A 121,896-nucleotide genomic window follows, 5' to 3' on the forward strand; every position below is an offset into this window, starting at 1 on the left:
ACACTCCTACATTTACCAGCATATTAAATGGCTACAATTTGAATCAGGTGCACCAAAAAAGGTGCAAATGATTAGAAATAATTAGAAAGTAACCTAAGAGGGTCCAGCCTTCCATAAAGATTAGAAACGTGATCTGGTTTGGTCTTAACTATATGGATGTGTGGTAACACTTTATGCCAAGATCAAAAGACCAATCCAAGGCCCTCAGAAGAAAGTTTATTTTTTTCCCCATGAGTCCTGGAGGGGTTACAAAACTATTTCCAAACAATTCAAAGTACATCATTCAGCTGTCAGAAGATCTTCTACAAATGAAGACAATTCCAAAACACTGGCAACCTACGTAAACAGGTTGTCCCACAAAATTCAACCCAAGAGCTGACTGAAAGATGGTTGGAGAAGTCTTTAAGAACCAAGGTTTCTTGATTTTACTTAGTGGTTAGAGACAGGCCTTTCTTGCCACAATCAATATTATGATTTTGGCATTAGTCAACTTTCAGAAAGAGACCGAACAAACATGGTTTACAAGGTCAGGAATGAAGAAGCGTCAGGAATATCACAGCACAATTGGCATTTGCAAGATAACACCAGGGTAATGATCAAAACTACTAGAACAATGTACTCTGGATAGAGACAAAGGTGGAGTTGTTTGGCCAGCAAACTAAACTCTGCCTTTAAACAGAAGAACCTCCAACTGTAAAGAATGGAGTTGGTTGCATTATGGGTTGTGGCTGCTTTGCTGCCTCAGGGCCTGGGTATGAGTTTGGAATATATATTTTCCCATATTTATTCAACATAAAATAGGATATAGCTCATTACCTGTGTTTATTTTATTCAAAAATGTTGTTCTTATCTTTATCAAGCCTGCCAATTATTTTGGAGAAAACACTATATGCATGTGCTTTTTAAAGTGGCAAATGTGATTGATATTAATTTTCTTGCATCAGAATCAGAAAGAGTTTTATTGCCAAGTAAGTTTCACAAAAAACTGTTGTTCTGGTCTGTTGGTGCAGCAATTTTGCTCAAAAAAATAAAAACAAGTAAGCAGAAGAAGAAGAATGGTGATTGAGCAAAAAATATGTTCCATATGTTCCATATTCACCATAAACATTTTGTTACTTAAAAAATAAAATGGACGGATTTATTTGTGCTGGACCACGACCATGTCGATGTTTGTTGGTCAAATATTGTTCTAAATAATCATCTCAAACATATTACAGGGAATGATCTTGGTTCCCAAATGCCACAAAACATAGGCTTAAAAAATAAAACATGGTGTGTGCACACTTATGCAACCAGGTTATTTTAAGGTTTTAATTTTAAAAAATTTCCACTCTGAGATTTCAGTTTGTTTTTCAATTCTATCTTTCACATTATAGGTCAGATTAAAAGTGGAAAACATTCTGACATGATTTATCTTTGTCTCATTCTTTTACATAACAAAAACCTGGCACTTTAACATAGATGTTTTATATCCACTATACTTTAAATATTTTGCTTTTAATTAGGAACCTACAAATGTTTAAAATATGTGAAAAAACTAAAAACAAATGGCAAACTATAAGAAAACATTTTGTTGAAATTGTTAAAAATAATTTGTGTGTAGAACCATATTGGTTTGTTTAATTTCATCTGTTTCACCCCACAACCATGGGGTGTGGGGAGCCCAGAACAGAACAGAACACTCAGTTGTAACCCCACCTTGTGTGGAACCCATGGGGGACCAGATTTATTACCCAAATACAAGAGGGAACCTTTTCATGTTGCTCACCCTTACATTTCCTTACTGGAAACCCCAGTGTTTGTGACAGCCCCTCTGTCCTCATCCCAAATTGCACCATATTCCCCAGATAGTGCACTACTTTGGACCAGAACCAATATCCTTTGTGACCAAGGGCGGGGGGGGGGTTCTATGCATCCTGGGATTTTCAATCTTTTCTTGGGGTGGGCCTACATGTAATATCTGTAATATTGAAAAATCAAGTTAGTTGTGCTCTTGGATCTTGTTGCCTCGTCCCGATTAGCCTACTATGTAAAAGCGGTGGCATGCTGCGTAACTCTAAACTAAAACCAGTAAAAGTTTGTAGTAAGAAAGCCAGAGATTTTTATACTGGGATCTAATGAAAGAATACACAGCAAGGCGGTACATTTATATTTTAGTTGTTTAACTCTCATCCAGATCGACTTACATACATTAAGGATTGCATGCATTTGAGTACTTATAGTACTTCCTAATTACAGTGGGGAGAACAAGTATTTGATATACTGCCGATTTTGCAGGTTTTCCCACTTACAAAGCATGTAGAAGTTCGTAATTTTTATCATAGGTTCACTTCAACTGTGAGAGACGGAATCTAAAACAAAAATCCAGAAAATCACATATGATTTTTAAGTAATTAATTTGCATTTTATTGCATGACATAAGTATTTGATACATCAGAAAAGAAAAAAATCCAGATCCTTTAGGTTTCGGGCTGTCGCTGGGCAAAACTGACTTTCAGCTCCCTCCAAAGATTTTCTATTGGGTTCAGGTCTGGAGACTGGCTAGGCCACTCCAGGACCTTGAGATGCTTCTTACGGAGCCACTCCTTAGTTGCCCTGGCTGTGTGTTTCGGGTCGTTGTCATGCTGGAAGACCCAGCCACGACTCATCTTCAGTGCTCTTACTGAGGGAAGGAGGTGATACATGGCCCCATCCTTCCTCCCCTCAATACGGTGCAGTCGTCCTGTCCCCTTTGCAAAGAAGCATCCCCAAAGAATGATGTTTCCTCCTCCATGCTTCACGGTTGGGATGGTGTTCTTGGGGTTGTACTCATCCTTCTTCTTCCTCCAAACATGGATCATCCAGATGGTCAAACATGGATCATCCAGGTGGTCATTGGCAAACTTCAGATGAGCCTGGACATGCGCTGGCTTGAGCAGGGGGACCTTGCATGCGCTGCAGGATTTTAATCCATGACGGCGTAGTGTGTTACTAATGGTTTTCTTTGAGACTGTGGTCCCAGCTCTCTTCAGGTCATTGACCAGGTCCTGCCGTGTAGATCTTGGCTGATCCATCACCTTCCTCATGATCATTGATGCCCCACGAGGTGAGATCTTGCATGGAGCCCCAGAGCGAGGGAGATTGACCGTCATCTTGAACTTCTTCCATTTTCTAATAATTGTTGCAACAGTTGTTGCCTTCTCACCAAGCTGCTTGCCTGTTGTCCTGTAACCCATCCCAGCCTTGTGCAGGTCTACAGTTTTATCCCTGATGTCCTTACACAGCTCTCTGGTCTTGGCCATTGTGGAGATGTTGGAGTCTGTTTGATTAAGTGTGTGGACAGGTGTCTTTTATACAGGTAACGAGTTCAAACAGGTGCTGTTAATACAGTTAATGAGTGGAGAACAGGAGGGCTTCTTAAAGAAAAACGAACAGGTCTGTGAGAGCCGGAATTCTCACTGGTTGGTAGGTGATCAAATACTTATGTCATGCAATAAAAAAGTCATACAATGTAATTTTCTGGATTTTAGATTCCGTCTCTCACAGTTGAAATGTACCTATGATAAAAAATTACAGACCTCTACATGCTTTGTAAGTAGGAAAACCTGCAAAATCGGCAGTGTATCAAATACTTGTTCTCCCCACTGTATTCTAGTTACAGGGCAAACGCAGTAGAGTTATAAGCGATCGGGGAAGGATTATTTGGCTGTGATTGTCTGAGGGCCAGTTTAAAAGGCACCAGGGCTAACACCCCTACTCCTACAATAAGTGCTATTGGGTCTTTACTGACCACAGAGAATCAGAACAACTGTTTTTCATCCAGTCCCAAAGACAGCACTATGTGCACTGAATTGTCCCCTTCATTGCCCTTGGGCTTTGGGATTTGGTATTTAGACCAGAGGGACTCGTCCCTCTTATTGGCCCTATTTCACCACTTTGTAAAAGCATCTGGTTTCACCTCTGTGGTCAGACAAGAACGGACCCCTCTTAACTTTCATAGGCAACCAAACAGTGTGATGCATGGAGCTATGCTCCTGGCATAACTTTCTGGTACAGGATGTGCTCCACTTCAGTTTTAAAAGGATGCATACTATTTATCCCTGTAATCACTGACCTTATGCTTAGGCTCAGAATCAAATTGGTTGTTGCCAATATAGTAGAAGTGTGTAAATAGATTTGAAATAGTTTGGATCTGGAGTAATATACTGTATGTAGGCTGTGAGTAAATGGGGTTATATGTTATTTATTTGTTCACAGGCAATGAACACCCTGCTCTATTGAAAAAAGGCAGCCAGAGTCAGATGTAATAGGCAAATGAAGTGATAATACTTTCAATGTAAGTGATAACACTTTCACCTGATATCACCTTAAAAGGAGCTTATCTGCAGTATTCAAACATTCTGCTGGAATTACTACCTTGTAACTTTCCACACTTCCACACATTTTTGCCGTGTCAAAAAGGGAGTCACGTGGTGTATTGAGCTATGAGCCGCAGAAAAGAGGCACTGCCACTACAAGTGGTGTCTCTATATCCTGTGACCCGTGATTCTGAGTGATCCCATTGGCTTGGCTCAGTGATGGTATTGTGCTGACTGCAAGCCTGTGTGGACCCAAACTCTGGCAGGGCTGCTTGGTCAGCAGTCTGCGTCACACACACACACACACACACACAGACACACACACACACACTATGTAAACTCTGCATATGTGCCGACACACACACACACACACCCTGCAGTTCTGCTTTATGTTTACATCCGTAGAGTCCTCAGAGGTTTTCGCGACTCTCTCTGCTCCAGCCTCTTCTCTGCTCCAGCCTCTTCTCTGCTCCAGCCTCTTCTATGCTCCAGCCTCTTCTATGCTCCAGCCTCATCTCTGCTCTGCTGCAGTAACGGGTCAGCTCATTATTTATTGAGCAAAGGCAGCTGATGTCCGCATGTCATTATGCAGCCTGGCCACGTTGTCCAGCAACCAAACCCGTCGGCCTCTCTAATCCATAGGCCGCAGTGGCATGGGGACAAAAGCAAGCAAGGCTGCCCCTACCTGCCACACCTACGACACTTCCACAATACCCAAGGACTCTCCCCGGCCTGCTCCAGTCCTTCACACCTGACTGCTCCCTGTCAAGACAAAAGAAAGGAAACAAAAAGGAGGACAATGGAGGTGAATGGCAATATGAGTGCCTTAGTCCCAGGTCTCCTGTTAATTAAGGCCTGTTCTGCTGATCCCCTGTCTACAAATTATATGGGTTATATAGGATATGGGTTATATATGATAAGGGTTATATATGATATGGGTTATATATGATAAGGGTTATATATGATAAGGGTTATATGTGATATGGGTTGTATATGATATGGGTTGTATATGATATGGGTTGTTTATGATATGGGTTGTATATGATATGGGTTGTATATGATATGGGTTGTATATGATATGGGTTGTATATGATATGGGTTATATATGATATGGGTTATATATGATAAGGGTTATATATGATATGGGTTATATATGATAAGGGTTATATATGATAAGGCTTGTATATGATATGGGTTGTATATGATATGGGTTGTATATGATAAGGGTTATATATGATATGGGTTGTATATGATATGGGTTGTATATGATATGGGTTGTATATGACATGGTTTGTATATGACATGGTTTGTATATGATATGGGTTGTATATGATATGGGTTGTATATGACATGGGTTGTATATGATATGGGTTGTATATGATATGGGTTGTTTATGATATGGGTTGTATATGATATGGGTTGTTTATGATATGGGTTGTATATGATATGGGTTGTTTATGACATGGGTTGTATATGATATGGGTTGTATATGACATGGGTTGTATATGACATGGGTTGTATATGACATGGGTTGTATATGATATGGGTTGTATATGATATGGGTTGTATATGATATGGGTTGTTTATGATATGGGTTGTTTATGATATGGGTTGTATATGATATGGGTTGTATATGATATGGGTTGTATATGATATGGGTTGTATATGATATGGGTTGTTTATGATATTGGTTGTTTATGATATGGGTTGTTTATGATATGGGTTGTTTATGATATGGGTTGTATATGATATGGGTTGTATATGATATCTTCAGGTAGCGGAGATGCACAACTCAGCAGTCAACACCACCTCCACACCGGCAGTGGAAAGCAATTAATATTCAGCCTTCATCTTAACGTGGTCGTTCTTGTAGCTGAATTCCCATGGGGGATTTTACAGCCAGGTGGTAATACCTAGTTTCTGAAGTGTTGTGTTTTTATATGTTATGGGGGGGTTTTTTTCATGAAAAAAACATGTGTGTGAATCAGTAATACCAGCCACTGCGACTATTTGAATTTAAATGAGCTTGGAAGATGATGGGAGTGGGGGGAGGGCATTAAATCACCTGTTTCCCCGTATCCAAAGCTTTATGCATGCCAAGAATGTACTTGGCATGTATAAATGCGTCCGAAGCAGCGTGAGATTCCCTTGAATGGAGGGAATCACCAAAGAGGTAAGGGACCTGTACTTGTTCACGCCGCCCAGCAAAGGCTCCTCTGTGCGGGCTTCTAAGGGGCCTCCAATGGCTTCTATGGTCGTCGTTTTGCAAGAACCAGAGAGAAAAACAGAAAGAGGCGGTGCAAGACTCACAGGGTAGCCATCCGGTTTACAGCGTGTCCCTCTGATGTCTCATTGGTGGGCCTGGCCTCGACAACGAAGCAGTACGGGTTACATTTATCCGATTTTGGGGGTTGTGGACTTGTTCGCTGTACCTGCCTACTCCATTTTTGTGGGCTTTTGCCCAGTAGACTAGGTCAGTACTGGACTGAACTGTCCCAGTGATCCTCGGACCCATTGAGATAAGGTGGTCATGAGTGTTAATGGTAGAGCGTCCGCATCAGCTCTGAAGAAGCCCTAAACGACGGCAAGCTAATTGCATGTCATTAGGCATCGGCACGCTCAGCAGTTTAGAAAAAAAGACTCCTGTTCCATCCATCGGACAGTAATTAGCCAGCTAGTGCACAGTAATCAAAATGATCTAGTCCAAGCTATGCCCTGGCCCATTGTAGATAAGAGGCCAATGCAATCTATCCAATAATTTAGTAAGGGCCTCTTGCAAAAGTCTATCCATTGCATTTCTCACATGTCAATAGTCTCCGAATGCAATCTCAACGTTAGGTAAACGCCAACAGAGGTGTTTCAATATTTAATGCTTGTGATGATATATGTGTGTGTGTGTGTGTGTGTGTGTATATGGCGTGGCTAAACTGTGATGAATACAGTGTAAATAATGTTTGTTGATAGTCATTACCAAGGTTGAAGAGTTTACATAAAGAAGACAGAGCCAGGTTTAACCCTTTGTTGCTGCTTGTTCACAGACTGTATCTCAACATACTTCATGGCCCTTCCTTAGGAATCCCATCATCTACCATGTTTTCTTAGGATGCTCTCTATTTACAATATGACCTATGACCAGTGACCAGCTATAGACTGGCAATGGGCTGAGAGACAGCTTGTACTACACAGCAAACGGACAGTGAGTAGCTTAAACGGCCAAAGGCATATTTGGTTCTCAGGCCTCTCACTGAACAACCATGTATAATCTCGGAAGTCGGTTTCCAGCTATGGTCACTGATCCATTCAGCCACTGTCTCATGTCCTGTTCAATAGAACTGGGTTACTGTGGAAGAGACTACCGCCTGGCAGACGTAGAGAGTTTCTCCCCAAGCAATTTCAGTTTTGTGCCGGGTCCCCCAAGGGAATGTCCCCAAAACAGACACATGCTTAAACAAGGGCTAATTTAACCATCATGAATGTTGACTACTCTATGGGGGAAATACATCTTTTTATTTAAGAAGATTGAGTACAAAATTTTTTTTTAGCAATGTATTTATCATAAGATAGCTGTGGGACAACCACACAACCCGATAATAGTAAGTACGTTTTACTTAGTGAAGTAGCGATCAGCAAACTCAGTGCTGAAAGGGAAAAATACATTAATTTGTTTATGCCAAATAATTATGCAATAAAAGAACTATATGAGTGTAGATATAATAAAAAAACACAATACAGAAAACAAAATACATTGATTTGTCTGGGGGTCCTCCACCATCAATCTAATGCAAAGAAACTAAGACCTGTTTTACCTTAATGTTTAGTGACTGAAGGATTATGGGTTACATTACAGGTCAATCGGTAGACGCGGTTGTCTCTATTCTGCTCCCATCCATAGTATGTGACCTTGTTTTCGCTCTTTCGCACACTGGACTTTCACTTACTCAAACATGTCTTGGATGCAGATTTACCTTGATCTGCATCCAGGCAGAAATTAATGTGATTGGTTGAATCATGGAGAGAGCTGAGCTTCAATTTGAAACGGGCTGAAGGCTTTAAGTAGGCATTTGACCAAGTTTAGTGTTTGTCTATAGCTCAAAACCTAACCCTGACTATAATCTTAACCTTTACTCTGACCCTAACACTTACCCTAACCGTTGAATAATTAAAGTAAATTTCAGAATTGGTCGTAAACTTCGCCCTTTCCATTGAGTCAACCAATCCCATTCATTTCTCCCTTCAGGGTGAATCTGCCTCCAAGATATAAAACTCCCAATTCCCTCTTTCTCCCTCTCTCTCCCTGTCTTTCTCTATAGCTATCTCTCTATCACCCTCAACCTGTCCCTCTCTGACCACTCTTCAATCTCTCTCCCCCCTTCCTCTTCATTTCCTCCGCCTCCATCCTCTCCCTCAACCAGTTTGTGTGAGCCAGTTGAATTCTGGGTAATTACACAAGGTCCTTGAACTGAGGTAATAATTACACCCAGGAACACTCAGCGGAGAACGAGAGAACCTGACGCGTTGGCATGGCAACCGCAGTGGTGCTAATTCATTTCTTTCCCTTTACAGGGATCCCCTCTTCAAAGGAACGGAACACCTGTGAGGAAAGAAGGGGACCACCTCCCTGTCTTGTTTTCTTGTTTCCTATCTGTGTTGATCTCTCCTTCACTCCTTTTCTTTGACCAAGCTTTTCATATCGCCTCTTTGATTTCAGCGTCCCTTGAAGAATAAGGATCTTGACCGTTAAGAACAGGTATAATTTTACATGGAATATTGTTAAAAAGTGAAACCCAGACTAAAAGACACAGTGTCATCATCAGAATGGCCATATCATGGAAGGATTGTTGACAGATCAGTATTTGTTGTGACTGAAAACATAAATTATGAAATAATCATAAAATTTGGCTTGTGATATTTCGGTGTTAATCAGGTCTCCTTTAAGAATTGGTAATGTTTATTCTGTAAGTTCTACAAAACAATTATTGATATTGCAAGAAATTTTCTGCTTGCTCTTTAATATGGCTAGTATTTTGACTTCAATAAAAATATTCTTACATGAATGATGAAAATTTAGGAACATAAAAAACCAGGATTGCCTTTATTTGCATAGTACATTTACGCTTACCCATAATTTTCTTTGTTCTGCTTAATGTTACACAACTTTAAGGAACAGAATACATAAAATGTACTTAAGCCTTTACTCTCCTCAAAGTATTTGATCATAGAACCCAGTTCTAACCAAAGTTCCAATGACTTTTAACAAACTTCAGACTTTGGACATTTATCTTATTTGTAAAATTCACAATAATTTATACCATTAAGTGCTGAATCAGTGAATAATGTTTTCTCCTTTCGGCTTCATATAACAAAACAAAATGTTGCCAAATAAAAAGAATGCACTGGTGAGCTCAACAAACACAAACATCGAATAGGCCAAAGAAGAACTCTAGTAGATTACTGAAAAATGCCAACCATCCCAACAGATCAGGAACACTCCAGGCGGTAAGCTTGGATGCACAAGTCACTACAATTTGCAGAAGACTCACCAGCCAAACTACAGAGGCTACACTGCAAGGGCCAAATTACTAGTTAGATTCCAACAATAGGATGGCCAGGTTACAGTAATAGCCTGCAAAGTTCTGGAAAAATGTATTCTGGATAGATGAGACAAAGATTAACATGTGCAAGAGTGAGAGCAGAAGAAAATGTTTAAGAAAAAACTGGCATACCACCTGATCTGTGAAATATGGTGGAGGGAGTATTACATTGCTGATATACATGAACATGCCATTCAAAAATATTGGAAACCACTCATCCAAAGCAAGGCAAAGACCCCAAACATACTGTCATAGCAACTAAGCAGTTTCATAGGGCCAACGGGTTAAATGTTCTTGACTGGCCAAGCTAATTGGCATATTGAATTGAAAATGCCTTTATTTTTCTGAAGATTAAATCAATACAACTGAATATCACTTCAGTGCAGACCCAGTATCTGGTAGGGTCAGTGGTTTGCATTAATATATTTGTATTATAATTACCTTTATTGTTAATATTGGAATGTTTATCATCTTCGTTATCATCAGATGTCATGAGTGTTGTTAATCTATGTAGAATTACTAAAAATGTATTTTTCTTTACTTGGTGTGTGTTTGCATCAGGGCATTTGCAACAAATATGAAAAGTGGGTCTCTGGGGGGAAAAGGTTGGGAACCTTTGAGTTAGGTCTGTAGCTATGTGTTTGCAAAAGCCCTGATGTAAACACAAACACCCTGGTGTATAAACCCCTCTCTCACACACACACACACACACACACACACACAAGGGGGCCTTGACCACATCAGGGTCAAATGTTTCCATCCAGTTACCCTCTCCAGGCCTGTACTGATTAGGAAACCATGATTGTGGCTATCGCTAACTTTCCACACCTTGACTTTCATGCTGTTTATCTTTCATTTCTGTGTTTATGTACACACTTTGTCTCTCCTTTTTGGATCCCCGACATCCCAGCTTAAGCAAACTTTCCATTGAGCCCCCCCCCCCCCACACACACAGACACCCTAACACACTTTAGTGTGTCACCTGTGAGGACTGTTTGAGGACAAGTAATTGATTTCCATTCAAACTCCTATTTCACCTAAATCAAACCTTAAACCCATGCCCCTAACCCTTCACCTAACTCTGGTTATGCATAGTAAACACATGGGTTTCCTTTGGAGCATGGTGGCCCAGTCAAAAGCACACCCTCACACGTGCCAGGAAAGGTTTCCTCTACTGACATTGTCAATGGGCTGTGTTAATTATGTTTCTAATAGCAATATGTGCTTCAAATGTATGTGGCACTTTAACCTTTGTTCACCAGGTTGGTCATAATGGAAACTTAAAAAAAACGTCAGACATTTCTTTAGGTGTATTTTGGGTATTTACTACCTCTTTTTCATTAATCTACTCTATTGTGTAGGATTTATAAACTGCAGGATATAGTTGTGTACACAGTTCAGAATCAGTGTCAAGGTGACCTTTTTTCCATTGCTGTTGTCCTTCTCTCTGGGAACAATGTCACATGTAACTTGTTCTGTGGCAAAGGTACAGTAGAATAGGGCAGACTTGGTTTCAAACAGCACTCAGAGTTTTTCCACTTTCAAACACATCTGGATTGTTTAGATCCTTCCTAAAAATATTGTAATGCATTACTACTGGCTGTAGACATCATTGCTCTGTCATAACCTCTAAATCTAAACTGCCATTTCTGGTAAATGTATAGGAGTACCTAGTCATTAAGCAGCAGAAGTCTAAACATCAGATGATCAATATTATGAGCATTTTGCATGCAATTAGGTTCCACAACCTGATCACTGTCACAGTATTTTAGAAGGTTTGAATAATATTCAATGTGCCCTTAATAGGAGACTGCATTATGTATCATTATTCATTGACCTGTCGAAGGCATTTCAGGCATTTCCCTGTCTTGTTGCAAGGGAGGAAGGTTACAAGAATTTCTGATCTTGCTCTGCAGTGGTTTGTGACCTACCTGTCAAATGCAATTCAGTGTGTTAAACGCAGATACATTCACCTATAAATGACTGGTAGCATTGGTAAAGATTAGCAAAATGTCTGGATTTCATTTTCTGGATTCAAGGGATTACATTTAAACCAACATATAAGCACATATTAGCCACATTTTCAAATGTCTTAGACTATAATGTTTAATATGATAAGACAACAGATTGAAAGGGATCTTGACCTTTCTTCTAGACATAAACAGTCCATATCTTTCTCTCTGAACTGATGGACTGGCTGCTTAAATTCCAACCACTGGTTTTTAAACAGGACTCAACTCTCCTTAATAATGTCCCCAGGACCAGGGAAGGCAAAACCACAACATCAAAGATCCACCAGCATATTTTAACATAAGGAGGTTATTTTCTGAATACACTATCTTGTTTCAATGGTAAACCCATTGATGGTGTGCATGGCCAAATCATTTTATCTGACCATATTATTCGGTTTCTATTCAAGTGCCAATGTCATTTAGCAAACTTTGGGTGTTTTCATTGGTTTTTGGCTCTAAATAAAGACTATTTTCTGGCAACCCTTCTAAATAGACAATTGGCATGGGGGCATCATCCAGTGTAACTCAATTAGTAGAGCATGACGTTTACAATGCCAGGGCTGTGGGTTAGATTTCCCACGGGTGCCAGTGTGAGAAAATAAATTATGTATTCACCACTGTCTCTGGGATTATGTCTCTCTGAATAAGAGCTTTAAAATTATTTATTCAATCTTATGACCCCTGTATCATGTGAGTAACGTACAATTTAAGTGTGTGTGATTAAAGTGTTTACCGTACTCATAGAAAACAAGATCCCGGACGAGGCCCTCATTGGTTATATTACTTGTTACTATTGTTGCGCAAACAGAAAGGGAACACACAAACAGATCTCAGTGAACCAAAAACAAAAAAACTGGTGGGGATGTAAAATGGGTTCTGGAAAGGCATCCACAAGTTAAGCAGGAATAATTTGCTTGCAAAAACCAGATAACTAGCAGAGGTAAATCCTATTCGGATCAACCAAGTGCACTAGCAGCTTAATAACTAAGTATTGATAAAGCCTTTAAGTGACTTATAAGACACCACAGTTTAAACAAAAAGCAATCTCAATATATTTATCAGTATTTTTATGCTGAGATCTAGAGAAAAGTACTTGTTTCCCCCGGCTGCTAGCTCATGTGTTGTTCACGTAATCAGACGGCTGGCCAAGTCCAGTGAGCCAAGCTGACAAACAACTGCTTGCTGGTCATAGCAATCTAATATCAGCCTAAGGTGGACCAGTAATCTAAGCTGCTGCCTCCAGTGCATATATTCAGCTGCGGCGAGGTTATAATCTGGCCCACAGAACTTCTAAAAGACTCTCCTCTTTAACCAAAAGCATAAAATGCATCCAATTTAAACATATATATATATTTTTTAAGGATTCAGTTATATGCATCAAGTACACAAGGCAAAATAAAAACAAATATTCAGGTATCTACTCGACAATGTTAAGATAGCAAGAAATCAAATCTGCAAATCTGCAATCTTAAACTGAACATGGCTCCTTATTGATATTACTTTTTGGGGATATTTTTGCCTAAATCTGAGCTACTTAGCAACTGGGTAGTCATGTACGTGCTATGTGGCAAAAACCTAAGTAAACTCCAGTGGTGCCAGACATACCAATCTGTCACACCAAACCATAATCAGTGGTTAAACTTTGTGTGGCGTGTGTGTTGAAATGTTATGCCATGCTTCTGCAGTACATTGTGTATTTTCACCCACACGCAAAATACAGACCAATGAGCTTCAAAGAAAATTGTGTGTGTATGTCAGTCACCACCATCCCTCTGTTTGATCGTTAGGCACAATAGAGACAGTGGATGTTTTGAAGGTACTGCTTTGCCACCAGAGAGCAAGGGCGGAGGTCTGATCAAGAAGCTGCAAACTCGAATCTTTGCCTTGATTGAGTTGAAATGCCAAATAGTACCTTATTTGTTGTATAGTCCGCTATTTTGGACAGTATTGCATTATATTGGGAATGGGGTGTCATTAGGAGCCTAAGTTACAGGAGGATACAGGTTTGTACACAAATCCCCAAAGACACAAATAGATGACATCTGACCAGATCGGGGCCAATAGCCTACAGCTTGCTGAACAATTGTATTTGTGGTTTGGCATGAGATAACAGCCGGCAGTATGTGGATTATTCCTGTCTCTTTTTTGGCCATACTGTACATGCCTTGGCACAGGAACATACAAGTACGTTGTGTGTTCTATCTCAATGAGATGATGTTGAGTCAGGAGCAGAACTTAGATGTACTGTACCGCAGTGTACTCCCCACCCAGTTGTTATTACAGATTAGCTTGTCTTTGTGATTTTGTTTCCTACTTAGCTTTCTCTCTGTCTGAGACACAGGATATGTCCCAAATTGCACCCTATTTATTGTCCTCCTTTTAACCAGATTCCTATTAGCCAATATGAATGGAATAGGGTACCATTTTGGATGCAACACTATCACACACAGACAGGAACAACAGAGAAGATCATTGTTTTTCTTTAGTCTAATAATACTTCCTGATCTTGTGATGGGTCTTTATAGAAATACCATTCTTATTATTTTTACTTCAGGACAAACATTTATTGTTAAATTAACACTTATTGGTGTTGATGAACCCTTTTGGTGTCAGACAGTGTTAAAAGACACTCATGCACATCATTCTCAGATTTAACAGCATATATTGCAGGTTTATTTGTTTGAATTTCAATGGTTTTGTTTTTGCATTTACATTATTCTACTCATAATACACAACCTGAATGTATTTTTTTTAAACTTATTTAAAGTTTATCATAATAGAAAACAGTACTTATTGCCCCCATTACTGAAATTGATGTTACAGTTTCGGTGCTTAAGAATAGGAAGTGTAAAATGTCTACTTTTCCAACCAAACAAAGGGTTAATTTCTCACTGGAAATTGTAGACCCATGTTTATTACAGAATTTCCTATCCAGTTTTGCTGAGGGAATCAACCTTTCTTGATAAATGTGGATCGGAGTACACGTCTCAATTTTTGACTCTTCAAAACACCCTAAGGGGTAAATTGGAAATCACAAAACTGGAAAGGGGAGGAAAAGAAAAAAAATTCAAAAAAATTAATAAAGCACTTGAGAATTAGCTATGGACCCTAAAGCTGAATTAACTAATCTGCCTTAAGCGTGATTAACCCAGCTACAATTATATGGATATGATCTGTTCTGTTTCAGTGCATCGTTTTCTCTGCTTGATTCAATTCCTGTTCAGTAAAATTGGCTCAATTAATAATTTATTTCCACAGCTTCTTAGAATGGCCATCAGCAGTATACACCACAGTTGGCCCGAAGAGATCAAAAAAATGATTTCAAACATTTGTCTTTTCCTACAAAGAATGTTAAGGTCTTTGATATGTAGAACATGATTAATAGCCAACCCCAAAATCCTCCTTTTAATATTCAAAACTTCTTTCATGAGTTGAGCTGCATAGAAAAAGCTGTAGCCTAATTTCACCCCATCCAGCATCTCAACTCACTCATGCAGCTAAACAAATGAGATACATGGGCGTTTCTGCATGTGCAGCTGGCTCATACATCAGCCTTAACCCAGCTGCCCAGATGAATAAAAAAGCAGCATAGCAGAGATCTGGTGGGATGAAGTAAGAGTAATGTCTCTCATCACTCTCTGCCCTCTGGTTAATGTGCTGCACGGCTGGGCTGAGACTGACACTGATTAACCCATATGCATAGAACCCTGGCCTGCTTTATATCTATGGATTAACCCTCTCAATCAATTCAGAGTGTGTGTGTGTGTGTGCATGACAGTTGTTAGCTTTGTCAACATAGCAACACATTTTTCTGCATTGTTTTTCCCTTGTCACACATTCAAAAGCACTCTGTACAATACAGTAAAATACACTTCTTTGAAATAGGGTGCTATGTTGAACCATATAGGCTTTTACAATTTATCACCAGTGTTTGTTGTACAGGTAGGCCCTTTTTAAATGATTTTACTTAAGAGTCCTCTATATGGCCTTATTTATGACCTGATTAAACTTAACAGTGAAGCTAGAAAATTCCTTGTTTACTGGCCATAATATATTAGGCTGGCTTGCAAATTTGTGTAATTTCTATTGGAATTCAGTATGTCCGCCAATTCGAACTACTAGTAACTGGTGCAATCTCCAACACCAACCGTCTCTCCATACAGAACTCATACACATGAACACACAATTTGAAGTCTATAGGTGCACGTTCATTATTCCAGAGATTGTGTGTTGTAAGTTATAGGTAGAACATTTTCCTTACAAAGATCTCTTGTCTTTCATATAAGGTTCTTTAATTGAAAACAATTCTGGGTTGAACCTTATTCCTTCCAAAAAAAAAAAAAAAAAGAAAACTGCCAAAGGAGATACAGAGTTCACTGTGTGAGGTGTGAAAATCCGGAGTGTGTGTATGTGTGTGGTGTGTATGTGTGTATGTGTGAGTGTCTGTACGGTAAATCTTTTCTTTATCCGTAATACGCAAAAGTCATTGTGTGTATTTGCGCACGTGTGTGTGTTTGTGTGTGTTTCGTGTATGAGACAGAGATAATCCAACCGTGTGTTGTTCATGTGTTTCAGTGAGTGAGTGCACTCATTCCCACTCACATCCCAATGCACGTTTGACCATCTATTTGACTGGCTCCGTGTGATTGGATTGTACAGACCCATCAATACCACGCCCTTTCTCATTGCCTGCTAACACTCATGTCCTCTTGTGTCCTATCTCATTCCACTCAGCTCCAATTTGCTGCCACTGTTACACTTTCATGAATCTTTAACACAAAGAGAACATGGAGAGGAAAGCTTGCTTACCACTGCACCATAGACATAGCCACAGTGTTCACAAATGAACTCGGCCGTAGCTTCTCCATTTTCTCTGTGGATATCAATAGCCCTGAACATGACGGCGCTTGGTGAACATTTAACATTCTATAGATAGTGTATGCGCTTTGCTTACAAAACCGTAGTGTCTTCTTTAAGAGAATGTCACACGTGCGGAGGGAGCACCTGATCAATTGAAGGCCAACTATATTATAGCGTAACTGGACAGCCAAACCCTAGAGGCGCAATAAAAACAGAGGTCCACTCTCAGGTGCCTGGTGGTACCAGTGCTGCTGTTGAAGGTCAATATGAAGTGACAGGGCAACAAACAGCAGGTAGCATGCGTCAGTAGTAGCTACCAAATGCCAACACTAAAAGGACCCAGCCCTATACACAAACATTCCGGTTTTCTAAGCGTTGTTAAGACAACGTTTTAAATATTAAACCGTGATCAGGTAAGTTGACAAGCCAACTTGTCAAGGGACCAGAGGGCCTTCAACAAACACACAGACAATGAGCCAGGAATGAGATTGGAGTTAGTACAAGGAGGATCACTGATCCAAGAGTATATTCCTTGTAATCCATGATCATGACTGCCCAAAGCACACACAAACACAAAAACACGCACAAAAACAGACAGACACATTTTAGGAATCTCTATTCTGGTGGCAATAAAAAAAATTACTTAACCCTTACCTTAACCCTAACTCCTAAACCTAACTACTAACCCTAATTTTAACCACAACTGTAATGTTTTCCATTAACCTAACCCACGAGATGGAAATAGCCTATTGGGGAACAACGAAAGGGAACAGTAAAGCTCCCCACTAGGTCAAATTTTCCTTGTTTTATGATCCTTGTGAGAATTATCAGTCTGCACTATGTTGGTCAAATCGAAAGGCACACGCTTTTGATCTATCTATCTAACTCTCATTAACACATACATTGCCTTCCATTATTAACTTGGTCTGTAGTAACCCTGATCTAACCTGACTGACTCAACTTTCACATCCATCCACGTGGTACTGTCTAACCAGGCCCACAAAGGACCAGTAGGCTTCATTACCACTCCAAGCTAGATGATCATGTTAGGATCCCGGACAGCTGAAGACCAGTGAATAGGCCAACACTAGCCACATCCAATGCCTGCCCGATACTCAACTCTGTTGCTCCTGATCTGCCAAGCATGCACCATGTAATCATATACACACACATAGCTCACACACTCACATACACTCACATACTCATTCCCACACTAGGCATTTGCCCTTATGTACACACACACACACACACACACGCACAGCTTTTCTTCTGCTAGGAAGTTTTGCATTAATATTTATATTGTGGCTGTGAACGCTCCCTCTCCTGTATCAGCATCGGGCCAACACCCCAGGGAGAAAACACCTGGCCCAGAGCTGCAAAATGGGCCATTGAACGCAGCCCAGCTGCTGTCTTGAACACAGCTCGGCTGCTACCCCTTGATGAGGCACACATGGCCCAAATAAGCCTTTCTGGGAAGCAGAGAGGGGACAAGTGTGAGGCTGTACCCTGCCCAGCGCTTTGTGGTTTTCTGTTTTAGGTAATAAAATGACTTCCAGGATGTTTGGAGTGGATTGCACAAAACCTCTCATGCCTCTTATTTCCTGTTGTCTTGTTTGTTGTTTCTTATTCGACTTGTATGGTACATTGTCTCATTTTGGTTTCTTTTGCAGTAGCAGAACTTGGAACCGTGTGTTTCACATCACTCCCTATTCTGTCTGTTGAGGACACTGGCCCCACCTCCCCAACATTCAGTAACGGCAAAAGGTGGAGAAACAACCCGGTTTCGAAGCTTCGTTTTGTGAGTTTTTCATTACGTCTCTGTGGAAAAAAAAGCAATGCAATCCCTAATGTTATGCTGTTTTCAAACGACTGTAGCTTAGAGGCCACTTTTCCTTCCTCCTCTGCAAATACGTAGAATAGGACCCCACAAGACACAATGAAGTTAAATGCATCTTGTAGTCCATAGACAAGCTCAGTCTGGCCTGAACCCCTGCGACCTGCTCCACCAATCCTTCAGTGAGCCTGGGAAACTAAACCAAAGTATTGATTGTTGTCAGACCTTTTCCATAGACTTGCTTACAGTGGAGAGAAACCAATATGTCATTTTGTCATTTGAGTTACTTATCCTTCTCATTTAACTGGCTTTATTGTCCCCTTGGGGAAAATGTGTTGTATCATGTCCCATTGAAAATGTTGTTTTACGGATATTACAATATAAATCGTATCATAACACAGTATGGAAAGTGGAAACCAGCTTGCTGCTTGCTGCTTGTGATTTCATAGTGACATCAGGCCCAGGTATTTAGTGGACATAACGTTTGGCCCAAATTATTAGGGTTGTTCAAAGTTCATATACCGGGGTTTGTCTTGTGTCTTAAATGTTGTGCGCCTTGCTGAGGGACTTAAACATGAAGATCTTGTCCATTCCTAACTGTCTGACTCTTGCCTGCTGTGGTGACTGTTCTTCTGCATGTTTGTCTGGCTAATGGCGTGACAATGTGCAATGACGAGGCAATCCCAGTTGACGTGGTGCCAGCCCATAATGCACGTTGCTCTTCCCAGACTTACAGCTGTAACGGTCAGTAATAGTTCTCTCTGCATCACCTCGTGTTACGTTCCTCCAACTCTGTTCCTCCCTTGGGGTGCACACTACGCTGTCACTCATTAACAAGTGTCAGGGGACTCAGCGCGCCTTTGAAGCTAGTCCCCGTCACCCCGACCCTGTTGCTAAATTTCAAATGGTTTATTATCAGGTGTTTTGTATTCAGCCAACCGGCCCGGAAAATGTTGTCATTTTCTTTCATTCTTAGCACCCCGTCCCCCTCCCCACGTAAGTTAATATGTATGTTTTTGTTTTTTTCTCTTATCCACAGCCAAATGAGTTGGGTCATTGCCTAGCGCAGGCTTCAAGGGACTGTTCTTTGCCAGGGGGTTTTATAAGACACCTTGCAGCAATGAGAGAGCCTTGTTCTGTGGTTTCACATGAATGCACACCGATGACAAAGCTCAACATGTGTTTCCTGGGTGGGAATCAGGAGGCAGGCCTGTGCGTGTTTAGTTGAATTTGAAAGTTAGTTTTTGCCCAGTAGCAATAGGCTTCTATCTGTCCATTTACATTTGGCCTCTGTTCCAGTTTACATGAAGATAGATAACTCTACTGTTTGTAGTATGGTGGCTGTGTCGGAAATAAGGGTTGGGATTTTTTTATCAGTGATCTTTAGATCTGATTGGGTTGGATGTGCGGTACAGTACCCACCATATCTTTGACATTGATATGATCCAGTAGGATGACAATGATGTTATCTGATATTCATTCACTAACCCGGCTCTTTTCCAAACGTTTCTGTTCAGGGGACCAAATAATATCACTGTAAAAAGCTCCTGAGAATAGATATATTCTGAGTATTCATTTTATTATTGGTTGTTCAATTTATAATTGTTATTATTTGTTCTTATTAAAATGTACCATTGCGAATTGCCATTTATTTTCTTGTAAGGTAAAACTTTTTATTTGTAGTTATTCTTCATAATGTGACCACTTTGTTATTGGAAATCACTGCTCAAGCCCTTGACTTCAATAAAAATGGAAAACATTAACAAGCAGACCTAGCATGGCCTCTGCAAGCAGATGGGTTGTTATTTGAGTCCCACTGTCCCCATTTCCAAAACAATTATATACTGTATATATTTTTTCTCAGTCGGCGTCTGCAGCCTTGCCTCCTGTCTTGGAAGATCTGCTCGGCTCATCCTTCTCTTATCCCCCATGTTGAAACACATGGTGATGTTTATAACTTGTGCACATCACATTGGAGAAATGCATCTTCTAAATGACAATATTGTTAGATAGTATTTTGCGTAGATAGCTGGAGACAGTACAGTGGACGTTAGCTCCAGATCCACTTTGTCTCTTTGACCCATTCAGCCCAATCAATTACTAACCATTAAAGCTCTTTTCCAGGTCAGACAGACAGAGAAAATAGGCCAAGTGCTGATCACTTCTTGCTTGTGTCCCAAATGCCATACAGGCCCTGGTAAAAAAAAACGAGTGTGCTTTATAGGGGATAGGATCTCATTTGGGAATCAAGCTTCCTCTGAGAGAAGCCAGAAGCATTTAGTTGAGCTCATTGAATCTATCTGCAGTGCTGCTAGCATGAACCTAATGTGTTTTCCGACTATGGTTCAAATGATGCTCTGTCCCCCCTTTGTGAACCATCCAGGGACAGATTGGTTGTTAGAGTGTAAGTCTAAGGTAACTGAAAGTGGTGGACCAGTATCTGAGGGGTTACGGGTTCACATCCCTGTGAACCCGTAACCCCTCACAGCCTATGTGGTGAACAAATCTGTTCTTGAGTCCTTGAGTAAGGCAATTAATCCTAATTGCCTCTGTAAGTTGTTCTGGATCAGACCGTCTGCTGAATGACTATATATATGATTATATTCTTGACCCTATCGTCCCAGGTAAAAAGTAATGCACCAGTTATGTGATAGATTTCTTGGTTTTGGCGTATTAGAACTGTACCAGCTAGTTTCTGCCCGTTTGACTCTGACTCTGTTTTTGGCCTAGCCCTCCTGTACTGTCGCCTCTCTATCCCGTATTGCCTGAGTATGACCCATTGCCTGCCTTGGACCTCAATTTCAGCCTTCCCCTGTTAGTTACTAATAAAGCTGCTGCACTCAGCGCTTGGAACCATACGTCCCTTCTGTGTATTCACTACAACAACAGTTTAGATTATCCATTAACTATCTATGTTTCCTGCATAAAATGCATTTAAAGATAGTTCTGGGCTAATAACATAACATTGTTAATACCATCAATTGTTTTTAAGATATCTTAAATTTTATTGCAAACAATTGAACACATTGCTTATCTGTAACTTGTTTAATCAACAAACTCCAGTAAGCTGAATTTGTAAAGTACTGGAGTAAAATGACCAATTCATGATTATTTGATCAGCCCAAATACTGAGCAAATTTGCATTCCTATTGCAGATTGTTGGCTGTCTTAGAATTGTAATTCTGCTTCAAATTAGCAGAATCTGAATGCATGTTTCTACTAAACAACTCAAAAACATATCCATCATTATCATTCAGTATTCCCAACATTCTTTGCTCCAGGTAGATTTTTTTTCACAATTAGATTGGTGTTTGCATGTGAATTGCTTTGGTTATTGATCTTACGCTACACAGACCCAAATAGCATGCAATTGTCTAAACAAATCCATTCTGTAAATGGATTTACTTTTTCACACATTTACTGAGATGCTTGTTCCAGTTTATATTAATAAGGAAGTCTCAATAAGTAACCCTCTCTACGTCAGCAGTCATTCTCAATATAGATTGAAGTTGCGCTCTATCTTCTTTTTCACCTCCTTTAACACCTGGTCCAGATGCCGAATATCATGACACAGGAAAAACATGCTACAAGCCCTTATATTCTGGTTTCTATTGCTCCTCTGTTGTTCCCCTGTTGTGGCTGATAACATCACAAGGTCTCATCAGGCCAACTACTGGAATGTACAGAACATTTCAATAATTTATCAGATCTTAGAGAGAGCAGAACAAATTTGGTTAACCTGTCTAACTCATAGAGATTTTATCTAGAAACATTTTAGATCACTGGCTATATACTCATTTTCTATGATATACTTTAACATGGCCTACCTTGAAGCTTACTTTTTAGTCACCTGTATACATTTATGTGCAAACTCCCAATCCCACTACAGCTGGTTTAATGTATTTTTTACCATGCTTGTACATCTGTAATTTAGTTTTACTGCACAAGTTGAAGTGCTCTCTGTAAGATTTGAGTCCTCCCCGCTGCATTGCAATTGGCCACCTGCACGGTGTCCTTGTGTTTCTGAAGTCCAGGATGTGTGTGTGTGTGTGTGTGTGTGTGCGTGTGTGTGTCACTGTTTTCCTCCCCTGCTCATTTCAGCCCAGCTACACTCATGCATGTTGCTTGACATTTATATGTGTGGCCAATAGTTTTAACCAAATATTTCTACAACCAACATAAATGCTAGATGTCGAAAAGGCACAGGCAAGAGTGAGAATGTTTTTGTGTATCTGGTAAACAAGTGTATGTGCATGGGTGTGTGTGAAGGTTACGGTGAGCTGAGCCAGGCAAGGCCAAATATGGGCAAAAAGGGGCGGGGCACTGGTGTCAACATGTAGTAAAGGCCACACAGCCTTGACTGTGGAGCGTGAAGGGTTTAATGGTAACATAGATAGTAAGGTAAAGTGCAACAAGGTTGAGATAAGAGAGAAAGCTGCAACAAGGAGGGAGAGACAGCAACAATAACTGAGGGAAAGAATGAGGAAAGAAAAAGCTGCAGAAAAGAACAGAAAGTCGAAAGTACGGTAAGGAGAGTAAAAACTATTAAAACTGTAGAAGAAGCTAGTGCTTCCTTGTTGACACAATAGGCTGTGGTAATAGTCTGCGATTTATTACAGTAAATATAGGCAAAAATAGTCACATCTAAATGTAGTATACATCTTGTTTTATAGGTCAGTGGATTCAACCAATTCGTTTGAATAAAAAGAGGTAGGCTAGCTGACCCCAGGATTACTTTTTGTTTTTAATGAGCCACCCAATATCACACATCAACGGGACGATCACTCTCCACCCATCAGTTTACATAGTGGGTAACACATAAAGAAGTTGCTCGCTAACATATGGCATAACACACTGATACCAATACTACTGCTGTAAACATAGCTGGCCTATTGCTAGGAGAGGACAGATGACTCCAAACAGTACAGTTAACCCCACGTTTGTTCCACTCTCTGGTGTAAATCCCATTTGCAGCCAAGACTTAATTGGATAAGATAATCATGTGTGACCCAAAGCAGACCAACAAGGTCTTACTTCAGTTGTGTAAGCCTTTAAATAATTAACCCTCTCTCATTCACAAACTTGCCCAACACACACACAGACCCGCAAACAGGTTTTTCTGTCCATCCATGTTCCTAGACCTTACTGTAACCTTAACCTCAATAAACGACACCTTTCCCAAAAATAACCCATAATTACTAAACTTAAAATTTACACTACATGTATCACTTTGCCCAATTTTAAGTTCTACCATAAATTGAACCATTAATCGGGGTCCTGTTTCTTATCATTGTAGGGACATCTGATCCCCAAATGTATGTAAAGACCACGACCACACACACAAATTCACATTGCTTCTCCATACATCAACCAACAGGGCTCAAAAGTGTCACCAATTTAGTGAGTATCATTTTGGGAGTGCAAAGAGAAAATGGTGACTCACATTTTTACACATTAGTGTTTGTGCTCTGTAGATTTGAGTTGTATGGCCTGAACACATCTCCATACACTGCAGAGTGGAATAAAGCACCGGCTGTGAATGAAAATGTTTCTGCCAGTCATCCGTTAAAACTCTCCTACAAGGCTCGGTGAATGACATCAGAGCAGAGTACAAACTACTCTGGGCTAGTAGAGTAATTAGGTGCTTTTATGCAAATGTTTGACTATTGTTGAATGTATGGCACAGAGTTCCCATGACATTTCATGTTGCCCTGCAGCTCTTGCCTACCAACAGAGGAGGATGGTGGATTTCAATTTTTATTTTGTGTGTTTATTTTTGACTATTTTAGCGCGCGCATCTGTTGCCTGGTGTAATATGTTATGCATTTTAATTGACAAATGTAATACAGTGTTACTTTCATGCTGGGTGCCCCTGTAGACTGGCAATACTATTTGGGGAAAGGAATTGCCTGAAGAGAAGCGGTTGAATAAAGAGGTTCTAAATATACCCTGCATTTCTGAAGGCACAGCGAGAGTCCAACCTCACCACAGAGGAAAGCAGCGGGACTCCCTCATCTCTCCCCTTCCTCTCTCTCCTTCCATTCTCTCTTTCCTCTCTCTTTTCTTTCTCTTGTCTCCTCAGTCGATTTCTCACTCACTTTCACTCAGTCCTCTCTCTTTCCTGTCCTGCTGCTTTCTATGAGAGTTGTTCATATTATCCTCTCTGTCTTGCGCTCTCTCGCTCTGTCTCGCTCTCTCCAGAACCCCACTGAGAGAGGCTGAGGGCTCCCGCTGTGTGATCAGATGAATAACAATCCAAGGCTTTGCTTCACGTCTCGTGATGGTTGAGCATTTAACACACAAAAAAGGCAGAGGAAGATAGTGATGATCCAATTTTAAGGCTTTTTACACTCTTTGTTTAAATAGTTCAAAGTGATTCCCATGAGATGTCAGCTTCTGTGTGTGAAGGGATAGAGAGAAAGAGAGAGAGAGAAAGAGAGACAGACAAGCAAAGACAGAGCAACAAAGAACGATAGAGAATGTAAGTACATTTGTGCAAATCTATTTTTTTCTTCCTAAGAGTCTCCAATGCTTTGCTGTAGTTTGTAATGTACATTTGGCCTAAGGCTTCACGGCTGCAGTGTGGGCTGGTATCTGACCTTCTGCTCTTTCAGCAAAACCTCTATCCTCTATATTTCACCAGTACCTTGTCCAATAAACATGCCTTAAAAATATAAACTCTTTCAAGCTTTTCTTTACTGCACAGTAAACCTGGTTGACCAGGCAAACACCGTTATATGGAGCCATTCACAGAACATTCTGACATCTAAGAGAGGTCCTTAATGATATACCTCGTACTGACTGATTCAGATACAGTATTGTTCCCTCTCCATCCAGAATTTATTTTGAAAAGCGATTGAAGGTGTACTCTACCACTGACCACCCAACATGCAATCTTCCAATTTATATACCTCTGAAAAGATATAGTGGGATTTGAGCTGCGTAAGCCAATGATTTCACAAGACCCGCCCCCCTTGTCTTCAGCTTAAAAGATGATTATTGTGTATGATATTGGGATCCTTGTGTGTCTGTGTGTATGTGTGTGGGTCATTGTATGTGCATGCAGGCACATGCGTCTGTCCTAGCATATATGTATGTTATGAGTGTATTAAGCCTTTAGCCATTCTGGTTGGGTGACCTTGGGGTCTTTGAGGGTGTGATGCAGAGGGAGGTCAGGAGTTCATTGGAAGGCTATGTAACGACCTTCATCAGCACAGTTCATCAGTCATGCCTCCTGCCTTTCCATCAACCAGGGATAGAGATGCTATGGGGAGAACGCACACTTAACTGCGTCCCAAATGGGACCCTATTCACTACACGTAAAGAAACGACGTCCCCTCTGGCAGGGCTCTTGTCAAAAGTAGTTCACTGGATTCAACTTAGGAGGCAGTCACTTGTTCGGGTTCCACAGAGCTTTACATTTCATTTCCATAATGTCCTGATTATTCTGTTGGATAGACGTTATGATGATGAGTGGTAATAACCCAGGGTTTTCTCAGTAGACGTTGACAGGACGGGGTTTGAAGGTGAACAGTACACAGGACTCACCCCCCCCCCACCCCATATCTTTTTTCCTCTTTTCTGAAAAGCAGCTGTGTAAGTGAAATATGAAAAGGCTCTCACTGTCACTCACAATAGCTCACGCTACTCTCTCTGTGCGTGTACATTTAATACTTTATAGGTTATATGCAGTTTATGTGAATACGTTTTTTTTTTCTTTCACCATCTCACATCAGGTTGTCAGTAAAACAGACCCCAAGTAGAGAGTTTAGTCTGTAGAAGGGAGTAGTCTAAATCGTCAAAATCCAGCAGACAGTTTGAGTGCGAGTAAACATGGTCATGTGACTCAAACAACAACACGGCACAGAAGACTTAACAGACTAAACATGATTACACAGTAGAGAATACACCATATAATTCAGCATACAATGCAGCCAATGAATACACACACACGCGCGCACACACACACATGCGCGTACTGTACATTTTGCACTACGGTTATCTCAACGCGTCAGCAAAATCACATTTTGCACATGCCATTTTTTACTTGGTTTTCAGAACGACTCAACCGATGCCAGGCCTTTAAACTCCCTGTAGAAAAAGCTTCTTTTTTTTTTTTTTACCACCACGGAATGCGACACATTCAAAGGCGAGCTCAAAGAAAAGACCATATCCCCTCCCTATGTGGTTGTAACATGATGGTGGATTCCCTGCTCTGGTTGTCATGAGGAGCACCCCTAGCCTGCTATTTTAAGACCGGGAGAGGGGAACAGAGCCCCGATCCTTCCCTGGCCTGGCTGACATGGGCATTGGGTAATGGCTGGTATTAGTTTTCAAATGAGCGCACCACATACGTATCTCCCCTTTCCCTGCCTGGTGGTCAAACTGCACCTGTTGTGGTCTGTGTTGAGAGATAGATACTAGACAGGGCCGTGTTGGCTGACTTGGGGGGGGAAATGAAGGGTTCAGGGGGGCCAGGAGCATCTGGGTAGGACATAAGATGGAGGGCCAAAACAACGTTCGGGGCAGGGCTGGGGGTTGTGCATGTTTGAGTGCGTCTGACACCAAGCGCTGAAGAAATGAAAATTCAGTGCCTATGTGTGATATTTACAAGATACTTAGATGTTTACAGTGGAGATAGTAATTTGAAATATATTCCCTCAGACTACCTCACAGGATTCTGTATGTAGATAATTTACATACTTTCTCCTTACTGTGCTGCCGCTTTCCTTTGTGGACGCTGCAGTGCTGATCAGGAATTTTTCAATTAGAAAAACTCTACACACTTCAACATGTTGTTTTAACTTATAAATATAGGCTTTTGCAAACACACATACTACTCCGACAGGCAAGTTATTCAGGTATCATCTTCCAAACATGTACAGAGCCCACGTAATAACTGCATAATTATTCAACATGACCATGACGGCTGCATGGAAAAAGTGGGAGAAAAGCGGCAGAGAGAGACACGCATCACTTTGGCCTAAAAGTGTATTCACCGAATGTCCTTCACGTTCGGTTTTGTGAGAATCCGATGAAAACGTCATCCCTGATCGTTGTTATGTCACACTACTAAATGCCCACACGGATCAGAGGCTGCTAAATTAATAGGTATTACAGACAAGCGTATTATGTGACAGCTTAGACCTATGTAATTATATGATTATAGGAATATAAAAAAAGAATCTGGAGCAATAATGGTATGGTAATGTTATGGTATAGTCCAGTCCTGGGAATAAATTAATCTACTTTCACCCCGGGCGATATATCAAACACATGCAAGACACACACGCCGTCTAAATTGCAGATATTAGTCCGTGCCAAACTAACAAACCGGTTGGGTTCCCATCAGCAACGGCTGCTCGGACATGGAAGTCTGGAAAATGCCATCAGCTGTCTATCATATTGTTATACTTGAATGATCAATGTAATTGATCATTAATGTTGGCATAGCCACGGGCTGACCAGCAGTCAACGTAGTTATTATTTAGCAGCTCTGGGTACAAGATGACAGAATGGCTATAAGCATACAGTATATTTATATTTCGAATGTTCATTCAGATGTCCATATATCTCCATGGCATTTTCCATAACTGGACGTTCTGGCTAAATGGGAAGAGAGGCTGTGTGGTGACACTTGGATGTTTGACACTCCATCACAGTGCTTCCTCCACATGTACTAGCTTAGTTGAACAATACTGAAGAGAACCTCCCCAGACCAACTGCTGAATATGTCCAGCACGATCTGTAAGTGGATGATGGATCTCCGGACCGACGCAGGGAACCGCAAGGATGTGGCCTCACTCCTTATCTACACCTCCTACGCCAAGGACTCCAAGGCAGCTGTCCAACTACTCATGTCTGCAAACCATACCACTCTGATCGGTCCCATCAGACACCATCACAAGGATTGTTGTTGACTGTTAGGGAACGCCCCCCACCACCTCTATGCTGGAGATTGAGGGCTTAGTAGTTGGTCATCTGAATCCCTTGAATTCCTAGGTATTGTCATCTCCAGACCCTCAGGTGGGATGACAACAACGCCAAGCAACAGCAAGCAATCATCAAAAATTAACCCCAAAGGATCCCCAGCTGCAGCTAATAACATCAACTCTCCCAGTCTGGCATTCATGCATCAGTCAGTAGGATGGAGTGTTTAAATGTACTAAGTTATTAAAGGTGAATGAAAATGTTTTTCCTCTCGTTAATAAAATAATGTCAGTGATTGGCTGATGGGTAACAGTAACTCATCAGAGAGGAATTCACCTTTCAGCAGTAAAAATAACATAATACAATGCAAAATGTACACTGGGTGTTTAACAAAATGACAGTGAGTTCTTGAGCTGCCAAACATCGGAATGGTTCAAATCCTGAATTCTTATTGGCTGAAAGCCGTGAAGTATGAGCCATAGGTATGACAACATATGTTTTCATTGGTAAAACTGCATTAATTAATGGTTTATACAGCAATAGAGTCCCAATATACTCGGACTACGTGTTAAATCATGCAGGTCTAAGAACAGATCTGAGTCAGGGCATATTGGCCATATACCACACCCACTCATGCCTTGTTTCTTTATTATAATCATTGTACTTATAGAAAATTATTCACAGCAAATCATCCTCCTATCCATTATGCAGAGGGTTAGTGAAGACATGACCTTACAATCCAACACAGACACACACACAAACACACACACACTCTAAAGCCTCAACCCTATACCATTTAATTGCAGCTAACTGTCATGGAATTCACTCAGATTCTTCAAAGTCTTAACTTGATCAGGGTAAATTAATTTTCAGTTTTTGATTCATCTATGAAAGAGGATTTGTTCATTGATGTAATGCTCTTGTTAAATTATTGTTATTCGTTTCAGTCAAAACATGTAAAATATTTAGCTGTGAAGTTACTGTAGCATTACAAATATTCAAGCACTGCGACATGACTTAACGGTTTATTGCTAGGATTACAAAAACTAATGAAATAAAATATTTTTAGAGTGTCTGGGTATTTCTACTGATGTGTGTGGAATTTTTTTCTTAATTTGCAACCACATGGCAGCTAACCAGTCCAAATATATACAGTACATTTCCTCAGCTGAATCACTGTGTTGATTCAAAGCGTCTATATCAACACATTTTTTCAAATCTGCACACATTCCATTCTATTCACTATATGATTGATTTAGCTTTTTCCTTTCATTAGAGTGCTGTATGGGTATGTTTTAGTGGATGTTTTACTAAGAATTACCAGCTTAATGGGAACTTCTAACCATTACTAAAGACAATGGCCAAAAAACCAAAGCAAAACAAAAGACTACCCACCCCCCACTTCAAACCCTGCCACCACGCATGCGCACACACGCACGCACGCGCGCACACACAACAGTCCTTTGAAGTGTCCCATTGTCTTGTGTCTAAGTAATTAAGACATGGAGATTTGGCCTCAATGCCCCCGCCCTCTTTTCTGCCACTCGTCTCCTCATCTTATTGGTTGTTTGAGGGGAAAAAGGGAAAGGGACCACATTCCTTTCTTCTGTCAGCTCCAGGCATGTCCAATGTGACATGTATGTGTGAATACTCTCAAAGCTCTGGCTCTACACAAACACCCAGAGGAAAGCGTATGTGGAGGCAAGTGTAAGCACACACATACACACACACAGTTAAAGGATTCACACAAGTCAAGGGAGCCGTGAGGCACAATTGAAGGAAAAGCATGACTAGTCCCTATTAATAGCACACTTGGGTTTATTTTTTACTCTTCTATTATTAGCCCTTTGGATTTTTAAACTGTACAACTTTTGTATGACTGTTCTGGGTTGAGCTATTTTTGAACACACCTTACAATTACTCAAGGCCTTATGAGAGGAGATAACTGGGCAGCAGTCTAATTGTAGGCTTGTGTCTTCCTTCTGTCTTTTAACATGATCTATTGTATATTTTTACGCTAGCACTTTTATAGTTTGCTTTTCATTGTGTAATTTTGGGTAATGTATTTCAGTCCAGGGACTGTATCCACTGTATCAAAATCATTTAAATTAAAGCAGACACACCACCCTTTGTTTTGGTTAAAAGCTGAATAATGTGCAAAGAGAAGTGGTGAGTAAAAATGTAAAATCTATTGTATTCACCATTTGTCCAATGTTGGTTACATTTTATTAAATCCTTTCTTTGGTAAAACATCCAAAGACAGCAGAAAAACAACGAAATGTGGGACTCTGGACATTGTAGTTTTCAACTGAATTATATATTCAGTTAAAAAACTACAACATCCAGAGTCCTACATTTTTAATGCAGTTCAGGGCAAAAAAGAAAAAAGCAGTTAACTAGAATGCAACACGTAAAGACAGTTTGTGAGGTGGCTCCACTTGATTGATAGTTGTAGAACTTTGTAATTACACATCTCTGCAGCATAGGTAGCTAGCTAGGATAACTCTTTGGAAATAATGGCTAGTACGGCTGGCTGGCTGAAAGAAACATTTTCAATATTTTTTTAAGTCAATATTTAATCTTAATATGTCAATACATTTGGAATTTGAATGCATTTCTAAAAGAAACATGCTTTGAGGCTATAAGCTGTTTAAATTTACTTTAAGGCTGAATTTGGACCTTAGAGGAGCAATAGTGCATGGTGTTTGAATATGTTGGCACAAAGAGTCATGTCTCTGTGTACACAGATGCTGCTCTGTCCCTCTTGCTCTCTCTGTCTGCCCTCTCGTTCTGTTTCCCAGTGTCTCCCTCTCCATGTCTCTCACAGTCCTGTATCTCTTTAGATCCCTATATTTTCAGCCTGCAACCAAAAATCCAAAATAGACGACCACAGTGTCCAAATGGTGTTTTTATGTGCAAATTGTCACTCTGCATGAGCGGGGAAACGCTTATTATGGATGCAAAGTGTTCATTTTAAATGATTGTAGATCACAAATCCAATGTGAATCATTGTCCCACTGTCTCTCTCTGTCTCTACTCTTTGTTTTTCCGACTCTCCTTCACCAAAGCCACATTCCTCCCACGCATACGCTCTTTCCCTTTAGTGCTAAGCCTCACAAACCACTTTCTGCCCTGTGACCATCTACCATCAAAAGCTTTTGGAATATTCTTTTGACCCACCCTATAAATATACACAACCAATGTTTCTGGAACCAAATCCAGGCCCTAGTCATCAACAGCAACACCAAAATACATCAGACACCACCTATACAGCAGTGGGTCTGGCCCACAACGAATCTCTAGGAATCTAATCATGACATTATCTCTAAGGAATTTGTATTTACTGTTTGGTCCATGATTTGCGATACATGCCTCTCCAGTGAGCCACACATCTCTGGAGCAGACCAGGGTTCAATTGATATTTGTTTTTCTATGACGTTCTCTATATCGGCTCTTAAGTGACTTTCCTTTGCCCAATGGAACGGAGTATCTGGGTCCCATTCCCAAACTGGTCATTCAGTGGGGCTCAAGTAGATGACTGAAATATTTCGAAGAAACCATATGCTATTTGGAAATCAGGTTTTCTACTCATATCAGCGCTGACAGGCCTTTGAGAGAAGTCAGTGACCGTGTGACTGACTCAGAGCTAGATAATTAATGAGATGCAAAGACATGATGCATATTGCAGGCCAGTCCGGAACTGGGTTTAAGGTTGGGGCTGTGGTGTGGGGCTGTGGCTTGGTGTCTTACAATTCTAATTAGAGTCTGCTTGGGTTCCCATGAGAAAGTCAGACAGTGAGAGAAAGAAAGAATGAACGAGAAAGGGAGAGAGAGGAAGAGGGAATCTGAGGATGAGACAGGACATGGGGAGAGAGTGAGAGAGAGAGAGAGAGAGGGATGGTAAAGGGTTGCGGTGGTAGCCAGATCCCAGCATCTGCCCTTTCACTTCGTCTTAGGACAACTTTCACGTGTGACTTCCCAATCCATGACTTGACATGATAATCCCCAGTTTGGTCAACATCAACCTGAAGCCTGGAGAAAGTGGCAGATTGTCATGAGGTTCACTTACTCGTTCATACTTTCATCTTGTAAGTTTACTCCCTTTTAGTAATCTGGTAAGTGCTGATATTTGCCCTTTGCACCCAAGTGTGTCTAAAAAAAATGTATTGTTGCATATTCCCATTATCAACTTCAGAGAGTTAGGTCATAGCCCAGATCTACCAATGGCCTTGACGCAAACAGGAATACAATTTTCCTTGCTAAATTACAGGGTTTTTTCCCACCTTGTCGGCTCTGGGATTTGAAAAACAAACTTTTTTTGCTAATGGCTCAAAGCTTTCACTGCTATCTGCCACCTCACTGCTTAATTTGTATTGGCTGTGGAAATAGTTTCATGTCAGTAGGAAGTTTCCTACCAATTCAAGTAAAGGATAAACTCGAAGCATAGAAACAAAACATTTAGAGAGACCAGAGGGGGTTCTTTTGTAATTGCAAAGTTGTTGGGCACCACTTGTAAGGACTTTGCTGCCGGTTTGAAAGCTATGTAGTGGATCAGGAGGGAGAGAGGAAAGGGGGCCATGACCAGGCTAGACTGCAATGGTTTGTCCCCCCCACTTGGACCCCTTTCCGGGGCCCCACTTTGTTATTGTTTTGACTGAGAGGCTCTGGTCACGTGGGGCCTGCAGTATTATGTCTGGAATCTAGGTCACGCTACAGACCTCAGCCTCTTCCTTCCCTCCTTTCCTCTTTTCCCTCCCATCTATTTTATTTTTTGAGAGCAGCGTTTCCCTGAAACCTGCATTTCTCTAATTATTGCCCCTCTCCTTTACCCCTCTCTGTCTCTTTTAACCCCCCCCCCCCCCAGGCCCTACCCTCCTGTTTCTCTTAAATGTGACACTGCTCTTTAATTCCTGCGCTAACCAGCCACTGGGTTCAAGGTGTCTTTCCTCCTGTCCCAGTTGACAACAAATTGCCTATGAAGTGCGTGACTTTCAACCAGAACCCAGTTGGACAAGTAGTGCCAGTTTTGAGGCAGCTCCTGTTAAGGTCTGTCCTCGCAATCCGCTTGCTGCAGCTGCATATACCAGGTGTTTATCTGAGCTAAACAGCTGCAGTCTGCTGCTTTGGATGAGAGACTCAGACTTAGACGCGAAAAGGCTCATCTGAATGGGTTACCTGTCTAGATAGGGCGAGAAGCCTGGATTGCCCATTTTGAAGCAGGTGACTGTTTAGTAAGAAGAAGAAAAATAGGTCACCTGAAGACAGAAACAGTTGACTGTCTCTAGAGGTTTTTTTTGATGGATCTTGACTTTTAACCCAGACTAGAAAGTCAAAGCAAACAGGCAAATGCTGTAAATGAATGAGGTAGATACATTATGATGTGCTATGTACTGTATTGCAATGGGGAGAGACACAGGGAACAGACACTGGACAACGGTTTAGGGACCTGGAGGACTTTATATTAATTAAAAAGTGGGGAAGAGGTAAGGGAAAAATCTAAACCAATTAATCAACCCCCTTTTTTTGGGAGGTGATGTCTTATCTAAGGCTTCACAGGTGTCTCTACACCCTCCATCTGCTGTTTGTCTTTTAGCACCTCCATAGTGCTGCATTGCTTGTCGCATTTCTTCTATTTCGGTCTCTGCCCCAAGCTGCTCCTTGGGATCCCTTAAATACCTCCTGTGAGGAGGTCCCAAAGGTAGCAGTTATGTAGGGGCGGGACAAGTGCTGATACATGAAGACAGAAGCTTGTGGAACCTGCCAGCCGCAGTACATGTGTATAGATGTATATTTAAAAATTATATCAATAGGCTGAAATAATCATTGGACAAAAAAAAGTTAAACATTCAAATATGTTAATAAATAATAAATGTATCTAAACTGTGCCACCTCTGGAAGGATTAATTGTAATTTAATGTAACATGCATTTGGTGCTGCATTAACTGATCCTACAGTTGATTCCACCGTTGAAGGGAACCAAAACATTTCTCCCATCCGAGTGACATGTTTGAATTAACTGCTTTGTAGTGGAGATGTAATTCAGTCACTGGAGATTCTAGGCTATGTCACCAAGCTGAGATGGGAAGTTGTAGTGTTGCTGAAATCTGACCCAACTGAGGAGGTGGCGGGGGGGGGGTTGACCCTCCTAACTGCCACCAGAATGTTCCAGAATTGTTCCGGAATATTCAGACACTTTCCTGATACACGCATTCCCAGGTCCTAAACCTCTGCGAGCTGAGTTCCCTCGCTCGGTGTTGGTGAGAGACCTGTGTGCCACAATATATAAAACAATTCTCAATTACGTGAATTTAAAATGCTTTATTAAAAACAGTAAGAATGTATACATGCATGAAGATAATTTTGTTAAATATTGCTTGTGATAACAACTAGTTTTTTTGTAACTGTATACCTTAACAATAGGATTCGTTACAGTACTTAACAGCCTTTAGTCAAGACCCATAACTCTGGACTCTGACTCTGTGGTTATGAAATATGCAAATCCCTCACGTGCTACTGTTGTATTTGTTATTCTCTGATGTGGCGCCGGAATCTGACAGAGGTGCTCCGTCTGTGTTTATCTCCCTGCCACAGATTAGATGAAAGCCAATCGCCTGCGCATCAACCTTGTTGTCTTTATGGTTTTACTGAGGAAATGACACACCTCTAACTTTGTCACCTGTCCACTGATATCAGATGTTCTTCGTCAGTAGCAAAGACTCAATCCATGCTTACCTGGAAAAACAGCTCTCTCTTTATTTCCGAAGTTTCTGCAATGCCACTTCATTGATTGTGTTTTAATAAAATAGATGCTGCCAATATTAATTAGATTATCTGTATAAAACTCATTTTCTGGACTTGTCATGTATGTGCCCTCACATTAGAGTTGACAGGCTGGTCAGCTCCATTATAATGTAGGCTTTGCTCTGTAAACTTTTATCTGATGCTATCGCACATGCAACCACACAGGGCAGCATGTGATTTGGTTAAAATTACAGTCATATATTATGGAGACTAGAGCAGTCAAAACACACGAGCTGCAGGACACACACACTGAATCAGTAGCCAGGAGCAGGGGCACCCAGCTGAGTCCCATCCCAAAGAGAACCAGACGGACAGTCTGACAGCTACCAAACAGCAGGGTGCCTGTACACACACACACTCAATCACTCAGTACTAGCATCCTAAGGATTGGAATTTCATAATACTGAGATGCGTCTCTCCGGTCTGTACCCAGGTGCTGCAGGCATTGTTTGAACAAGGTCCCCAATTATAGTCTATGGGAGTATGGCGATCGAAGTGGTCAGTATGTATTTCACCTGAAGCATGCCCATGAACTGATAACTTTGAAATCACATGCAGATGACAGACAGACAGGGTAAGGTTGTGATCTGTGTTAGAAGGAATTGAGGTGATTGTGTACAGTCTTGGCCAAGACTGGTGTTAGAACCCAGAATAGCGAACGGGTTGGGGTCATTTAGGTTTGTTTGTCCTAGTCATATGACGCTGGTATGTTGAATCAGTCTGTTAGATTTATTCATTATTAATAACGGGATGATTACACCAAACCCAAAGCCAGATCATTTTGTTTGGAAAGATCAACGTGAATGTATTGTGCACTGACCGAGATTCTTGTAATTGAAATTCATTAGAAGCGTAATTTTTACGGATTTGCTTTGCAGTGGGTGATGGCATCCGTTAATGCTGATTAAGAAATGGGCAGTGTCTGTGTGGGAATGGGAGGTGGGCTGTGGGGTGATTGACAAAAGCGTGTCAGACGGGAGCCTAAGGGTTAGGCTGAAGGGTCTGGTGAGGGGCACCACCCTGGGGCTCATTTGGACGTGGTTTATGCCCCAGTGATATTGAGACAGAGGGGCATCGGCTTTCGTCTGTGCACTTACGAGATCTGGCAGCTTGTCAAGAAGACTTCACCCATATGTCAATCAAACCGTCCTTTAGTAAATAAAGCAATTAATCATTTGCTTCCATTGGAAAACAGAGGAGAGAGTGTATATATACAGTACATAGATGTGTACATGCATAGATAAGTTTTTGTCTCTCAGTTCACCCATATCAACAATGACCTATATTCCCCGGACAGTTCCAGGCTATAGTAGTCGCTATAACAACGGGATTATCTACCAGTAACTCCTGGTGTTCTATAAATTAGCATGGGCTAATCAGGACAGAGCTGAAAAGCATCTGTGGACCACCTCCTTTGTTTTGGCTTCCTCTCGGGTGCTTCCGTTCTGTTCCGAGAGAGACTGAATGGAGAGGCAGATCTCAGTCTTCAGTTTGTGTACATCAAATGGATCCTTTGGGGTTTGTAGCCTCACATTTGAGTAATTTGTTTGGGGACATCTTCATTCTTCTCCATGAGAGGCTGCATATCTTCTGGATCTGGTTCTGCATATTATCTGGATCTTGTCCTTTAGTTATGTTACAGAGGCTGGACCCATTGGGATCTCTTCCATTACTTATTGTAGCTGGGGTCATTGATTTCACTTGTAGACTATCCACTGATCTTTTAGGCTGAGCAGGCCCATCGGCTTGGTAATATGATTCTTGTTGGTTGGCATGACTGTGGGATGTTCATAGTGACGGTTATTGTTATGCTGTTTTGAATTATTATTGTTTTGTTTTGTTCAGCACATGGTGCTAAGAAATGATCATATTTATCTTTTTAATACTGTATATCAAACAAATACTATAAAACACATCTGTCAAGGCATCATCAGGCAGCCTTTAGGAAGACGGCTCTGTAAATATTTCTGTAATTCGTTTTTTTTTACAGTTTTTCATTTGTTAATATACTTTTTTTCAGGTCCATTTAGCACATTTCTGTGGTATAAAATGGCCCAAAAAGTCAACACTTGCATCACAGGCCCACGGTTCACATCCAGGCACAAAAAATGAATCATTAATCAATGATAAATGAAGCCTCTGTCAAAAGAAAATGTGTTGAAACTGAAGGGGTGTTAAGACTTTTCTAAGGCACTATAAGACTCATAGAGCATCAGTGGCGCAATATTGCCAACTGTAAACCCGCTCAACACTACTAGCAGTGTTTGGCTGACCTATGATTTAATCACTACATTCTGTGGACTTTTTTCAGGTGCAGGATTGTGACGAAGGACAAATATTGCCATGACAACAGCTACAGGCAGAAAATCGAGAGAAGACTGCGAAAGCTTGTATGTGTGACAACTGAAGTGTGATACTGTAGGCTACTATTCTGGCCATGAGCATTGTGTTGTGAGCTCCTAAGTGGCAGGTCTTGAGTAGCATCACCCAAGTGGGTACTTCACGCTGTTAGGGGGAGGAGTAGCTTTCTAGCTAATCGACCATGTAGCAGCCAGCAAACAGAAAATCTCCAGAGCACTACTGAAGCTGTAGACCTGACTGCTTCTGTGACACTAAATGACTGGCCTCCTCTGAAACCATCATAGACCATGGATATTCATTTGAACTCTCAAAGAAATGAATATCCATCAGCTTACAATCGTACACGTCTGAAGTAGCTTCTGTTAGATTACGGATATTTATAATGCTCCCAGATTTCAGTCAATAATAACCACTGCATGAATGTAACTTGAACTAAGGGGTTTGTACCAGCTCTGGTAAGAGAACTAAGTTGATCATCAGTTGATTGTTCCACATTAGAAGTCAAATCATGCTTTGTCTTCAAATATAAAAAATATCCTGGGATAGACCAGTGTTTTCCTAACCTTTTTCTTCATTTCTTCAGCTGTCCCCAATCCCATAGGAGATGAATAAACTCTTTGAAGAATCCTAGAAGTTATCTAGAAGTAGTTGAAAATTGACCATCTGTTAGTGATTTACATTATTGTTCTTATTTGTTATGCGAGTGCCCCATAGTACCCCCTGGTTTTCCACTAAGTCTAGGCCTGCCTTTTTTTATTTGGCAGGCACAGACAGACCTGAAGCAGAGCACAGTAATGCTGCTGAGCCAACTCAATAGATCTACACTGTTATCTCTATTGCCTGCATTGTATGTATGTGTGTGCATGCGTGTGTGTGCATGTGTGTGTGTGCATGCGTGTGTGTGCATGCGTGTGTGTGCATGCGTGTGTGTGCATGCGTGTGTGTGCATGCGTGTGTGTGCATGCGTGTGTGTGTGCATGCGTGTGTGTGTGCATGCGTGTGTGTGTGCGTGTGTGTGTGCGTGCGTGCGTGTGTGCGTGCGTGCGTGTGTGCGTGCGTGCGTGTGTGCGTGTGTGCGTGCGTGTGTGCGTGTGTGCGTGCGTGTGTGTGTGTGTGTGTGTGCGTGCGTGCGTGCGTGCGTGCGTGTGTGCGTGCGTGTGTGCGTGCGTGTGTGTGTGCGTGCGTGTGTGTGTCTGTGCGTGCGTGTGTGTGTCTGTGCGTGCGTGTCCGTGCGTGCGTGTGTCCATGCATGCGTGCATGTGTGTGTGCCTGCGTGCGTTTGTGTGTGTGTGCGTGTGTCAGCCTCTGCCTACCTGCCTGCGCTTTTGGACAAATATTGTGAACCCAGTAACAACATCTTCCTTGTAATAACCCTGAAGATATATCAATCTAAAAAGCAGCTGCTTTACCCATGCTCACTTCTCACTGAAATGAGGACACAAGCATGCATTGACACACACTCGCACTACAGCACTGACCTGTGAAATTTGAGTTTTTTTAAATTATTATTATTATCAGCACATCCACTCATTTTCCTTCAACGCCCGGCAAAACAGGGCTGGAGAATTACAGTATTATTTTCTTCAAAAGAGATTACCTTACTTACGAATATAACAAAGGCTAATTCACTTGCACAGGGCTAATCACCATCTGAGGAAGTGGAAAGTGGAAACTCAAAACCCATTAGCTAGATCGCTAAATATAATGTCCCGCCAGTTAGCTGTGAAATTGATTAATCTAACAATAAATGGCGTGTCTTTAAAGATCTTTTCACCATAGGTTACTATCCAGTGATGTTGTCTCTATGCAATCACCTTGACTGGCAGATCGTTATATTCTGTAGGTGTAATTTCCTCTCCTGAGGAATATACCAGCTGATGTTTGGCATATATATGTTTTTGGCATGGTACTTCTTTCACTCAGTAGGAAATGTTCTTGATGTGACAACAGTATTTAAAAGGATTTAAACTGGTGGTATTCAAATAATTTTGCTAACTGAATCAACTTTTGACATTTCTTTACTTTTGAATTGCGTACTTGCCACACCATAGCCTTGTCAAGCAGTAGCTTAACAGTAGCTAACATAGCTTGTAAAAATATACAAAAACACCTTTTTCCTGTATAATTATCTTTGCTCTATGGACAGCTGGTTGGCATTAAATAGAGCGGCAATTGTTCAGGCGTCAAATGGCTGTGCAATGTTGGTTACTCTTAAAGCAACATAAGCAGACTAGGCTATCCATTCTAGCGTATAATGAATATGTGACAGATGAATGGAAAAAATATATAATTCCATGTTGTAAAAGTTGTTCCAATGATCTTTCTCAAAAACTTGATTGTAAACCTATACATTTAATAATAATAATAATAATAAATATATTCATTTTCTGCAACAACAGGAGTATGGTAATTCACCCATGAACCCATTTGTGGTCACAACCCTAACTTTGAATACCTCTGATTTAAAGTCTTCTTTTATGAGTAAGAGAAACCAGTGCAGCATGTCTAAAGGCTTTGACACTGAAGAATGTTCAGACCCATCCATTGTGTGTGCCTTTTATCATACCTTGCATAACTATCAATACAGTATGTACAGTCATGTGAGTAAAAGTGTACCTTGTGTTTTTTTTGTGTAATCTTCCCTTCACCACTATTGACAGAACCTAATTTAACCTAATTTAAGAAATTACTCTGAAAGACGATTAGATTCTATGTTGTTATAAAATCTAAATCCTAATTCTTAATGCTGAAATTATAAGTACATCCCTTGCTTCAAATAACTAATTTTGCCCCATTTGACTGAAATAACTTTGACTAGACCTTTCTTGTAACTGTCTGTCAGCCTCTTGTATTGATTTGAGGAATTTGGCATACACGGCCCGCTTACAGTTCCCCCGCATTTTGATTGGATTGTATCCTAAGCTGTCACTTGACCATTCCATAACCCTCCACTTTTGAGCCATTCTGTTGTAGCTTTGTGTTTTAGATCATTGTCGGTTTCATATTTGGTTCTGCTTCAGTTTTTTGCCTTAATGATGGCAAGTTGGGTAGGCCTTCAGGCAGCAAAGCAGCCCCAAACCATTATGCCATGCTTACTGTTGGTATGTTTTTCTTAATTTCATTGCAATTCACAGCATTACATTTTTGCCAAATATGGCATCTGGCGTTGTGGTCAAACAAGTCTACCTTTTACTCAGCTGTCCAGAGCACATTGTTAAAGTAGTTTTAGAGACATTAGAGACATTTCTATAATAATATTCTGGTCAACTCTTTGACGAGTTTCCTAGTGCTCTGGAAATGTCTTAGAAATTTCTCTCGTGAAAGTGCTATGATGTATTTTGAAATGCTTAGAAATCACACCATTTAAACCCTACCATCAGTAATCTTTATTCTGAGGGCCTTGATTAGGTCTCTGATCTTGGGATGACATGTTGTCACAGACCCACATGGTTAAGACCAACCCAGAAGTTTCTAATCATTAAGTTACTCTAATATGTTTCTTACTTGCACCTGTTTTGGACATCTGGATGTAATTGTTGCCATTTTATGTGTTGGTTTGAACTAACTTTTTTCTGCATACTGAAATTGCATTTCTGTACATTTTGATTACATGAATGGTTTCAAAGTTAAACATTATTGTTGGGTTACCTTTATCCATGATTGTGGTTATAATTAATCTGAACTCTCCATGTGTCTACCACGGGCTGTACTTTCACCTGACTGTGAAAGTCTGTCTAACTGCTCCCTGTCTGTCTGCTTGGCTGCTTGCTTGCCTGTCTGTTTGTCTACATACTTGAAGGCCTTTGAAGCCTGTGGTTACTCTGACCCTACTCCAATGGGAATAGTGAACACAGCAGTCCAGTTCAGTTGTACATTTCCTCTACAGTGCTGCTGTCATTCTCTGTAGGTCAGTTCTCGCCTCACACTCTCTCTCCAGTCACAGCCACATGTGAAGCCATTACCCTCAAAACCTCACAGCTCACACACACTACATAACATCTTTGCTCATACACACGACCCCTTACCCTAACCCAAAAACCTAACCCCTAAGCTAAAATCAAACTTTCTCCTCATTGTCCCAACTAGATTAGTCAAACCGGTCTGCTTATCTCTCGTGGAATTCCTGTGATCCCTGGCTAGTAATCAACATGAGTCACTTCACTATAGTGCATTGTTGCCAACAGGTAACCTCTTGTGTGCGTTCACCTTTTATACAGCCATTACTTTCTCCATCAAAGACACATTCAAATATGATCCGGTTGCCATGTCACATCATGTCATGTTTACAAAGCCTTGAAGTTATTCAAAAAAACTATAATAAAGATGATAACGAGAAACTTGAAATGTAGTTTAAACATAACTGGGCATTATTGAAGCCGGTCCTCCCATTGAGCGCTTGCCACAAATGTCCATGCACAGCCATGACATGAATGCAGGCTCAGAAACAGACACATAATCATAACACACTTGTAGAAAATATCAATACTTGGGGTTGGCTTTGCTTTGGACCATAGTGACGTATGCACAGGTACACCACACACACACACACAGTATCCCTTCCACATTCACTGCCAGGTACATGCCAAATACCAGTCGGTCACCTCTAAATATACGCTTGCATCCTCTCGCTCTCTCCTTCACACCCCCATGCTGCGTCTATATCAGGCCCTCACATAGCCTCAGGCTGGAGTCCCAAGTGACCCTCTGCTTTCAATGTAGAGCTCTAGTTTTAATACAAACCCATAAGGAACCTGTCAAATGGAGTGCACTAAATAGGGAATATGTTGGCATTTTGGGCCATTCTATCTTGTTCTTAACCGGACTGTGATCAGAGAACTGCAATGCAGGCTCCCAGATGAGAAATTTTTTTACAGGGTAGATGTTATTAGGTCAAGTTAGTAATGTGATGGCTTTAGCATCATCCTGCAATATATAATCTTCCATAAGAAACAGAAGATAAGGCAGGACAGAAATGTAGCAAGCTAGCGTGAGGGGAGAGGGAGCAAGGGAAGGAGCTAGAAAGGAGGTCAGTAAACTATTTGGAAATTGAATGACACTTGTCAGGGTCCCCCTTCAATCCAATGACGAGCAGAGCTATGAGTTCAGTCAGGGCTTTAGTGAAATAGGATATTTGGCTACCTAGATCCAAGCTGATTTAACAGATGGAAATGACTTGATGTCATGCCTGCTGGTTTATCAGGTTGATTCCTAAATGCCACCTCATATAGTGACTTACTTTTAATTAGAGCCCACTTGACCACATTTCTCAGAGTCTCAAGTAAAACACACCCATAGTATTTTACTGTAACACTGCTGCCAATGCAACTGTGTCTCCCTGATTTCCTGTCTTACCTGCACCGGTTCGGTACATAAGGTGTTAATAGCATCCATCACATCAAAGGAAATTTGCTGAGAACCTTTTGTGCCATTTTCAACCTTTGAAGCGGTGTGTGCTCATTCAAACTGCCGCGTGCTTGTGTGAATGTTGTGCGCTCGCGTGTGTGTGGGTGCTTGTGCTCGCTTGCCTCTGTGTGTGTTTTGTGTCGTGGTCTCAGTCAATGTGATAAACCTGCCTGCCGCAGCATAGCATTCTCCCCAGCCCCTCGGCTCCTTCCTCTGTTCTGTGATGTCTGCTGGAACACTGTGTCCTCGCAGGGAAATGTCACGCTACCCTGACAGCTCTCCCCTCACCCCCTCCCCAATCTTCGTCTTACCCTCCTTTCCTCTGTGTTCTTTCTCTTCTTCCTCTACCTCCTCTCTCCTTGTTTTATCCTCGCCTACAGTGTGTACCTCCAACACAGAACGACCAGTTCTTTTTCTCCCCCTTTCTTCCTCTTTACTTTATCTCCATCTCCCTGGTCTTACGCTTCTCCTCCTCTGCTAATACTCCATCCTTTTATTCCTCCCCTCCCTCCTCCAACACCTGTTTGCTGGTTTATCTGTTCTTAGCCTCAGTGAAAAGGTGTATTAGCCGCGCCTAGCCATTTGGAGTATTAGCTGTGCCTAGCCATTTGGAGTATTAGCTGTGCCTAGCCATTTGGAGTATTAGCTGTGCCTAGCCATTTGGAGTATTAGCTGTGCCTAGCCATTTGGAATATTAGCTGTGCCTAGGCATTTGGAGTATTAGCTGTGCCTAGCCATTTGGAGTATTAGCTGTGCCTAGCCATTTGGAATATTAGCTGGGCCTAGCCATTAGGAGTATTTGCTGGGCCTAGCCATTAGGAGTATTTGCTGGGCCTAGCCATTTGGAGTATTTGCTGGGCCTAGCCATTTGGAGTATTTGCTGGGCCTAGCCATTTGGAGTATTTGCTGGGCCTAGCCATTTGGAGTATTTGCTGCACTGCTAGGTGAGACAGCAGATTACATTTAGATTTGTCTATTTACAGGTCTGTGTAAGGGTTAGGTCTACGTATTTTCACTAGCCAATGTTAGCTAGTGTTAGCGCCTTGACTGACACCCTTGACTTAGCCCGGAACCCTATCCAGTTATGATACATCTGAGAGGGTTTGACAGGAGTAAGCGGTCTGTTATTAGTGCCACCTTGCCCTTGGTTAGGGATGCTGTAACATTCAACACATTACTTATACAAATTAGTACTCAAAGTAGCCACTTCCCTCAAACTGCATGCAGTGACCTAAACATTTCTTTATTCAATGTCGGTCTTCTTATTTGAGGCTAACCATTTCTAGTGAAAAGTGGTACTGAATGTACCTTAACCATAGATTGCATAAACTGCTAAAACATTTCCACACATGGGTGGCCAAAAACTATTAACTGAAAAATTACTAATGTGCAGATACAGATTCTGCTGGTTTGCAAACAGTCAAAATATCGAACAGTTCCTGCAACAATCAAAATGATTGATATGATTAGCAACATTGAACAGGACTACCTAAACCTTTTAAACTGAAACTACTGCTATTTCAGTAGTAGCTACAGTAAATTATTTCATTAGTTTAGAAATATCAATGAATTTAACAATGAATGTACATGCAAAGACACATATTATGAACCAGAAATGTATGTAATTTATATTTGTGTAGCATAGAAGAATAAATCAATCAAATGAGAGAGATTGCTGTACACGTTTGCCTTTTTAAGGAACCAGAACAGTGAAAAATAGTTCCAAACGTACCATTCTTCAATAAATTGTGTTATTTACATTCTGCTAATGAAGGGTACAGCTCAATACCATCAAGGAACCTGAAATATTTGGGTTTGTTAGTGTGACAATTAGGACTGAATACAGAAATAACCCTGACACAGTATTATTTGTCAGAGTAAAGTGTGAGTAATACAGTGGTAGGGATGGGCTGGTGACTCACCTCACCTGCCCTCTGTCCTACACATCCCTCCTCTTCACAGCTCTGGATGATACATTTGATCTCTGTAGGGATCTCTGCATGTACGTGTGAGCGAGATTTTCTTTCTTACTTTTTCCTTTCTTTCTTACTTGCTTTTTCCCTTTTCTCGATCTTTCTTACCAGCTTACCTCTGGCCTCTCGCTAACATGGTACCCTGTCAGTCTGTTTGTGCATCCTTCCTTCCTTCCTCTGTCTCTCTTTCCTCTAGCTGTCTTTCTGCATCACCCCAGCGACATCACATAGCTCTGCCGGTGCTGTTGTATAAAATATACGCGTAAGGCTCGCTCTCCTCGCTGTCACATTACCGGAGACCTTTACAACTGCAGTGCACCGCCTGGTGCCCCCCCCCCCATGTCATGTCTCTCGAACTCCTCCCTGTCATTTCTGCTGGGTGGTCTGATGACAGGAAGAAGTATGGTATGAGAGAAATATGCTATGCTTCATGTCCTATTCCACACATGCACAACCTGTTTACTAATACACTTGTGCATTTTTATTCATTTTATTATGACATTTTTTGCATAGCTAATCTCCCCCTGAAACACCTTCAGAAAATAAGGGTTAGGGTTAATTGTCCTGCTCAAAGACATATTTTCACACCTTTTCACAGATTCAACATAGTGATCGTTCAGTGACTGGGCCAATCCTCTAACCACTAGGCTGTGTCTGTCTCTCTATATGTGCCGAGATCCAGTTGAATTTGTACATATGGGGTCCCTACAAAATTTGACTTCTGAAAAAAAAGGTGGTTCTGGTTTAGTGCTTAAGTTTAGAGAAAAACGTACAATTGGGCATAATGATAGAACTGGGGTATCCTTGAGGTTTAAGCCTAATGGGTTAGGTTTAGGGTTAGTCATTAGGGCTAGATATAGTTAAGACATAAAGGCTAGATTATTGACGTTCGGTTTTGGTTAAGGTCCCCACAAAGATTTAAAAACAAACCTGGGTGGGTGGGTGTGTGTGCATGCATAAAGAGCCAGATGTGTCAGTCAGACTTTCCTTTGCCATCTCTGTTCAATGGATTAATACAAACATAATCTCTTTTAATCTAAATGTAAACCATTCAACACCTCAGTGGCAGTAGTGTTTATGAACCATAAACTCTGTTAAAAGATTGTCTGAATATTTTTTGGATACGAATTCATTCACCCCGGCCTCATGTGCGACACAGAAACCACTGATGCAAACTTTCACTCCGGCATTCTCCCCATCTGAGGCTGTTTAATGTCAACAATGTGAGGAATGCGTAACAGTAGCGCAGCGTCTTATCGTCTTATCATTGTCACTGTCATGTGCAACATACAGTCCCCGTCCTCAGCGGCACCCTAAACCCAACGCAGGCCGTTAAGAATAAGGTGACATTGGGACGGAGACAGTCTTATCACGGTTCCAGTCCTCTGTCGTGTGCAGGAGATGAGACAGTAGACTACAGATTAGCTACCGTTGACCGGAACAGACTGTCCCAGCTTGTAGACGGCTAAGCACCTTAACATAGATAGATCAGGCGTATCTGAGGGCACTCTATGCAGGAATGCCGTCTCGGTGTACTACAATGGATTGTTCGGTATCTTCCTGGGCAGTGTGTGTGTGGGGGGTGGGGGGGGGGGGGGCGTGGGCGGGAAGGTGTTGGGGTGGGGGGGGGGGTCAGTGGTTGGCTGACATTGGGATGGGATTAGTCTGAGAAAAAGGAAGAGACTACTGTAGATCTGGTTGTTGATGGATAAACATGGCCTGTTTTGCTATATTTGAATGGTATTTCACAATGATAGTAGTAGTAGTAGTAGTAGTTGTAGCGCAAGATGCTCCCTCAGTGACTTGGATCATGTGGGTTTGGCGGGCTGTGACTGAACACAACAGAACACAGAACATAGAGGACAGTTTGTAAGGGAAATAGTGGCTCAGGGTTTCACCTGTCATCAGGGGTCAGGGTGCAAAGTTATGCATTAAGCATTAGGAGGTAGGGTAAGGTTAAGTTTTGCTGTATGAGTTTGATTACTGAGGTTAGGGTTCAGGTTAGTTTAAGGTTTGCGTTAAGTTTAGGGTTAGTATAAGTAAAAATCCAAAGGGCAATGAACTTTGTTTTTTAGATAGATGAGTGAACACGTGTGTGTGCGCGTGCTTGTTAACTACTGACTGTGTTTTCAGTTTTTCTGTATTTTGAAATTAAGTTACCTGATTTAACACCTTCTATTGAAAGTATTTTAAATTGACTTTAAAAAAATAATTGTTCAGTGTTTAGGTTATTTATTTAAAGTATATTTATATCAACTAATTTGAAATAACTCTTCTAAAAACCTGGTGCCTGTGTGTTTGTTTGCAACTGCGTGTGTGTGTACTACTATGAACTGTGACTCAGCATATCCTCTGCACTCACCCAGCTCTGTAGAACAGCCTTTAAAGAGGGGAGCGGGCCATAGAGATGGAGCGATTGACTTTACAAGATGTCATGTGACTGAAACAGGATCAGCTAGTCACATGACACACCTTACTTCTACTGATATGGGTAAGTGTCACTTGTGTACAGATCCAGTATCAGATTACTCTCCCCCGCTCCTAATCACATCCAACTGATCTAAAACAACAACTGACCCTAGACCAGACTCTTACCAATGACCTTCCAAGATGCCTTTTACAATGTTTGGATCGCTATAAACCACTATTTCACAATGAAGACATCATAATGTGAAGGAAACAAAATCCACCATGAACTGACCTGCCATGGGGGCTGGCTATGTTTATGCTTCATTTGACAGTTTCCCTTATTAAAAGCATTAGCTTCCTGTGCAGTGTGTTGAGCCCTCATGGCTTCTGTCCATGTGACTTCTCTCTGCATGTTGAACAAGGAGAGGGGAATGACACGTGGGGTTCTGATACATCAGACGCTTTTTGAAGGTCAATGTCTCTCACATCCATCTGTGGGAAAAAAAAGTTATATCCCAGCACACAGGAAGGATTCCTTTTCTCCATCCTAAAGGCAACCCTAATCCCTACAAAGTGCACTACATTTGGCCAGAGCCATATATGACTCCCTCAACGTGAACTAGGGGCGTTTGGGACGCATGCCATGAAAGAAAGGTCAGACGGATGGGTGGTGTCTCTTTGGGTTTGGGCTGCCATGGAAACGGCTGCTTTGCGGCAGCAACCAGACATGGTGAGACTAATTAATTTTAGTAATTGTGGATCATTGCTAGCTCTCGACCTAGGGAGGACTGTTGCTGCTCTAACACAGTAAAGGAGAAGTCCTTGGGCCCTTCCCACAGTTAACCATAGATAAAGGTCACCTAGTATTCTTCATTGCCAAACTTGTATCCGGAGGACTGGGAAACACAGGACAACGAAGGCGGAAGGAAAAACAATTATGGACTGTGTTTACCTGAGCTGTCACACAGTTCGACCCAGTAAACTGGCTAGCCTACCAGGGCCAGAGTTCACAGGCAGGGAAAGAAAACCAATAAACACACAGAAGTGTCTCACCGGGATTTACCTCCGGATCATCACCTGACTGACGTTCAAGATGGCGCCAGTTTGTTCTTTGGCAAGTCGTCACATCGAATTTCTCTGCACGTTCGTGTTGTTTGTCTACATGCCTACACGAGTTGCCTCCTCGCTCATAGTAAACGAATGCCAAGCTCTCCCCAATATTCGGGCCGCCACTGCTGATCTACGCAGTCGTAGTCCAGGGGGACAGAAGTTCTCTCTCCCTCGTTTACCAGCGAGTCTGTGCCATCTCCACTACTGCACCTCTCACAAGAGGTAACGCTGCAGAAAACGAGGTAACCGAGGAGGCATATTAGCCAGGATTAAACAACCCTCTTGGCCAAGTGGTCCAGTGTTTCCTGAAGATCGTCCCTGCCGCAATCCATTCATCTCACTGAGACGTACCTGCCTCGTACATATTCTTCCGGATCCAGCACAAACAGCGCTGTACCTGCCGGTTAGACCTCACGTTCGTAAGAGAGGAATCAACCACTGTAATTTATGTTCATTGGGCTACAATCCCATTCCAAAGAATCCTGGCGATCCTGTTACATGCCATCTGGCCGAACACATCTCCGTTAACCAAAGATAAAGGTCACCTAGTATTCTTCATTGCCAAATGGCCTTGGTAAAAGCAAGGTCAAAACAAAACTTTTATTCTGAATGATACATTTGATCTTGTGAATTAGATTTCACGTCGGTGAGTTAAGTCCTCTTTGTGAACTTTCTCCCAGCGACTGTCATTTATTTTGTTCCCCAAGAATCTCTGGTCATGGTGGAGGATTAGCAGTTATTTAAAAAAATATTTTAAGTGTCCCAATCGTTTTAAGTGTCGCAACTGACACTTAAAAATTGTGTCAGTTGAAACATACCAAAGTTTCGAAGTACAGCTGATCAAGGTGGAACTGGCCAGTCCAATGCTATGTGCGATTGTATATAGACCTCCTAAATACGATAAGGATTTTATCTCAAGGCTCTGTCCTAGGCTCTGTCTTATTCTTGGGCTCCATCTTTCAGAAATATAACATCTCTTACCATTGCTATGCTGATGACACTCAGTTGTACCTTCCCCTGAAAATGTATGAAAATAAATCCCTGAAACCACTCTCTGATTGTCTTAAATACTGATGTTAAATACTGGCTAGCTAAAAACGTTCTTCAATTAAATAACAGAAAAACAGAAGTTATTGTATTTGGCCCCGCAGACTCCACCAAGGTTATTGTTAATAACTTAGGGCCCCTATCCTACAATGTACATAGCTAAGCAAAAAACTCTGGGCCATTGCCAAATTGAAACCCATTCTTTCAAGACGAGGATTTTGAGACAGTTATTCATGCGTTCATTTCCTCCTGTCTGGACTATTGTAACTCTTGGTATATGGGAATCTGTCAGTCTACCTTGTCCTGCCTTCAGCTTGTTCAAAATGCAGCTTCTAGGTTTTTAACTGGTAAAAAAAGAGAAAGCATCACTCCTGTACTTGCCTCTCCACTGGCTACCTGTTAAATGTAGCATTGATTTTAAGGTTCTTTTATTTGTTTTTAATGCCCTACATGGATCAGCACCTCCTATATTTCAGACCTCCTTAGCCAGCACTCTTTCTCAAGGACCCTTAGGTCGCCCAACAAACTGCTTTTGTGCGTTCCACGGTCACGGTTGAAGTTTAAAGGAGATCGTGTCTTTTCTGTTGCTGCTCCAAAGTTGTGGAACAGCCTACCTTTATGTATTAGGTCCTCTACTAGTAGCAAATCCACAAAGTTTTAAATCCCACCTTAAGACCTATCTTTTTTCTTAAGCATTTGAGTCTGCAAATGGGTAGGAAGTTCTGATTATGTTTGTCATGTCCTATAAATATGTTTAGTTGGCTATATTTTGTGACTGTACAGCACTTTGGTCAACATAAGTTGTTTTTAAATGTGCTTCATAAATACATTTGACTTTGACTTCTAATCTCACCTGCGAAAACCAAAGGTTATTAAATGTATTATTTTCTGTTGGATCATTAAAACAAGCACATTTCCCTCATGCTTTCATGCCGCAACCAGCTTCTGTTTCCAGTCTGTCACACAGCCCACTGCAGTAGGTTATATCTTAGTCCCTGTAAACCCGGACACGTGATTTTTGAATCTCCTATGAATCTCCAATCCAGTCTCCAGTCGCTGGCCAGTCACAGGAGGTGTAGTGTAGCGAATGGCCTGCGAAAGGGGAGATGGACACATGATGACCTTAATGACTCTTTCAATGCTGCTTCAATGCTGCTTTTTTTTCAAGAGCAGTCATTGCTGTGTGGGTGTCTCTGCATTTGTACATGTGTGTGTTGTACAGACACAGGCTTTGGGAGTGCTTTCCCCGTAAGCATGCCCTCCAGGCAGCTAGCTATCAACGTCCCAATACTGCCAGGAAAATGAATGAAACATCACGCCTCGGTTAAAATTCAATGTCTGATGGTGTTTTTCAGAGGAGAAATCGGGGTGTGTTTTTCAGGGTGTTGGCAGAACACCAGGTTTATAGAAGCAGTGGAAATATGAAACATAGTGTACGGTAGTCAACCAGTCAGCAGTTGAGGTGATGACAATAATTTGTGTTTTTATTATGTTTGCGGAGGGTTGGGGTGTGTTCAGGTATGATGGATGGCGTTACGAGCAAGTGTGTCTCCACATGCATGTGCATATTTGCGCAGTAAGACACCCAACCTGATGATACCTGAACTCTACGATAATGAATAGGGCTTTTTAAGCACAGTTCTAACATTGGGTTCCCAGGAGTTTATACCAGCCAGGTAACACGTGTCTATTCTGGGGACCCTCTTCACTCCAACAGTGAGGAGGTCTCTCTTTCTCTCTCTCTCTCTCTCACACACACACACAAACCTGACACCCTTCTGGGCCAAAATAGTCCTTGCTGTAACTGACACATTAGCAGAGCACGGATCACCTTGCCGGCATTATTTACTGCACTCTAATGAATTCCTGCCATTGCTTTGACCTGACCTATCTGGCAGCCCCCCCCCACACACACACACAAACAGATGTACCAGGCAAACCTTAAACATGCACTTTATCGCACACACACACATATCCTGTCACCTCTTCTTGCCTCCTCAACCCTCGCTGCAGTTATCGCCCGCTGCTGTCTATAGACATCCCTTCCACTTCGCTGACCGCATCATGAAATACAGGAATTGAAAGCACTAGTGTTCTTCTCAAGTCGTTCTGATTGTGCATTTGGTAATTGTCCCATAAAGTTATCAGAACGTCATTTGAGCTTTTCATCATAATGTCTGTACTCCATGTAACTCTGCTGACCAATCAATTTGTTGGAACAGAACACGAAATCATCTCTGGATTGGCGTGTGGTATTTATGTGTTCTGCTTTTAGGTGAAGTAGAGTGAAGCATTCAGTCTACTGAGCAAATCGAGCGCAGAGGTGAAGTTTGTTCTACAGTTAGCTTAAATCCAACTTAGAACATGAAGAAAAAAAAATCAAAATTCATTAACATACAATGGATGTGCCTTTGGTGGTCCATCAATGTCATTGATATATTACTCCTCCTCACTGTATGTTGCTATAGTATCCAGAGAAGAGCGAGGCTGACTGCTGCCCACTCCTTCAGAATATCTAGACATCACTTTCACAGAATCATTTTTGAAATGGAAGTTATAGCATTTGGTAAAAAACTAAAAAATCTACACTCCTGTTGCAAAATATTTCCATATGTAATTCAACACATGGACATGTTCGTCCCGTGAGGAAACGTATAGAACAATGGCGACCTACTTCACTTAATAAACAGGGCAATAGACATTATAACCAATGATCTTATGTTAGTTTGGATTTTTGTTTTGTTTGTTGCAATAATGTCAACGTGAACTATGTCATATAACCCCAAGCTCATAGCTTCTTCATTTAGTGAATTGTTTATATGTACTATTACTGAGCTGTGTTGTTTTTCCACCTAGCTGTTTTAAGATAAATGCACTAACTAGAAGTTGCCCTTTATAACAACATCTGCAAAATGGCTTAAATGTAAATATTTGTGTTTTAGATGTGTTGTATTTATTGTTTCTTGGCCGGGATTTTCTAGGATTACAGACGCTGTGTTTCAATAGGCTTTAAAAAAATCTGTGATTATAATTTTGGTTAACTCTCCCTTCGGCCTCTGTGTATCATTTTACATCGTTAAATACTTTGATCTGAAAACCCATTAAGAGGAAATTGACACAAATCCCTTCTTGTTTGAGGGCAGTTATTCTGTGGTAGTCCTAAGTGCAGCCCCTTATTGTGAGCGGGGTAGTTTGCTATTGGTTGCTCGATTGGCACATAGTAAAATATTTATGGATTTCCTCTTGATGGCCCACTGTGATTCCTGATGGCCCATTGCACAACAGATAGACAGAGAACAGAGCACATCATGGATAATGGATAAGGTGTTCCTTTTTACAGGAGCTTATGATTGACTGACTATAAACAACATGTAATATCTCATTCGTTAATAATGACAAATGCATCTTAACTAAACAAGTGAAATAAGTTGAAGTAACAGATTGGATCATTTAAGAACAATATATTTTATTTATATGTTAATTGTATATGATTAATCAACGAATGTAGATCCCATAACACCTATGGTGCCCTCCAGAATTATTGGCACCCTTGGTAAAGATGAACAAAGAAAAGTTGTCTTAAATTTAAAACCTTTAAGAAATCTAACCTTTTAATTGAAGTTCTTCAAAGAAAAAAATATTTAATGTTAAATATGATAAAAGCGGTTGTGGTTTTAGCTTAATGCAGGTTACTAACACCAAGACTCGATTATTTTAGATTAATAAACCAAATCTAACTTTAGAATTAAGACTAAAGAAGTTACACACAAAAAACAGCAAAGTATCACTGACCACTAACCTACAGTCAAATGTTAAATGCTCTGGTCTTCTGGGACATGGAGTCATGAGGTCTTTGATGTGAGCTTAGAGAACAGTGCCGAATGATCAATGCACTCCAAAGCCTATCATTAGGGACTCTTTTATATGCTAAACCATGCATTATTTTTACTTAGTACCAACTGATGTATAACTTTAACCCTTCAATCAGCAGTTCAGCGGGTACATTTTTTTCCAGAGAGAAAAAAAGCAATAGAGAAGGAGGGGGGGGGGTCATTGACCGAGAAACTGAGAAAGCTGAATTGGGACAAAAGTCAAGGCGTCATAATTCTTACTACTGTGGACCTTATTTCCGCTGGTGCTTTTATTGTCTAAAATAAAACTCTACAACTGAAGGGACTCTTGGCCAGAGCAATCAAGTTACCCTACAAAAAGAGAGAGGGGGGGTGAGCCACGTGAAAGTGTGAAAGGAATCCGAAGATCACTTCAAGGTTGCTTTGATTAGACTGAAGGGGCTAGCCTCACGGAGCCTCCTGATCCTGCGAGCTGACATTAAACACGGCACGGATACCAGGCTAGAGAGGGCAGCGAAGCGGAAAAGGAACCGGACAGATGCAGGAGTCACACGGCCTGTCTGCACTGAGCTGAGCAGGCAGGACAAAAACACACCAAATAAAAAACACTTCACGCCGCACCACTCCTCCATATTCCAATTAATATTCAGGTTTACTCTGGTGAGGGAGAGGACAGTTTTCTCTTCAAAGATGGCTCGGGTGGGTGTGTCTGTCTCTGTCGGAGCTTAAAGGTCGAATCCTTCAGGGTCACTGCTGTGTGTGGGAGGGCTGGGGTCTCCTACTCAGATTAGATACGTGGCATGGTTTTCTTACTGTCACCCCGTGCATGATGCCCTTCAGACAGCCCAGTGAGTTCATTAACAGACGTGTGATGCATGACGACCCTTGGCCTGCATTCAGATGTCCGCACAAACATGCCACTTTGAATGACCGTGCCCAGTAGGCCATTGCTTCATTACTGACTTAGTTTAAACTGGGCCGTAGATTCAAATTGTTCAAAGTTTCAGTTCCATTGTGAGAATATTAAGAAATTTAAATACTCGAGTTCTACCAGCGTGTTCTGAAAGTATATTTATATATATAATTTTTTTTACAGTATCAGAACAGTATAGACCCAGAGATGATCTGAGTTTGGATGATAGACACTGCAGGGCTTAGTTAATCTTTTGCAGGGAACTATTTGATGAGGCTAGTCTTATGACTCTCACTGAGATAGAAGGGCCGTTGCTGAGGGCCACACAGAGATACAAACTGTTCAGGTGGCAGGGGGTTTTTTTTGGGTCATGATTGACCCGTATTGCCCATCTGCCCTTCATCTGCTGGGGGGGATCCATTTTGGAACAGAGGGGGACCAGGCGGGAGGGGGTTAGCGATGATCGTTCCTGGCCATTTCCTAGCCCTAGAGTCATGTATGACCATCGGGTGGCCAGACCCTTTCTGCAGAACGTATTTTGCACACAGTTCTCCCTTGCAGTGGGCCGCCGTCGACCCAAACCAGAAGGCGATAGTCGTCCAGCTCCTTTTGATTATAACACTTAAGTATGTTCCTCTCACTCAATTTCCCATACAGGCTGCACAACTGACTTCCTCAGGACAGTCGTAGCTCAGCAAATTCTCCACTGTGTTCATTTTTCCTTCATCTTAAGAGCCCCACGCTTTCAAACGTCACGTTTTCCCTCCAAGCCGAGTTAGGATCACAAGGCACGAAGGAAGACAACTCCCCGATTGGTTTCCCAGGCCTGCCTGCACCATTAAGTCTTCGAATAATTCAGTTACTCACTCTATGACGTGTGGTATCTGGTGTTTCAGTTAAGCCTTTGGGTTTGAATTCCTAAGTCACGCGGCGCGAATAAGAATGATGATCTCTACAACTCCTGCGTTGTTGTTTATGGTCTTTATTGTCATGGGACACTTGCAACCTGACTTCCAACCAGGAGGGTGGAATTTGCCTCACAGCCGAATGAGGGCAGTTATTAGAAAATATACATACAAACTAGATGGGTGATTTCGTGATGGTGTGGAAAATGTTTGGGATCGAGGAAAATCACATAGGTCACGTTTTGTGAGAAGTGCGTGCTGTTCTAGGTTCTGCACTCTCCTGATCCGTGTGTTAGATCCCGATAATTCTTTGGACACTTTTGGTGTTAATTTGAGCAGGTTGGGGGCTGCCGTGATGCCACTCGTGCAACTTGTCAAAAATGTGATGATGTGCTGCTTGTCAGTGTTTTGCCTTTTGAAATGATGAACAGCAATATAAAAATAATACACATTCATTATTCTTGTCATGTCTTGTCTAAGCTGCACCGCATTACAACACTGATGCAAATCCATTACATTCTAATGACCTAGCTAGAACCTTTTAGCGTTTGTGACAGTGATGTAGAATACAAACCCTCCCTGTGGTAAAGACACTACACAGGGGAGTGTGAAAGACGCATGTGTTCAAACCAGGAAGCTAACATGGGTTCCTGTGCTGGGCAGTGAGAGCGGCAGCCAGACTGGGCTGACGAGCAGCTGGGCAGGGCACAGCAGTGAGCGTATATTTGGGTGCCAGAAGCACTGTTGCTGCTAAATATGTCCACTCCGGACCACCATAAATAGAAGGGGTCAGTCCAGGATACACACTCCCCGCACTTTTGCCTCTGCGAGGGCTCGCCTCGTTTCGAGTGGAAAGTGTCGTTGTGTGTTTTTGTGTAGACATCTGTGCGCGCGTGTGAATGTCTCACCACGTTTGAGGTACTTGGTTGAGGCCGGAGAGAAGTTGGCTTTCGCTAACATAACAACCTTGTGGGGCCCATAATGTTGGGAAATGCAAGTGGACATTATGTATCAGAGTTATTTAGCATTTTCCACTGACCAGTCATCCTCGACAAAGTACACCAACTTTATTTAAGTACATCTGTTGTCTTGTTTCCAGTAAGACCCCAGCAAGATCTTATCGGTCAGTGCCAATAACATCCCATTTGATGTTGACATACTGCGTTTGCATCAAACTGTGTCAACATAGGAAAGACCACGGCCTCCATGATTCAAGAGTGTGTATTCCCAAAAACTGGCCTATGGGGTTGTGTACATGTGGAGTTTTGCCTTTTTCGTGCAGAAAAGGGAAATGCGAGAAAAGCAATATCATGCTGTGTTTAGTAAACACTGGTCTAACATGTTTCTTACTGTCAATTCTGTTTGGCTTCACACTAATTCTGTATGAGAAATATTTGCTCTCATCTTCAGGCCAATAACATCCTTGCATTCACAAACGAGTGTCCAATCAGCACTGTGCTCTGATGGATGTGTTCTTTTGTACAGGATCCGGTCCATTAGCAATTTAAAATATTTTTTTTTTTTTTATATAATGATAAAACTATAGTTGCTTGCCTCTGATCACTTTTGAAGAAGCAACTAACTAACTAACCACCTCTTAATATAAAACATGCTTGCATTTGTGTAAACACTGATTTCTTGGATTTAACGTCTATATGGTTCAGTTTTAACCACTATGGTTCGCATGAATCTTAAACTCTGGGGAAGTCCATATCTGTCATTGGGGTTGTCTATTCCATCTTTGAAACCTGCTGAGTACTGTAGGGTGACGTGTATATATAACCAAAACATTGCTAGCTCAGAACCCAGAGCAGATAAGGTTAAGAGGTTGTGCCCTTGGGAAAGCACATAACCCTAGTCCCTTTTGTGAATGTGTACAGTATGTGCATGTACATTTTTCTCCCAGACTGTGTGTGTGTATGTGTGTATGTGTGTATGTGTGTGTGTGTGTGTGTGTGTGTGTGTGTGTGTTTGTGTGCTTGGTCTTTAACAGGAAATAAATGATGTCTCCATTTGTATAGCCAGGTGTCATGTATGTGTGTGTGAGACCATTCCTGCCCACAGACCTTCATGTGTGTATCACCCCAGAAGGGACACAGAATGCTTGTCATGTGCATTAATTAGCATGTCATCCATTCTAAGTGGTTTGGAGAGACACACCCGTGCCAGTTTCTCAGTCCCAACAGAAAGCCCCACACATGAGCATGTGTGTGAATGTATTTGACCAGTGCTTCCATGCCGTATGTGACATGACTGTGAAGACAAAACCATTCTAAACACAGACCGACCTGAATCAAGAACTTGTGGTATTGAGCGGGTGACATTTTTAGCTTAGGACTGGCACAACAAAGTCTTGTTAGGGGTTGGTAGTCAGGGGTTTTTGGAGGTGTACTTACATGTTTTAATATTAATGCCATGGCCAAAAAACAAATTCTTTTGTCAGTCGTTTGTTGAAATAAAGGAAATTCAATTTTCTTTCTTTTGAACAATGCTCATTGTGTTTCCTTTACTGTCATGTTGCCTTGGATTCCAGTAAAAAACTATGGGTGTGTTTTTTTTCCAAATGATTTTGAACAGTAGGGACAGAGAGACAGACAGCCACCATGGCCATCCTGTTGTCTCTGGACAAGGTGTGCAGAAAAGGCAAGGGCACTGACAAAAGAATCACTTCCATGAAAGATCGGCGTCCTCAGTTCCTTTAACATGGACAGGCGGATCGTGTGCTCGGGAAGGACCGCTTCACAAGAACTCCTTTGAGTAACCCCAGTCCGACAACAACGGCGTACAGGAAGTGTTTGCCTGCTTGTGACTCCGTGTTTCTGCTAGAAGGGGCGAAAACGGGAAAGCACAGTGATGTGCATCTCGTCAGTGGAAAAACAGGATACATGACTGAGCTGCGGTATGTGCAGGATAAGGAAATACACGTGCACACACACATACACACACACACACACACACACACACACTCACTCACAATGTTGAACCGGACAGAAGGGGGAACACTTCATACCAGGGTAAGACGATGACTCAAACTGACCCCAGTCACCTTCCTGCACTCTCTCAATGAACAACAATAGGGATCTAGTTGTTTAAATAGAACACCCCTTGGGGGAACCTCTACAACGTAAACATCCATCTATAAGGAAACATACAGTACTGTGGCCAGAACCTCCTGCTAACGCTGTGCACGCCCACACTGCACACTTAATGAAATAATCACCAGGACAATACGAATTCACTCCATTACATGCTGTTATTGTCATTGTTCTCCCGGGTAGAGGGACACTTGTGTGGAAACATGGTTTAGGAGATGAACTCTTTCACGCTGGCTTACTCAGGCCCAGGTTCATTCCCAGGTTCATTCCCAGGTTCATTCCCAGGTTCATTCCCAGGTTCAGCGCTCCCTAATGTACACTGGACCTGGAGGAACTACTTTGTCTTGATCTTGTCCAGTGCATTCAATTCCATGTTAGGTGTCTCGGGCCTTTCAGATGCTAAGGGCTTGTTTATGTAGGCTATGGGTCTTGTGGACATCATGGATCTGTAATGGACACCAACACATCCAGAGGTATTTATTATCGTTGTTACATGAACAGACTAAGCAGCATATAATGAGTTAATGTATTGTTCAGAGCTGATGTTGTAACCCAGTAAGCAACCCATTATGGTTATGTTTAGTACCTGTTGGAAAATGTACTGTTGAATTCTGGGGAAAGGAATGTTCTACAGAATAAGCATTCACAGTCAATAAGGCTACCCATTCCCTGCCTTTCCCGTAAGTGAGTCTGTATAGCCAGTTGCACGAGACAACCAAAATAAATGATGTAGAGAGGCTGGATAACAGGAAGGCAGGAATACCAGGGAAGCTGGAATGGAGGGATGTGGAGTTTTGCTATTTGCTAAGTGTGTGTGTGTGTTTGGGGGGGTTGAGGTGTGTGTGTGTGTGTGTGTGGCCTGTCGGCCTGATATTGCGGAATCAGCGGACCCTCTACTCTCCACCAGAGAAAATGAAGACAACAGGAAGCCGCCTACATTGTCAGGGCCTATTGTTTTTTCAGGTTCACTGGGTTTACTCCAACTTCTGGGTTCCAAAATAATAGCCGCCGACCAACATGTTGTTACAAATTAATGACCGTTAGGAGAGTTTAGAAGAGGAAAGGGAGGGCAGGCGGACTGGGGAGGGGGACCTGGGACTAGGGAAGGCCAGACATAGTGCGAGAGGGCTGGGTACAGAAACGAGGGAGTGAAGTCACCATAGTTAGCTATTGCATAAACATTAGAAAAAAAATATTTTTGAGAGTCTGTCAGTTATTTCTGTCTTGTTGGTTCAATATCTCTTCCCATCAGTCAAATGTTTGGTTTTAAATCTTTGTTGACAATGGCTGCAGATGAAGGGAGGAGAGGGGACAAAGTGTATCAGTTCACTGGCTTAGAGTTAACCGGAGGGAGTTGACCCTAGAAACCCACATGGGTGACATGGAGGTGACAACATCAGAGGTTTGCCCTGTCATGCTTCCCTCCGGTCAGAATACTCTGTACCTGGTTGGCCTGGTTACGGTGACCTGTTCCATAGTCCAAAGTCTTTCAGAACATTTTCATTGTTCGTAACATGATGATAATACAATCGGACGTATTGGCATAGGAAATTCAAAGGATTTTGTTTAGGTGTCCATCTAGCAGAAAATCAAGACATTGCATTAAAACATTGATAACGAGTCCATAAAACCTGCCAAGAACACTATTGTGGGTCGAACAGTCATAAATCTCTGATGTCCAAGCCATTATATTTCTATTTAATTCCGGATAAAGCCAAGTAAACATTTAGAATTGTTTTAAAAGTCATTTTTCAAAGACCATTTTGCAATTTCCTATGGAGTTGTAGGACCTATGGAACTATGCTAAAAAAATTATGGAAAATCATTTGCGATCAAAATTAAGGTGTCTTTTGTTTTACTGTGCATAAAAAATTTCTCCAAAATTTACCAATATATTGTTTTACCTGTAATGTTCCATTTTCCAAAAACGTACTGTGCTTACCATTGTAGATCAGCTTGTGGGTGTTTTATTGACTTTTGTTGCTCCAACTGATAATTTTTAAGAAATGTATTTGTAAGTGCACCTAATGAAGGTGATTTTCTATTTTCACTGGTTGCTCCTTAGCTTACCTTTTGGTTAATAGAATGGCTTTTGAGTGTCCTACAGCAAAACTAAACAAATACACATGTTCCAGAGGTTCTCCCTAGTCAAATGGGGAAATGGGTTTGTAGCACCAACCATTTGGTCGTGTTTATGTGACAAGAAAACTGCCAGTGACGAGTCTGGACAGATTTGTCTATATCTCAAGCTACGTGTGTGAGAGTGAAAAATGGCGAATACCAGGTTGTTCCTCTGGCTATACTCTTTCAATCGATGTAGCACAAACAATTAAATATTTATTACTTTTGTCTTTTCCCGTACATTCTACCTGCATTTTGGTAATATATTTACCTTGATGGTTTAACTGCTGATTTTTCAGATTCTGCTTCACACAGTGAAAAAAATGTGGCAGATAGCACAAACAAATGGCATCAGGGAAGAAAATTATCCCATGACCGTAATCTGGTTTGCCGGAATGCCATTGGACTCACTGGTGTTAAAAGATATTTAATTCTCTCACGTGCCAAACGTTACCAAAAGGAAACACACACATTCAAGTGTTACCTTTTGGTAGCACTCAGATAATGCTAAGCAGCACTTTACATACATTTTTTGGCTCACCAGCCATTGTGGCTAGTGGTTTTCCAAAGTTACTAGCCACTCAGCATTTTCACTAGCCACCATTTTGTTGTTGGGAAATTGTTTTATTTGTTTATCAGTGCTACATCGTAGCCTGTCTAGTTCACACTGTTGGTCACTGGCCTGCAAGGCAATAGGCCTAACACAAATGGACCAGAATCAAACACTGTATGTAGGTAGTGCTCATGGGAGTTGTAGGGACGTAGGTTGTAATGTCACTCTCATTGCAATGAGACTACAGTTAAAAAAAAATATGTATAAATATATACAGCCCAATGTTTTTGGTGACAGTACACACCCTAATCTGATAATCTTTTCATCAGTCATCTTCATTTGTCTTGTGATCTCTCTTTAAATAAATCTGTAATTGTAGACCATACTAGAAGTCACCTGAAAAGTTGGATGTAGTTTGAGTTTATTAAAACACATTTTATTGAAATATTCTGACATGCTTGGGTGTAAAAGAAAACTAAGATCCACTTGTATTTCTGACGTTACTCATATCCGCGATGTCAGGACCCATGTGGTCCAGAATGCAAAGTTGCCAGATTTCATTGACGGTACGGCGCAAAAATCATGTTTTACCATGCCAACACGCAGAGGCTAGTGGCTAGTAAGTGTGACTGCATTACCTGCCACAGCAAAATTCCACCTGCATTTGCCGGGTGGGCGGGTGCCAATGTCAAGCCCTGATGCTAAGATATCTTTCAAACAATTTTAAAGTATCTTTCAGAAAAATAGAAGAGTTTTGTATTTTCTGAATTCATTCAAAAATCTCAAATGACTTGCAAGCTAACTAAAGTTAATGCAACTTGGCTCCAGAGTTCACTTGATATATCGAACTTTCCTAAGCAGAGAGCATCTGAGATAATGATCCCAACAGCCAGGCTTCTCACAGCACTAATTAGCTGGTGAAATAATTATTCAGATCTACAACATGTCAACAGACCTTTTTCTTTTCAAGCATACTTGGCAAAGCAATTTAGCCTTAGCCTTAAAGATGCCCTATGCAACATTTTCCATTTAAATTATCTGATAATAATCCTTACATACCATCAGCAATACATTAAAAAACAGTCTCTATCCCCAGTGCCATGGTTGCAAGTAAAACGTAGAAGGGCGGGATGTTCGTAGGCGGGTACTTCCTTAAAGGTGTGTGAGGTGCATAAGCAAATATTGCTTGGAAGCAGCAATTCTATTGCCTTTTAGCTACATTTATCCTCGTGCAAACTGGTCGAAGTGTGCATATTATTGCTCTAATTATTGTTCCAGCTAGCGCTAGCTAGCACGATTATGGTTTCATGTTCGCTAGATTGCAATCAACGAGTCTCTGTGGCAATGCATCTCACGCAATAGATAGCCCAGGTGACGTTTTGATTGGTTCAGCTGTTTGTTTATTTTGTGTTCCGTAGTTATGGAAAGGGTCCATCAACTTTAACCCTATTTGAAACGAAAGTCTGTGTTCATTGTTACATCATCAACGTTTGGAGGTGACACTGCTTCTTTGACCGGTTACTAGGCTCTTAGTAATGACAATGTCAGACTAATGGAGTTATAGAACCGATATACAACCCACTGCTGATAGGAGGTGTTAAGTTGCATACGGCACCTTTAACTTTATAGCTTTTACAACCGTTATTATCCATTATTCAGTAAAGTCCCTGAATGTTCTTCTTTTCATCTTTTAATCTTTTTGCACTGAATGTTTAAAAATTTCAACTTTTGCCGTTCTTCACACATGTAGAGTACAGCTGTGTGAGTGCACAAAACAAGGACCTGTAAAAAGGTGTGTTAAGTTAAGCTTGGAGCACTCAGTGGAAACAACACATCTCTTATCTCTTAGTATGTGAATGCTTTGTGCAGGAAGCCTTCGTAGAGCGTGGTTGAAATATGTATTTAGGGTGGTCCTGTGAGTTTCCTTTTATTTATTAAACTTACAACATGGTTCTATGTTTTAAATACAGTGTGGGACCAGATCAGCGGGACAAGGCTAATCCAGTTGAAACAGCAGCAGACAGAAGCAAAACAATGACAAGCACTGGAAAGGAAAAGGTGCCATCTGTGCACCTACAAACACACTACAAACACACTACAAACCTCACGTACAATGCTCCGTTTTGATGTTCTTGCTAATGGTCCGGTCTAAAGCCTTCGTTTGAACTTGATCACAAGTTTTCTACAAAACCAAACAAACGTGCATTTTCTCCGGAACCTAGACTTGAAAGTGGTGACGGATGAACGGACGGAGGGGGGTGGGAGGACAGTTGGAGAGGGGTGTGAAGAGGGGGCGCTCCCCTTGGCTTTCCAACCGTGACCCAAGACAGTAAATGGGATAGAACGTAAACACCGGCTGCATGTGTTCAATCCACTGCCTTCGTTAATTTCACAGCCCGGCCCTCGACACACCAGGAAGAGCATACTCACTTAAGAGAAGGGAACTGCAAACAAACGACTACTTCCACACGTGTGAGGATGGAGGATATCCCTTTCGATCTCCATTGCAGCTGTGTATGTTTAGAGTGGGATGGGGTGCGGGGGGGTGCAGGGGGGGGGGCGACTGCATAGGAAGAAGAGCCTGTTTGGTCTGTTAAAAGCCATTACTGTGGTAGAGGCATGCTGTCAAAGACTCTCAAAAGGACGGATGCATCTGAGCTGCTGTGTGACCCCATGTTGTTTTTGCTCTTATTGAATTGTTTTACAGGTTGGTTAGTTTGAGATTTTCAAATGCACTTTAAATAACACTTATATGATTAATTACAAAAATTGTGATTTGATGTGATATCAGTGGTACCCTTGCCCTTCCATCGATTTTCCTAAACATAAAAAATACTGGGTTGAAACATCCTATTTTGTGTTATATGGAAAACCAGCAGGTTATTTAAGCCCCATGCAAGTGTTTTTTTGTACTTCCCAATCATGAATTCATTTAACAATATTTTTTCGGGTGATTTTCCTGTTAACACATTTAATTATTAAAACATTTTACAGTCTGTACAGCCAGACCCATAGGATAAATGATGAGAGGAGAGAGCAACATGTATGACTCAGCTTAGTTAACAGGTGATTCCAAGATGAATACGTGTCTGTTTAAGAGTGTGTTTGTGTCCCTCTGTGTGCATGTGTGTGCGCATGTGTGTGCGCATGTGTGTGCGCATGTGTGTGCGCATGTGTGTGCGCATGTGTGTGCGCATGTGTGTGCGCATGTGTGTTTCTGAATGCAGGCATGCACAGATGTAGATCTCAGTGCAAGTGTGTGCTTGTACAGTATACATAATTGATGTATTGTCAGGGCAGGACTTAGTATTCACATGGGAAAGATTCATCTTCAGCTGCTTCATCCATTCTGATGCCTCCCCATTGACACTCCCTATGCCTTCTCATCAATCCACTGGATCTGCTTGATGCAGACGATGGGACTGTAGTTTCACCACATCCACAGGGCCAGGGGTGACAAGAGGAGTGAGTGTTTAAAACGCATCTGTTGCTAGAGATGTTTTGTTCCTTATGATCTTTTAATCCTTGTGCAGCGTTTTGCAGTTGAAGACGGAGGTTTACGTACACTTGAGCCAAATACATTTAAGAATGTGAAATTTCAGAATAATAATTGATTGAATGATTAATTTCAGCTTTTATTTCTTTCCTCACATTCACAGTGGGTCAAAAGTTTGCATGCAGTCAATTAGTATTTGATAGCAATGCCTTTAAATTGTTTATCTTGAAAACATTTTAGGTAGCCTTCAACAAGCTGCCCACAATAATTTGGGTGAATTTTGGCCCATTCCTCCTGGCAGAACTGGTGTAACTGAATCAGGTTTGTAGGCCTCCTTGCTCGCACACGCTTTTTCAGTTCTGCCCACAAACGTTCTATAGGACTCAGGTCAAGGCTTTGTTATGGCCACTCCAATACCTTGACTTTGTTTTCCTTAAGCTATTTTGCGACAACTTTGGAAGTATGCTTGAGGTCATTGTCCATTTAGAAGACCCATTTGCGAACAAGCTTTAACTTCCTGACTGATGTCTTGATTTTGCTTCAGTATATCCACATAATTTTTCTTCCTCATGATGCTATCTATTTGTTGAAGTGCACCAGTCCCTCCTGTAGCAAAGCACCCCCACAACATGATGCTAGCACACCTGTGCTTCACAGTTGGGATGGTGTTCTTCCTCCCCCTTTTTCCTCCTAACATAACTATGGTCATTATGGCCAAATAGTAAAAAAAAATTCTATCAAACCAGAGGACATTTCTCCATTAAGTACTATCTTTGTCCCCGTGTGCAGTTGTAAACCCCAGTCTGGCTTTTATTTGGTGGTTTTGGAGCAGTGGCTTTTTCCTTGCAGAGCGGCCTTTTAAGTTAAGTTGCTATAGGTCACGTTTTACAGGGGATCTAGATACTTTTGTATCCGTTTCCTCCTGCATCTTCACAAGGTAATTTCCTGTTGTTCTGGGATTGATCTGCACTTTTCACACCAAAGTACGTTCACCTCTAGGAGAATACATCTTCTTCCTGAGTGGTATGACAGCTGCGTGGTCCCATTGTGTTTATACTTGCGCCCTATTGCTTGTACAGATGAACGGGGTACCTTTAGGCATTTGGAAATTGCTCCCAAAGTTGAACCAGACAGAATTTTCTAGTGGTATCTTGGCTGCTTTCTTATGATTTTCCAATTATGTCAAGCAAAGATGCACTGAGTTTGAAAGTAGGACTTGAAATACATCTACAGATACCCCTCCAATTGACCCAAATGATGTCAATTAGCCTATCAGAAGCTTCTTAAGTAATGAATTGTGATATAATGAAATAATCTGTCTGTAAACAATTGTTGGAAATCTTGTGTCATGCACAAAGCAGATGTTCTAACCAACTTGCCAAAACTATAGTTTGTTAAAATGAAATCTGTGGAGTGGTTGAAAAATGAGTTTCAGTGTATGTAAACTTCCGACTTCAACTGTAAGTGTTTTTATGCTTTCTCTGATTTTAGCATTATCAAATGAAAAAAGATTTAAACACTGCAATGATGATTGGTCCCTCGCCCGAGCTGGCCAAACGATTCTACATGTTCAAATGGCAGTATCGTCGTTAGGTACATGGTTGACACATTTTTACTAGCAGAGGGTCACCAAAACACACTGCGCAGCCAGCAAGCAATTGAATGTTGGAAGAACGCTCTTACGGTCAGATGTTTTTACTCTGGAGTATCACTTGTGACAGTATTGAATGGGAGACTCCCTCATATGCCTGCCTTAGTAAACTGCAGATGTCAGGCTCATATTGTGTTGTAGTGACATGTTGCTGCACCCTGACATGTCTGTGAAAGGATGTCAAAAGAGGACGGGTCACACTACTGGACCAGTCAGCACCTCGGGGGAGCAGGTGTGCGTGCTTGCGCGTGTGTGTGTGTGTGCGCGGGTGCGCCAGCAGGAAGTCCGGGGTGACAGGGATCAATAGTGCATTAGGCCTCATCACAGCTGCCTGCCTGCTATGGGGGGAGACAACGCTGATACCGCACTCCTATGGCTTGTCTCCTCTATTTCCTCAGAGACCACAGACAACAGAGACTGAGACAGAAAGACCAAAAGAAAAAAAAGGAAGAAAAAAAGGGAGAGAAAAAGGGGGAAAAGAAGAGTGCTGATAATGCACTCTGGCCCCATCCTCTTTTTTCCTAGAGTGACAGAATGAGAGAAAGTGAGGAAGAAAGGGTGCAGCCTGGCACAGGCAGATGACAGAGGAGGACAGCGACTGACACAAGTAAGATGGATTATTTTGAAGCCTTTGTGGCTCATTTCAGTGTATGAAAGGTTGAGGCAAAGGGAGGATCTAACATTTAGGATAAAGCTTTGGTGCACAAGGTTACACTACAGAATATCTACTTTTACCTCTGATACCCAACCATGCCTCATTCTTTTGAACCTGTTGTATAGTCTATCGTTGTGCAGACATGACCTTCCCTGAGCCTAACCCAGATCTCAATAATTTAACCTTAAATGTAACCTAACACAAGCATCTTAACCTACATCTATACCTAAACTGCAATGCCTGAACATAAAAGGAACCCGTACTGTATATAGGATCAACTATTAAGTCACCCTGTTGGAATAAGGTCACCAAAATATAAATGTGGACAAGAAAATAGATTTTCTTATACTGTGATCCCCATTAGCAGCAATGGAAGTAGCTGCTGTTCTTCCTGAGGTCCATATAAGAACATGAATGATTAACACACAGCATCCAGAACCATCCCCATTAGATCACATACATCTGACCGAAAACCCAGATCTCCCTGGTACTCACCTATTACCCTCCCAGATCCTATCATACCCACACAGTACCCTCTCAAGTAAGAAAGAAAATCACAACATACAACATTAAGAATAAGGATAAATAGATCAATAGATAGATTGATTGATTGGTGGTGCTAATGTTTATTAATAAATAACTCAACTATGCATTCGAAATGAACAATTTCTTACTTCAAAAACATAACTAATGCCATGAGCTCAATTAAATTAAAAGTCTTGTAGCACTTGGACATCCATAGGCTAACAAAGAAAAAATCTGATTGGCTTAAAATAAATGTTACTTGGCAGTAAAAAGTGTATATAAATTATTATAAACATTAAATATCAAAATATATTTTCTCTTTTTGATTTCAATCAACCAATGGTAGTTGTCTTAAAGGGTACTTTACCCCAACCCCTAAGTCAGAAAATACATCTTTCCTTCTGTGAACTGGCCAAAAAACCTTCGGGGGACCAATTTGTCAGGTTTGACTATCTTCATGGGGAAATCTGGTCCCACACATGTACTGTACTCATAGGCATGTATCACACACACACTAATGTAATGTGATAAAGTATTATATTTAAGCAATAAAGCACTAGGGGTGTTGTAAATTCTCAATATACATGACCATTGTCTTAAGGCTAATGCATGACGCTACGTCTGAATGCAACCCTTAGTCACCATGTATTGGCAATAAACCACAAACCAAAAGGTGCCTTATTGTTTTATAAACCCATAACAAAGAATTTACAACAGTGAACAGTAATGTTTTGACATACTCACGCTATATATTACAGCTTTCAGCCAATCGGCAATCAAGCTTGAACCATCCAATTTCTAATCAAATTTTAAAGCATATTGTCTTAGAGGTTATAACATCCAACACACTTACGTGCACAACCATGAGTATCTTGGCTTATGTAGGTTAACTTCAGACTTTACCCTGTTTCACCTACAAAAACACCCTGAATCAGCAAAAATGAACATTGTGGCACCCGCTACCATAGCCTTTACCTTCCTTTACCTAAGATTGCACATTGTTTGGATGCAGGCCTCTAGAGACGCTTTTGGCGAACAATTTAGTAGCATTTAGCTGCAGGGGAGTAGTAAAGGCTTTTTAAGCACATCTCGTGGTGGTTAGTGACAATCATGTCGAGGTTGTATAGGGCTGGAACATCTGTGGTTCAGCTCTAATAAAGGTTCTAAAGGGGTCCTGCCTAGCTCCCGCGTTTCTCTGCTAGCTACAGCGGCTCTCAGGTGGCTGTTTTCCAATTGTGTCATGGGAACTTCATCATGCAAGACAGGCTCATCGTTCAGAGATGACATAACGAATATCATGTCCGATCAGCGTCCGCCAAAATGTTTTTCAACACATTTATTATAGTATCAATGTAATCTGAGTATGAAACAACCATACCAGTCAAACTTTTGACAGGTACTGTAAATGCAAATACACAAGCACACGCAGAGTTGTTTTTTGGTGTCCATGTCCTGCGAAGCCATGTAGTAGATTGCTTTTTTTAATAAAAAAACATCTATTAGCAGATTTTCTTACTATGATGTTGATAGCGTGATGGCACATTTCCTTTTGTTGATAGTGAACCCAGAACCATAACACTCACCACCTCTAGTATTTACAACAGAAACCACGCTGGCTTGAGTCACTGTTGTTACATTTACTATATATGTACACATCTCTCTCAAACTATATATGTATACGCATCTCTCTCAAAAAAAAACCCACACACACTCTTTAAAGTATTAAAACACACATAATATGCATCTTTCCCACATTTATCCCCCTCTTTAAATGGCAGTAAAAACAGGTTATTCATGAAGGCGACATACTATACTACTCCTTCAGCTACGTCGGGAAGATAGTCGTGCTGATAATGACTGTATCCTTAATAGTACCCTAATTCCCCCCTGGATGCACTTATTTTGACCAGGAACTCAGTAAAACCGGCACTATGTGGGGAATAGGGCTCCATATGGGACAGCCTCTCTGTAGTTCCAGTGGTTTGTGATAATACACCTGTAAAGAGCTCCACGTCACACTGCTTTAATGTAAAACAATTAAGGGCCAATTAACTATTGTCATCTCCAACACAGGCTACATGGTCCCATTTGGATTGTAGAATTCATTTTATTAATTCATTAGTGTCTGATGTCTCTTGTTCAGCTGGCGCCTCTGCGGTGAATAGCGATGAAAAGGACACAAACACCATAGCGTGTAAAACCATGTGGGAAACCCATGTGGGGATCTGATAATCTGACAGGTATTGAGATTCTCTTCACACAGTAACAGTTACAGGTTTACTGCATGGGTGTGTCCATCCGTTAGACCGGTACTGTATTTTCATATTTTCATCTCCTTTTCCTTGCCGATGGAAAAATGGAACCGTAAAGACGTCCGAGAGGGTGACGGATGGGACCAGGAGGGATAGGAGGGAAAGGATCCGGGAGATATTGAATTGGGGGGGGGGGGGGGGAGTCACACACAGACCATGTGCACACAGACTTTTAAGAGGTCTTTAGGGAGGGGGTTAATGTGCTCAGTGGAATGATTGTATTGTCGCTGTTTTAGTGGGATGCTGTGTTTGTGAAAAATGTTTTGTTGGGGTGCCCTGCATCCCGTGTGCCTCTCGATGAGGGTGTGTGTCCGCACGTGTGCGCACTTAGATGTGAGTGTAGGTGCACGGGGCTGTGGCTGGAGTGTGTGTGGCGCTCCAGGGAGAAGGCATTATGGTGGCTGTCATGGTAGGCAGATTAAGAAGGCCGATAGGCACCATAACATTAACGGCACTTAAAGGACCTAGGCAGGAGTTGCTACATCACCGGCCTGTCATTGTCAGGACGTGTGTGTGTGTGTGTGTGTGTGTGTGTGTGAACATAGCTCTGTGCAGTTTCTTTGCCTGTGTGTGACCATGGGAGTATTCATTCATCAACCAATTAGCCTCTTCACTCATAGCTTTCGAAATACATTGAAATTGACACTCACAATTACCTTCAACTTTGGGATTTTAGTACTAGTGGAAGGTAATGGTCAGGTAGAACAGACACAGCAGTAGTCCAGAGCAAGACTTTAAGCCCTGGTTCTATAAAATTGAGCTGTCGTATCTCATGGACTACAAACAGAAGTGAGATGCTGCAAAGAACATGTAACCCACACCAACACCCGTGTGTATCCTCGTTGTTGATTTCTGTGTGCCTACGCTTGGATCGCAGTTCGCTGGCCACTTGTGGGCGTGTATGTTGGGCTGGTCCTAAAAAGTTTCTTTTTTATCAACACAGGAGGTTTACATTGAGAAGATTATGTAGCTAGTAGTAGTATGATGTCAGTACATTTTTGAGCACAGGTAAGTAAAAGGGATAATTAGGTTAATTAAAAGAGACCTATTTATAATTGATCATATTTCAAATTGTTCTATAAGCAGAGAAAGTATCTAGAGTGTAGAAGCAGCATAGTGTAGTGTTTCTGTATTTGATAACAATGTATTATATGAGCTAGCTAACGCTAAATAGCATTTGTGTCCTTGTAATTTAACAGATTGAACCGCTCTGGAAATCCAGAAACAGTAATGTTGTCCGTATTGGTTGTAGTAATGAATGCATGTTAAGAACATTTCACAGGGATACCACGGACAGGAGTAGCAGACACCTTTTCTTATCATCTCAAATTAGCACATAATAGAGGGGTGCTCTATTTTCCTGCACCTCTCACACGACGCTCAAGTTGCCTGGTATCCCACACTGCCTTGCGCACACGACCCATTAAAGAGTTTCCCAACATATAGATTGAATCACCTGGCTTGATACTTTACAGTGACAGGTTTCATTGGACCAAGGTTGCATCACCATTTAACATTCTTGCCTCACCAGCTCTTGAGCAGGACCAGGCAAGTTGAGTAAACCCTGAAAAAACACTAGTAATTTGGTTTCACAGTCCTAACAAACACACAGTGTCCATACCCACAGGATGTGAATTCCATCAAAACGTGTAAATGTGGATCCCACGTTTTTTTTTTTTTATGTCACTCAGCAGATTAATTCACGTCATGGAGAACCTTGTGTCCGTGGTTCACCGGCAAGTGTGTGATGATGTTATGACAAAAGATGAAGACTGCTCCAAGTGGGTTGGGAGTTAGAAAGACAGGCAGACAGACAGACGGGAAGGCAGGCTGACAGAGAGACAGACAGGAAAGCAGGCAGGCAGGCTGACAGACAGACAGGAAAGCAGGCAGGCAGAGAGACAAGAAAGCTGGCAGATGAGCAGACAGACAGAAAAGCAAGCAGGCTGTTGGGAGGACAGACAGACAGAAAAGCAGCTGGCCAGACAGACAGAAAAGCAGGCAGACTGGAAGACGGGCAGACACACAAGATTTAAGGTTTTGAAAAATCAAGAAAGCGCCCACACACTGTACTCTGTTCTCCTAGTGTTTTATTCCCCCCACAGGCGTTTTAAAGTTCATATACAGTATCAATGGGGCTTTAATGCACTGACATGACAATTACATGAAAAGAGAATCCACATACCTCAAACAGCTGTGCAATGACTGATCTATCTGTGTTTTCAATAAAATAAAAAAAATTCTGAAGCTACTTAGCTGTATGTATATGTTGACATCGAGTAGGTGTCATTTTGTTTAAGTGTGTATGGAAAATTATGGCTATGCATTGGTCCCACCAACATTTTCTGATTTGCTGTCATTAAAATCTTGAATGGTGGTTAGCTGAAAGCCATGGTATGTGTAGGCAATAAGGCACGAGGAGGTGTAGTATATGGCCAATATTGCATGGCTGATTTTTGGTTGGACAGTGCTTGGACTTGGTATATTAGCAATACATCACAAACCCCCATGATGCCTTATTGCGCTTAAAAAGAGGTTACCAACGGAAATAGAACAGTATAAAGTAATGTGATGGCATACCGATGGTATATGATCTCATATACAATGGCTATCAGCCAATCAGAATTCAGAATTCAAACTCTCCGGCTTATAAGATGCTGTATACCATGGGTATGACATCACATATTTTACTGTTCTAATTGCTTTGATAACCACGTTATAGCAATAAGGCATCTTGGGGCTTGTGTTGTATTGTCAATACACCATGGCAATATGTTGTATCCAGGCACACCAAGATCAGTTGTGCCAAAGAACGAGTCTCAGCCATATTATATTGGCCATATACAATGCACCCTTATACATAATCACATAATTATACAAATGTTAATGTGCTCAAATATAGTCACCATTTATATGAAAAAGAGTTGAGTATCCTACTACATTATGCAGCTTTTGCATTAATCAGAACAGTTCATATATATATATATTTATTTTTTACCAAGGTTAATGACCGTTGCTACAGTCTGTCACTGAGTACATCAAGTGACTGTGACCGAACTCTCTGGATATCAGCATCCGGGTGCTAACTTCCTTCTCTGGAGTTATTGATCTGTGTCTGGGGCCAGCTCATAAATCCGCTGATGCCGACAAGAAAGCAAATTGCACTCGGCCACCCCTGCACCAATACAGCTCTGTAATCCTAAATCAATGGGTCGGAGCTACAGAAAAAAACCGTCCAGTCGGTCAGTGGGTCCGTTGGTCAGGGAGATGAAGGATTGTAACATGAACACAATGTGAACATGAGATCAGGTGTGTGTTTGTGTGTCTGTTTGTGGTAAACAGGAGGCGTGCGGGAGTTTGAAGGCATATGTGCTTGTACATGCACGAATTGGGAAGGTTTGTGGAGGATTGCTCACAACGGTGGGTGATTAGCTAGTAACAGAGGTATGCTTGTTCATAGCCACCGCCCTCTCCACCCCCTACAGTAGGTTTTACACACACATATACACACACTATTAACAGAAAATGTAAGCTGGAGTTAGCCTCCTTCTTAACTACCTGTCAACATATAGGGTGGTTGGTAGTTCGGTTCTGCTAGCGCTACAGGAATCAGTAACCAGTAGTTGTGGACTATTATAATTTGGTTCAATTCCTGAATACTGATTGGCTGAAAGCTGTAGTATGTCATGGGTCTGAATAAAAAGTGATTTTTATTTTTCTACAAGGGTTGGTAACCGGTTTATAATAGCACTAAGGTACCTCTTGGTTTTGCAGTATACAGTGGATATAAAAAGTCTACATACCCCAGTTAAAATGCCAAATATTTCTGATTTAAAACAATGCGACAAAGATAGATAATCTCAGGACTTATTCCACTTTTAATCTGACCTATAATGTGAACAATTCAATTGAAAAACAAACTGCAATCTTTGAGGGGGAAAAATGAAAAATACAATTCTTACAATTATCTGGTTGCATAAGTGTGCACACCCTCTTATAACTGGGGGTGTGGTTGTGTTCAGAATTAACCAATCACATTCAAACTCATGTTAAATAGAAGTCATTACACACCTGCCATCATTTAAAGTGACTCTGATTAATCACAAATAAAGTTCAGCTGTTCTTGTAGGATTTTCCTGACATTTTCTTAGTTGCATCTCAGAGCAAATGCCATGGTCTGCAGAGAGCTTCCAAAATATCAGTTGGATCTCATTGTTGAAAGATATCAGCCAGGAGAAGGGTACAATATAATTTCCAAAGCATTAAATATACCATGGAACACAGTGAAGACAGTCATCATCAAGTGGAGAAAATATAGCACAAAATAGAAATTACCAAGAACTGGACGTCCCTCCAAAATTGATGTAAAGACGAAAAGAAAACTGATCAGGGAAGCTTCTAAGAGGCCTACAGCAACATTAAAGGAACTGCAGGAATCTCTGGCAAATACTGGCTGTGTGCTACATGTGACAACAATATCCCGTATTCTTCATATGAATGGACTATGGGGTAGGGTAGCAAGACGGAAGCCTTTTTTACAAAGAAAATCCTCCAAGCCCAGCTGAAATTTGCAAAAACAAACATCAAGTCCCGCAAAAGCACATGGGAAGATGTATTATTGTCTGATGAAACCAAGGTTTAACTTTTTGGCCATAATTCCAAAAGGGATGTTTGGCGCAAAAACAACACTGCACATCACCCAAAGAACACCATACCCACAGTGAAGCATGATGGTGGCAGCATCATGCTTTTGGGCTGTTTTTCTTCAGCTGGAACCAGGGCCTTAGTCAGGGTGGAGGGAATTATGAACAGGCGTCCATTAGAAAGCTGAAGATGAAGTTCACCTTTCAGCACGACAACGACCCAAAGACCACGTCCAAATCCACAAAATCATGGCTTCACCAGAAGAAAATTGAACATCTGTGGGGTGATCTGAAGAGGGCTGTGCACAGGAGATGTCCTCGCAATCTGACAGATTTGGAGCGCTTTTGCAAAGAAGTGTGGGCAAATATCGTAGCGTCAAGGTGTGCCATGCTAATAGACTCCTACCCCAAAAGACTGAGTGCTGTAATAAAATCAAAAGGTGCTTCAACAAAGTATTAGTTTAAGGGTGTGCACACTTATGCAACCAGGAGTTTTTTATTTTAATTTGTTTTCCACTCAAAGATTTCAGTTTGTTTTTCTGTTGAATTGTTCACGTTATAGGTCACATTAAAGGTGGAAAAAGTTCTGACATGATTTATCTTTGTCTCATTCTTTTACATCACAAGAACCTGGCATTTTAACAGGGGTGTGTAGATGTTTTATATCCACTGTATGGCCATTATAATGCCACCAATTGTTGCATCTGTGCATTGTCATGTCTAAGAACAGTCCTTGACCGTGGTGTATAAAACACTTAGATCTACAGTATCCACCAGCTGTGGCCGAATACAAGCCCTAGCATTACAGTAACCCATAACTGTTGCCTAATATACTCCTTGTGTTGGAGGAGTTGCACAAACTCTAGGACAGTTGCTGTCCTACGTGGGCCTAACACACAGGATTACTCTGGGCCAGAACACGACACAGAAAAATAATGTATGTAACTTCTAATAGGGGAACAACAGTCAAATGATTACCCATACAATTCTGTTTAAAAAACACACTGATTTGTCAGCAAGTACATTTAAAGGTTAGAAGTCTAACAGATTTCAAAGTATTTTCTTTTTCACTATCCAAGTCTCCCTGTCAAACTTGCCTGTAGATGTGCAGAAGCTTCTTCATTTCGTATAACAGCAGCCCTATTAGTTAAGACTACAAAATGCCTGTCCAACGAATCGACCAGGCTAAAATGTGGATGAAATGGATTCTGTTAGGCAACAAAGTCACAAGTCAGTCACTTATAATAATAAAGGTATCAACAGTAAACAATTAGTTGACAACATTGTAGTGCACAAGTAAGCAGTTCTATTGTTTTTGCAGTTTTATAAATGGGGTGTCGAAAGAAAATGTTCTCTCTCCTTTCAGCTGATTGAATTCATCTGGATTGTTTAGGGTAGTTTCATAAAACGCTCATCCAATCCCTTGATTGAGTACATAACTGGACAAATCATAAGCTAAAGTTCACAGTGCTGTGTCAAATATGTTAGTAGGTCTGTTCAGTACTCTGTTAATGGTTGCACTAGATTGCAGTTACTAGATTGCTACTTGAAGTGCATTAAAATCCAACCCTTGGTTCTGCATATTAAATGTATTGTAAGCTGAGAACTTGAGTAATATAATAAATGCTGCCAAGAGAAGCCTGCACTATCCATACTTGTGACCTGACAGAACCTTGATATTCGAAGTGGAACATAATACTGTATGTAACTACTTGAGAGGTACAGTACGCACATACAGTAATTTTGAACAATAAATGAAGGTTAAGCAGATTCATATACTGCGTTTACTTCAGTCACCAAAGACGGGCACCCAAACACACAAACACATTGACACACATAACTGTTGAAGAATATCAACCGGCATGAATCATGTCACCAGGATGAAGCTTTTATCGATGTAAGAGATTTTAATCAACCGTCAAACTTGAAGTGTAATAAACGAATACCCTGGACCAATATTTGTCATACACTCCAAAGCCATAATCTCAGCCAATTTAATCATGTACCCCTCTTTTTCTTCACTGATCATGAACAACAGTGACAGGGCCATTAAAGAACAATACTTTTTTCAGTATGGAGAGTAGAACATTTCCAGTGGTTTCGTCCACCCAGGACCCCACCAACATTTTTGAATATACAGTTCCGGAAAAAATTAAGAGACCACTGCACTTTTTTCTTTCCTTTCCAAAAAAGTTGAAAAGGAAAATTTTGAGTGAGGAACCGAAGCATTCAATTTGCAGTGGTCTCTTTATTATAACCCTTCAGTTTCTCACTCAAAACCTTCCTATTTGACTTTCTGGGAAAGCAGACACAGGCTTCTTTAGGAAAAAGACCTTGGACAAACCGAGAGGCAACGATCTAGCTAAAAGACATTACTGCAGCATTCGATGTCACCACAAGAAACACAGATTAAAGCTTGAATCTTTGTAGTCAGACTTAAAGTCAGACTTGAAGACTCACAACATGGATTGGAGGCCATTGTTTTGAGTTGCGTTTATCGAACCCAAAAGCAGACTCAGATGTAGGTGGTAGAAGGTACAATTATAGTATTTATTGTATAGGGGAGCGGGGAATGGAGTTGGTGGAAGTGGCGATGATACGGGCGTGAGATGGAGAGAGAGACCAGGGCAGACCGGATGCCGGAGGGAGACTGGCAATGTTGGCATTGAGTGGCTGGCGGAGCGTGAGCAGATAGGTAGGTGGGCGCAGTCCTGAGGCTCAGGGAAAGGCAGAATTAAACACTCAAAACATACACGGAAATGAATAAACCAGAACTATGAGGACACAACAACAGCCTGAGAGTACTACCATGGGAGCTGACTGAACAATCTGGTGATGAGTGACTAAAGAACTGGGGAAGAAATCCTGCAAGGCTGATGATCTGATAAGAGGCAGGTGTGAGCAGTTGCAGGTAACCAAAAGCCCGGAGGAAGGGAAAACACGGAGAGGGACTGAAGTCACGGGCCAAGTCCATGGCAGCCAGGAGACATTGTAGACCACCAAAGCAAAACTGGGCCACTTGGTGTTCCAGAGAAGTTGCCTTCTATTCTACGTTACCTTTGAGGCTCACAACACTAAGCCGACCAGGAAAGTTCCTGCCACTCCGGCGTAATTTAGAGTTTGTGCCAAGCTGAAGCTGTGCCTAGCTGATGCTTGTCTTTATGGATATGTTTAACCTGTACCTGTCACAGGCTGTAGTTTCTACTTCAAGACTCCCATCATCGAGCAAATGCAGGTAACGTCTTAATTACCATCCTCCTTTCACTTGTAATCGTGTCATCATGAAGTGATTCCAGATGGTTCTTACGGCCCACATCAAAGGCAGTGTGCCAGGGTCAGCAGACCCACTGCAATTTGTCTCTTGCCACAACAGATCAAGTGCTGCAACACATTAAGAGGAACACCTACAAAACGTAAGATTGCTGTTCATGGACTATAGTTCTATCCCTGAGAAGTCGTCACCAAATTTAAGCCACAGGGAAGACAGACCTCAGGCTTTGAGGATTTGCATTGACACCACCTCCTCACTGAGCGTTGACTCTGGGCTCCCCCAGGGGTGTGTCCTCAGCCCTCTGCTCTTATCCCTGTTTACCCACGACTGCACAGCTCTGCACAGCACAAACTCCATCGTCAAGTTTGCAGACAACCCCGCGGCTATAGGCCTGGTAGCCAATGACCAGGAGTCAGCTTACAGAGAGGAATATGTGAACTGGCTTTGACGTGCCGTGGTTAATAACCCCTCCATCAATATCCGCAAAACTAAAGAGAAGATTGTTGACTTGAGGAAGCATTGGACTGAACACCCCCGAATCCACGTCAACGATGCTGCAGCAGAGAGTCCGTGGTTTAAAGGACTTGTCACAGACCATCAATGCCACCAGTGTGGACAGCAGGGCACAACAGAGACTCTATTCCACCAGGCGTCTTAAGGAATTTGTAATGCTAGTCGGGGTCCCGGGCCCCCCAGCGGTGATTGGTGCAGCACATCGGAGGGGCCATGCTCCCCCAGCCTCCCGGGGACATGAATCTGAAACGATGCTGGCCGAACACACGCAGCATTACCAAGAAAATTCAACCCTGGCCCAAGCTGTTTATTTCCCTGCTGTTGGTCCTTCAAGGAATGTACCAAAAGCATAGGGTGTCCTACTAAAGCACACTGAGACAGTTCATCTGACTGCAGCACATTTGACCTGTCTCAACACCTTCATCTTGGCACAAATGCCCTGACATACACATAAAAGCATGCATACGTGCGTACCCAGCGTAAACATTTACGTATGTATAATTATGATTACTGGCGCTGACACTGTGTCTGCTGCTATTATGACCTCTATGATTATTTTGATTATTATAATTTTTGTTACTGTTTGTTACATTCTTCATCTCTTTAAAAAAATAAAAGAAATCTAGTGTTTTCTACTGAATTCCTGGAAACAAGTATGTTGTTGGATAGTTTGCCTTGTGTATCTTAAGCATATCAAAACCTGATACTTGAAACCTAAACTCAGTCTGTTGGAATTTCTCAGCACAGCCACTTCCCTGCCCCTTATTGATGTAGGGCTCACTGGTAGCACACAGTCTTCTCCATTATCTGCAGGATGAGTGGTTTCTGGGTCCAGAAATATTTTCTGGATAAGGGCCAGGTAGGTGGCAGATTGATACAATTAGCAATTGTTTATCTATGATTGGAAATGTTTTGTCTTTTTCCACCTGAGAAGGCCAAATGTGAATCATTGTTTGCTTTAAACAACTCTACTGGCTAAGTTGTCCTGTCTGTAAAGACATGGGCGGGGTATTATGGGTTGTGCTTGATGCCATGATTAGATTAGCTCTCCCTCCCCTCTCAGTTTTTCATAGAGGCATATACTCTTGTATCCAGCCTGTATTACAAACTCATCTCTGGGCACAACACTGCCCTTCAGGCTAAAAATCTGCAACGTCATTTGTGATTAGTTTTTCTAGCTTTCAATGGAGTTATATCTGATATCTTCTTTTCAGAAGTAGTTTTGTTGTCTCAGTGTTTAGCAACCTATTTCTGTCTAACATATCTGCTTCAACATAATATAAGAGAATGGAGTTGAGGGGTCCTCAGCTATTCATTATGTAGCCTATTCTAGTCTGTGTGAAAGATCATTGGACTATAACATGACAGAATGTAAGTACCTCTTTCTGATTGCAGAAATGTTGCGGCACAGGCTAGCCTAGATGAACATTTCACTCCTCAAAAGAAAAATCTAGCAGGCTATGCATGCAACTATAAGGAAACTAAGCTAATACAGAGCATTTCATTTATTAAATGGCCGGCATCGCACAAGTCTCAGATTTCTACTTGATTACCAATTAAGGGTTGCAGAAGTATCACAAGCAGTGGTTATCAGGTGAACTAACAGCTGACCTGTGCATCACAATCGTAAGTACAACCATCATACAAACACAGCAGTGTCTGACATTTAACCTAAAGGAGGCTGTGGCTCAATAAGGCTTGAGCCTTCTTAGTTGACCCTTTGCTCCAATTGATTATGTAAGCAAAGCGCAGAGACCGTCTGGATTCCGATACACGCAGCAGGGTTCATGACAGGGCAGCTATAATACACACACACACACACACACACACACTTTTTCCATTTTATTAGGTTTACTAGTGTAAATAACACCTACCCTCTTTGTTCTCACTCATGTAATTGATCCCATTTTTGGTCCCCACCAGGATAAAACATGTACACACACACACACACACACACAAACCACTGCTGCCTCCTTGTTACCGCTAAGCCACTAAATGTGCCACACTGATGCCAGTCACACCCTGACTGTCTGGCTGGCTGGCTGCTCAGTTCAACAACACACCATGCTGTACTGTACTCTACCGTCTAGACACACCATCCCACTCCACTTGTTTATGTCTCTCAGACAGCACCACTGACACAAACATGGGCCAAACACGTACAGTCAGGCACACACACGGAAAGGCAGGCACATCAACCGGCGCAACCGCACAAACAAACGCATAACAAGCAACTACCATCATTGCACTTTGATAAATTGTCCAACAGGTATTTTGGTCATTTAGGAGATCAAACCTAGTGAATGTAAAAGCGCTATAGATTTGTTTGACGAAGGATGGGTGTAAGCTGTGATGGCCCCAATCCATGTCTTCTTGCCAGTTATTATTACAGCATTCAGACTTTGTTACGGCATGTCCCGGAGAGCTGCTGTTTTCACACTGACTTAACAGCATTTGGATTACAAACTAGTCAGGGATGCCATTGGATGACTAGAAGATCTCCTAGTTTTCCCCATTAGTTGAATAAGGGCTGTAATCAAAAGAACTGAATACGTTCTAAATAGGAATCATTTTTGGTTTCTGAAACAAATGTTTTAAATGTAGTATGCTTTTATTGCTCATTTACTCTTTTTGTGCTGTAGAATTTGCAGCACAGAGTTGAAGAGATGTGTCTTCTGAGGCACAAGTTTTCATGAATTCTGACAATCGCTCCACACATCGTACCTGAAACAAGAAATTGCAACAATCACCACATTTTGTGACCTTAGTTAACAACTGTAAAACATGGTTGAGCGTTGTGTTCACATGCTTACTGCACTGGATTTTGGTATGCAGTGGATTCAAAACAGTATCCAGTGTGATTAGTCCACATTATGTCACTTTGGTACGAGTTACACAGGAAAAGAAACAAAGACCATAGGTTTATCTTCTAACTCAGGTTTTGTCATATGCCTAGGTGTCAAACGTGTTCTTTCCACTGATCCATTTTTCTCTGTCTTGTCCCATTTTAATTACTGGGTTGACACTGTAGCTCAAGCATGCAAGTACCTCTCGGTATGTCCTGCTGTGCCCAAAAGTTATCTTAAAAAAGAGCTTGTCTCAATTTGTCCCGACGGGTCTTGCACTGTGATTTATTTATCTAATCTGTGCCCTGACTTCACACCACACACAGCATTCAGTGTCTCCTCTCTGGTTCATTGTGTATGAGAGGTGCAGCTGTGGTGCTGGCTGGTTCCCGCCAGGCTAAGACAAACTCAGTGCCCCCTTCGACCACACACCCTGGATGGCCCACTGCGCATACACATACACACACACACACACACACACATAAAGTGTACATCCATTCAAAATGAAAATGCACAGCAGACGCATATATACAAACAAACAAGCATGCATGCTATACACATACTATACACACACACAGTAGTGCGCGCACACACACACACACACACACACTTGTCGACGGCCCTCAATGCATCTCCGTCTGCCCTTCGTCTCCCCTCCAAAACCACCAGGCAGTTCACACCGGAAACTCTGCTTTCTTCCTCAAGAAAGAGCTTCCTTTGTCTTCGGAACAGAGAGGCCTTTCTCTGCTCTCCGTTTGCTGAAAAGAGAAGGTAGGGAGGGAGAAATGAGAGAGAAAAGGGAGGGAGATGGGGGACAGTGAGAGATTTATAGAGGGGGGAGAGAGTGAGTGAAAATGACTGTGAGAGAGGACGAGGGAAACCAGTTTGAAGATGTTTAAAAGATGCAGTTGTCCCTCCATTACTCTGAAACAAGACTGGCTCTGGCAGGTTCTGGCAGTTTGATAGTCTGATTACATCATCCCATTTCAGAGAAATAAAGTGGCATTGCTTTTCACCCACTGTTTTTCTGTTTTCATTACTTTCAGACCGCCCTTTTCCTTTAAAAAGGCAGCTTTTTGGACCCCGTGAGACATGGAAGCCATCACACTGGAGCCTGGTTGTCTAGCTATAGTAGAACAAGGAACAAGCAGTGATTCTTTCTTAACCAAAAATGTCTAATCTGCCTGAGAAATAAGACTTGTCATCCATCACACACGCTTGCACCCAAACCCACACCCACAAACCCATGCACTCAAACCCACACACACCCCTGTCTACAGGGCAGTCTGCCTTTCACCGTATGCCTATTTGCCGTCCCTATCTGAGGTCATAGAAACCAGGAGGTGTAAATGAAATGTTGTAGTATTTCTCCACACTGCTGCTGGGTGACTTGTGGTTTTGATGGATGACATGCTTGTACCAAGACAGTGTCACCCCACTCAAATGGCTGAATCATTACTGTCTGCTAGCCACAGCCTCTCGTTATTATGATCAACAGAAGCCTAGACAAGAACTTGTCAGGCCACTAGTCAATCTTAAACCTGCCGCTAATTTCTGGACCGTCAATTTAAGTCAGGGTGAATTATCCACTCTGGCTCTGGAAAGAACTATATACATTCATGGGGTATATGTTGTTTGCTGTGGTACAGAAAGTTCCATCTGAAGAATAGGTGGTGCTGTTTCTTACCTGTTACGTTGGATTATTTAATATGATGGTGCATATTTGTTACGAATATTTTTGACACAAAGTAATCATTACAGTCTGGCTGTAGGAACTGTGAAGGAGCATTTCTGTTTCCCAGGGGAGTTGTTTTGTGCTCCTTCAGTTGTGCAGTAATGATACTACTGATCTGGGCCCGGTTTCCCGATAACGTGGCACTTACGACGGTTTAACGATGCACATAGTCTTAAAATGGACTCTTTTACGACGGACATACGCCTGTTTTCCAAACCATTACGATCGTCGCTCTTTATAAAGTTATGTTACGGCCGTTTGGAATGTTTAATGTTTACAATGGAATTGGGCTAAAACATAGCCAATTGCGTGTCGATAGAGCTTGATCCTTCCATCCATCCATCATCTTCCGCTTATCCGGGGCCGGGTCGTGGGGGCAGCAGTCTAAGCAGGGATGCCCAGACTTCCCTCTCCCCAGACACTTCCTCTAGCTCTTCCGGGGGGACACCGAGGCGTTCCCAGGCCAGCCGGGAGACATAGTCCCTCCAGTGTGTCCTAGGTCTTCCCTGGGGTCTCCTCCCGGTGGGACGGGACCGGAACGCCTTCCCAGGAAGGCGTTCCGGAGGCATCCGAAACAGATGCCCAAGCCACCTCAGCTGACCCCTCTCGATGTGGAGGAGCAGCGGCTCTACCCTGAGCTCCTCCCGGGTGACCGAGCTTCTCACCCTATCTCTAAGGGATCGCCCAGCCACCCTGCGGAGAAAGCTCATTTCGGCCGCCTGTATCCGGGATCTTGTCCTTTCGGTCATGACCCAAAGCTCATTACTGCAGAAGCTGCACCGATCCGTCTGTCAATCTCCCGTTCCATCCTTCCCTCACTCGTGAACAAGACCCCTAAATACTTAAACTCCTCCACTTGAGGCAGGCACTCTCCACCAACCTGAAGTGGGCAAGCCACCCTTTTCCGACTGAGGACCATGGCCTCGGATTTGGAGTTACTGATTTTCCTCCCCACCGCTTCACACTCGGCTGCAAACCGTCCCAGTGCATGCTGAAGGTCCTGGTTTGAAGGGGCCAACACGACAACATCATCCGCAAAGAGCAGAGACGAAATTGTGTGGTCCCCAAACCTGACACCCTCTGGCCCCTGGCTGCACGTAGAAGGGCAGCCCTGCCGGAGTCCAACATGCACTGGGAACAAGTCTGACTTACTGCCGGCAATGCGGACCAAGCTCCTGCTTCGGTCGTACAGGGACCTGACAGCCCTTAGCAAAGGACCCAGGACCCCATATTCCCGAAGCACTCTGCACAGGATGCCGTGAGGGACACAGTCGAATGCCTTCTCCAAATCCACAAAACACATGTGGATTGTTTGGGCAAACTCCCATGAACCCTCCAGCACCCCGTAGAGGGTATAGAGCTGGTCCAGTGTTCCACGGCCCGGACGAAAACCACACTGTTCCTCCTGAATCCGAGGTTCTACTATCGGCCGTATTCTCCTCTCCAGAACCCTGGCATAGACTTTCCCGGGGAGGCTGAGAAGTGTGATCCCCCTATAGTTGGAACACACCCTCCGGTCCCCCTTATTAAAAAGAGGGACCACCACCCCGGTCTGCCATCCCAGAGGCACTGTCCCCGACCGCCACGCGATGTTGCACAGGCATGTCAACTTATCAAAAGCATATAATATACTTATCAAAAGCATATAATATCGCTGGCGATGTATTCTACTACTACTTATGCATCAGTAGGAAAATGTAAAACTTGAAAAAGTCTTGAAATTTACGGTGGACGAAACATTATATCCAACCAATGGGGTGGACTTCAGCCAAAGAAAATCTTATCTCCGGAAGTCGATCCAGTGACATCAAATTATCACTTCCTCCGGTAGTTAAATAAAATGTATGCTACGTAGGCATTTTCAAACACCCAAACCGGGACCATTGCGTAACGGCATGTTAATGCATGAGAACATATATGCATAGACATAATAAATCTTAATAATCTTTATTATGTCTTTCCATGCATGCGCTTGTTGGTCATCATGCGTACTTGATGGAACGGGGCGGGCAATGAGGTTTGATGAGAATTGTTAATTTGCTACGCAGTTCTACGCATTTGTTTGTTTGGCTCCGACTCGTATGTGGAAACATTGCAGTATTATTCTTATTATTTTAATTGTGGTGAAAACCATGACAATTTGAGTGTTTTACATATATTTGTCGGGACCCGGGACACCCAGCTTGAAACCGGGACAATCCCGGGCTAACCGGGACGTCAGATCACCTTATATTACAGCAATCAAAACATGATTGGTCAACCGGGAATATAAAGCAATTAGTTAGAAAAATAATTTCTAATAATTTGGAATACAAATGGAACGCAAGATTAAACAAGCATTTAGAGCTGAATAAATCAATGTTCTTCTTCACGAGGTTGAGGCACCAGCACCGACCCAGTAGCCTACGATGTGGGGTTTCAGACTCGTTCATTTTTAATACTTTCTTAATTATTTCTTGATTTATTTCTTTATCTTCAGTTGACAATTTCATTAAATTACATTCACATCCACTCACGCACGTATTATATAATGTGTCTAAATAAATTGATCGAAATAAAAATTGTTTTGATAATTTTTCTATTGGCTTAATATTAACGGTTTGCTATCACTCCTCGCTATTTCACAAAAACCGTCAAGTCCTGTTACGACGCACTAACGAGTGGTCCGGAGCACTCGTTAATTAACAAGCGATGTTACGTGCCACTTAAGTAACGATGCTTTCGGGAAACGCACTGAAAAAATAACGAGGCATTTACGTACATCGTACGATCATCTTAGGAACCCAGGTCCCGTTCTATTAATTTAGAGCATTATCTCTTCGTACAATGAGGGAAAATATTTTTGGGTGGCTGAGGATCCAACGTTTTCGGTGATGTTTAGTCCACCTGGACCCAAAGATTCTGAACTCCCAAATCGTCTATATGCAGGTCACATGGGACGGTGTTGGCCATTATTCAAAAGACACAGGTAGGCTTTGGTATTACTTGTTACAACTGCTCTAAACACTTTTGCTTCAAACCATTGTGTGCCACTTCAAAACAACACCTTACTGAACAAGATTCAAATGCATTATCACATGAATTGCAACTGACTGAGATCCTGTATAATGTTGCATCAATGTTTCCAGGTAAAACTTGAGGATTTTGATTGAATACAGTGTTGTTTTTGTCTTCCAATAATTGTAAAAGCGTTTAACAAAATAATTAAAATGTAAATGTTATACACCATGCATATATTATTTGGTGCCGTTTGGCCTGTGGCATATTAAACATGTGATGTTGCAGAAATAAATTCAGATTTCATCAAACTTCAATATTTGACCCTTATTTTGCATGCATTAAAATGACCAAAATGACAAATGTGTACCCCTCCAGTAACACATTTGCAGTAATTCCTTTTGCTGAGTGCATGACCTTTCACCTAAAGGAGGTGTTGGCTCAATATGTGCTCTGATGGGTTATGTAAGGGAAAACACACAGAGAGCCTGAAGCAGCGCTCACTAATGACTTTTATCAATTGAACTATAGCCGGTTAAAGTGTCAGACCTTGCGTCCAGAACGTGCATGTGCTTTGCCAGTGAACATGTTTCTGTAAAACATGTTGAGCCCCCAGCTAACGCAAGTAAGCATTTTTTTGAAGAGGCAGTTGTGTTAAGGAACCTTGGTTTACAAAGGCAGGAACCGATAATGCCAACTCAGCACCAATAGAGCACTCTTAAAATCATCCTAACAGTTCCACATGCTCATGACTTTGTTATTATTAGTCTTATTCCAATTATCACCTTTCGAAAAAGTTATATTTAAGGGTTAGGGTTATGTTAGATCAAAACTGAATCTGCCTACAGTGCCTTGCAAAGCTATTCACCTTTGGTATTAATTTACAGAACATGCCCACAACTCTGAAGATGTTTTATTTTTCTTTAAATTGTTTTTATTGTAAAGCAAACAACAAATAAGACAAAATAACAGAAAAGGTCAATGTGCATAACTATTCACCCCCCTAAAGTCAATACTTTGTAGAGCCACCTTATGCGGCAATCACAGCTCCATGTCGCTTTGGATGAGCTTGCCACATCTTACCACTGGGATTTTTGCCCATTCCTCCTTGCAAAACTGCTCCAGTTCCTTCAAGCTGGATGGTTTGCACTTGTGAACAGCGAGTCTGACCACAGATTTTCTATTGGATTGAGGTCTGGGCTTTGACTAGGCCATTCCAACACATTTACATGCAACCACTCAAGTGTTGCTTTAGCAGTGTGTTTGGGGTCATTGTCCTGCTGGAAGGTGAACCTCCGTCCTAGCCTCAAATCATTCACAGAGTGTTACAGGTTTTGCTCAAGAATATCCCTGTATTTAGCACCATCCATCTTTCCCTCAACTCTGACCAGTTTCCCAGTCCCGGCTGCTGAGAAACATCCCCACAGCATGATGCTGCCACCACCATGTTTCACTGTGGGGATGGTGTTCTTTGGGTGATGTGATGTGTTGGGTTTGCGCCAGACATAGCGTTTTCTTTGATGTCAGAAAAGTTAAATTTTTTATAACCTAACCTTGACTTGTACTTCTCAACAACATTGTCCCTTACTTGTTTGGAGAGTTCCTTGGTCTTCATGGCAGGGTTTGGTTAGTGGTGCCTCTTGCTTAGGTTTTGCAGCCTCTGGGTCCTTTCAAAAAAGGTGTGTATGTGATGACAGATCATATGACATTTAGATTACACACAGGTGGACATCATTTCACTAATAATGTGAGTTCTGAAGGTAATTGGTTGCACCAGAGCTTTTTATGGGCTTCATAATGAAGGGGGTGAGTACATACGCACATGCCAATTTTTATTTCTAAAAAATTGTTTTATGTATTTTTCTCATTTCACTTCACCAACTTAGACTATTGTGTTCTGATCCATCACATACAATTCAGATAAAAAAAAACATTGAACTAAAGGCTGTAATGTAACAAAATATGTAAAAAGCCAATGGGGTGAATACTTTTGCAAGGCACTGTATGTTCATATACCTATACAGTATGCATATTCATTCCACAGGCCTGTCCAGCAAACAGGGGACATCCTAAAGTTATCCAAAAAAACATGATTGCTTTCTATTTAGCCAGTACCGAACCACCATTTGAACATTTCACAGGTGAAATTTGAGGAATCTATTACAGCAGTGATGGCCTATTTTGAACACCTTGGCTCTTAAAGGGATAATGTTTTGACCTAGATAGTTGGTTCAATAATGATAGCCTATTTAGGTTAGCTACTGTCTGTATCTTTCAGTAGTTTACTAAGTAAAAAAAACAAGTTTGATAGAGACATTTTTACTTCGGAAACTTTTGTTAAACACTTCCCAACAGTGTCCCGGGTCGGACACACCCACAAATTCAGAATTACATACAGTGAGCTTATATTGGCCTATTATTGCATAAAGCAATCATGTGTTTTATGGTTGTGTGTAACTTTTGTCTATTGAATCCCAGTTAGAGAAATCAATAGAGTATTAGTTGATTGGGTCTTCACTCATCTTTGCATGACTTGCACAAGCACCGCAAGACTTATTGTTCTGAGTCAATTACAGCAATTAAGTTTACTGTCTAACTCATATCGCATGACTTGCACAAGCATTGTAAAGAGAGCTGTGAAGGCTCTTACCAGTAATGGATTTCTATTGGTGAGTAAGCTACGTATTTCCTTGTGATTGAGTCGGCTTTCTCTTTGAGAGTTTTGAAGATATCATCTGTCACTCTATCTGGTATCAATCCACCTTTTCCTTGCATTTGTTTTTAAATATTTCGAGGTAGGCGTCATCTCATTAGTCAGTTTGTTTCACCTGCGTTGTCACAGCTAATACCTAACAACGCACTGTGATCATAACACACCAAACTGGATTTGTAAACAAACACTGCTATCATTGGTACTACTGGCGAACAACCAATCAATTAAAAATAGATTTGACGAGTTTATAGAGACTAGATTTACACTCAAAAATAGTCTACATCCACAGGACCTGGAAAGCCCAATGTTCAATGCTTTATAAAGTCATGGCTGCTGGCTTCTCTATGCATAGCTATAACTGGGCAGTAGACGCTGGTAGGACAAAATGGAGAGTGGTGTGTCTTCAGTAAAAGTATTTTTCTTGTTTGTGTTAGCATACCTCATAGGAACCTGCAGAACATTTTATCTACCTCGAGAGTTTTTGAAAGCAATTTTCCACCACAAATCTATGCTGGTCCTTAAACGGCACTTAAGGAGCAGCATAGAGCCATAAGTACACTAGAAAATATACACCCAGAGGTACTGTTCCTAATGGCCAGCAACTTTAGGAAAACAGAAATCTGATTTGTAACAAAGTGTAAATTGTGCAACTAGAGTAGAATTTTGATCAGTTCTACTCCACGCACAAAAGTGGAAGGCCATCCTCTGTCCTACCTTTTGGCAAATCTGACCTAAACTCTAGTCTTCTGCTTCCTTGGTACTGATAAAAATGTTAACAGGAAGTACCAGTTATGCATTAAATTACTTGAAAACCTTTAATGCATGCTTCAAGGCAAGTGATACTGAATCAAACTAGAGAGCACCTGTTGTACCTGAAGACTATGATCTTGCTATCTGTAGCTGATGCAAGTAAAACCTTTAAACAGGTTTACATTCACAAGGTCACAGAACAAGATGAAACACTGAAGGGCATACTCAGAGCATGTTCAGATCAGCTGGCAGGTGTCTTCATCTTCAGCTTTCCCTGACCAACTGGCTTCAAACACCATAAACCCTGTGCAAAATAACACAAAGACAAGTTACCTAAATGAATGGCTTAATACCCTACACCACAGATCAGTTCCTCCCAGAAATTCTTGCATTTTCTTTAAGATTGTTTTTGGCCTCTTGCTAGATCTTCTGATGAGAGCTTTCTCCTTACCATATCCTTAATTTGCAGGGATGTCCTGGTCTTTGTATTGTCCTGGTGGTGCCATCTTGCCTTTGCTTCTTAATTATGGTTTTCCCAGGGTTTCATGATACATTAAAATACATTAATTGTTGTATATCCCTCTGCTGGTCTGTACCATTCAACAATGAAATGATACAATTCGAATTTCTACATTTCCAGCATCCAACCAAGTAACCTATAAGGAAATTCTACAGGAACAGTTGATTTTATTTAGATTTAATCAAAATAACTTAAGATGATGTCAGATAAAATGTATATTATTTATATTATTTCACCATAAATTATTTAACTGTAAATTATTTGGAATTTGACCTATCCTAGCTGTGACTCAATCCACCAGTAATGTAATGTTGACCTATACTAGCTTTGACTCCTTATCCTCTTTCCCCTCCTAACTGTCACACGTGGCTGAGGAACAAACGCTTGGCGCTCTTTACAGGGAGGTACCGCCATCTGGAAGACATTTCCCCTGATGGACCAGACCAGCTGGGCCCAGCCTTGGCCGGGGGAGGAATGCTGAGGTCCGGGTGCAGTGTGGACTGTGAGCTGGGTAATTACAGAGTAGTGGAGAGTCAGTAACTTAGAGAAGGAGAGGAGAAAGGGAGGCGAGATGGACGGCGGCAGCTTTGAGTAGTGGTTAGAGGAGTACATCTGTATTACACAGGAAGGAGGAGAGGAGCACATGGGTTCACCCACAGACACACACACGCATGCACACAATGTACACACATGCTGTGCACACACACATCACATACGCAATGTACACGCACAGTATGTACACACACATGCACACAGTATAAACACACTATACACACACACATGCAGTACAAACACACTGTGCACACACACTGTACAAACACTATATATATATATACTGTGTGCGCACACAGTACACACACTGTACACTCACTGCAAACACACTCTACACCCACACACAGTATAAACACACTGTACACAGAAACACTGTACACAGACGCCCTGCAACACACACACACTGTACAACCACACACCTTGCACACACAAACTATGTACACACATGCCCTGCACTCACAAACACTGTACGACCACACACTTTGCACACACAAACACTGTACACACATGCCCTGCACACATGAGCACTGTAAGACCACACACCCTGCACACACGAACACACTATGACCACACACCCTGCACGTACGAACACTGTACGGTAACACTTTATTTGAAGGGGTGTGCATAAGAGTGACATGACACTGTCATGATACTTTCATAACCACGACATGACACATAAAGGAATCATTTTGAACGTTTATGAATGTTGTCATTAGGTGTCATTCGGTTGATTATGTCATTTTGTAATATTTTATTTTCACATTATTATTTTATTTTTTTCAAGGTTGACATGGTTTGGGATGCTTTGTTTTAACAACTTGACATTAACTGAGACAACATAACCTGCCAATGTCTTTGTTATGAAAACTTGACATTAACTGAGACAAAATATCCTGTCAATGTCTTTATGACAACTTGACATTAACTGAGACAACATAACCTGTCAGTGTCTTTTTTTATGACAGTAACCAAGACAACATAACCTGTCATAAACATGGGCCTAATTATCAAACTTGAAGAAACTATTTAGCCAGTATTCTGTCTACCGTAAAAGGAACTTTGCTGATCCTAAGACTGGTGCTCATACTCATTGTGCATGCATGGTAGAAATACAAATTGGAAATATGGAGTCATAAAGGTAATCGCACTCCTGAATCACAGAAGATTCACCTCAAAATGATAGTGGCACCACTGGTTAGCCATACGCCATTATAATGGTGTCTTGGGCAGACCATGATGCGAAAAAACAATTCAAGAGAATATCAAGGTTCTTTTCAGGAACATACAGTAGTTTGTACTGTAATTTTGTAAATGTTTATGCAGGACATCCATTTATGTAACTAGTGGTTTGCATGAACAATAGGCTAATAAAGTAATATACATTATTCAAGAGATAATATACATAATCCAATCTGTTAATATGAATGCAGTGCGGTTACCATTATGAAAAGGAAGACTGGTGTGACACATACAAAATATATGGTCGCATTTGGGGTTGATATAGAATTTTGAAGGACACTTTTATATTGAAGGACACTTTCTACGGTTGGCCAAAAGGGGGCAGTTTGACGTGGTCGAGTTGCGTTGGGACTGTTAACGATCAAAACCCCTGCCTGTTCTCGGAACTCTTCAAGGAAAAGACATGGCTTTCTCATCATTTATCCTGTTTTCCTGGTAAAGTACAAAAGTACACCGGACCTTTCGATACGGTTTGATAACTTGCCTGTTAAAGTGTATGTAGAGGGTTGGAAAAGCATAGTAATTGTATAACTATTACAGAGAACCATGTCTATGTAAAATTTCATGATAGTGGTGCATTCCTAAAGAAAAAACAAATTTGTTACTGTACTGTACTGAATAGTTTTTTTCCAAAAACAACACTCTTGACATTATCCCTATGATTAATGTAATTGAATTTTGTAATTGTATTGATTAGGATTAGCGAATAGCTAGTTCCTTGTTCCTTATTGTTAGCTGGCTTCGGTTGGTTATTACAAGTTAGCTGTATGCTAGCTCCAGTCAAGTGTTTGTCAGTTCCGGGTAGCACTTTGCTAACTTGCTCAGCCATGTTCTTTTTGTGTTAACATGAAGGTAATATGTTAAACTATCACTATCTAGCCTACTTTATAAAAATGTTTTCAATGTGATTATAGTTGATTTTACTTCGCCTATTGTTCATGCAAAGAACTAGGTACTGTACATGAATGGATGTCCTGTATCAACCTTAACAAATTACTGTACTAACTGTTCTTGCAAAAAATGTCTTGTTAATCATTGTTCATCAATGTTCGTTCAAGGTAACTACTGTATTTGTTAATGGTTATTCATGTACCCTTATCGGAAAGTATTACCAAAGTAGGATTGTTGCAAGATCTTTTTTTTTTTAGGAAATTTTTTTTGTGCCAAAACACTAAAGGAAATGTATTGCTTTTGTTGAGGTATTTAAAAGCATTTGACAGACTTAATTACATATTTTTGACAGTATTTGACAAACTTAATGACATCTTTATGACAAATCCAAATTGTACCACTGTACTTGAGGTTAAGAAAAATATTATTATAATGGTGTCATGATAACCAATGTCAAAACCAACCACATATGACAGTTGTATTTAATGTTAACACATAAAGCTAAATAGTTTCTTCAAGTTTGATAATCAGGCCTGCTATGACATGTTTATGACAGGTTATGTTTCTGACTAACTGCGCCACAGCATGGTTTGGCGTTTCCTCTGTAGCCGACTGGAACGCCCTGGAAGGGGTGGTGGAAACCTGTCACTGGTACCCACATCACTGGTACCCATCTCCCGGCCATCGTAGACCTCCAGCACAAGCGGTGTTTGCACAGGGTGTGTGGCATCATCAGGGACCCTTCACATCCATGCCACAAACTGCCCTCCTTCCATCAGGCACGTGGTACAGGTATTTTAGTTCCCGCACCAGCAGGCTCAGGGACACTTTCTTTCCATCTGCTGTAACCCTGCTGAATTCCGTGACCCATCACTAACCATATCCACCCTATGTCCTACTGGACTTTGACACTGCCTTGCAAAGTCTGAGGTTTTCAGTTGTTACAGGTACGTCTACCTTGGGAACCTCATTGCTGCTATCCCTGCATTTCAGTTGCACATGCTACCCTACTTCAATTTCAGTGTACTGTACTTGTTCAATTACAATAAAGTTGGATCTAATCTAATGTTGTCGTGGTTAATGTCAAGGCATTGACAGGTTGTGCTGACTCAGTTTATGTCAAGTTAACTTCCCTAACAATGTCAAACTTGCATTGAAAATGACACAATCAACCGAATGACACCTTATTGACGACATTCATAAACGTTCATAATGATTCTTACGTGTCATGTCATGGCTATGACACTATCATGACAATGTCAAGTCACTCTTATGCACACCCCTTCAAATAAAGTGTTACCCACTGTACACACACGCCCTGCACACACAAACACTGTACAACCACACACCCTGCACACACAAACACTGTACAACCACACACCCTGCACACACAAACACTGTACACCCACACACCCTGCACACACAAACACTGTACACCCACACACCCTGCACACACAAACACTGTACAACCACACACCCTGCACACACAAACACTGTACAACCACACACCCTGCACACACAAACACTGTACACCCACACACCCTGCACACAAACAATTAATGCCCACACGCACTGCACACACAAACATTGTACGCCCCCATGCCCTGCACACGCAAACACTGTACACCCACACGCCCTGCACACTCAAACACTGTATGACCACACCCTGCACACATGAACACTGCACTTCCACGCCCTGCACACACACAGTGTATGCCCACATGCCCTGCACACACAAACACTGTACTCCAACACGCCCTGCACACACAAACACTGTACACCAACACACCCTGCACACACAAACACTGTACACCAACACGCCCTGCACACACAAACACTGTACAACCACACACCCTGCACACACAAACACTGTACACCCACACACCCTGCACACACAAACACTGTACAACCACACACCCTGCACACGCAAACACTGTACAACCACACGCCCTGCACACACAAACACTGTACAACCACACACCCTGCACACACAAACACTGTACACCCACACGCCCTGCAAACACAAACACTGTACAACCACACGCCCTGCACACACAAACACTGTACACCCACACACCCTGCACACACAAACACTGTACAACCACACACCCTGCACACACAAACACTGTACAACCACACACCCTGCACACACAAACACTGTACACCCACACACCCTGCACACGCAAACACTGTACAACCACACACCCTGCACACGCAAACACTGTACACCAACACGCCCTGCACACACATACAGTGTACGCCCACACGCCCTGCACACGCAAACACTGTACAACCACACACCCTGCACACACAAACACTGTACAACCACACACCCTGCACACACAAACACTGTACAACCACACACCCTGCACACACAAACACTGTACAACCACACGCCCTGCACACACAAACACTGTACAACCACACACCCTGCACACACAAACACTGTACAACCACACGCCCTGCACACACAAACACTGTACAACCACACGCCCTGCACACATGAAAACACTGTACGCCCACACGCTCTGCACACACGTGCACTTGCACATACATCTGGGAAAGATGAAAGCCTGTTATTAGAATGTCAACGAGGCCAGCACAACTGTACAGCTCGTCACACACACATTTCTGGGGGAGCAGCGGAGGATCAGAGACAAGATGGGAAGAGGAGAATAAGGCAACAGAAATACTGACAATAAGTGGAATGTTTTATCGGACAAGGTCACCATTTCCAGTTATATTGGAGATCGATGTTTGCCCTCTTTACATTCCAGTGTGCATTTCTAGGTGACTCAACACTTATATCACAAATGGTAAAAATAGTTATTCAATCATGACAAACAGATATGTGGCTATTTAGAAGCATGACTTATTTGTGTTTTTCTTTTTTTAGATGTGTTAAACAATGCCAGCAGTTGATAGTCAATCACTCCTTCCAAGTTATTGTGCTAATGCTGCATAAGACTACTGTATTTATTCCACATTTGTGGTTGTGGTAGTCCCTATAATAATGCTCACGCACACCCACACTCATCCCAAACAAGGAAATAAATACACAGTAAAATTTGTTGTGTTGATAATCCTTGGAAGCCTTGTGGTATTTTAGCTAGCTTCTGTTACACAAGGATAAGCTGCTTAATATTAATTCCATAGTTATCCAAGAGGCTATGTGTGTGTGGCGGGAGGGGTATATATTTAAGGAGTGTATATGTGTGGGTGTGAGCCTGTCCTTTAACCAGGATTAGTGAACATATTGTAGTAATGTTAAAGATTGAAAAGCATCAGACGTCATACATACATAGAGAGATGCGGAGAGAGAGGCTGAGAGAGAGAGAGAGAGAGAGAGAGGGGCGGGGAGAGAGGCTGAGAGAGAGAGAGAGAGAGGCGGGGAGAGAGGCTGAGAGAGAGAGAGAGAGAGAGAGAGAGGGGCGGGGAGAGAGGCTGAGAGAGAGAGAGAGGCGGGGAGAGAGGCTGAGAGAGAGAGAGAGGCGGGGAGAGAGGCTGAGAGAGAGAGAGAGAGAGAGAGAGAGGGGTGGGGAGAGAGGCTGAGAGAGAGAGAGCGGCGGGGAGAGAGGCTGAGAGAGAGAGAGAGAGAGGCGGGGAGAGAGGCTGAGAGAGAGAGAGAGGCGGGGAGAGAGGCTGAGAGAGAGAGAGAGGCGGGGAGAGAGGCTGAGAGAGAGAGAGAGAGAGAGAGAGAGAGAGAGAGAGAGGGGTGGGGAGAGAGGCTGAGAGAGAGAGAGCGGCGGGGAGAGAGGCTGAGAGAGAGAGAGAGAGAGGCGGGGAGAGAGGCTGAGAGAGAGAGAGAGGCGGTTGAAGATCGAAGATTCCTTTCTTTCCAGTGTGTAAGGATTCCAGTCTGGAATTCCTGATTGAGCAAGCAGCACAATTAGAATTGGAACAGTATTGGGTGTGCTTCAGAAGACACATCTCGACATTGACTGTCCAATGACCACGGGGAGTTGCTGCCATTAAGTAAGGCCTTAATCCCAAAGTGGATATCTTGAAATTGAGGGAGACATTTTGGGTATAAAAAAAAAAGTTAAAAAGTTAAACTTAATATAGTTTAAACACTGTTGCCTTGTTTTGGTTTGGCATCCTATGGCAGTGGATTGTGTTTTTATGTGAGTCTATTTCCTTTTCACCCACTTTATTCCTTACAACAGCCGACCAATCAGATCACTGAGGTTGAAAGGAAATACCTACATTTTACATTGACTAGTGACTTTCCTGGAGGATGTTAAACACACGAGCCTCAAACACAATATTCCCAGATAGACGCAACCATTGACCTGTCCGACAAGACATGATAAAATTCTGGACCACGTTTAGAAAGCTATTAACAGGGCTCATCACACTACCACCCATGTCCCTTGGGAAACTCAGACCATGTGACACTCCCACGCATATGTCCATACAGACAGAAACGTAAACCTGCAAAGCCAGTCAAACATACAATGTGGAAACTGACTGATGAGGGCGTTTGGGAGCTAAAGACTGCCTTCACACCACAGATTGGGACATATTCAAGTACAACAATGCTAACGTACCCACTGAGGAGTCTATGTCATACACCAAGGGGAGCCAGATGTCCATAGGGCTCTTCGCTCCGCCACGGAGGAGGCCAATAACAGATATTTCTCAATAGAGGGGTCATGAAAAAGCTAATTCCAGGAATTATGTCTGCAAAACATAATTTGGAGTTAGGTAGAATAAGCATTTCTGCAGTAATGACTGCTCGTCTGTTTGAAAAGGCATCAGACAGATTACAAACTAGAAACCTGTTCTTTGTTGTCATTGTGGAACCAGCACTGCCAAACAATCTGCAGATTTGACTCACAAAGGCCCTCAATAAGCAGGTCACTACAGGTCAGATTCCTAGACAACATCTCGCACAATCTGAGCCGGGAGGACATCCACATGGCAATCTGAACTGGGAGGACATCCACACGGCTATCTCAGCTGGGAGGACATCCATATGGCAATCTGAGCTGGGAGGACATCCACACGGCAATCTAAACTGGGAGGACATCCACATGGTTATCTCAGCTGGGAGGACATCTACACGGTTATCTCAGCTGGGAGGACATCCATGCAGTTATATCAGCTGGGAGGACATCCATGCAGTTATATCAGCTGGGAGGACATCCATGCAGTTATATCAGCTGGGAGGACATCCATGCAGTTATATCAGCTGGGAGGACATCCACATGGTTATCTGAGCTGGGAGGAATGACCACTGTAGCCATTCAAACGGTTTTCTTGTGCTTTCACTCTGACCTGGCATGTCAATATAATTTCTCAGTGCAAATGGTTAACAATATTCATTGAGACCCAGGGCAAGTGCCCCGCTGATTCACAACCACATTTCTACATGTTCCTTGTGTATTCTGCTACTCAGTCTCAGTAGAAAAAAATATTTTTGAAATCCAAATAAATGAACTGACCGGGGCTCCCTAGCATTCCGGGTCCATTCGGTGGTTGTCCGACTAAAGCTGAGGTGCGCCCCTGCGTTCATGCCCTCCCTCCCCACCCACTCCCCGTTCCACAGTGTGTGCTTGTCATCCTTCCCTGTGTGAGAAAGAAGCTCAAGCTGGACGTCTCCGCCTGCGCTGCCTCAGCCTATCTGTAACACAGCTGCTGCACTGAGCCTTCACAGCGGACACTGGCGTACCGTAGCCCCGCTGGAGCAGAGGATTGACTCTGTGCCAGCTCGACCCCGTTTCACCCAGCTCCATTCTGCAGCCACAGCACGGCAGCAGCCAGACTCAGAGCGGAGTGGCAGAGAGCGCAGCTTTTTTCATGCAACTCAATTCTGCTGGCGAAGCTGGTAGGGGAAGCCCCTCACCATCAAACACTCTCAGTACCCACATATACACACACACACACACACAGGCGTGTGCAAGAGAATGCATGCACTGGCATGCACAAATCCCCCCTGGCATGCACGTGCAAACACACACACACATACAGAGAAGACAAGGCATCTCTGGGTTGTTGATTCACAGGCATTTACACATGTACACGTGGAATCTGAGGGAGGATAAAGGGGGGCAAAGTGGACAGAGTCACAGTCACATCTGGCCTCCTCAACACGTCTTAATCAAACAGACAAGAGGCCAGGGTGAGGGAGGGCGAGCCGGGGGTGGGGGGCTCGAAACCCCACACTGCTACACCGAACCGCCATCGCTCACGTGGACGAGGCATCATTATCTGCCCAACGCAGCGGTCCTAGTTCTCGTCGGAATCTCAGCGGTGTGTGCGCGCGCATGTTGGTGCGTGTGAGTGCGCGTGTTTTGGCATTAACAGTTGGTTGCAAGATCGCTCTGTGTGTCGGTGAAATGAAGCTTAATGGTATCATGAATATTCGAACCTCCTCCTGGCTCTGCACTCGTTTAGAGCGATGTTGATTCTATCAGGAACTGGGAGCGGTCTGCTCTGTGTATGTAGGGGATGTTAATAAGTGAATTGTGTGTGCGCGTGCGTATCTTTGTGTGTGTGTATGTGCACGTGCCTGCATCCCTGTGTGTGTGTGTGTGTCCCTCTTCTTTGGGAAGAGCTGCTGTGTTCATCACGACAAGAAACTCATTGACCTGAATCAGTAAGGAGCCGCGCCCAACCTGAAGGATGCTCGTATTAAGGGGCCCCCTGTTGGTGGTTGAAAGAACAGCAGCCTCTCCAACAACCCCCCCATACTGAAATATCAGAGACAGAATCACCTTTAACCGACATGTGCTTTCACACGTATTCACTTTCCTTGGTGTAATGATGAGGTTAGTGGTAGGCAACTTCTGGTGACAAAATACACAAAATCTACAGAGTTTGCAAATTTATATACAATGTTGACTTACAGTTGGTGCAGCCACTTATTTATAATTTCAGTATAGTATAGTGATTTCAGGAAGTTTTTAGACCTCTTTACTTATTTTGTTATAGACTTTAATTTGGACTTGATGAAATATATACTGTGTGTGTGTGTGTGTTTATACATACACACAGACATATTATACACAGGCAAACCTCCCCACACACGCATACAGTATGTACTGTATATACACGTACAGTGGATATAAAAAGTCTACACACCCCTGTTTAAATGCCAGGTTTTTGTGATGAGACAAAGATAAATCATGTCAGAACTTTTTTCCACCTTTAATGTGACCTATAACGTGAACAATTCAATTGAAAAACAAACTGAAGTCGTTTAGGGGGGGGGGGATTTAAAATTTTAAACTCACAATAACCCATAAGTATGCACACCCTTAAACTAATACTTTGTTGAAGCACCTTTTGATTTTATTAGAGCACTCAGTCTTTTTGGGTAGGAGTCTATTAGCATGGCACATTTTGACATGGCAATATTTGTCCACTCTTCTTTGCAAAAACGCTCCAAATCTATCAGATTGCGAGGACATCTTCTGTGCACAGCCCTCTTCAGATCACCCCACAAGTGTTCAATTGGATTCAGGTCTGGGCTCTGGCTGGGCCATTCCAAAATGTTAATCTTCTTCTGGTGAAGCCATGCTTTTGTGGATTTGGATGTGTGCTTTGGGTCATTGTCGTGCTGAAAGGTGAACTTCCTCTTCATCTTAAATTTTCTAATGGACGACTGAATGTTCATAATTCCCTCCACCCTGACTAAGGCCTTGGTTCCAGCTGAAGAAAAACAGCCACAAAGCATGATGCTGCCACCACCATGCTTCACTGTGGGTATGGTGTTCTTTGGGTGATGTGCAGTGTTGTTTTTTGCGCCAAAAATACCTTTTGGAATTACGGCCAAAAAGTTCAACTGTGGTTTCATCAGACCATAACACATTTTTCCACATGCTTTTGGGGGACTTGATGTTTGTTTTTGCAAACTTCATCCGGGCTTGGATGTTTTTCTTTGTAAGAAAAGGCTTCCGTCTTGCTACCCTACCCCATAGCCCATTCATATGAAGAATACGGGAGATTGTTGTCACATGTAGCACACAGCCTGTACTTGCCAGAAATTCCTGCAGTTCCTTTAATATTGCTGTAGGCCCCTTGGAAGCCTCCATGACCAGTTTTCTTCTCGTCTTTTCATCAATATTGGAGGGACGTCCAGTTCTTGGTAATGTCTCTTGTGCCATATTTTCTCCACTTGATGATGACTGTCTTCACTGTGTTCCATGGTATATCTAATGCTTTGAAAATTATTTTGTACCCTTCTCCTGACTGTTTATCCTTCAACAAAAAAAATCCCTCTGATGCTTTGGAAGCTCTCTGCGGACCATGGCTTTTGCTCTGAGATGCAACTAAGAAAATGTCAGGAAAATCCTACTAGAACAGCTGAACTTTATTTGTGATTAATCAGAGTCACTTTAAATGATGGCAGGTGTGTAATGACTTCTATTTAACATGAGTTTGAATGTGATTGATTAATTCTGAACACAACCACACCCCCAGTTATAAAAGGGTGTGCACACTTATGCAAGGTTTTTATTTTTCATTTTTCCCCCTTGAAGATTTCAGTTTATTTTTCAATTGAATTGTTCACATTATAGTTCACATTAAAAGTGGAAAAAGTTCTGACATGATTTTACTTTGTCACATTCTTTTACAAAAACCTGGCATTATTATAGGGGTGTGTAAACTTTTTATATCTACTGTGTGTGTGTGTATGTATGTACAGTGCGGAGAACAATTTTGCAGGTTTTCCAACTTACAAAGCATGTAGAGGTCTGTCATTTTTATCATAGGTACACTTCAACTGTGAAAGACGGAATCTATTGTATGGTTATTAAATAATTAATTTAAATTTTATTGCATGACATAAGTATTTGATCACCTACCAACCAGTAAGAATTCCGTCTCTCACAGACCTGTTAGTTTTTCTTTAAGAAGCCCACCTGTTCTCCACTCATTACCTGTATTAGCTGCACCTGTTTGAAATTGTTACCTGTATAAAAGACACCTGTCCACACACTCAATCAAACGGACTCCGACCTTTCCACAATGGCCAAGACAAGAGAGCTGTGTAAGGACATCAGGGATAAAATTGTAGACCTGCACAAGGCTGGGATGGGCTACAGGACAATAGGCAAGCAGCTTGGTGAGAAGGCAACAATTGTTGGCGCAATTATTAGAAAATGGAAGAAGTTCAAGATGACAGTCAATCTCCCTCGCTCTGGGGCTCCATGCAAGATCTCACCTTGTGGGGCATCAATAACCATGAGGAAGTTGGGGGGTCAGCCCAGAACTACACGGCAGGACCTGGTCAATGACCTGAAGAGAGCTGGAACCCCAGTCTCAAAGAAAACCATTAGTAACACACTACGCCGTCATGGATAAAAATCCTGCAGCACACGCAAAGTCCCCCTGCTCAAGCCAGCGCTTGTCCAGGCCCGTCTGAAGTTTGCCAATGACCATCTGGATGATCCAGAGGAGGAATGGGAGAAGGTCATGTGGTCTGATGAGACAAAAATAGAGCTTTTTGGTCTAAACTCCACCCACCATGTTTGGAGGAAGACGAAGGATGAGTACAACCCCAAGAACACCATCCCAACCGTGAAGCATGAGGTGGAAACATCATTTTTGGGGAAGCTTTTCTGCAAAAGGGGACAGGACAACTGCACCGTATTGAGGGGAGGATGGATGGGGCCATGTATCGCAAGATCTTGGCCAACAACCTCCTTCTCTCAGTAAGAGTATTGAAGATGGGTCGTGGCTGGGTCTTCCAGCATGACAACGACCCGAAACACACAGCCAGGGCAACTAAGGAGTGGCTCCGTAAGAAGCATCTCAAGGTCCTGGAGTGGCCTAGCCAGTCTGAACCCAATAGAACGTCTTTGGAGGGAGCTGAAAGTCTGTATTGCCCATCGACAGCCCCGAAACCTGAAGGATCTGGAGAAGGTCTGTATGGAGGAGGGGGCCAAAATCCCTGCTGCAGTGTGTGCTACAGGAAACGTATGATCTCTGTAATTGCAAACAAAGGTTTCTGTTTTTTTTTTTTTCTGATGTATCAAATACTTATGTCATGCAATAAAATGCTAATTAATTTCTTAAAAATCATACAATGTGATTTTCTGGATTTCTGTTTTAGATTCCGTCTTTCACAGTTGAAGTGTACCTATGATTAAAATTACAGACTTCTGCATGCTTTGTATGTGGGAAAACCTGCAAAATTGGCAGTGTATCAAATACTTGTTCTCCCCAGTGTATGTGTGTATACACTCACCCAAAGGATTATTAGGAACACCTGTTCAATTTCTCATTAATGCAATTATCTAATCAACCAATCACATCTCCTGAACTCCAAACTGAATGTCAGAATGGGAAAGAAAGGTCATTTGAGCAATTTTAAGCGTGGCATGGTTGTTGGTGCCAGACGGGCCGGTCTGAGTATTTCACAATCTGCTCAGTTACTGGGATTTTCACGCACAACCATTTCTAGGGTTTACAAAGAATGGTGTGAAAAGGGAAAAACATCCAGTATGCGGCGAAAATGCCTTGTAGATGCTAGTGTTCAGAGGAGAATGGGCTGACTGATTCAAGCTGATAGAAGAGCAGCTTTGACTGAAATAACCACTCGTTACAACCGAGGTATGCAGCAAAGCATTTGTGAAGCCACAACACGCATAACCTTGAGGCAGATGGGCTACAACAGCAGAAGACCCCACCGGGTACCACTCATCTCCACTACAAATAGGAAAAAGAGGCTACAATTTGCACAAGCTCACCAAAATTGGACAGTTGATGACTGGAAGAATGTTGCCTGATCTGATGAGTCTTGATTTCTCACCTAAAGGATTATTAGGAACACCATACTAAAACTGTATTTGACCCCCTTTCGCATTCAGAACTGCCTTAATTCTACGTGGCATTGATTCAACAAGGTGCTGAAAGCATTCTTTAGAAATGTTGGCCCATATTGATAGGATAGCATCTTGCAGTGGATGGAGATTTGTGGGATGCACATCCAGGGCACGAAGCTCCCGTTCCACCACATCCCAAAGATGCTCTATTGGGTTGAGATCTGGTGACTGTGGGGGCCATTTCAGTACAGTGAACTCATTGTCATGTTCAAGAAACCAATTTGAAATGATTCAAGCTTTGTGACATGGTGCATTATCCTGCTGGAAGTAGCCATCAGAGGATGGGTACATGGTGGTCATAAAGGGATGGACATGGTCAGAAACAATGCTCAGGTAGGCCGTGGCATTTAAACAATGCCCAATTGGCACTAAGGGACCTAAGTGTGCCAAGAAAACATCCCCCACACCATTACACCACCACCAGCAGCCTGCACAGTGGTAACAAGGCATGATGGATCCATGTTCTCATTCTGTTTATGCCAAATTCTGACTCTACCATCTGAATGTCTCAACAGAAATCGAGACTCATCAGACCAGGCAACATTCTTCGAGTCTTCAACTGTCCAATTTTGGTGAGCTTGTGCAAATTGTAGCCTCTTTTTCCTATTTGTAGTGGAGATGAGTGGTACCTGGTGGGGTAGCCCATCCGCCTCAAGGTTGTGCGTGTTGTGGCTTCACAAATGCTTTGCTGCATACCTCGATTGTAACGAGTGGTTATTTCAGTCAAAGTTTCTCTTCTATCAGCTTGAATCAGTCGGCCCATTCTCCTCTGACCTCTAGCATCAACAAGGCATTTCGCCCACAGGACTGCTGCATTCTGGATGTTTTTCCTTTTTCACACCATTCTTTGTAAACCCTAGAAATGGTTGTGCGTGAAAATCCCAGTAACTGAGCAGATTGTGAAATACTCAGACCGGCTCGTCTAGCACCAACAACCATGCCACGCTCAAAATTGCTTAAATCACCTTTCTTTCCCATTCTGACATCTGTTGCATTGTGCTGTGTGAGTGGCCTTTTATTGTGGCCAGCCTAAGGCACACCTGTGCAATAATCATGCTGTCTAATCAGCATCTTGATATGCCACACCTGTGAGGTGGATGGATTATCTCAGCAAAGGAGTGCTCACTAACACAAATTTTGACAGATTTGTGAACAATATTTGAGAGAAATAGGCCTTTTGTGTACATAGAGAACATTTCAGATCTATGAGTGTTGCGTTTATAATTTTGTTCAGTGTATATTCATATATTACACAGTGTAATGTAACTACTTAGATTTGAGGTGTGTTGAAATGGTGATCCTCGTCTTATTAGTAGGTCTCTGACAGATGGCCAGGATCTGAGGGCCACAGCATGGGGAGAAGAATTGTTCAGGGGGTAGGAATTTTTGGTCATGATTATCCTTTATTGACCTCTGGCTGCCGGAGGAACATCTTGGCTGTCCGGTTTCGGAAGTGGTCAGCGATTATTGCATTCATGTTTTGCCTTTCTTTGGACTGTGAAATGCCTTGCAGTTTCCTTATACTCTGCTGTGCCTTGGCGCTATCACGACTTGGGAGAGTTTGTCTTGTAGTATTTCTTGGATGATGGTTTTCTCTGATCTTAAGTCCACTTAAGTGCATCTTCTGGTTGTTGATGTTGGAGGATGCCACGGAGGCCCAAAAAGATGCTGTCATCCACACACTTGTCGGCTTCATTGGCAAACTGCCATAGGTCAGAAAGGCATCTGTAATGGTTTTGAGATGGGTTTAAGACAAGGCGCTAAAAGCTTTTTATGATGACTGAGGTGAGGGACACAGGTCTGTAGTCGCTCAGGCACGACACCTCCTGTTTCTGGGGACTGAGATTGTGATGGAGGATTTGAAACAGGCGGGAACAGTGCATTGCTTTAGTGACAGACTGCATATGTCTGTGAAGACTAAGAAACCACAGCAGACAGGTCGGGTCATAACATAAAGGACAACAGCTATAGTGATGTCCGGTCGACCTTGGTACCTCTGAGTAATTTTATACACACTTTGGGTTTTGTCTTTCAGAGGTCACAGCATTTGTACTTTATTAATAGTTTTGCAATTGAAATGAACGAGACATGATACCAGATTTTCGTCTGAGATGTCACTTGTCACTCATCACCTTCCCGAGTTAACTTGGGACACTTTTCCAACAAATACTCATTGTAGTTACCATGGTGTAAAGCCAATACTCGCACAGTGTACATTGGAGTGGAATGAGAGGTGATGTAGCAAGTCCTTCCAGCAACAAAAAGAGAAACCAAATAATGTTGCTGGAGTGCCAAGTTAGTTAGCAGGTTAATAGGGTTATCAGTGTCCTTCCAGGTCAGTGCTGTGGCCAAAATGAATATATATTTATATAAAGTATTATGATAATGGTATTTAAATGAAATATTTATGACATTTGATGTAGACGAAATAGGCTCTAATATAAGGGCTGGATTGGAGATGTGCGGTGTGTCTGGTGTAGGAGCTGTGTTGTGAATGAAGAACTGTAGAAAACACGAACCAAAGATCACTGTGTTCACCATCCTGCCTCACTCCCCACCTCTCCTGGGAACGGTCCAGTTGAACAAATGACCAAATCCACCAGACAAATTGTACTGTTTATTCTATCCTCACGCTGGTGAGAAGGATTCAGATCCGTGGTCTCTGAAACCTGAAATAGACCAAATCATACAAGTCGGGAGATCTACAGATCGTATTGGCCAATAGCCGGCCTATTACGGTGTAGTATTGTGACGGGGTCCCAGGCAGGGCTCAGATACTGTGAGTGACCGCAAACACACTCCCAGTGATCCAAGCTATTGTTATTATTAAAACACTGTCTCTGCTCCAGTGATACTGCTTGGTAATCGGTTGACCCCTTTTGAAACCCCAGTATTTCTGGATTAGTGAGTGACACACAGTGGTTCAGCCAAGCTGCTTAACTTTTACTAACAATATGGACCGCGTTATTTTCACAGAGGGAGAGAAAAGCCTGGACAGAGTGAATTATCATAGGTCAAATAAGGGCTGGCCAGGGATCAGCTATTATTGATGGCAATTACCATAAAGCTAAATGCTTTGCTCAAGGGTAGATTGACAGATATGTACATATTTTAGATCAGGGATTTGAACTAGAAATGGTTGGGTTAATGGTCCGACCCTCTCCTTATCGAATGATTACTTGCTACATAAACTGAGCTGTGCACTTTGACTTGTAACGGCATTAAACGCTATTTTATATGAACTATCCCAACTTGTCTGTATCATTGTGCATTTCAGTTGTTCAGCAAGGAACTTCATGATATTATTAACATTAGGTAAACATATAAAATGAAGATGACTCACTTGAAGTTTGAATTGTCTCTCTCGCTGTCTAGGTACATAGATATATAAGGTGAAACCGTATATACGTATAAGTGCATTAAAACATATCATTAACGTTGTGCCCCATGTCCCCTGGTCATGTCTAACACCACCCACATGCTTCGGTTCTTAAGTAGGCTTCTTAGGCAGATACTGTTTTGCCAACTCCCACATTCAAAGAAAACTTTCCGGAAACCCGGCATCAGCAAAGGTTGTCCTGGCTCTTTGTGCAGAGACAGCCCATCCTCCAACACCTGATTCCCTGCTTAAGGCTGCATCTACCACAGGGAGCAAGAAGAAAAGGTGTCAGGACTGCTCGCACAAGGAAGCAGCACTACTGTCACTAATGCGAAAGGTACATTTGCAAATCACACACGCATGCACATACTGTCGATGATGTGTCCAGTGTGAATAAATGACCGAATGTGAAGCCATCTGTATATATCTCTCTTCGCTCTCTCCCGTTCTCCTCCTCCCACGGACAGAAACACATACGCGCCCACACCATGACTTGTGCTGTTCATTTATAAAATGAAAGGTTCATGGAAATATTTGACATATGAATACGTTTGTCATTTTGACAATAAAAAAAAAAAACTTTGAGATAAAATGTGAAAACGTGTTTTTACCCCCCGATCTCATCACCTAACACACATGGACTCAGAACTTAATCAAGCATCTAACCAATTACACAAGACTATAGGGTTAACTGAGATTAGGACTTATTTAAACTATATAGGGAAAATCTTAACCCTATAACACTAAATAACACGTAATCCTAACCCTAACACTAAATAACACAATCTTAACCCTAGCAGTAAATAACACAATCTTAACCGTAGCAGTAAATAATACAATCTTAACCGTAGCAGTAAATAATACAATCTTAACCCTAGCAGTAAATCTTAATTTAAATTTAAGTATATTACAGATTCGGTTGCCACAGGAACAATTAGTTAACTTTTTTGTTCAAATAATATTATCTAGCAAACACTGTGATACTTTAACAATTAGGCTATCTGCCACCCTAACTCTAATTCTAACTGGCAATTTTATTTCAATGGCAATTTTTACTTTTCCCTTATATCTAAACTATATGACATTGTGGGAAATGTTTTTTACTAAAACATGAAGATGCACACACACAACACACACACACAGAAATACAATTGCATAATAATCTAACTAAATAAATCTGACTCCAAAATATCTATTTCTTGTGGGGGGTTCACTGTGATTTGTATTCATATTATGCAATAAGCGCCATTACATGTCGTATGAGTTCTAGTGAGATTATCACATCACAGGCTAAAAGTAAAAACCACATTTTGGTATTATTTATAATTGATTTCAATAAATTAAACCTTGTGTCAGTCTAGATATCGGTCTTCATATGTGTGTGAGTATATACCATCTACAATTGATGCTAGATTGAAGTTGATTAAATGAAAAAGTACAAGCAATGAGTACAAGCAATGCTTTATCCTGATAGTCACCGCACAGTTTTGTCTTGCTCTCTGATAACATCTGAACATTTGCTTGTGCCTGAATCATGATAAACATCACATAGGGTATGGGTCTAGCTGTGGCCAAATGCCATCTTCACCCCATAGCCTTCATCCAAATCCATTTTTCATTACACTACTTTTGGAGTTAGGGTTATGGTTTGGTTTTTGGGATCAACATTAGGGTTATTATTTAAGTTAGGATTAGTTTATGGTTAGATTAAGGTTTAGAGTTAGGGGTTGAGGATTAAAGGATTTTTAAGGGGAATGCTTTTTTTAGCAGAACACTTTCTGAAAGGAGGGGCTTAAGAGCTAAAGATAAATAGATATTCATACAGAAGTACAAAGTAGGCAATCAATGCTAAATAGATTGCTGACTTCAAATACATCTATTTCAGGAGGTTCCATTCCTCAACTTTCATTATTCCAACTTGACCTTCCTGTGATGTTAATTTAAAATATAAGACAACTGTATGGGATTTCTGTTTACTGTAATATTATACCCCTCAACACAAAATTGTCTGAAATCAGCTTAAATTAGGCCATTTTAGATTTAAAGAAAGCAGCAGAGACTTTACAGCCCACTTTGCATGCTGTTTTTAATGAGATAATATTTTTGTTGCAGCAATAGATTGTTGTTTGATTTGAATAGCAACCTATGAATATTACTTCATATTTTGCAGACATTTGTGACCTTTGGAATGTCACTGTAATGCAGTGCAATGATCATTGTTGAGAATTACAGTTAAATTCACGGACAATGTAAAGCATTAACATCTGCATAGAATTATTTTACATTGTACATAATGTTATGTGTGTTGTGTTTGGTGTTTTGTATTTGACTTAAATCTCAACAGATTTCAATAATTTTATCATGTTGCTTGATAACTAATTATTACTATGAAATTCAAACATATCTAATTTTTTATACACGCAGTTGAGATATGACATCATTGCATTCTGTTATCCATGACTTGTGTTTCTTTACTGTGCCTGTGTATATACACCCATCAGCATTAACATTATGACCACTGATAGGTGAAGTGAATAAAACTGATAAGCTCGTTATCATGGCACCTGTCAGTGGGTGGGATATATTAGGCAGCAAGTGGACATTCTGTCCTCAAAGTTGATGTGTTAGAAGCAGGAAAAATGGGAAAGCGTAAGGATCTGAGCGACATGTTCTGATGGCTAGACGACTGGGTCAAAGCATCTCCACAACTGCAGCCCTTGTGGGGTGTTCCCAGTTTGCAGTTCACATTTCCTTTTACATCACGTGGACGGCCGGGTGCGTGTGCATCGCTTAACTGGAGAACAAATGGATGCACTATGGGAAGGAAGCAAGCTGGCGGAATCAGTGTGATGCTTTGGGCAATGTTCTGCTGGGAAACCTTGGGTCCTGCCATTCATGTGGATGTTACTTTGACACATACCACCTACATAATAATTGTTGCAGCCCATGTGCACCCTTTCAGGGTAACGGTATTCCCTAATTGCCTCTTTCCGCAAGATAATGCGCCCTGCCACAAAGCCAAAATGGTTCAGGAATGGTTTGAGAAACACAACGAGTTCAAGGTGTTGACTTGGCCTCAATTCCCCACATCTTAATCTAATCGAGCATCTGTGGGATGTGCTGGAGAAAGTAGTGCGATCCGTAGAGGCCCCACCTCGCAACTTACAGGACTTAAAGGATCTGCTGCTAACGTCTTGGTGCCAGATACCACAGCACACCTTCAGAGGTCTAGTAGAGTCCATGCCTCAGCAGGTCATGGCTGTTTTGGCAGCAAAAGGGGGACCTACACAATATTAGGCAGGTGGTCATAATGTTATGGCTGATCAGTGTAAATCTTGTGTTTCTTCACTTGTGAATTCACCTATATCAATTATTCTTCTACTGGATTGAATGGAATGCTCCAATTTGCTTGTTTTGTCATAGTGAAAAGTTCAGGAACATAAAAGAAACATTTGTTATTCTCTAATTGTTTGAGCTACAGTTATGGACAAAGCTCTCCACCCATCCACCGCCCCCAAGCGCTGAGCCCAGCTGTGGAGTGGTGGAGGGGGGTCACAGCACTGCGGCCCAGAGGGCAGGGCCAGCACAGTGCTGCACCACAGGCCCAGGAACCACCGGATCCCACTTGCGTTGGTATCCTTGGCCAGGGCCATCCAGGGGTCATCCAGGGCCATCCAGGGGCCATACATTTAAGGGGCGCGTGGTCTGTGCCGACGGCCTCTCTCTCCACGGCTGTATACCTGGTCTCAGTGGGGTTCCTCAGACAGAATTTCAACATGAAGGGGTGACTCCACCCTGTTTCCCTCCAGGGGCAGCACTGCGCCCCCCCCCCGTGTCAGATGCGTCAGGCTACACAGCGGCTTTACGAAGTATGGGGGCGCAGGGCTGTCTCAGTTGTGGGTGCCTTCTTTACTATTTGGAATGCTTTCTCCGTGTCCCTGGACCATTCCACTCTTTCTGGTCGGCCCTTGAGTCTGTTCGGGGAGCCGCTTCCGACGAGAATGGTCTTGAGCACTGAGTACTTACAAAACAAGTGCACACCTGGCTCATGAAAATGGCTGCACTGCGTCAAACCTTCTTTTTGGATTTAGCTGAACTCCGGCTAATGAGATAACCCAGGTGGACAATCCGAGAAAACATTTTGGGGTTTGTGGTTAGGGTGGCTCGTCTGAGCTCCTCCAAAACCTTCTGGAGGCACTCCACATGCTCTTCCCAGCGTGGATGATGACATCATCCAGGTATGCAGCGGCATACTCCATATGGGGCCTCAGCAGGATGTCCGTCAGCTAGTGGAAGACGGCAGGGGCCCCTTGGATTCCGAATCATAGGACCCGGTATTGCAATTGGCCTATAGGGGTGCTGAAAACCGTCCTCCCCCATGCTTTGTTAGGTGGGGGGGGGTGGTGTACTGGACCACCACACCTGGGCCACCAACCATTTAACAGCTTGAACTGGTAGAAGTCAGTGGAGGCCTGGGGGATCTCCTTCACCGCATATATAAGACACACAGGAGCATGAGGTCCCAGTTGAATCCTTCATTTGTGGTCACTTGCCGCAGCATCCTCTTCAGGGTTTGATTGAATACAACTACATGCAAATCTGCAAAACTATCCACAACCTCACTGTTTTGTTGTTCTGTGCTACACTATCTGCCCGCATCTTCTACCAGGGTGTCGGGTGGCAGCACAGGACATGAACACAAGGCGAGAGCGAGGTGCCAAAAGCTATTATTATTTTAACAGAAAGAGCAAACAGTAAGGCTACTAGCTGTCCCCCTTTTATGGGTGTCCTCTTTTGAGTGTTGGTGTACTTGGGTGGGGCTAGCCCTTTCCACTCCCTCTGGTATGTTCCTGCATTCTTTCTCCCAGAGCGTGCTCTCCGAGGTGCTGGAAGTCCATACGTGACACAAGCACCTCCCGTACTGAGTGAGACACTGATGGACCCAGCATGCTACTGTATATAAATATATCACTTAGATATAGGAAATATGCTTCAAAACAAACATCATAATTACATGTTTTTAATATCACTTTGTTGTGTTTTTCCCATAGCAGTGAATGCCAATTAAATATTTTTTTTTTATAAAATTGTACATGGGTCCTCAAACTTCAAATGGAATTGATACATGTTATGACCAGCTGATAGTGAAATTTGTTAGCCTGCTACAAATTATGATATTTTTGTAATACTATACATTGCATTTCTGCTCACAAAGTTCAGGAAAGTGTGTACGTTTTCAACTTTTCATGTTCAAATCTTTTAAATTGTATACATTTACCATACTCTGTTCAGTAGTTAGGGGATGCATGCTGTGTATCATCAAACCTCTTTCGACTGGTCCTCTGTGAAAACTGAACCCACAACCCTGCCTTCGCAGGTGCCAGACTCTACGAACTGAACCCACAACCCTGCCTTCGCAGGTGCCAGACTCAACCAACTCAACCCACAACCCTGCCTTCGCAGGTGCCAGACTCTACCTACTGAACCCACAACCCTGCCTTTGCAGGTGCCAGACTCTACCAACTCAACCCACATCCCTGCCTTCACAGGTGCCAGACTCTACCTACTGAACCCACAACCCTGCCTTCGCAGGTGCCAGACTCCACCTACTGAACCCACAACCCTGCCTTCGCAGGTGCCAGACTCTACCAACTCAACCCCCAACCCTGCGTTCGCAGGTGCCAGACTCTACCTACTGAACCCACAACCCTGCCTTCGCAGGTGCCAGACTCTACCTACTGAACCCACAACCCTGCCTTCGCAGGTGCCAGACCCTACCAACTGAACCCACAACCCTGCCTTCACAGGTGCCAGACTCTACCAACTCAACCCACAACCCTGCCTTCGCAGGTGCCAGACTCTACCAACTGATCCCACAACCCTGCCTTCGCAGGTGCCAGACTCTACCAACTCAACCCACAACCCTGCCTTCGCAGGTGCCAGACTCTACCAACTCAACCCACAACCCTGCCTTCGCAGGTGCCAGACTCTACGAACTGAACCCACAACCCTGCCTTCGCAGGTGCCAGACTCTACCTACTGAACCCCCAACCCTGCGTTCACAGGTGCCAGACTCTACCTACTGAACCCACAACCCTGTCTTCGCAGGTGCCAGACTCTACCAACTCAACCCACAACCCTGCCTTCGCAGGTGCCAGACTCTACCTATTGAACCAGATCCGACCATCAATTGCACCACCACCAGTTGCAATTAGTTCTGCCCACTTACACTTCTTGAGGATACACTGCAGTATATTTTTGTCATAAACAGCTGAGTTCTCCACGCTGTATAGCGCCATACTTTGCAACAAAGCCCAAAGGACACTGATAAGAACTGCACTGAGGGAGTATGGCATTTGGGACGGAGGTAGTGTGATAGCGGTTCACTGACCATGAGGGAACATTCCGGTACTCTGTGTACCCAACATCAAGAGACTTCTAAAGCCTCTTTGCTCAGCACTAAGCCACTGACATTATGTAATGTGTGAAGTGCGGGATGCTCTTGTCTGAAGCCCTTAGGGCGACTGAGTGAGTCGGTGACTGTGTGAATCGGTGACTGGGTGAGTCGGTGACTGGGTGAGTTGGTGACTGGGTGAGTCAGTGACTGGGTGAGTCAGTGGGTGAGTCAAGGCATGAGTTAGTGTATGCCTATTTGTGTGTCTGAGAACATAGTGTATCCCTTGTCATTCCCACTTTCCTAAATGGCCAGTATTTGTGTATGTGTGAAGGAGAAAGGAAAAAATGTGTGTGTGTGTTACTAGCTTTGGAAGGTTTTTTAGGAACATGTTGTGTAACCTCGTTAATGTCTACGTTTTGGCACTGCATGTGTGAGCTAAAAAACAAATCTTGTGATTGGCTCTCGTAGAACACTCCCCCATGGATCCTCCTATCCCTACCCAGGGATACTCGGACGCTGTGGCAGGATCACCATGGAAACTGCTGGTCCCTCTATCTCTGTCATGAGCACCGTGTTTCCGCTTCTGGAACACTCTAACAGGAGATTTACTCCCCACATCTCTTCCTCCACTCGAACATTCTAGACTGGGAAACACCTGTTTGATCTGGAGAACTTGTCTATATGACTTTTTACATGTTATATTTGGAGACTTTGTGTATTTATAACATATATACTCACGTGCTTTCTGAATTAACACATTAAGAGCTGCTTTATTTATTACACTTAATATATTGTTCCTCAATGGGTCATATGACAGAGATTTGTTGTAAAATTATCCTACAGCTATAGAGACTGCTATTTGGGTATATCTCATGTCTTTTATGGTGAAATATTGAATCGTGAGATGTCCTGGAAAGCAATGTACAATACTGTATGACTCTCAGGACAGGAACTATAGTCTCAGCAAGGCTTGTCGGAACCTAGAAAATACAGCGCAGAGCCGATCCGAAAACCACAGTGATGCTGTTTGATAGCTTGGCAAACTTATCGCTCCATCACTCTTTTCCGGCCAAAGCAAACGGAGGACGCGTTACCTGTGAAACGTCACACTCATATTCTGGGAAACGAGGTGAAGAGGATGATGACGTGGTCGTTTACCGGATGCATGTGCAGATCACGATGCTTGGCTGACCCTCAGCGCTCAGTGACTCACCCCTTCTACCGATTTCCACCGCGCGTTCTACCGCCTCGCCTTAGCCGGTGTCACTGTGCGTACGGGAATTGTGACACCGCAGTTACCATGGCACCGCCCCCTCTCCTCCCTCCTCTGGCTTAATTTCACCTCCCCTGCTTGTTTGTATTGTCTGTCCCACTGTCTGCCTTTTTTGCCTTTCTGCGTCATAACTCCTTGAAATAAATTACGCCTTTGAAGCAGACGCTCAGAATTTTAATTGAATTCTTTGGTAAAATAATTAAAACTGTCCAGGTTGGAATAGGTTGGAGTCAATGAGAGGGAAAAGAAAGAGTGGAAGAGAGAGGAGTGGTGGAGGAGTCACATAAAGGAGGTGCGGGGGTGGGGCGGAGGTGGGGTGGATGTGATGCGTATGGCGTGTGTGTGTGTGTGTGGGTGGGGCTGAAGGAGAGTGGGAGAGCCCTGCTGCTGATCAGCGTGTCGCAATACAGCGTGAGTGTGTGTTTGGGTGTGTGTGGAGACACCACGCCCCCAGAAGTCCCCTGCAGAAACAACCGGTGCATATTAAGCAGTAAGACACACAGGCTCACAAACGCGTGTGCACGCGAACACACGAGAAACACTGATCAACGAACAAAATACTAAATGGAGAGAAACGTGTTAAAGGGGGTAGAAAAAGAAAGCTTTGAAGAATAGAAAGAATGGAAGAAGATATGGAGGCGTCGAAATAGCGAGCTGCAGTACGTACGGGGGAGCGGTCAGGAGAGGAGAGGTGCGTGGGTGGAGAGGGGGGAAACCTGCAGTGCAACACCGTGTGAATTATTCATGGATGTCTGAATGTGGCGAGAGGGAGGGCGAGAGCAGCAAATGTCAGACAGAGAAAGATGGAGGGAGGGGGGAGACAGACAGAGGTGGAGGGAGGGGGGAGACAGACAGAGAAATGGAGGGAGGGGGGAGACAGACAGAGGTGGAGGGAGGGGGGAGACAGATAGAGAAATGGAGGGAGGGGGGAGACAGACAGAGAAATGGAGGGAGGGGGCAGACAGACAGAGAAATGGAGGGAGGGGGCGCTGAGAGAGAGAGAGATGGAGAGAGGGGTGACAGAGATGGGGGCCAGACAGAGAAATGCAGGGAAGGGGCAGACAGAAAGTAATGGAGGGATGGAGGGGGGGCGCGAGAGAGATGGAGGGATGGGGGGGCAGAGATAGATGGTGTGAAGGGGTAGACAGAGAGAAATGGAGGGAGGGGGCAGACTGACAGAAAGGTGGAGGGAGGGGTGCGGAAAGAGAGAAAGAGATGAAATGAGGGAGGGGGCAGACAGACAGAGAAGGAGAGATGGAGGGAGGGGGGACATAGAGAGCAAGATGGAGGGAGGGGGAAGAAAGACAGAGATGAAGGGGGGGCAGATAGAGAGAGATGGAGGGAGGGGGCAGACAGACAGAATGTAGTAGACAGAGCTGGGGAGGGAGATATTGTTAGACTGCAGCAGTCTGAACTCTCTGTCCCCAACTCTCATCACATTCACACCAGCTCCTCTCATCTAACATCCCCATTGCATGCTGCTAGATTCACAACTCACACACACACAGACGATGGGAGAGCCACACACCTAAACACACCAGCACGCACCAGCGAGAAACATATCATATACACTTTCCCCAGAGCAATGTAGCCTTGGTAGAGACTAAATGGCTTTTTCCTAACTCTGTGTGATACAGATTAGCGTTCAGATCAGATCAATATCAGCATCCATACTTCAGGCACACACCATCAGTATCAGCATGCCCATCAGGGGTACCCTGTCTAGGCTGACTGACATTTTGGTGAACGGGCCTGCTTTTAATTGGTAGTTTTAATGTGATGTGAGTCTTAACTAACAAATATGTTTTTTAACAAGCCGTGTCATACAGAGGTGCACCCACTCTGGAACACGGCGCTGCAAGAGATACGTCCCAGAAGAGATATAGAGATACATCCCACAACAAAACCTAAGACACATTCCATAGCAGAACCTGAGACACGTCCCACAACAGAACCTGAGACACGTCCCACAACAGAACCTGAGACACGTCCCACAACAGAACCTGAGACACATCTCACAACAAAACCTGAGACACGTCCCACAACAGAACCTGAGACACATTCCATAGCAGAACCTGAGACACATCCCACAACAGAACCTGAGACACGTCCCACAACAGAACCTGAGACACGTCCCACAACAGAACCTGAGACACATCTCACAACAAAAGCTGAGACACGTCCCACAACAGAACCTGAGACACATCTCACAACAAAACCTGAGACACGTCCCACAACAGAACCTGAGACACATCTCACAACAGAACCTGAGACACATTCCACAGCAGAACCTGAGACACATCCCACAGTATTACCGAAATTCCTGTTTATCGCTGTCAATGCAGCAGATACCTTTCTTACTGCGTTACACCATGTGACAAAATGGGAATGTTTTCTGCATGACTAACTGATTGATTTAATTTGGTGATTATGTGTATGACCACCTTTTCAGATATAAACACTGAGAATGTATTCAATTAGCAAGGGTGATTAAACCACAATGATCTCAATGTCATGTGGTGGCGTGTGATGTGAGATCTGATTTCACCTTGACTGCTTTTGGTAAAAGACTCAGTGTCTAATTTGTTCCAAACTGCACTGCAGAATTTAATTGTGACCAATTCTGCATTAAAGCTTTGCTCATCCATAATGCATGACTAATGCTTGATCCTGACCACATTTACATTGATGAAATTTAGCAGAGGCTTGCATACTGAGTGACTAACATTATTGACTGCGTACCGGTTTTGAACATATAGTCATTTTTTGTGTCAGAGGAAGGAGAAAGGAATAATGAGTCAGCTGGAAGCTGGGAATCCAATTTTGCCAGGACCCAGTGGGTCCCACCGCTCTCTTATGTTAAGTGCCGTGACAACTTAAGTGACCACGTTGAGTCATGCCATTGGCGTTTCTCAGTAATCTGGGACCTCAATAATATCAAGGTGCCATGTGTCCTAACAGTTATGGGGATGAAAAGCTGTCCAAACTTGTAGCTACATGTTGACTGCAACAACCTAACTAATGAGGTAACTGTCTGAAGTTGCTCCTCACCAGTACAAACTTTTTACCTTGCCTGCATTGTGGGGGGCCCCTCTGTCAACCTCTTGATGGTACAATGTATATCAATGTGAAGTGTTTAGTTTGTTACAGAAGCTGGAGACATTTATTCCAACAAATCAAAGAAAAACACTTTTAAACAATGGCAGCACTGACATGTTCCATTGAGCTTTGCTGAAGGAAATTTACATCGGTGTCTGACTTTCAGCTGTCGCAGATGTAACTCCGACTGAGCTGCAGTCGTTTGCTTCAACCTTACTACTCAAAAAAGCCCATTGTGTCCAGTATGACTCATAGAGCAAAGCCTGGAAATAATCTTGCTCCCACCCCATGCAGTCTGGTGGAAACACACACACACACACAGCCTGCTGGTGACTCCCTGGCTCTGGTAACATTTATCTGGTGTCCAGGTCACGTTTCCATCTCCCGTGGCCAAGAAAGGACATGTTCCCTTTCCACTCCCCCTCTCCCTCCCCCTCCCTCTCCAAATTTGGTCAGCCATGGCTGGGGCACTTCACTGGGTTGGATCGGGGCTGTCACAGGAACAAAACTGGTGTGATAAGGGAGTCTCTGCAACACTCCCGATCCAACTCCATCTCCCTGTTCATGCCTTCCCCTCGTCCTCAATCACAATAATTACTCGTCAAATGTGCACATTCTTTGTCCGCAAAGCTCCCCATAATGGTGAAACTCCCTGTAAGAGTTTAAACAAATGACCCAGGAGAGGAAAGAATTCTATAAAGTATTATGTTCCCTAAGGTCATTGAGAGGGAACAGGGAGTACACTGGGGGGAGGGCTAAGTGTCTTGATGTGGTTCATAATCTCATTAGCCCCCCTAGTAAGATAAAACAGAAGTTAATAATGACTGAAAAGGACATTTAGATGAAAGCTCTTCTCCCTTCCTCTGCCACAGTCCATTTTAGGCCCTTTGATGGACAAGCGGAGGCTGGAGAAGGATGGTCATTGAATGCAATTGACCTCGTCCATCTCCAAATCACTCAGGGACAAGTGGGATCAGAAGAGCTGGAGGTTTCTTTGAAGATTATATATCGGGGGGGCAGCTGGAATTGGACGTAGAAACAGTTAACAGCGCGTGACCAGATCAAGAGTTCTACACTCTTTGGATTCATTTGAATATAATACTGATTTAGGACTGAATAGATAGCATTCAGCTGGTCAGCCAGTGTGGTATCTAACATGTGGCCATAAGTTAGACAGCACCAATTGTTCCTTAGACGTCTACATGCATTGTGTAATCTGGTCTGGCTCGTCAAAAAACATTTAGAACTGTCTGTGTGGTTATAAAAAAAAAGTGGCATACAAGATACTGTGCATTTAGATGTAGTTTAGGGGTTTTCAGTGGACACTGGTGGGAGATGGATATAAAAACAAAATTATAATGCCATAAAAGTGGATCATTTTGGATTGCTGTGTTAGTATTTGCTTTCTTTCTGTAGACTTTGTAACACAAATATCAGAGGGCAACCAGCAGCCCTCTTCTAGTTTGCAAATCTGGACACAGATATTTGTGCCTATTCCTCTTTGTATGATTGCTCAATCCCCATCTCCATCAAGTTGTATGGAGACCATTGATGAACAATAATTTTCAACTTTTTCCAGATTTTCCCTATTGGATTGAGGTCCAGGCTTTGACTGGGCCACTCCAGAACATTGACACCTTTCTGTCCTAAAGCCACCTCAATGTGGCTCTGGCTGTACCACTATCAGACAAAACCTTGGACACACCCACTTATTAAAGGTTTTTATGTGGTTTTACTGCTTCTCACATTGTAGAATAATAGTGAAGGCATCAAAACTATGAAATAACACATGTAGCAAACAAAAAGTATTATACATCTCAAAATGCATTTGATATTATATATTCTTCAATGAAGCTGGAAGATGAATCTTCTCCCAAATTCCAAGTTTCTTGCAGACCTCAGCAGGTTTCCTTAAAAGATTTCTCTGTACTTTACCATATCTAAAAGATACACCAATGCACACATAGAGAAGCATCCCCATAGCATGGTGCTACCACCAAAACTCCCACTCATTCTGCCAAGGGCACACCACCCTCAACATGGAAAAAAAACTTGAATGAAGAAACAGAGCATGGTTTGCATGTGAGCCATGCCCTTCATTAACAAAGAGTTATACCTGGCACTGGCAGAGCATCAAGGTGCGTTCACAAAAGTTAAACAATTCCTCCTCCTTATACAAACACGAGCATGTCAACAACTGGCAGGCCAACAACTGGCTTGGACACGTGCATTTTCTTACGCTCATCATACCGTCTTCATAGAATGTATTAAGATCTAACATGAGTACGTTTTGTCATTTATTTGTTGTATATGTATGTTGATTGTGACCAAACCAAATGGTTTTTGTCTATGTGAAACAACCATATGGTCTCTCCCCAGACCCTATATTGTTCTTCTTGCCAGTTATTTTGGGTCAAGCTTCCACAAGGCCAAAGGCCAAGCAAACCCTTTATTCTCCTTCCTCTCTCCTCAGAGCCCTCAACCTTAATTTAATCTATCAGGACCATGAATGTCAGCCTTCACTGCATGGCATTTATAGCCTATTTCAGTTTTAGTGCCTACCGGTTATTAGACCGAGGTCACAGGTCACAGTGGGGGTAGGGACACATACGCATTCACTGACATGCACACACACACACACACTTGCAAACGCGTACATAAACACACGCTTACAATACACACATTCGAAGCTGTATACACACTCATACACCAACGCACACACAAAAATACATGCGCACAAAACACACCCAGGAACTTGCACCAACATTAACACTGAAGCATTCTGAAGGGACCAACATCCCACTGGGCCCAGATAGATCTAAAAGCTTATAAAGCACAGGAAGCCTATCCACTGTGGTTAAGTCAATCTGATCGCCGAGTGTATGTGTGTGTGTGTGGGTCAAGGAATTAGTTCTTGTGTCTATCAGTGGCCTTATGAATATATTAATTACTTTGATCTGGAGTGTAAATGTTTTCCTAGTTATTTATGGCCAGATTTATTAAGAGACAGGTTTTCTATGGGTGTGCTTGTGCAAAAACAATGTGTGTGTGTCTGATGCTATTATATATGCTTCCATGTGTGTCTACTCCTCTGTGTGTATGTGTGTCTGTGTGTGTGTGTGTCTGATGCTATTATATATGCTTCCATGTGGGTCTACTCCTCTGGTTAGGTCTTACTGAACAAATGGGGACCAAATGTCCCAATGAGTATAGTAAAACCAGAAAAAATTGACCTCATTGGGACCTTTTGCCGGTCCCCGTGAGGCAAAAGTCAATTTCCGGCTCAGGGTTTAGGTTTAGGGTCAAACTTACAATTGATTTTATAGTTAGAATTGGGGTTTCTTTAAGGTCCAGGCGTTGTTGGTTAAGTTTAGGGTTAAGGTAAGGCATTACATCTAGGTAAAGTTTAGGCATAAATGTTACTTTATTGAGGTTAAGGTTAGGGATAGGTTTAGGGTTAGATTATGGTTAGGTTAAGGTTAGGGTAAGGGTTAGGGTTAGGTTTAGGGTTAAGTTTGGGGCAAGGGAGCATGCAATTTCTATTTTCTGGTCCCCATGAGGTTAGCTGTACAAACTTGTGTGTGTGTGTGTGTGTGTGATGCTATTATACATGCTTCCATGTGTGTCTACTCCTCTCTGCGTGTGGATGTGTGTGTGTGCGCCCGTGTGACTGTGTGTGAGAACTTGCTAACATGGTTTGACTGACAGCTGTGACACCACCCACTGAATGTAAACATCCCTGTGAAACATCCATCTATCAACCGTGTCAGTCATGAAGATGGATCTGTGTCTTTTTATTTGTGCATCTGTCAATCTAATCCACTAAAACTACCACCCATCTGTACATATATACAATCTCTATTAACTTGTTTCTGCATATGAACCATACCAAAACCTTTAAATGGAGAAGTCCAAGCCTCCACCCTCTAATATAAACTGGAAGAGACACAGACATAGATAGGGATGGAGGAAGATGGAAAGGGAGAGAGAAAAACAGAGAAAGAGGGAGAGACATCATCCATGTAAAATTTCCGGTACTGTAATTTTTACTGTACTATGAGCACTAATGCCAGAAAAATTGACCAGTAGAAATCTGCAAGTTAATGTTTAAAATAAAAATCCTACAAAATTGTTCAGATTGCCAGAGATATTGCCCATTAAAACTGTCTTGCAAGTCAATTTATTAGTTTGCATTGACTTGTAAGTGAGTATGCGAATATTTAGATTCTCGCAGTTCTATCCTTCCCACCATAAACCACCCTGGACCAGCTAATACTATTCCAGTCTCATTCGTTAAAGGAAAACAAGGCTTGAATTAAGGCTTGAATTCAGTCTTATAAAAAATTTGAAGGAGGATTGTACACAGTGTCCCTATTAAATATACCTAAACAAAAATATAACGTAAATGTTCAACCAGCTATATTCTAGAGCTGAAATGAAATGCTTTTCTATACTATTACAACTGCGTAACCATTATTGCCTGGAATAGTATCAGAAG

At 42.3% G+C, this 121,896-nt stretch overlaps 2 long non-coding RNA genes across 3 annotated transcripts; both read left to right on the forward strand.

Moving 5' to 3' along the window:
- The first annotated feature begins 18,263 nt into the window (after window positions 1-18,263).
- LOC105020255 lies at window positions 18,264-112,660 on the forward strand. Of its 2 annotated transcripts, none has more exons than XR_002195961.2 (3): window positions 18,264-18,337; window positions 18,471-18,598; window positions 37,677-38,538. It is a non-coding gene; the product is annotated as an uncharacterized LOC105020255 (long non-coding RNA). The 2 variants fall into 2 exon arrangements; XR_004575201.1 differs by lacking the exons at window positions 18,264-18,337; window positions 37,677-38,538 and adding exons at window positions 106,845-106,966; window positions 112,007-112,660 and having other exon boundaries at window positions 18,462-18,598.
- Window positions 112,661-112,719: 59 nt separating this feature from the next.
- LOC117593794 lies at window positions 112,720-114,462 on the forward strand. The gene is made up of 2 exons (XR_004575247.1): window positions 112,720-113,237; window positions 113,495-114,462. It is a non-coding gene; the product is annotated as an uncharacterized LOC117593794 (long non-coding RNA).
- The last annotated feature ends 7,434 nt before the right edge of the window (window positions 114,463-121,896 follow it).

This window comes from Esox lucius, chromosome 23 (assembly GCF_011004845.1).
Source record: "Esox lucius isolate fEsoLuc1 chromosome 23, fEsoLuc1.pri, whole genome shotgun sequence".
Classification (NCBI taxonomy): domain Eukaryota; kingdom Metazoa; phylum Chordata; class Actinopteri; order Esociformes; family Esocidae; genus Esox; species Esox lucius.